At 37.7% G+C, this 110,000-nt stretch overlaps 2 protein-coding genes across 2 annotated transcripts; both read left to right on the forward strand.

The window, feature by feature from the left end:
• The first annotated feature begins 7,658 nt into the window (after positions 1-7,658).
• LOC140228833 (uncharacterized) lies at positions 7,659-47,162 on the forward strand. Its single transcript, XM_072309106.1, has 35 exons — positions 7,659-7,692; positions 7,767-7,973; positions 8,518-8,718; positions 9,694-9,894; positions 12,392-12,637; positions 13,646-13,795; positions 14,277-14,483; positions 15,145-15,336; positions 15,745-15,990; positions 16,537-16,749; positions 17,652-17,855; positions 21,341-21,544; positions 21,799-21,945; positions 23,269-23,511; positions 25,628-25,777; positions 26,934-27,089; positions 28,829-29,023; positions 30,063-30,203; positions 30,683-30,781; positions 31,587-31,694; positions 32,157-32,261; positions 33,479-33,586; positions 34,731-34,877; positions 35,263-35,472; positions 36,519-36,626; positions 37,395-37,517; positions 38,621-38,731; positions 39,630-39,731; positions 40,042-40,149; positions 41,144-41,284; positions 42,221-42,331; positions 42,960-43,055; positions 43,988-44,098; positions 44,587-44,778; positions 46,830-47,162. The coding sequence occupies exons 1-35, from the start codon at positions 7,659-7,661 to the stop codon at positions 46,952-46,954; spliced, it is 5,442 nt and encodes a 1,813-aa protein (XP_072165207.1). The 3' UTR covers positions 46,955-47,162.
• A 1,677-nt stretch (positions 47,163-48,839) lies between these two features.
• LOC140228834 (uncharacterized) lies at positions 48,840-71,137 on the forward strand. Its single transcript, XM_072309107.1, has 11 exons — positions 48,840-48,944; positions 50,831-51,010; positions 51,506-51,613; positions 52,463-52,573; positions 53,850-53,960; positions 54,455-54,667; positions 57,219-57,326; positions 64,826-64,930; positions 67,656-67,760; positions 70,169-70,308; positions 71,114-71,137. Exons 2-11 carry the CDS (start codon positions 50,842-50,844, stop codon positions 71,135-71,137), a joined length of 1,194 nt encoding a protein of 397 aa, XP_072165208.1. The 5' UTR covers positions 48,840-48,944; positions 50,831-50,841.
• The last annotated feature ends 38,863 nt before the right edge of the window (positions 71,138-110,000 follow it).

Genomic DNA, 110,000 nt, shown 5'->3' on the forward strand with positions numbered 1-110,000 from the left:
TGGTCGCAGTTACAAAGGCTCAAACTTTCGCTAACGAAACTTTGTTTCAGTAGCTAACGTGTTAGATATCTAACGTTAACTTTGTTAACCAGTTAAACGGTTAGGCCTAACAGTTAAAGTGGTTCTAGTTTAGTTCTAGAACTTGTCTAGTTTATAGTCTACTTGGTCTCTATATAGATAACCCGGGCCGAGTGCGAGGTCTACCGTCTAGATTGAAACTCGATTTTTTTTTAGGTGATCCGAGTATCCTCTCGGATCACCTTCTGTATCTCTACGGATTCTTTGTTGGTTCGTTCTTATTTCTGGACAAAAGTTGTGTATCTACTTACTCAAAAAGTTCTCAGAGTATCAATTTCAAACTCATACCATATATGTATCATGTCCCAAAGACGACAAATTTTATGTATCACTGTGATCAGTCGACCGTGACGTCACTATGACGTCATTATATGAAAACACATTTTCATTCATATCTCATTAATGGAATGGAATTTTTCAATGAAATTTACGTCACATACATTTCAAGTTATGCGCATTTTACTCATATTCTCAAAATTCATATTTTCTCTTCAAACGTGCGCGTACGCGCGCGTTGAAATATTTGTATGCTCAAATCGAGCTCAAATTTTTTTTGCACACGTTTCAGACCATTTGGAGCATTTTTTGAAAAATTGAAAAAATTGGACGGACGCGTACGCGCGCGCACATATACGCACGTACAGCTCATACGCAATAGAAATTCCCCGTTTTTTCACACTTATCGGATGCGTAAAATGTCAAGGAATATTTCTACCAAGTTTCAAGTCGATCCGACTCAATATGACGTCATACGGGCCCGTCAAAGTTGAAATGCCGCGCGCGCGTCAATGGCGATATACAGTGCAACAATGCAAAAAACCGCCAATTTTGAATCCGATTTTACTCGTCAGGATGGACGGTGACCCCCCATTTTCTTTACATATTCTGAAAGCTGATGAGTTGTACATGTCATTTCATGGGTTGGCGATGCTGAAAAAATGATTAAAAGATATCAAATTTCTAAATAAATTTTAAAAAGTAAATTTTCAAAATGACGTCATCAAATTCCAAGTTCACTCAAGCGTATCTCACTTATTCTTTTGTTGATTTTCGTCCAAATTTCAATATAATGTAGCTTATTTAATGGTCTTTCAGTCATATAATAACAACATTTTGATTGGATGACGGCATCACCTCGTAAAAAGGGATTAAAAGTAACATTGTCAAATTTGACCAGTTTACGTGTTATCTCTATGGGAGTGCAGTTTTTCTGGAAATGAAAACTGACATGACTATCTTTATCGAGCACTAGCTCACTTATGCTTCGGTGAATTTCTCCCATATTTTAGTATGTTGTACCTGAGACTTTGGGCTATCGTTAATGTACCCTTCATTTTTTCATACGTTGTCGGCATCACGTCCAAAAACTTGGTTGAAATTAAAGCTTATCTTCGATGTATTGAAATATTTCTTCCTTTCTGCAACTTTCTTTGCAATAACTCAAGAAAAACATACCCTATCACCACCATATTTTGCACATGTTTAGTTCATGTCACGTCCATTATTTCATAAAATAACAACTACTTGATCACACACCATCTTGGGTATGTAAATTAGGGTCAAAGGTCATAAATGTTTCATCCTGTATCTTGGTGAATACATGTCCTATCTCTCCCATATTTTGCACACGTAAAGACCATGTTACAAGGATCATTTCACAAAATAACCATTTTTGGCTCAGATGCCATCTTGTCTGTGCAAAGTGGGGTCAAAGGTCATATGTACTTCTTCCTGTATCTTCGTTATGACGTGTTATCTCTATGGCAGGGAATTTTTCTAGATGTGAAAATTGACATGATTGTCTTTATTGACGACTAGCTCACTTACCCTTCGGTGAATTTCTTCCAGATTTTAGTATGTTGTAGCCAATTTAATACTCTTTAAGTTTTGTTCAACCAAAGTTTTAATCGGATGATGTCTTCACCTCGTGAAAATGGATATAATGTAACCTTGTCAAATTTAACCAGTTTACGTGTTATATCTATGGGAGGGAATTTTTCTGGAAATGAAAATTGACATGACGATCTTTATCTAGCACTAGCTCACTTACTCTTCTGTGAATTTCTCCCAGATTTTAATATGTTGTAGCTGAGACTTTGGGCTATCGTCAAAAATTCTCCATTTTTTCATACGAAACCGAGATCACGTCAAAAAACTTGGTTGAAATCAAACTTATCTTCGATGCATTGAGATATTTCTTTCTCTCTGCAACTTTCTTTGCAATAACTCAAGAAAAACAGCCCCTATCATCCCCATATTTTGCACATGTTTAGTTCATGTCACGTCCATTATTTCATAAATTAACAACTACTTGATCACGTTAAAAAACTTGGCTGAAATTAAAGCTTATCTTCGATGTATTGAGATTTTCTTTCTTTCTGCAACTTTCTTTGCAATAACTCAAGAAAAACAGCCCCTATCACCCCCATATTTTGCACATGTTTAGTTCATGTCACGTACATTATTTCATAAAATAACAACTACTTGATCGGACACCGTCTTGGGTATGTAAATTAGGGTCAAAGGTCATAAATGTTTCATCCTGTATCTTGGTGAATACATGTCCCATCTTTCCCATATTTTGCACACGCAAAGACCATGTTACAAGGATCATTTCACAAAATAACCACTTTTTGCTCAGATACCATCTTGGCTGTGGAAAGTGGGGTCAAAGGTCAAATATACTTCATTCTGTATCTTCGTAAGTGTATACGGAATTCGGTACCAAAGATGGCAGGTCTGACTCTCTTTTCTAAATGAGAATCCAAACATCACACGGCAAATATCCCCTAAACGCAGATGAAACATTTATGGCCATGCCTATTGGGATCAGGATTTGAATCACTGATTTCCAAATAGATCGGATCACCTAATTTGTCAGTGTTGACAAATTCCAAGTCTAGTTTTTTTAATTCTCTATTTTCTAACCATAGTTACATCTGTGCAGAGGATGCCCAATAGTGCCAGTGGGCAATGCATGTGCACTGCCACTGATATAATATGTACAAAATAGGGAATAAACAAACAAAACAAAACAAAACCCAAAACAATTGATTTCACATTATTGCGACGTGTAGAAAAAATGCAGTAATACGTGCCAGTATTTGGTACCTTAGGGAACCAAATGAAAATTTGCCATTTTGTTGAATTATTATTATTATTATTATTTTTTTTTTTTTAGTGCTGTAAAAAAGTTAGACTGTGGGTCTACCCTTGGTTACCAAAAACTGTATAAAAGTTAAATGCACAAAAATGTTTTGTGTGTGTGTACGTGTGTGTGAATACATGTATGCAACATTAACAATTAACTGTTGTAGTGTTAGGGCCCTTTTAATGGTAACTAATGCATATATGCTATATGCAAGTAATACAAATTTGTATAACTTTTTTTTTCCTCACTGCTCTGTGTCCAATCTTCACTGTTTAATATGTAGAGGGGGTTCTAGAAAGTACTGTACTGATTTTATTATGTTGACTTTGAATAAGACTGGAAATAAACTTTGATTTATTATCCAAGACAGTGTCTGTTTCTTTCACAAATTAACATGGAAGGAAAATCAGCATTGCATTGGGATCATTATATTGCCACCCCGATTTATGCTGGCGCAGGTGATCAGGAGAAAATAGTCGCCATTACAACATTGCACAACTTTATGATAATGGACACGAGATGGAGCTACACAACGCCGCACCCAGGGGTACGATGGTATCCCAGGGTACAGTTTGTAGAATCATGTGTACACTTTTGTCAATTGCACTGTGGTAAATGTCACGTGCAAAAAGTAATCATGCAGTGCACTGTTTTTCGTGGTTTTCGATATTTCTACAACAGATGTGCTATCACAAGAACTGTCATCATACTGCTACCAGAACAGACTACGACATCGCCACGGTGACCGATGGTCGCCCGATCACTGCTCTGTGTGCAGGTGTTGGGCAGGTGTACTGAAGTGTCTGGCGGTCCGGTGCAAGCCCCCACCTTCTGGGTGTCGTACCGTACCCGTAGAAGGGCAGTGCTGTCCAGAAATACAGTGCCTTCCAGCAGGTAAGAGCTAGATAATAACATGATCATGAAGATGTATGTGGCTTATCCTACGTGTCATACAAGAAATTAAGGCGTCAAGTATTTACATTAACTGTTATTATCATGTAGACTACCACAACTAGTTTTCTGTGTCATATGTGACTGTGTATCACAAAACCAGCAAAAAGTCGCATGACATGTCCTGATTTTACGTCAGAACACAAAAAGGTGAAACGGGTCAATCTAGTCAGCGCTGGATTTTTTTCATGTTTTCTGACAAAGCAATTCTGCTAGGTTCTACATTATTCTAAAGTTTGGTATCAGAAAACCAAAGAGAAATTATATCTTTAACAGTTTTTCCAGAAGACTTTGTTTTTTCTTTTTCAGAATAATGAGCTTAGGTATGTCTAAGAGGCCCCTTTCATTTCTCAAAACCCTTAATACACTCTTCGTATTCAACTCTTAAAATCTTTTGAAAAGATATTGTTACAGTTTTGAAAGTTGCTGTTAGTCATGAATAGAATGTGTTGATAGAGCATGGTCAATTTCAGCTTAATCTGATAATCCCTTAATTGTTGTTGATAAAAAGTTTTCCATCCTTTTTTGTTGTCCCATTCACAACACAGGGCCTCACCGTGCAAGATTGAGCACTTGAATAGATCCTGTGCTTCAGAGACTCTTTGTCAGTACACACCTATTCAGAGTGTCTGCTATCTTTCTGTTATTTAGCTTATAGTTTGCTTTTTCAGAATCTGCTCGGTAAAAATCCATGTCTGATGACTTTTCGTTGGTTTTGTGATGCATGGTCACATATGTAGTGTCTAGATCTAACATTAATGAATGATAGAGCCATACCCCACTGCCAGGTTAGATTCCCCGAGTCGAACTGAGTAATGAATGTTGTGTGGATCATTCTGTCCCCTCTAGCGAGAGGTGAAATACTGCCCTTCAGATAGAACATTAAATGAAGGCTCTGTGTTTGAGTTATATATACAGTCACAAGTCACACACATTAGCATACAGATTTCACTTCATTTATCACAAAGAGCAGGGTGCTAACCCAGTGAAATGGTCCACTTACCTTCCCACACAACAAAAACAAGCTTCATATAAATGCTGACCATTTGTGGTTGAGTCAACAAACATATTGTAAGTTTGCAAAAATATTTAAGATTGAAGGAGGCAGAAAGAAGAAGAAGAAGAAGAAGAAGAAGGAGGAGGAGAAGGAGGAGGAGGAGGAGGAGGAGGATTCCAGTTGATTTTGTTTGATTATTGCAGTATGTCAAATGTTGCCTGAGACACTCAGTTCATACTTAATTTCCTTTTCTGTTTTTTTTTTTTGAACGGTAAAGATTAAAATGCCCTGGATGAGATATCTACTTGTTAAATGTTGGCAGTCTACTGTAAGAACCCTAGGAGAGCAACATAATAGCTAAGAAACTGGAAATTGTTTAATTAAGATGAAATATGTATCTAGAATATCTATGTAAAGCCCTAGACTTCCTAAAGTTAGTTAAAATGCTGAAATGTTGAAAGGGAAATTCCAAGGGGCTTGAATGTTTGTGGGGGTATAAATGCTCTATGTACTTGTGAGAACCCTAGTAAGTCTTGGTTAGTACTCAAGAAATTATGTCATTTAAATATCAGTTGCCTTTGGTGTCAGTAGTATGGTATTGACAGAATCTATTTACCAGTTTCTCATTAATATTTAATGTTGATTAGCTGAGAAGCAGGGATGCGTTTCAGACAGTGGTGTAAACCATTGCCACAATGATGTGTGGACCACTGGACCTTGCACGCAATGTACCTGCCAGGATGGGAATGAGATATGCACCAGTTTGGTCTGTGAGAGCGTTGTGACGACAAACACCAGCCGCTGCAAGTCACTGCCCCAGCCAGGGACATGCTGCCCTCGTGTGGTGTGCTCTGAGAGAAAGGATGCAACGGGTAAGATGCATAACATAAATGTCCCTCATCTTTCATCCTTGCTTATGTTTGTTTGTTTGTTTTTTACGCAAGCCATGATTGATGCATATGTTTGACAGCATGGGAAAGTAAGAAAGCATTCTCACTAAAGACAGTAATTTTTTTTTTAATAACTTGTAGACACATGAATGAAAATGATTCAAGTATAGTGTAAAAGTGGACATTTTCACAGTGTTGAAATTTTCACACATTTCGTGCAACCAGAAATCAGCCTGAAAATAAAAGCACACAAATATTTTTGCTTGCAATATGTTCCAGTAGTTCATGTCTTGATTCCATGGGAAACTTGTCTTGTAAACCCAGCCAAACATGAAAATTAATCTCAAAGCTCTCAGTAAACGTACAGTTAAAAGAGTACTTGGTACTTTTAGTTTGATATCTGCTTTTACAGTTAGTCTTCATGTAGACCATGATATTCAAAAAAGAGGTTTCATCATTGCTCCAAGCAGTAATCATAATGATTTTTTTTTTTCTTTTAAGCATTGATTAGAAAAGTTGATAATGTGTCAGAATGATTTTAGTAAATATCTGCACAGGAAGTGCTTGTCAAAAGGGACCAGCAAGAAACTTATCAGAATGTTTTTTTTTTTTTTTTTTCCTGTGAGAGTTTGTTCTAGCATGTCTAGCTATGTTTTAGTGCCACAGTAATGTGTTTGGGGTTATATGTTGATAGTTCTCTTGTCTGCTTGTAGTGTGCACTGACGACTCTGGGACTGTGCAGTTCAGTGGCAACAGGTGGCATGAAGATGCCTGCACAGTGTGCACCTGCGACAACGGCAGGGTCAAATGTCATGATCACAGTCACAGCTGCCCCACACTGCCTGACTCTTCATGTTACTTTGCTTTCATCGAAGGGCAGTGCTGCCCGGAAATCGTGTGCCCCAGGGTGGAAGGTTAGTGGAGATGCAAAATACATAGAACCACTTTCTTGTGGTCAGTTGTGCTCACATACATATTTTTCTCATTTTCCTGAGTCACTTGGTATGCCAACAGGGTATTCGATGTATGATACAGGATTATAAATGAAAAATGTTCACTCCATGATATCGTGACCAAAACTCTTCACTTTTCAAGAGTGCTTGGCTCCTAACTAAGCCATCAAATGACAATAGCAACTTTAGTACCAAACAAAAGCCATCATAGATAACTGGTGTTTATACATAATAGGAAGCAGCTCCTCTGATCCAACCTTGCCCAAGTTAAAACTAAGACACAAACATCCTCACATCATACCATTTTCCAACATAACTTTTTTTAATGAATTTACAAACACTGTGAAATTGGATTATTGATCCTGTATTGATTAGTACATATTCCAACACTTTGCTTTTGAACAAAGCTCACATATCATTATATAGACCTTCCAAATCAATGCAGTACCACTTGTAGTTGACTCAATAGTGTTTGATATAATCACACATTTTTCTCAGTAATCTTACTGTTGAATAATTGATATTTGCTTGTTGACTTTGTTGGGTTATTTTAGCAAGCAATAGAGGGTACATTGTCAACTTAAATCACTTGACATATTACACCCCTTCATTAGAATTTTGGCAAAAAAGGAATTTCTATGAGAAATACAAATCAAAACAACAAAGGCCATTGTGGGATTTGACTCTGAGTTGAAGAAAGATATTCTACATTAATGCAGTTTTTGCAATATGACCTTCTTTTTCAGCATTTGATCTTGGCTGTAACACCACGGATCCCTTCTGCCCATCGCAATGCGACAGTTGTACCTCTGGCACTAACAGAGCTCAGTGCCATCTTCCTATTGGAGATTGCTCCTTCAACCAGTCTCTGTGCTATGCTGTTAACCAGGATGATAGCGCTGTTAACCAGGATGATAGTGCTGGCAGATGCCCAGATGTAATCTGCAACAAAGGTGATTTTGTAGTTTGGTTTTTGAATACAGTGTATACCAAAAATATTTACCTCAATGCTCGTCCAGTTGTTAACCTTCTACAGTCTTCCCTTTCTCCTTTACCCCCAACTTATCAATAGCTCATCAGTCATTAAAATATCGGCATTGTAATGATACCAGATGTTAAAGGGCCTTTATTATTACTGTCTTGCAAGACAATAAAACAAGTGTTGTCTGTGTACTGACAATTTTTTGAATTTTCATTTTGTACTTGACATAACCTTTTTTGCAGTTAGAAACACTATTTTATGTTAATATTGTTCATAACAAACTGAAAACATCCAAAAAGTTTGTTCTGTTACTCCATAACAACAACAACAAAAATCCAGCTCAGTTGTATTTTGCATTAAGCTAAAATATGCAGCATAATTGCACTCAAAGCTTAACAACATAGCATGTTGAATACCCATTAACAAACACCTAGAGCAGTAAGGGGCATTACAAAGCTGTAGACTGTGGTACACGGATTTGTTACAAACTCTTTCATTCCTCATAATGGCTGCAGGAGAGGAGAACTTGTGTTACCATGGTGACGTGGTGCACTATTCAGGGGAGGCATGGTCAGAGGACAGCTGCACATCATGCCTCTGCGATGGAGGCATTGCCCTGTGCCGGGTGACAACATGTCCCCCGCTGCGGCCGGGATGTGAGGCAGTGTATGCAGAGGGAAAGTGCTGCCCCGATATCACCTGTGAGGATTCCTCCGGTAAGGAAAAGCAGCTAGCTTAATATGAAATTTGTACAATTTATGAAATATGTCCTCCCGCTAGTGTGCCTTCTCCATCAGTTTTTTTTTTTCTTCCAAATTTGTTTATCAAATCTTATTATGCATACCTAAGGAGAATATTAGTAATGCTTGAAATTTCTGACAAATAATTTTGTGGAAGATTTAAAAAAGTAAGTATTGCCATATCAGGCGACATGCAGAAGACAAAATGAAGTTCAAAGTTCTACCCATAATTGAGGTGTCCCAGAACGTCAACAGACTAGTGTATGTGGAGGAACTCACTATGTAATGTCTGTCCTTCTATTTTTGTTGGTTTTTGTTAGGTAACATGCATATGTATAGATGTTTGTGCATTGTTCATGTACAGGGCCCCATTTCATAAAAGTTGTTAGGATAGCAACTCTTGCTGGAATGGCAACTTTCAATAGTATTACAGCCAATCAGGAGCTGGATTCTTATCATTACCATGGCAATTGTCATTCCAGCAAAAGTTGCAATCGTATCAACTTTTTTTTTTTTTAATGAAATGAATCTGAGGTGAATTTCATTACAACAAAGTCCCTGTTTTTTCATTATGTAGAAATTTCATCATACACCTGATGGTGAGTGTACATCAAGATATTCAGATAAAAATTTTGGGACATGAATTTTACTTTGTTGTAGTGAAAATTTAGTCATAGCCATGTTTGTTATGACTGGAGTGCCATGTAAATATACATATACTGTATATTTTCCCTTTTTTTTTGGGGGGGGGGGGATTTTAATTGTACATTTGAAAATCTTGACATTATCTTTCACACTATGCTTAACAAAACAAGACAAAACTTTGGATAATATCTCAATGCTGTACATTGCCCAAAGCAAAAATCATGAAGAAAACGTGAAATAAATACCCTTCCTGTTGAGGGGCCATTACTGACATGGTGCTCAGGTGGATGTGTGTTATTCCCCCAGATGGCATATCCTGTTTGACTGGCGGAGAGGAGACGAGCGAGGGCAGCAGCTGGTACAGAGACCCGTGCACTCTGTGTGTGTGTCAGGAGGGAGTGGAGCACTGCTCCCAGATCCCCTGCCCCGACCTGCAGCCAACGGCTGGGTGCAAGCTGATGTCTATCCCCGGCCAGTGCTGCCCCATCAGAGCCTGCCGTGGGGATGGTAGGTTTACAGTGAAAGAGGCGAATAGTTGAATGTGTGCTCTTCTTTTTGATTGCCCCCCTCCACAATGTGTTGTAACCAGATGTATAAAGTGCAGATACAAATTTTATAACATTAATCTAATGGACTTTGTACTTTTTCATGTGCATCCATTCAATCTTTGTTGTGTATGATGTGCGCACATGCATACAATGTATGTGTAAGAGAGAGTGTTTGTTGTCTTTGTGGACCATCCACTAAGAACAATGAGTTTTGTTGTATTGCAGGAAAAAAAGAAAGATACAGATGAATCAAGTTTTTCTTACGTATTTTTACCTTCAATCCCACTATTCACATCATGTCTCTATTTTCTTCAGCTTCTTCAAGAATACTGACATTTTCTATCATTTTGAAAACAAAACAAAACTCTACCTGCTTTGGTCCAGTGTAATCTCAAAAGCTAGTATTGTAGGACAAGATGTATAATGCTCAGCTAGTGACTTTGTCCAATATGTGTATGGCAGTTTGAAACAAATATCAGATAAGAAATATGGAATGAACTTTGTCCATGAAAAGGATGCCTTTGCTGTCATGAGTAATTGTGTGTGGAAACAGTTTAATGCAACTTTTAGATACAGAAATCAAACACTATCAGTACAGATGCATGGAAAGTTCTTGCCGATGAATAGTCAGATTACCTCATCCCATAATCCTTATTTTGTTACCATGGTTTTCCTGTTAGGCTGAGACACATCTGGTGCACCTGAGTGGGCTTGCTAATCTAACACTAGGTCAAATTTGGACAAATTACTGTAAGCTGATGAAAAGCTTGACAAGTTACGCTGAGTGCCTTGGTAGGTAAATGGCAGGGTGCTACGTATTACTTGCCTGATTGCCCGGGGCAAGTGAAAAATCGCATTCGAGCAAGCGTTTTTAACAATGAGAACAAATGCTTGCCCGAATTGGGCGAGCAAAAAGTTTTGAAGCTTCCCTTTGTTCACGTATTCCCCCAACAAACCCACAAATTCAACCATACAATCCAGAAGCCCAAAGATAATGGCTGTTTAGTGATGCAACATATTTCATTTCAGCTACTTTCAAACACTCACATGAGGAAGCCTCAATGCAATGCAATGGCAACACTAAATATTTGATCGGACCAGGTTTATGTTGTGTTTAAACGTGCGACTCAAAGTCTGATGTTCGCTCAAATGACTGTGTTTCTTACACATGATTTTCTACATTATTTCCTTATATTTTGGACTTTCTTTTCGGACAAGTAAAATTTATACTCGGGCAAGTGTTTCGCAGCAAATTTGACAATCTGCTTGCTGACAGGGCAAGTGGTGAAATAAAGTTATTGTCTCCGCCGAACGAGTTCGAGCAGGGGACTATGAAACGGGCTCAGTACGTGTGTGTGTCCGTGTGTCCGTCCGTCTGTGCGTCCGTGTGTGATCAAAATGTTCAATTTGCTACTTCTCTGTCATTTATGAGCCAATTTTGATTCTGTTTGCTTTATATGATAGCACTACATGGGAGCTTTGAAACTTCTACACAGAATTTCAGTTGTGACCTTTGACCTTGACCTTTGACCTATATTGTACATTTTGCTTCAAAATGCTACTCCTTCGCCATTTCTAACCCGATTTCGATTCCGTTTGCTTTATGTAATGGCACTAGGTGAGGGCTTCAAAAATTCTACACAGAATTTTGACCTTTGACTTCTTTGACCTTTGACCTTGATTTTTGACCTATAATGTACATTGGCTACAAAATGCTACTCCTTCGCCATTTCTAACCCGATTTCGATTCCGTTTGTTTTATGTGATGGCACTAGGTGAGGGCTTCAAAACTTCTACACAGAATTTTGACCTTTGACTTCTTTGACCTTTGACCTTGATTTTTGACCTATATTGTACATTTTGCTACAAAATGCTACTCCTTCGCCATTTCTAACCCGATTTCGATTCCGTTTGCTTTATGTGATGGCACTAGGTGAGGGCTTCAAAACTTCTACACAGAATTTTGACCTTTGACTTCTTTGACCTTTGACCTTGATTTTTGACCTGCATTGTACATTTTGCTACAAAATGCTACTCCTTTGCCATTTCTAACCCAATTTCACTTCCGTTTGCTTTATGTGATGGCACTAGGTGAGGGCTTCAAAACTTCTACACAGAATTTTGACCCTTGACTTCTTTGACCTTTGACCTTGATTTTTGACCTATATTGTACATTGGCTACAAAATGCTACTCCTTCACCATTTCTAACCCGATTTTGATTCCGTTTGCTTTTTGTGATGCCACTAGGTGAGGGCTTCAAAACTTCTACACAGAATTTTGACCTTTGACCTTGATTTTTTTACCGATATTGTACATTTTGCTACTAAATGCTACTTCTGGCGGGGACATATTTTACGCACCGCATAATTTCTACTTTTCCTTGTATTGTATGTAGCACCCTGAATGGCTTAATTCAATGTCAGTGGTCTTTCAACTTCTCTCATTTGTAAAACAGATGAACTTTGCCTTCATGATGGTGTCACCATCCAGTCGGAAACAAGGCAGAATTTGCTGCTCCCAGCTCAGGCGCCACTCTCCCAGCTGAGCTACCGCCCGAAATATTGGTTGGAATCGGCCAGTTGCTCCTGTTTAAGCGGTGGTCTGTTCTGCACCAGACCTGCCTGCCCTGTGGTCAGGGAGAGATGTACTGAGGGAGGAAGAGAGTCCAGTCACACATGTCCAAGGGACTCCTGCCCAAGTGGTAATAGATTAATGCACTTTACCAGAGCAGAAATCCAAACTTCCTGTGTTTCAAAACTATTCAAAATGTTATTTGCTGTTCAATAAATCATTGTGAATTTGTGATGTGTTTGCCCCAAATTAAGCCGGTATATAAAAACAAGAGTAAGTACTAAAATGTGTACCACATACATTATTTTTACAAGTTACAGACAGAATCAGGTGTGAATTCCTGGAAGAGAATATTTACAATTAAGCAGATTGTAAAACTGAGCTCTTATTTCAGATTTTTATTTTTTTTTTGTTTTTTGTTTATTACCAAATCCCACCTCTCATATAATGAGTTCTTTGTACTTCAAAAGAAATGGGGAAAATTGGCTGAAGATTTCTTAATTTCTACTGCGACACATTTGATTCTATCACTCAAACCTCCATCAATGCAATACTCAGGCCTATGCTTTGTCTTCCATTAGGCACTATTGGTGATCAGCTACTTGTCAATATTTTTCAGTTGCCCTTGATACCACCTGCTAGCCTGTCTCATTACTTGCAGCCCTGAGAATCTGAAAAAAGGTATGCAAATAAACAGTCTAGGCTTTGTGCCCACAAAAACTGGCACCAACCTTCCTTAACTATTTTTGATATTGTTTTTTTTTTTTTTTTTTTTTTGGGGGGGGGGGGGGGAGGAGTGCCAACTGGAACAGAAAACCCCATGGCATTGTATACACTGTCCAAAGTCCCTGGCACAGGGATTAGAAAGGTGTCAATGTCCTGTATAGTCGTAAACATAGAAATTTGAAATACCTGGGGGGTATTTCATCAAGGGTTTTGTCAGATATTATTTCTTACAAACTGTTATGAGCTGCTGAAATCCTATATCTGATTTGCTAAGAGAGCAAATTTGTCTGGCAAATTCGTTGGACAAAATGCTTCATGAAATGCCCCCCTTAGTATGTATGCTATTTGATTTGACCATCACTCTCTGTCTGCTCTTTTCTTTGGTGCATTGTGTGGTGGATTTGTTTTGCAGAGAAGCCAGGAAGGTGTCCCAAAGTTCCACCAAAGGAGAGCGACCAGTGCACCAAGCACTGTGACCAGGATTCCGACTGCGAGGGCGCTCTGAAATGCTGCGGAGATGGCTGTACGATGAAATGTGCAGAGCCTGATCTATCCGGTGCAGGTAGGCCAGCCTGTGAGAGATAACCTCAAATGCTCCTGATGACCGTTTCTATCCCCTCCCTACCCCAACGCCCCCCCCCCCCCATCCCTGCAAAAAAAAAAAAAAAAGGACTGAAAAAGAAAACACACACAACACAAAACAAAAACCCAAGAAAGTTAGGGAAATTGAGAAGTGTGCATTTTTGGCTTAACCCCTTTTTTTTTAACCTGTTGAGGACAAGTCCCGAGTATACTCGGGCAAGTGTCTATAGGATGTAAAAATGTAGCACAATCAGTCCGTCCTCAACAGGTTAAGGGATTGTAATGGAATGTTCAAATAATTACATGTTACTCTACATTAATAGATTTAGATGTGTTTGAAAAAATCTCATCTACCTACTAGGCAAATGATCATGTTGAAAAAAAAAATCAATTTATCATGGACACTTCTAATGATTTCAATCTATTAAGTGGTCCTACTCTAGATACCGTTGCTGTTTCAGTGCCTTCAAGCTGCTGCGTTGACAACTATGGCTACCAGCGAGCCGAGGGTGATGTTTGGTATCACGACGTCTGCACCCAGTGCGCCTGTGTGGGTGCCCAGGTTGTGTGCAAGGAGCAAGAGTGCCCACGCCCACCACCCAACTGCCAACAGATGGAGCCCTATGATGACGAGTGCTGTGCGCCGATCGTCTGTCCCCAGACAACGGGTGAGTGAAGTAAGAGATCACGTTGTGGGTTCAGAATCAGGTAACTGGGTATAGACTCACGCATGATGAAGTGGCCAGTGTGTTCATATCTGTACCTGAAAGTAAAAGACTATTGTCAGATTTACCTTTATGAGGTACTCTTAAATGCAAAGAGTATACATTTGCAGAAAGCATACACATTCCTGGTAATGTAAGAGAGAAAAATATTGCTTTCATATTGATTAATCGTTGTACATGTACATTCGCATAATACATTTTTATAAAGCTATACATATACATGTACATAAATGGAGCCTTGTTATTTAACTCGGATATTTGTGAATACTGTTATATTAAATAATTACTGATAAATTTTCACACTTTTTGTACTATATAGGCATGTGTTTTACAATTTGCTTGGCAGTCTATGTATCTCTCTCTTTATATTCATATGTACTCACACACATTTAAACCAAGGACGCATACACACACACACACAAAAAAAAACAACAACGCATATATACATACATGTACATATCTCAAGCTTACATCAAGTCTTCTTCATTGTAGCATCCAATGGAACACCCAATGCTCCACTGTATGCATGTCATCTTCTTGGCTTTCTCTTTCTCCCTGTTTTTGTTTGGCCTCATCATGTTCTTTTTTTTTTTTTTTTTTGCAGAGCGCAGCTGCAACCAACAGACCTACTCCATTTCGTCGGGTTCCATCTGGTACCCGGACACATGTCAGACGTGCCAATGCGACAGCGGCCACGAGAACTGCACCTTTTACCAGTGTCTGACCACCCCACAGGAGGGATGCATCTATCGTCTGGTGCACAACAGGTGCTGTCCGGAGAAGCTCTGCGTACCTGGTAAGATGTGAGAGGGGCTATAGAGTTGAGCATTGACCTTTTTTGGCCAAAATCCCATGAATGTGCAGTCTTGGAAATAACCAGCAGCCAACGCATCAGGGCAAAATCTTAATTGATGATTCTGATAGCGCATTATGAAATATCAGTTGATCTCAACCACTTATCATTTATCTAGACAGAAATGTATCACGGTATGCTTTTTTTGTTGTTATGGTGCATCAAAAAACAAAACAAAACAACAACTGCATCACTAACATGTGGTGCTTGTTAGAACGTCAATAAATTTTTGATGGGAAAGAATTTTTAAATGGTTACTTGTACAACAGGCTAAAATGTTGATCCTTGGGCTTTGATTGAAGAAAAAGTTGTAGTGATGATATTGTAATGTATACCCTTGTCTCAAACCAGTGGACAGCTGTCGGCTCCAAGATGAAGTGCACCTGAACGGGGAGCAGTGGTACCAGTCTCCGTGTGAGGTGTGCGTCTGCCTGGAAGGCAGGGTGAGCTGCCGCACCCTGCACTGTCCCTCGGCGACTCACAACAGGACAGAGTGCTCCGAGTCTGGGCGGAGAGACGGCGGTGGTGGTGGTGGTGGGAGCAGCACCGATGGTGGACAGAGTGCCTGCTGTGCAGATCTGTCCTGCCAGAGAGATGGTAGCTGTCTTTTATTATGATTGATCTGATATCTATTGAATTTGAATTATGGATCATTCTCCTACCCCCTTCCCCTCCCCAGCATTTGTAGCACAGTATTAATGAGGGCAGATTGGATGATGCCTACGTGTGTGCAATGCAGAGTGAAGATGTTCCTGTTGTCATAGTAACAGTACTAGACTGTGAATGCAACCATACAGAGTTAAAGGACATTGGTATGTGTTTGACAAGCCTCTTTTTCTGAAATGAAAGTGTACTGTTCACATTTGTAACTCTTGTGTATTCTTTCAATCGTGGCTCTTTCCAAATGAAGCAACGTCAAAAGAGAGGTCTCAAGTTTGTACACCAGGAGTGCCACTGTGTAACAGACACAGCGCATTTGAAGGCTCCATCATCAACATTATTATTCGTAGAAGTGGATTGTCAATTTCAGATACTTCCCTTATGTGATGTATTAGCATCCTTGTTAGTGGAAATTGCAATTTGTGAGTTTGTTGAAAAAATAGATAACAAGATGCTGATGCTATCTTTTGTTTGACTCTACAGTGTCAGTGGACAGCGTGGGATTCTGCCTCCACGACAGCATAGAAAGAGTTGTGGGAGACATCTGGTTCACTGATCCATGCACCTCCTGCTCCTGCCTACCGTCTGGGGCTGTCACCTGCGTCACCATGTCATGCCCCCCTCTGGTGGTGGGGCAGGCGTGTCGCGCTGCCCCCGTCCAGGGCCAGTGCTGCCCCCAGGTTGTGTGCCACGGTGGTGAGTGGCCCACATAATGACTGTATTTCTCCATAGTGTGCTGTGCAATGTTTGACTTCAAACAGGAGTCAGGTAAAGCTTGACAAATCAAAATTTTTTATGTGACAAAAAGAATATCTCTGAGATGAGATTTGTACCACATAAAAGAGCCAGTGATAAGTTGTACAGTGCAATCCCGCCATAACAAACACAGTTATAATAAAATTCTCGCTACAAGAAGTAAAAAGTCAGGTCCCCAAATTATTATCTATATGTAATTATATACTTTGTTGTTCGGCTATGACAAAATTTCTATGATTTATAATAAAAGAAAACTGCCAGTCCTTGAGGACTTCGTCATAATAGGAGTCGCCTGTATTCCAATCTGTTTGGTCATGGCTCAGAATTTCAAACAGAATTAATTGTTGGAAAATGTTGCAACCACCTGTGTGCATTCGTTCCTTTGAGATAACATAGTTTTGGCAACAAACATATGTGCAATACCTTTGTGACAGAAAGATCTCTTCGCTGCATTATTCACTGAGCAACACATACACTGGTAGGCCTCCCTGCCAACTAGCACAGGTTTCCTAACAGTTGTCCATTTGTCACTTCAGTGGAAGTCTCATTTCTATTACTTTTCCTTAGGAGATGGCTGTGCCATAATTTCATATTGGTGTTTTGTTTTGTTTTTTCAAAAAAATCAGATTTACCAAGGTTTCCTTTTTTTTCTGTGTGTTTGTGCAGGGGGGGGGGGGGGAGGTGTAGAGGGTTTGATAATTATTCTAAAGCAAGTAAAACCAGTTTGGCAACTTATATACAATGGACAATGTGAATGTTCATGTTAGGGCTTGTAAAGATCATGCTCAATTTAGGCTGTTGAAGATCCTTGCGCCTAACACCGATCCCTCGTGTGCTCAAAGTCCACAGTTGCATGTCCAGTGGCATCGAGCACCTCAATGGTGAGGTGTGGCAGGAAGACAGCTGCACCACCTGTCTGTGTCACAACGCGCAGATCACCTGCACCCACCACGTCTGCCCCGTCCCCGAGCCCAACTGCCGCTACTCCAGCAAGCCTCCGCCCCTGGGACAGTGCTGTAGGGAAGTGGTGTGCATGCCAGTAGCAGGTAGGACCATATCCCATCTTCTGTACCAGAGGATTACCTCAAGGAGTCTGCGATAAAGATCAAGCAGCCATTGGATGTGGGGGGGGGGGGGGGCTCCTTGATTTGTTTCATAAAGAATTATTGCCTTTTTTGTCCTTAAAAAGATAATGACATAAATTGATCTTTGTGTTGAAAAAGTAAAGTGATTATGTACAGCTGTACTTACATGCAATCATTGGAAACTATAGTAGAAAAAGGTTCAGATTATGTGTCAAAACATTAATATTTCTATGATGTTGCAAGATACAGATATTAAACCAAATGAAATCAGGTAAATCGGATTAGATCAGATCATATCAGATCAGATCAAAGAGAGAGAGCTTACAGTAAGTCATCAGTAGCACACCTCTTCATACCACCTCATCACCACTTGACTTTGCAAAATAAACCACTGTGATCTCCTCACATTTCACCCATTATAAGAAGATGACTTTGGTATTGTTAGAAACACATTATCTTTACACCTACAGTACTGTACATACCTCATTCTTCGGTCCAAACCTCGAATCAAGGCTGTGGTTGTAGTTATTTGCATGATATAACTTTCCTGTCCATGTTGTTCTTGATGGCTCAAGTTGCCAGTAGTTGTCAGTAAAAACATTTACATGTAGGGGGAGTCTTAAGTGATCTTGTGCTGAAACTGGTAAAAGAAATTGTGTGTCTCACACATTTTCATTTCTGGCTCATTTGTCATATGGAAAAGTTGCAAGATCTATTTCAGATAGACTTTATAGTATTGAAAACCTTACAGGCAGTGCATATCTTCTACTGTATCTCATTAGATAGCAGATTCTTGAGATGAGATACGATAATATTGTGCCCCAATTGCTGGTGGCTGAAATGTCTTTTAACTTGTTTTATTTATTTATTTTTTTTTTCTTTATAGCTCAACTAAACCAAAGGCTCCAATAATTCATGTATAGATAAAGCTATTGCAATGTCCATCGGTAAAGTTTCCAACTTGTTTCATGCATAAACTTTTTACATTGATCTGAATTTGATCAAATGGCTCAAGGGGGCAAGGGACTACAAAGCCCCTATGAGAAAATCTTTAACTCTTAACGTGCCATGGTCGCCGATCGGCGACTAACAAGTGAGAAAAGCATTGATCATTTAAGTTCTTGTGGTACAGTAATGTGTTGCACAAAGAAACTGCCAATGATATGTAGTGGTAGCTGATTAGCATAGCCATCGTTTCCACTATAAATATGAGCATGCTTACATTGGAAAATTTTTAGTAAATACATGATTATTCAGCTAGATGTATTTTTTTCGCGTCGGGGAAAATTCCGCAGCGCACCCTCTGCGAGATGTGTATGATTCAAAAGTCTCATTGGTAAACCACATGTGTGTATGCTATAGAATCTGCGTGTATTGTCTATGCGATTCCAGTCGCATTGTTCCGCTTGGATGCTGTTCTGCGGGAAGCTGCTTTGATTTTGTCCCTCAAAGAGGGTCAGCTTTCCTTTGTCGGTCAAGTCTTTCATCCTTTTGTTTTGGTGAACGTCACTCATCGTCCCCATGCTAGCATAGGAATTGCGCGCAGACAAAGACCTGCCGATTTCAATAGTACCCCCACTCGCAGTCTGCTTAGACAAAAGTTGGATTAGTAGGCTCTTCCTACTCAAGTGGACAAAAGACACTCTTCCAGGGCCCGGGACAATTCTCCATATCGCATATAGCTATAAAAGAACCAACATTGGCGGCGCACTAATTTAATCGGCGTATTTTGGAGCGATTTGCAGTCAACCCCACCGCCGGTTGCAGCTATCGCTCCGCGCGCTATTATGCATGCATGCACGCTGCGTGCAGCGGCGTGGCTAGTGTCCCACACACTTATTCATCACTTTCGTTGCATTAACACATATGTATACTTACTCGTATTTCGTCTGACCCGATTGAGTCTTATTTCCCTGCAAATTCACCGAATTGGAGAATCAACAGTGAGAATTTTGTGTAGATATCACACTTACGCTTCTTGATTCTTTCATATGTCCAACCACAGTCAGTGAGTAGATATGCGTAAACATCACTAATACGAACGGGTGGTAACTGTTTCAAGTCCCTAGTCCATGTCACTGCTTTCCCGTTGAGGTCACGAACTGAGCCGTCCGCTGTAGTCACTCTGCGCCGCTTCCTCTCGGAGGCTGCGTGGTCGCACTCCTCCAAAACCGGATAAACTTTTGCGGCTTTTTTGGCGAGATTTTCTAACTCAAATTGTCATTTTCCAGTGCAAGGCACACCCCTTTCGACAAGATATTTCTTCAGTTGAGGAACTGTCATGTTGTTGAATCTTTCGCGATCATCCATGATTAATAGATTTTAGAAAGACACTCGCTGAAAAGGTAAAATTTGCGTGACCGATGTTGAGCAGATGCTACCGATGCAAGTGAAACTGTGCGTTGGCGTGCAGTGCATTGCGGTGCAGTGCATTGCGTACGTAACGCGTTGGCGATAACCGAAAGTTAAGCTGACTGCATAAAAGCCAGGATGTTGATTGCGCAATGCATTCTGGGACGATATTTTGCTATATGCGATATGAAGAATTACTTTAGTTTCAAATACAGGATCTGGGACTAAAGGACTCAGATTTGGGAATGAATTACTGAGGCAGAAAAAGAAATTGCTAGACAAAATATACTGCTAGTATCTTTGGAATCATACAATTCTAGAAGGCAATTTTGTTATCATTTGAAAGAGGAGATGTTGCTCTAAAACTTTCTCACAGAGTCAAGGGAGCGTTCTATTGAAGAAAAAACACGACTGACCTTTTTTTTTTTCCATACTACACAAAAGTTTTTGATGATTTTTTTGATGTATCAGTTATTTCTGCAATATTTCAGGTTCAGATAGATATTATGGCAAACTGACTACATGACATGAAAGAACAAACATTTCTTGATATATGTTGTGTAGAACTCAATTCAAAACAGTCGATAGTTTCAGAGATATGGCGGTTTTAAATTTCATTGTCAGTCCAGTTTCGAAACGTTCTGACATTAGGTAAAAACCTCTGGTACGTTAGGGGTTTTGGACCTGGCACATTAAGAGTTAAAGAAATCTTTTATTTGACAAGAAATGCTCTGAGCAAATACATTAGCGAGAATGCTTCCAAGTTCATTTCTAGCAAATCTAGCAGTTCCCTTTTGGGACCAGGACCAACTTGGAGGCCAGTTTTCACTTTGTGATCATATTTTAGAAAACACATGATCAAATTTAACACAACTTACAGGTATTATTGCCAGTGTGAAAGCATAAACAAATGGACACCATGCCCCCTGGAAGCCCCCCATAAATCCCCAAGTTTGCAATACTCAGACCTTCTTAGGTAAGAGTGCATAGATGTGTGGAAGGCAAACTTGCCATACTTGGGTGAATGCTCGACACGCTGGGTCTCCTGTTAACTGCTGACATCATACTCTCCCCTTGACGCCGAACTTCATCAGCGCCATCGTGCCGTGAGAGCCCCATTTCGGACAAGTTCTACCTCAGCGGTGAGGTGTGGATCCACGACGTCTGCACCATTGCCCAGTGCGATAACGGGGCCGTGATCACCAAGCGTGACCGGTGCCCTGATGTGAGCCCTTCTCACGGATGCTTCTTGGTCGCCGTCCAGGGGGAGTGCTGTCCCCATATTGACTGCAGCCGAGGTAAAGCACGCAACCTTTCCACCATAGCTTGCAAAGAAATGTTCATTAGTCACGTTCACTTTAAAATATAAGTTGATGATTTTTCAAAGTCATATGAAGGTGGAATAATTTTTTTTTTCTTTTTGTACAAAGACATAGCAATATACTGTAAAATCTGGATAGTGAAGGGTTGAGACATTTTAATGCACATCATCAATTACTTAACTGCCATGAGTTATATACTCATTTATGCATTTATTCATTCATTGATGCAGGCAAGCCAGGACAGTGCCCACTACAGAGCACACACCATGTCCAGTCCTCTGGCCTCGATACCTGCCTTCATGATGCCGACTGTCCGGGGAGCAAGAAGTGTTGCCACGATGGCACCAGTTTCTCCTGCTCCAACCCTCTGACCATTGGTAATGGCGATATTTTGACTTCCTCATTTACATCTTAAGAACACTTTGGAGAGAGATAATTTCTTACTCCTTAGGTGCATTCACATTGGGAGTTCCTTTCTACATCAAATTTTTGTTTATGTGCCCTTGTAGCACAAAATGGCAAAAATTGTTGAATCACAGTGTATGCTGGATTTTGAAAGAAGAGATTCTCAGCCGTACAATAGTGTACATCTCATGGATTTAAAGGACAAGTTCACCTTCAGTAACATAAGGATTGAGAGAATATAGCAATATTAGTAGAACACATCACTGAAAGTTTGAGGAAAATCGGACAATCCGTTCAAAAGTTATGAATTTTTGAAGTTTTTGTGCAGTCACCGCTGGATGGGGAGACTACTGCAGTGTATGATGTCACATGCGTATAACAATATAAGGAAAATATAAAGAGAATTTCACAAGATTTCATCTTTTGAAAAAAGTACACATTCCCTTGACTCGTTACTGACATACACGTGTATGTTATGGGTAATATTATTCCCATTGTCTTTAGAAAGAGGCAAGTCAAGTGCTCTTTTATTGTGCGAAAAAAGTGAAAATATGTTGAATTTTCTTTACATTTTCTTTATGCTGTTGTACTCATATGACATCACGAGCCTTAGTAGTCTCCTCATCCAGCGGTTCCAACGCAACAATTTTAAAAATTCTTAACTTTTGCATCGACTGTCCAATTTTCCTCAAACTTTCATTGATGTGTTCTACTAATATTGCTGCATTCTCTCAATCCTTATGTTTATGAAGGTGAACTTGTCCTTTAAGACTTTGTTGACTGACTAATGTTAAGTGATAGAAAATGTAATCTCTGGGAATGCTATGATTGAGTAAAATGGCTTCAAAGTACACAACTCACTCTAAATCCTTTGGGTGCTCTGAGTGCTGATTTGTGCAGACACCCAATAGCATTATGCACACTGTGCCAAGTCCCTGCCAACAGAAAGGGTTAATGTGTGCAGGGCAAAATCAAGGATTTAAAAATCTGCAGCAGCTGCTATGAAGGGAGTTGATCTTATCACCCTGAAACTCTGTATTCTTACAAAAACAAAACAAAAAAGAATCTGTTTGCAATTGCGTAGTATCGTTTACTCAACTTTAAAAAAAAAATGTATTTGTTGAGGTTTTGTGAACACTTTCATGTGCCCCGTGGGCAGAAAATGGAGAAAATCTACATCGTGTAAAAAAAAAGTGTAGATTCAACTGATCAGATGTCAAAATAAACAGAACTCTCACACTTGATAACATTCTAGGGAACTGTTTGCATATTGGCCTTCTGCTATCTCTCCGTAGATCACCAGGGCCAGTGTCCACCCATCCTTCTGAGCAAGCTACCGCTGGTCCAGGCTTGCACCATGAGCTGCTACTCGGACCAGGACTGCTCGCCCGTCGAGAAGTGCTGCATGTCCAAGGGCTGCGGCATGGCCTGCGTGCGGCCGATCATCCTCCACAACGCCCGCCCCGCCTCCAACTTCTCCAGCCAGATCGGTGCCCTCCTGCAGAACCTCGTGGGCAGTTACTCGACAGGCAAGTTCAGTAAGTGGTTTTGTGGGTGGGGGTGCGGAAGAGACGAGGCGAGTTCAGCATATATATATATATACCCAGGAACGGCCAACTCTCCCCCCTTGACGCACTTCAAATGTTTTCCTTCATCCATTCATTCACATCCATCATGTATTTGAAAAAAAGAAGAAGAAAACATACATTTACCATTCAGAGTGTCACTGTAGACAAGAATCACACATCTTAGTGTATAGATATCATGTTTGTACCTTCTGTATTTTATCACCGTTCATGTCAATCATATATTCATATTTTATGTGTATTAATGTTCTGTGTATTCTATGTATTTATGCACTCAGTGTGTACATGCATGTTCTGTACTTCAAATTATGTGACAATATATGTATTGTGTAGCATAGAGAAAATGTGCATTTAACAATAACTTCTAAGACAGTTAATGTGACACTTGTCATATTCGACTGGGATTTTTTACATCAAGAAGATATTGGTATAGTTCTACAAGAGAACCAGTTTGTAACCTTGCAGATGCAACCTCCAAAAGATTAGGGTAGTGCTGATCCACATACAAAGGGTAATAGAAGTTTCAATCAATTACTTTTTCTAACCTTTTCTTGTTTTATCATTTTATCCCGTCAATATATTCATGCCAAGATATGTATTCACATTATGAAATATAATACATATGTATAAATTATATATGATTCAGAATCATGTGTTCACCACACTTTATTTTTCAATTTCTTTTTCTAACCTTCTCTTGATTTATCATTTTATCCCGTCAATATATTCATGCCAAGATATGCATTCACATTATGAAATATAATACATATGTATAAATTATGTATGATTCAGAATCATGTGTTTACCACACTTTATTTTTCAATTCTGAAATGGTTACTCCAATCTAAGCTTCTTGAGTAGCTACACATTCTTGGAAAGTGTTTATAGAATCATATACTGGGTAGATATTGAACAATTATAAACATGGCAAATATGCAAAAACTTCTGTAATATGGATGCTGTTGCATGTCATGCAAAAGTTTGCCCAACAATAATGTATTTTTTAAAGGGTGTTTGTGATACATATTATTGTCAATGTCGTATTTGTCATACATTGTACCTCTATACTTGTGATGGATTCTATTTGTTGTTCCACACCAAAAGTTTTTCACATTTAAATGGAGAAAAGAGCCCTATGTACTTGAAAGTCAGTATCATGACTTGATTGCTATCTACCATCATCTCCCTTCTATTGCAGTTCACTCTTGTATTTTCTCCAGGGCAGGAAATGACAGTGCATATTCTCAGAAAGAAATGACCGTATGTTATGATTATGTTTGTGCATTTGTTGTTCCACATCATTGTCTTGTTGGTTCTTTTCTGGGCCAGGCTGGTTTTGGCAATTAGGCGACATCATAATTGTAAAATTTTTATGCCAGAGCACTTTCAAGGTACATTTAAGTTAGTGTGTAGATATGTCCAGGCTGTCTACATATGTCCAATAACCATAATCAATGAGGAAACATTTATATGTAACATCTGAAATGTGTGCCATGTTTGATGAGAGTGACAAGTTTATCACATTCAGTGCAATGATTATATGTGACCTGTCACTTAAAAGGTCTAATAAACTGAACAGGCAATAATTTTTGTTCTCAATTTTCCAGACTCTGAGCTTCAAACGTTACACATTTCCCCCTGTAGTTCCCAAATCCTGGCAAAAAGAAATAACTAAAGAAGTGCCCTAGGATGTGCCCCCAGGCTGACCATTGGGCAAGGCCCAGGTACTCAAAACTTGAGGGGGGGGGGGGGGTTGATGTCCAGGAGGCTTTCAGGAATCCCTGAATTTCAAGATTTTAAAGATAATTTGCCTCAGGTAGAATACCAAGGCTAAGGCTATGCTTAGTGCAACGCTCAGGTGAGTGCTAGACCTGCAGGTCTCGTGTTTAACAATGTTTGTTTACTTTTTTAGCCAAATCATCCTGTTCGCAGTTTTCTACACTGTTATGGCTGTAATTTTCAATAACAGGGTAACACAAGTGACACATTACTGATGCATACCATGATTTATGAATCATTATTCCATATTTTGATATCTCTTCCTCCCCCTGTCACTGTGGCGGAACAGAAAAGAGTGGGCAGTGCCCGACGTATGGCGAAAGTCAATATTCACAGCGCCCTCTGGTGGCCCAGTGCATATTTGATTACGACTGTCCAGGAAACGACAAGTGTTGCCCAGTGGCGGGTTTCAAGATGTGCTTATTGCCACACTTAGAAGGTACTACAGCGTTAACTTTGAAATGCTTTTCATGAAGTGTTTGACGGTAATCGTGCACAGAATTAGTTTATAACTTCACTGTTCTCTCACAGTAGTAGCGCCGGAATATTTTGATGTTCAAAGGAAGCATGTCAGATGTCAGTAAGATGTTTATTCTTTTGTAGCCAGTAATCAAGACTAGTTGTTTTTTTTTAATTTTTTTTATAGAGAGACTACTTCACTAGTGGTGCTCAATTCAGAATTTCTTCTCAGAGAATTACAATGACAATGCCTTAATTCACCACTAGACTTACTCAAAATTAGAAATTTCTGCTTTACAGCACACTCTGAATCATGTAATGTACAATTAAGGTGGTAATAGATAAAGATGAGAATGCATTTATAAGTATATTTTTAAGCTCTAGTTTGCAAGCACATACCTTTCTTTCAATCCTTTTAGACACTAAATACTGATGATATACACACTGTATATTCAAACATTGCTTCCTAGTAGATAATAATTGTGTCCTCTTTCAAGATATCCAAAGACGAAACCTTCCATATCAGGGCCACACTGAGGTGATTCCTTTGCCTTTAACTCTTTATGTGCCACATTCGCACGGCCGACTCGGTCGACAGCGTGCCAACTTAACATATTCTGCTCAAATGCACAAACCCGCCAAAACCGGTCGACAAATCGCCAAATGCCACAGAACAATGAAAGCGTTTCTCGTGATTCCTTTCCTCTCATATTTAGCTTGCATTTTATGTGGTAATTGGCTATTAATCGGTGTTCCCTGCTGGATATGCGTGTAAATTCTAAGTTTCTACCACTGTTTTGTGTGCAAAAGTCAGGCCTTTACTGTAATGTAGCTACTGGTCATTTGAAAGAAAATGAAAATCATAGATTTGACATGCAAATTACATCAAAGCAAAGCTTGGCATTTTCTGTACAACTCTGCGCACTACATGACCAGCTCAACATAAATTTTTCAAAGTTACATACATTTGAAAAGCAAAATGTTTTCTCAAAGTATGACTACCTAGGTGTCTCGGAATAATGTGGCACTCAGGGGGTTTCTAGCATGGCACATAAAGAGTTAAGAGAAGAGGAATTCTGAGCAAATCAAAACCACTCACCTGAAAGTTGGCTATCCTCCTCTCGCTCTCCATACAGAGAGAAGTGGCCACTGTCCCCTCATGCGGTTCACTGGCTTGGGATGCCCGGCCCGCCAGACGGAATGCCTCGTGGACCAAGACTGCCCCTTGGCCCGGAAGTGCTGCTTTGATGGCTGCTCCAACCAATGTCTGCCCATCGCCAGGGCCCATGAAGGTTAGATCGATAAGTGGTCCGACCTGGGGGGCATTTCATGAAGCATTTTGTTGACTAATTTGCTCTCAGCCAATCAGATGCATGGATTTCAATAGCTTATAACAGTTTGTCAGAAAAAAAAAATATCTGACAAAATGCATCATGAAATGCCCCCTGACCTCTGGCATCTGGAAAACTATAGATTGATTGAGAGTTAAACGGTGCAAGAGAGAATATGAAATGTATGTTGGACAGCTTTCCCCATTTTTATACAGACATACACTTGTGCATGTATGAAAGCTTCATTTGACACGGGGTTGGGATGTGCCAGGAAGATGAAAAAAAAGAAACCCTAAACAGTACAATGTGTGGTGTGTGTGAGTGTGTGTATTGTGAGATAAAGTTAGCAGCAGTAGGCTCAAAATCTTTTTGAGAAGAGCACATGTAGCTCACCATAAAAGAGCCAAAACCGTACAAAACTGGAGCATTTGTGTGTGTGTGTATGTGTGTGTGTGTGTGTGAAGAAAGAAACATTAAAGGACAATTTCTATACAGTTTATTGTAAACCATTTTCCAAATTGTTTTTTTTTTTATACATTAGATATCTTAGGAAGCAAGCTCCTCAAGAAAAAGGAAAATAATTACTTTATATGTGTCTTTTTTTTAAGAGTATTAGTATACGTGAGATTAATTTTTCATATACAATTGATACATCTTTACCTATGTAAGGAATCTTCAGTAAACTGTGATTTGTGTGATGTAATTATGTAGATGTACAAGTGTGTGCATTTGTAAGCTTTGACAATGATACATCTACCGATGCATTCTGGCAGCCATTATCAGTGCCAATCTGTATTTTCAAAGTATTTCTGAAAGAAGAAGAAGAAAAAACTTTTACAACTGCATGTACCTTTGCCATATTGACATACACCGTCAGAGGTAGATATGAACTTATTCATGGGCAGATACCCATGTAGAGTTGTGATTTCAACATCACATGTTCACCAATGTTCACATGAATATATCAGTGACTACTATTCAATCCAACTCTGTTTAAATCTAAATCAGGGTTTTATTCTCAAGTGCTTACCCATTAACCCTTTGTATACCATGTTCAAATGCCAAAACCTGTAGATGACGTGCTAAATTTGTATATTTGCATAAGGGCACAACCACACACAAGCCAGTCGATAAATTGCAATATGCCACAGTACATTAAAAGGGTCACGTGTAATTTAATCCCTCACATACAGTGTATATAGCTTGATGTGCGTAGTGACTGAATAGCGATGTTCTATAAAAAAATTTTCAAATAAATTCTGATTTCCTATCAAGATTGTGTCATCAACATGTCATGCTTCCCGGGCCTACAAAACACAGTGTATGTGTAATTATGACCAAGAATACAATTTTGCAGTCTGCTTTGGGATTATGTTTTGAATACTGGCATTTTGCAAGAAAAGTAGCCAGGGCTTTGTTGTAAAATATACACCACAGCAAAGCTTGCAGTTTTTCACTACAATTTTGCTGTACTGCATTTCTAGCATACACTCTTCCGTTGAAAGTTACAAGGCTTTGGAAAACAGGTGAATAGTTTCCCAAAAGTGCTCCTGTGTTGAGGGCTCAGAATGATGCAGCACACAGGCTTACACCGTGGCATACAAAGAATTAAGGAATAAACTCTGCCGAAGCACAAGATCCAAACAGAACTTGTGGAACTTCGTGAAAAGCGCCCTCTGGTCTTTTCATGTAACCTGTAGATGCGCCCTGCAGGGACATCTCAGAGACATGTGGTCGCACCTGCTCCCACGGCTACGCCACCAACACCCTGCAGTGTGAGATCTGCCGGTGCAGCAGGCGGTGCCACACCCAACTGAGCAAGTGCCCCCTCGACTGCCCCCATGGCTACGCCACGGACCGGGTGGGGTGCAAGATGTGCCATTGCAAACGAGCAGGTGAGGTGATCTATCGTAACTCTTCATGGCCGAAAGTAAAACTGTCATCTGAGATGGCTGCAGCGTTTCCAGTCAGTAATTCTGTGATAATGAAGGTATTTTAGTGTATTCAAGCATTTTTGTTATATTGGGGGGGGGGGGGGGGGGGGGGTCATGGAGTGATGTGAAAACTTGAACCCTGTTTGTTGCTTGCAGATAGAATAGCAGATGGACACGGAGTGAACATCTCAATATGAAATTCATGAATGCAATGTTTTCTTTACCTCAGTAAAGGCTTTAGTCCCAGAGAAGAAGAGCTATTTGTGTTTACATGAATGACATTGAAAACTTCTGAAAACTTTTTTTTTTTCTCGGACAAGTTTCTGTTACTCCCCATTTGACTTTTCCATTTCATGACTTAAAAACAAACCTCTCTTGTACCTCTATGGTACATGTATTTAGATTATGTGTGGTTTTCAAGAAAAAACCATGCCAGTTTTCAATGTAAAAAAAAGAGAGAAAAAACAAGAGAAGTGTATGCAAACAGTGCGGCATAGGGTTTAAGCTTTGTTGATACGTGGAGTGCTGTGACATTATATCTTAGTCTTATGGGGGGGGGGGGGGGAGGGGGAGGGTACCTTTTATATTAGTTTTGTTATATCCATCCACTGGTTCCAGGATATTAAAGCAACACACCAAATATTAAAGCAACACACCGAATATTAAAGAAACACACTCTGTGGCTCAATGCCACCAGAACTGTTGACCTCTAGGTCTGTTCCTGTGTGGATCACAATTACAGTTCTCTCTTGATAACTACTTAACAAGAATGTTATTTTCTTGAACTTCTATGAGTGGAGGCAATAATCTGTACTTTCTGCAATGCATGGGAGATTTTTGTTTTGTTTGTTCATTCTCTAGGTGGGGAGGAGGATTATTTCCTGGATAAAAATTGTCTTGGGATTGTAACCATGTAGAAGTCCTTGTCCGTTGGACTCTAAGATGGGATGCAGTGTGTTTTACTGCCATTTTATTGGTCACTGTCATTCATCGAAAACAGTCAAACCAACAAGAGGGATTAGGGAGTTCCTTAATCACCCCATCTGCCTCCCACTGGACCACAGCACATGTCTGCTCAACTGCAGCAGGGGCTTTGCCACAGACTCCCTAGGGTGTGTGGTGTGCAGGTGTAAACCTGAAGGTACTGTAAACTGTGATGTCCGTCACACGTTAACATAACTGACTGGAAATACTTGAGTAGTGGACTTTAATTTGCTGTATTTTCACTTTGATCTTGTTTAATGTTTAGATATTTGTCATTGTACTTTTATTGTTTTCTTTTGTACAATGTAACTTGAGTTATGTCATCTACCGGTAATCTATTATTGTACAATGTATTTAACAAATTTGCAGAAGAACAGCTTTGCGGAAGCAATTTGTCGTAATTATATAAATTAAATTGAAAAGTATAGAATGAATTGAAACGAAAGGTAAATTCTGCATTTCATGTACATTACATACATACATACAAACATGTATTTGACTTGCTTTCAGTATGTACATGGAGAGCATAAGATTTTGTTTTTCTTTTATGAAGCAAGACTTATTCCACCATCACTTGTGTTCTTGTACCTACAACATTTATGAATTGATGTGCTGTTTCACAATTTCGGTGGGCAGAACACGAGTGCACCCCACTTGAGACATGCGGCCTGTACTGTCCTCTGGGATATGCCACCAACCGCAAGGGTTGCGATGTTTGTAGGTGTCACCAGAGAGGTATGTGGCATTGTGGGTAACCTTTACTCTTTTTCTGCTATGTGTTAGAGTGTGGAACTCCAATATCCTGATTTTTTTGTGTTCAGACCTTGGATGAATTTTCGGGTATATGAGATTATGCAAGATGTTTCATGAGATGGATCACTGCAATTTTGTATGAATTTGGGAATCTTAAATCAAATCTATGTCTTTTAAGACCTTTTTGTGATTTGCTAAATGGTGGGTTGAATATATCCTGGGAGGTATGAATTGCTGCCTTTAAAAAAAAAAAGAGAAGCTTGGTTTAAATTCAAAGCCAGTGACTCTGTAATGATAATGATCTGATCAGATATCACCGAAATGCCCTCTCAAAAGGATTACTACTGTGCTGCAAATCTGTACAGAGCAGAGAATTTGATCGACATCCACATGTTTTATCATCATGTAATCTGCTGTGTGCCCATTTACTTTGCAGTCATTCATTAGCCTATTTAATGTACATATTACTAATTCCCATACAAATAAACAAACAACAATGCACTTGATTGTGAAAGGCAGTTGGACAAACCAAAGCAGGTGAAACATTGCCACAATCATTTTGTTGTGGACATGATATTGTAAAATTAATTAGTGAGACCAAGTGATCCCATTCATTTGGACAGATATTATCATGTATCTGGACAACTGTGCTAATCAGTGAAAGAAAAAGTATATCAATGGATATGCCGAACAGGGAACAATACACACTTGTAGCAACAATTAATGTGTTCTTGTCTCAAGGTCAGCAAGTCCAGTTTTTATTTGTTGCCATATATCTGGTATGCAGATGGAACAGAAGGGCTGCACTGTCCGGTCAGCCGTTGTCCAGATCACTGCTTGCAGGAATCTCTGGCTGACCATCAGGACTGCCCACCCTGTGCATGCCAGCCACAGAGTAAGACTATCAGGTCAATTCTTTCTTCTCCCTTTTTTTTGTGTTAAACATACTCTCGTAAACAAGGCATCTTAGACTTCAAATGTATCTCCAGTTCACGTTGAAGATGACATACAAAATATCTGACAGTGATGAGAAATTTATGGAGCTTTGTTAGGAATAATTATGAACACAATATCTAGACAAGAAGGTGATGTATAAACCGCTGAACAATCTTTGTGCGAATTTGAAGCAGCAACGTGTCAGAGTAGAAAAGTTTATATTCATCCATTTGTCATAATTATCTGTCTGCAAACTATGGCTGATCGCGCCATGGATACTTGGGGAATATGGATGTTGGCTCGCTACACACACGGTCAACTTGACAATGTGGAACCCTTGATACGATGGTTACATTGCCATTGTGCAGCTTGTGATCAGTTTGTATGGGTGGCATTCAAACATCTGTACACACTCCCCTAGGAAATGACTGCCCTGTGATGACGAGGGACACTTGCCAGCTGAGGTGCCAGAGGGGTTTTGCCACTGATGGGAATGGCTGTGAGATATGCAAATGCACAAAACCAGGTGTGTGCAAAATGTCACAATACATGAAGTTCTAATTGCTCTGTGATATGTGATTTGGCATGGTTAACAAGCAGTGAATGCATGCATGAATGATGCATACCATCAATGATATATTCAATCAATCAATCAATCAATCAATCAATCAATCAATCAGTCAGTCAGTCAGTCAGTCAGTCAGTCAGTCAGTCAGTCAGTCAGTCAGTCAGTCAGTCAGTTCGTCCGTCAGTCAGTCAGTCAGTTCGTCCGTCAGTCAGTCAGTCAGTTCGTCCGTCAGTCAGTCAGTCAGTTCGTCCATCAGTCAGTCAGTCAGTTCGTCCATCAGTCAGTCAGTCAGTTCGTCCATAGGGTCAGTCAGTCAGTTCGTCCATCAGTCAGTCAGTCAGTTCGTCCATCAGTCAGTCAGTCAGTTCGTCCATCAGTCAGTCAGTCAGTTCGTCCATCAGTCGAACAGTCCGTCCATCAATCTATCTGTCCGGCCTGTTATTATTATTATTTTTTTAAACAGATATTCAAGTAATCGATCTTTTGAATAGCAGATCAGTCAATCAGTCATGTCCCAACTTTGTTCAAATTCAAACCTTCATTGTGTATGAATATGATCAATCGTTGATTGCACTTCATAGCATTGGACAGATTCTGTAAGCATGATTATTTTCAAATCACAGGCCTTTGGTAATGAATTTTTTTTTCCCAGTTGAAAGAGATTGGAAATTGAGTCAGCTTCATAGGGTTTCACTTCATGTTGTTATTACTCCCATACATTTACAAAGCCCAAACAAGCTCAGACTATGTATATGTATGTGTACCTGTATGATAAAATTTTCCATTACTTGTGGAAGACAGTTTGTTTTGATAACAGCGACATTAAGAGGTACAAGTGTCAAAATCAGCATGTTTCACCTGTGTGAATTACTCTTGCATACACCTAGATTTCATTATTACTGCTAAGTGGTTATTCATTACTCATGGATGCATATTTGTTTTTAATCTACTGAATTTTCCTGCTCCAATGAGATAGATTTACAAAGGTATTATTTGTATTAATATCAGGTAAAATGTATGCTTTGTATAAGTGTTAAAAATATCATTCCTTGGAAATGTAACCTTGATATTGTCTTGTCAAAGCAATATTCGCATATACCCAAGTCCTGATTAAAGAATAGGAACAGTGTTTCATGTACAATGTGTAATACTATGTATCCACTTTGGATTTCTAGATGATGAGTGTAACACACTGGTGTCCAGTCATACTTGCCCCAAGATCTGTCTACATGGTCTGGCCACAGACTCCAATGGCTGTCGTATATGTGCCTGTAAAGTTCAAAGTGAGCAGATTTAGTGATTTTGTTTTGTTTTGTTTTGTTTTTGTTTTTGTTTAGTTTTTTTAACCAGACAATGTGAGTAAAGATAAATCTTAATTAGCTTGAAAAAATTGCAAATATAAAAAAGAAAGTACAATTGTATCACAGTCTGCTGTGTGGAATTTTTCATGAAACTGCTGTTGATTTACATACATGTATGTATGAGGTACAGTGTACAATGTACGTGTATGTTGACTCTGCTATTCACAGATCAGAGCGTGTAGAGTGCATTTTTGTCCCCGCCGAACGAGTTCGAGCAGGGGACTATGAAACGGGCTCCGTACGTGTGCGTGTCCGTCCGTGCGTCCGTGCGTCCGTCCGTGTGTCCGTCCGTGCGTCCGTGTGTGCGTCCGTGTGTGATCAAAATGTTCAATTTGCTACTTCTCTGTCATTTATGAGCCAATTTTGATTCTGTTTGCTTTATATGATAGCACTACATGGGAGCTTTAAAACTTCTACACAGAATTTCAGTTGTGACCTTTGACCTTGACCTTTGACCTATATTGTACATTTTGCTACAAAATGCTACTCCTTCGCCATTTCTAACCCGATTTTGATTCCGTTTGCTTTATGTGATGGCACTAGGTGAGGGCTTCAAAACTTCTACACAGAATTTTGACCTTTGACCTTTGACCTTGATTTTTGACCTATATTGTACATTTTGCTACAAAATGCTACTCCTTCGCCATTTCTAACCCGATTTCGATTCTGTTTGCTTTATATGATGGCACTAGTTGAGGGCTTCAAAACTTCTACACAGAATTTTGACCTTTGACTTCTTTGACCTTTGACCTTGATTTTTGACCTATATTGTGCATTTTGCTACAAAATGCTACTCCTTCGCCATTTCTAACCCAATTTCGATTCCATTTGCTTTATGTGATGGCACTAGGTGAGGGCTTCAAAACTTCTACACAGAATTTTGACCTTTGACTTCTTTGACCTTTGACCTTGATTTTTTACCTATATTGCACATTTTGTTACAAAATGCTACTTCCGGCGGGGACATATATTACGCACCACGTAATTTCTACTTTTCCTTGTTTATTGAAGGAGAAAATAATTAATTACTAATCTCCTTTTTGTGTGGCTTCATATTTCTTCGTAGCTGTAGAACCCCGAAAGGATTTCTTTCTCTTCCAATCCATGAGGGGGTCACCATGCCAACCCATCACATCTGAGAACTGCGCCCTCGTGTGTCCCGACGGCTACGCCACTGACCAGGGTTGTGAGATATGCGCTTGCCGTAAACTGGGTAAGTTTAATTGGTTGGTCTGAGGAATTAAATGTGCAATGTAAAAAAAAAATAAAAAAAGTAAATCGGTTGAAGGTTCCACAACATGAAGGCAACCAGACGGTGTGTAAATATGATTCTTATTTTGTAATATATGGTTTTTACTTCATATGACACATCAAAGGTTTGTGCAAGTCAGTTTTCGAAATTCATTATTCTGATATTATAGATTATCCTCATGTTGTGAGTATATGGAATCTAAGGACTTGGAAGAAAAGAATGCCATACCTGCATTTACAATGTGTGATAATCCTCTACAGCATGCAGAAAAATGTATGCAATTTAAATCATTGCATCATTTGTTGTGACCAGCCAACATCCAAATCAGCATTTTCCCTTTATCCAGAAGGCTGCCCAGCCATGACTGACCAGCAGTGTCCACTCATGGCCAGTTGCCCATACGGCCTGGCCACTGATCGCGGCGGCTGTGCAATGTGTGAGTGTCGCCAACCTATTGCTTGCATTCCTGCATCCCTACAAGGCTGCCATCAACACTGCCCTCATGGTCGAGCGACAGACAGTGACGGTTGTGAGATTTGTGCCTGCAAGAACATTAGTGAGTGCCATCGATTAATCATGAATTATCACTTTGCCCTGCCCAGAAAACATACCTAAACATTTTAAAACTCTGTATGCCGTACTGAGAATCTCCATAAAGTACAATTATTAACTCCTTGAGGATGAGTCCCGAGTATACTCGGGCAGGTGTCTATGGGAAAGCGTGTTGTAGCAAAATCAGTCCATCCTCAATGGGTTGACATAGCCCTCTTTGTTGAACATCAAGCAATTATGGGTAAAATATGATGTTACGTGCCTGCACAACAATGTGCTAAGGCATTCACTTATGTATGAATCATCTTTGCCCAACATTTGAGAGACTATTGAGTTCAAAATCTGTTGACCAAGATGAGCATCCCCTGCATGCTATATTTGTAATTGTGTTTTTAATACATAGGTGTAGACACATCACAAATTCTACAGATTAGACCAAGACAATAAAATAACATTTCCATCCTCTCTTGTTAGTCATTGCTAGATATGCAATTTCATTTTCCTGAAGAATACAAAGTTGACTCAAATGAGTATAGTGTGGAGACTTGGTAATTGTCAGCACACGGCTGTTTTCTTTTCCTTCATGATGTCTTGAGTAGAACTTGTAATTTACCGAGTGCACTTACATATGGGAATTGACATATTTTCATTTTTTAGCATAATGAAAAGGCACCTGACCTGATACCCTTTTCAGAAGGCCAAGGGAATGTTGTTAATCTCAACATATGTCAATACCAAGTTGAAGGTAGTTGTTAATTATGTGTACTTTTCATAAAGTATGAAATTTTTTGGATTTTAATTATTTTATCGTTGTCCATGTGTGACATCACAAATTGTTGTAATCTTCTTATCCAGCGTTCCAATTCCAAAAATTTAACAATTCATAACTTCTTCTTTTTTGAACAATAATAGGAATTTTTTTTTTTTTTTTTTTGTTAAACAGATTGTCTGATTTCCCTCATTCAAACAATCAACGTTCTTGTTTAGTTTTCATTTGTCCATTTAGATATTTGTTTTTCTTTGCCTTTCTGTCAATTCAACCTTTGTCAGGCTCCGTATGTGCAGTCATCACACCCACAAACTGCCCTAAACTCTGCACCTATGGGTACGCTACTGACCCCATCACTGATTGTGAAATCTGTCAATGCAAGCAACCGAGTAAGTTCAATCCATGGCAAAGCTGAATCCTGAATGTGCTTGGCCGGATGTCGAGTCAATTAGTTTGTTGCCTTGAAGCTAATGCTTGCAAATTTACAGTTGTATATAGGTGTAACACAGTTTCAAATTGTCAGTATGTACATGTTAAAACAGATCCAAAATTTATGCAAATTTTCTGTCCAGTTTTCAGAAAAAAAAAAGTTGACCTTTTTATCAACCTGGAAAGTTGTGGAAATTCAAATGATTTGGTAAATTATCAAATCCATGTATCTGTTTACCAATACGCCTACTTGTTTATTTGCTTACCTATCTCTATCATTTTGATGGTATACCAGTATGCATCCTGACTAACTTGTAAGAAATGCACATACTTGCCAACTAGTAAGATTTTATCAGATTCAGTAAGATTTTTTACGTTAAAAATAGCAAAATCAGATTTTCTGTCAGAGAAATCAGATTTTAAAAAAATATTTAGATATACCTTTCATGTGTATTTTCTGAAGATTTGACCGAAAGTAAGATTTTTAACTTCAGTTTGCATATGAAATAAGATTTTTGCAATCCACGAATAAGATATTTCATCTTGAAATGTTGGCAGGTATGAATGCAGTATGTCCAGTCATGTCAGTAAACTAATAATGCTTTACGTATTCAGTTTGATAAGGCATAACCAACCATATTTGATGGACTAAACTGTGACTTGGGCATATGCTGAAAGCAATCAGGAATTATTTCAGACTCATGTTTTTCTGTCATTACCTTTAACAGCTGACATACCCATTCCAGTGACATCCTTTCGCATATGTAGACCTGTACTGTGTGACAACAACTGCACCAGGGGCTACCTCTATGATGCTCAGGGGTGTCAGACTTGTACCTGCATACCAGGAGGTACTGAACAGTGGTTAAAGATTCTCCTTACTGTAGAAGCTGTTACTTTGTGTACAGGTCTTTTCATGAACGAGGAGGTGACAGACATTTTCACGAGTTGTTTTTAGTTTGTTTTTTTTTTGACACCGATTATATTAATCAGTTTGCCACCTTTCTGTACATGGTGATATTTTTTTTTTTGTGTGTGTGTTGTTAGATTTGTGGCCCATCAGTTATTTGTGAAATTTGTGAAAATTAAACATTTTTTACAGTAGCCCTTGACATACTTTGAGATGGGGGCGGGGGAGGGGTGGGGGTAATTGACATGATGCTGATCATCCGCCAGTTCCCTTTTTGTTGTGAAAAAAAACAAACCCCCCCCCCCCCAAAAAAAAAAAACAAAACAAAAAACAAAAAAAAAAAAAAACAAAAAAAAAAAAACCTGAGATATAACTGATTGATATATACAGCATGAATATTCCCTACTCCACTCGTTAATTACTAATTATTATCATAAGAGAGAGAGAGAACACATTCACAGTATTTAATCATGGTCATGTTTGTCCAGTGCAATCTTGACACGACAAAATTCATTGAAATGGTCGCGTGTTAATTAGAAGTGTCCATCTCATAGTATTAGCTCTGGAGTATGCAAGTGCATGGACCCTGCTCTCCACTGTGAATGAATAGAATAAATGTGGCTTTTTGCAGGGTAAAGTCTTTGCAAAGTTGCCCTCCTCTAAAAGCAACTCATTATCTAGGAAATACTTTCTTCAAATATTAATGTACCCTTTGGTGATCTGCTAATGTGGCATGATGAATTTCTCTTGAATATTAAGTAGTGACCGTATTTACTCTCCTACCCAATATTTTTTGTTCTTTTCATGGCTGTAAAATATTTGCATACATGTAACCAAACTTTGTTAGACCTCAGAGGTCAAACTTCTTTTCATCTTTGATCAATTATAGCAATATGTTGCATTTCTGTAGTGATTTATAGTATTGTAAAATCATATTGTGTGTTTATCTACTTTTCGGTGTATTTGGCCAGGCTAAAAGGCCTACACATATACTTACGATGATTAATATCATGCCCAACTACCTCATATTTCACATTCTTTCAGATATTGTGTGTCCAGAACTGACCATCCACACCTGTCCACAGATGCTCCTCTGCCCCTACGGCCTGTCCAAGGATACCCGGGGCTGCCCCATATGTTTCTGTCAGGTGGAATGTGAGTCTAGCTTGTTTCATCCCTGGATGTCTCCCTCTACCATTCCCAGTAATTGTCCCTGCCGAACGAGTTCGAGCAGGGGACTATGAAACGGGCTCCGTATGTGTGTGTGTCCGTCCGTGTGTCCGTCCGTCTGTCCGTGTGTGCGTCCGTGTGTGATCAAAATCTTCAATTTGCTACTTCTCTGTCATTTATGAGCCAATTTTGATTCTGTTTGCTTTATATGATAGCACTACATGGGAGCTTTGAAACTTCTACACAGAATTTCAGTCATGACCTTTGACCTTGATTTTTGACCTATATTGTACATTTTGCTACAAAATGCTACTTCCGGCAGGGACATATATTACGCACCGCGTAATTTCTACTTTTCCTTGTTTTATAATATACCAGTTGCCACATGACAGCATTCACAGCATCCATTATTATAGAAGCATGCAGTTTAAAGTGAGGAAAATGAATGAGACTGAGTGTCTTACACTTTATATCAAATGTCATATTATGGAATCTATTAATGATTTAATGAAATCTTGAAGGTCAACTTCATTGATGTGAATTGTACAGTTTTCACGAACAGACTTTCAATGTCTTTCTTGTGATGCAGTGCGTTTTGAGACTCTGTGTAAGGTTTGCCAGTCCATATACAGTACAGTGTATCAAAAGGAATGTATGGGAATAATCACATTAAACCATTTAAAACATATGATGTCAGCCACCTCCCAGAACAATGTCTGAAGTCTTAGTTCAGTACTGAAAACTTTCCTAGAACTTTTGCTCTAATTTGATAATCCGATTGACTTATCTTATCTGTTTTTAAAGTGGGCCTTGGTCAGTCATAAACCATTACAAGATATTTGGTTATATTTGACGTGATTGCCTGTGTTTCGTACCTTTATAGCTGGTTGCTACCACATCAGTCGGTTGACCTGTGACCTGCAATGTCTCTATGGTTACGCCACAGATGACAGAGGTTGTGATATCTGTGCATGCAGAATCTTTGGTGAGAATCAATTGGAGCACTGAATGAAGTGATTATCTTATCCTTTTTCCAGATCAGCAGAATGTATCCTTGTACCAAATGAGTGAGTGTAGTCTCGATAATAACGACAATGATGACAATGATGACTAGTTAGGAAAGAATCTATAGATTGACACTCAGTGAGATCGGTCTATAGTAACCTAATGTTGTATATGACTCTTGTTGACAAAAGTGTATGTTTTTGTATGGTCTATCTAGGCTGTGAACAGTGTAAAGGTCAGCATTTAATCACCTTAACCGATGAATGAATTCCTTCATATCTCAATTACAGATGACACCAAGTGTGATCCCACGGTGGCTCTCACTTGTCCCCACAAGTGTCCGTACGGCCTAGCCACCGACGAGCAAGGGTGCGAAATTTGTGTTTGCAAGAACCAAGGTGAGAATTGTGGCTTTGATACCATGAGAGAAAATGAAGGACATTACATTGTATCTTTACACTCTTTTATGGATTAGTCTTGACAGGGTTTAAGTGTCTGGTGTGAAGTTAGAGGGGAGAGGATGAATAACAAAGCATTACCAGACCATTTAGTCTGTTCTACACATAAGTATAAGTGGCATAACTCCATTTCATGCCAAAGTCGACATTAAAATTTTCAGATCAAGATATGGAAATCGTGTGTCAATTGGCCCCACAGAAGCCAAATATTGCCTGCCCCAGTCGCAGTGGATTTGACTATCCAAAAGCAGAATTGATTGTATATTGTCACTAGAAGGCATTAACTTTAACGTTTAGAATTGGATTGGGATGAATTACAGCGTTGTCAAAATGAAAGGTTCAGGGAGGAGCATGTATGAGATAACATTGGGTATAGACCAGTAAAGTGTGAGTCATAATCACTTCTGAGACACATGCAGTCTGGAGATGCATATTGTATTATCCCAAATAGCAGCTGAAATTGTCTGTCAATCAAGGAAAATGAACTGTTTTGTGACCTTCATAATGAGTACAACTACAAATGAGTTGGTCCACATTAATTGGGTCTAATAACAAATGATTCATTCAAATCCTGCCTATTTTTCTAAGCCCTTTGAAGATTAAAAGTGTGTTAGGAAGTTTAAAGTGTGTTATAGTGCACTGCAGTCAACACTTCTTCATCATAACAGGACCCTAAATTTCCTAGCCACAGTATGATGAAATAGTCTACATTAACTTATATCACTCTCGGCATCCCTGGCATTGAGTAAAGTGAACCATGTGAATTGTCTGATTTTCTTCGAAATGTGGTTTGTCTTTTGCAGAACTTGTATCATAAAATTATAGTGTATAAAGATAGAGCAATACATTGTTTGCCTGTTGTATGCACATAGAAATATATATGGTGTCCAAGTAGCCCAAAAGTGTACCTCACTGCTATATGATTTCTCCACAGCAAGGGAGCTCAGTATTCTCAACCTCAGGCCAGTGGTAGTGTGTCCACCTGTCTCCCAGCACTGCCAAATGGATTGTCAGCACGGATTGGCCACGGACGAGATGGGTTGCTCTGTGTGCCGATGCAAGCGACCAATCACAGGCAAGGAGATCCTGTCTTTAATTATCCCTATGCTTTCAGTCATTGGTCTGGGCATTTCTATGAAATCCGTTGCTAATGACAGTACCTCATTTGTGATGGGTTATGGCAATTTATACCCCCTTTATAGCTGATCTTGAGAGTGTGTGTGAAGATTTCATAACACACAAGTAAATATGCACATGATCATCTTTTGTGTACATGTTTCTGAGTTTATACACATGCATTCTCCATCTCTCTCTTTCTTAATGGTTGCAAGTTGTTGTCTGGAGATAAATATGTATATTTGTCCTCTATTTTTATTACAGATAGTGATAAAAAAAAGTAATTCATTCTTTTCTTCAGTTTACTTGGTATGACCTTTTTTTTTTCTTCATGAAAGCTGTACATTTGACTTAGAAATGATAAAATGTCAACTGCATACTGTCATAAGAAAGTTCCAGTCATGGGTCTAGGGCAATTACCCCCTGGGCAATTACCCCGCACCCTTCCCCTGGCCCTAATCCTAATCCTAATCCTGAACCTAACCCTAACCCTAACCCAAACTCCTAACCCTAAACCTAACCCTAACCCTAATCTTTACTCTTACCTTACCACTAACCAGTATTTGGCCGGGGGGTAATTGCCCTCCGGGGGTAATTGCCCGGATACGCCAGTCATTCTACAGGCGACAATTGCAATTTATTTTTTCCTGTAATTGATTGAAGTTACCTGAGCAAGGTCTGAATGCCATTGACTATTAAACTTCTAAATGTACTGGAGAGTAAATTTTGAATTCTGTAAACATTCCATGGAAAAAAATATTGCAGGTATTCTTTGACAAAAAACAAACAAACAAACAAACCAAATGCAAGTAGACTCCCTCTCCAAAAAAGAAAGAAAGAAAGAAAGAGATTTATATCTTTAGCTCAATCAAATCAAATTCATTTTCCTACACAGATGAAAATTGCACAGTGGTGTTGAGTTACGAATGCCCACTCGTCAACCAGTGTCCGCATGGTTTAGCCACCGATTCAAGAGGATGTGAAGTGTGCAGGTGCAAGCAGGGATGTGAGTCACAAGAATAGAAGAAGATGTCTGCTCTCTTTGTTGTATTTTAATTCTTATATATCAGTTGATTAATTATGGCCCATCACAATGCAAAAATGCAATTTTTTTTTATTTTTTTTTTCTCTAGATTGAGAAATGTTAACATTTATCAGAAGATCAGAATTTGATATCTTTACTAGTCCCTTTCAAATTCTAATGTGGTCTTGGATATGAGTCATGGATGTGTTGCTACAGGTCTGTATGATGCTTCAAATTCTAATACATGTTGTGATTTGATTATCTCCCATGCACTTGACCATTTCCAGAACTTCAAAGTGATATTTTAAAATGTGCATTTTTCTGTAGTTGCCAGCTTTTTAAGTTACAAGTGCCTAAGTGCTAGTATCAGTATTAATTTCAGTCTGATTATCAATATTCTCGAGCCGTTACCCTTGATTAAAACTGTACTTGTGTCCACATGATATGCCTTTTTGTGACATAGTTATATGATTTTTTTTTTTTTCTAGCCATTTGACAGAGTTTTACCAGTTGTTGATGATATGATTTATAATAACATGTGCTGTGTGCATCATTTCTTTTTTATGGTAAATCCCTAACTAAAGCATCACCACTGAATATCTCTTCACAGCCCCATGCCTCCCACTGCCCTCCTGTAGCCTGAACTGTCCCAAGGGAGTGGCTACTGATGCCCTTGGCTGCCAGGTCTGTGCATGCAAGAACACTTGTGAGTAGACATTGTCCCTCCCCTGAACAATTCTCTCTAGGTTAACCCACTGGCGATGGAGACCTGGTGTGTCACATACTTTCTAACCCTATCAAGAATAACATTATTTGAGAGGTACAGGGTTACAGTATACAAATACGGTGTAATGCATATTTCTTGGTCGGGTATTAGTAAGAATTATCCACCCAACGGTAACTTTGGGATCGACAGAAACGTACCTGCTCTTGTGTGTGGAGAATGTGCTGTGCTGTGTGGAGGGTGAAATGTGGTAGAGCAAGGCGTATTATCTAAGTGAATACTGAGTCGTCCAGATGTAATTTCCTGTGGTATTTTGATATGTGGTGACCCTGTATGATTGTAATATGAAGTGTGCAATGTATTCATCATTCCAGGCACTTACATGCAGAAAATACTAGAAAAGTGCAGACATTTTTGCTGTTAGCAAAAGTAGGGATTGATAAAAATATCCCCATATCTTGTTTGAAAAGATGATCAGAGGTTGGACATGTATGTTCCCAAAGAATGGGTGATAAATCATAGGACAAGTATGATGTACATAAAAGTGTTCTCCCTTGTTGGTAGGTCTCCTTAAGAGTTTTACCATCAACTTAAGTTTTCATTACAGATCTAATTGTACAGTTGAAACATTAATGATTTTAAGCAGCTAGTCATGTTTGATTGGGTTGATATTGTAAGATGCTAAAAATTGTATAGCATTATCAAGGTCACTGAAAGACAATAGTAATTTGCATTTTGATTATTTCAATCTACACATTTAACATTATTGAGGATACCAAAACAGGTTCTTGACATTGCATGCATTTCCTCTCTTTGTAATATGTACACAATGTTTGTGTGATTTGAAATCGTGATTTCCCTAAATATTTTTGTACTGAAATTTATGCCTATTTTTTTCATGCCTGTTCTCACAGCTTCACTGTGTCCTGAAGTAACCATTGAAGCCTGCCCTCTATCTGCGTTCTGCGAGCAAGGGCTTGCCACAGATGCCATGGGGTGTGAAATATGCAAATGCAGGGTCAGAGGTGAGATTGAAAGTGAAAATATGCAGGCTCAATGAGGCATGGCTCATTTTTTTGGCACAGGCAATATACAAGTACAAGCTTGTCACAATCTCATGCAGTGCACATAAGAAAGGTATTGTTTACCTTTGGAAGCAGTGATTTCAAAAGTGTTCTAGTTGTCATATTTGATGCATATGTTTAGGTCAGTTGTATCACAAAACATCCTACCATATAATAATTTTGCACTAAAGCCTAAAATAAAAGGAGAAACAGTATCACAATTTTTCTCAATAAACCGTGACTGTAGACGGTTTAGTCTGGAAACAATTTTATTATAACTATTGTTCACATTTAATATATTTAACAATACTTAACATTGATTATGCTGATCAGCATTTTTACATTGATTGCTTCTAGTTCCCTCTCTTTTTGATAACTTTGCCATATCTTGGGAATGATAATGATTCTCTTACCTCTCTTTTTTTTTTTCATCGTATTCCTGCATTTAGTTCTTCCATTTGTACCGCCGCAAGAGGACACATATGAATCAGCCTTACCCACATTCCAAGCTCCGTACCCATTTCTCCAGCCCTCCTTTGATGCCACGTACTGCCCCATCTTCCACTGCAATGTCCAGTGTCCAGATAATGACTTTGCCACAAATGCCATGGGATGTCCAGTTTGCAAGTGTGCTATGAAAGGTCAGTGACCACACAGGCTCTTTTTGTGTGCGTGTGTGCATGTGTGTGTGTTTTTTTTTTTTTAACTCATACCTTATGTGCTGAACGAATCCTCATGCATACTTATGGTTTTCATAATCCATTATCATTTTTACTCTGTATAGTGATAAAAATAAAAGTAATAATTGATCTCCTTTCTGATGTCATTCAAGTTCAGTTCCTTTAAATCAGGTGATCCTATGTGGAACCAAACATTGCACACACAAGGGGGCTAACTCTGACCTACAAATACACAAGAGTGAGAAAGGGAATATGCTATTTGGTATTACTGGTAATATTGTATTTAGTATGTTAAGAGAAGAAATTAGAAAAGTACAAAGGTGCTGAAATAATTGTGACTCACTGTCAAAATCTTTCATTCATTTGTACATCTTGTGAGCATTACAGTGAATGGACATGTATTAGGAAATGTACAGAAAAATAAGTAAACTTTGGTGGTTTGTTTGTCATTTTTTTATGCAGGGGAAAAAACCCAATAAAACCACAAGAAACAAAACAGAGACTCATATTGAAGTCTGGAAAAACAAGAATGCAGTGAGAGAGGGGGAGGGAGGAGAGAGGGGGAGAGGATAAAAATTAGCAGCTTTTATTTAACCCTATTCTAACTGGGGGGGGGGGGTCAAATTGACCCCCCCCCTCGACGTTTTGCGCCACGATTTCGCAACGCGCAAAGCTTTTTCACGACTTTTTTCATTGAAGTCTCCCGCATATTTTGAGACCAAATTTGCGACGTCCGGGTACACCGTTTTGAAGTTACGTAATGTTTTGCATATGCATGTCAACCAAAAAACAGCTCAAATTCATGATATCGTGTGCAAATCCAATGCAAATTGTGTTTTTTGGTTAAATTGATATAAATTAGATTATTTCAACTTTTAACCTTTGAAATTAATCAATTCTAGTGTAGATAAGCCTGAAAAAGTGCCTGCAATAAGTTTTGGCAAAAAAACAATGGAAAACAAAAGGTTGAAAAAACGATAAAATACATAAGAAATTAACAAAACAATAAAAAACAAAAGAAATTGATTTCAATTGAGCTCTTTTTTTACACAAAAATTGTTTGATGTGTCTTGAGGAATTCTGACACAAAAATTTAGCAATCCTCCAGTCTTTTTAATGGAGTTATAGGTGAAAATATGATTTCATGCACAAATTTGCATAATTAATGTATTAAAAATAGAAAGGCAATATTTTTCTATTGTATGACGATGTAATCTTGTAGTTGACATCCAGCTCTATCTTCAGGCAAAATTTCGTGGTGATCGCGTGATTGGCGACCGAGATCTGAAGGGGGGGGGGTCAAATTGACCCCCCCTCAGTAAAAACTTGGTCTCAAATAGCCCAGTTAGAATAGGGTTAAGGACTTAAATGCGTCTATTGTTACCAATAACAGAGTGGTAAGCTTGAGTACAGTATTTGTTTTGGTTTGATCTGTGTATGTGATAATGAGCTTATGGCTTATGTCATAACTTTACAATAAATGTGTTCAAATATTTTTGCCATGGTTGAGCCAATCACAAGTTGGCACTTAAATGGTAGTTGCACAGCATATTTCAATGAACACACAGGATGTTTTGCCACTGACTGTGCTTGCATTGCATATTTCCATATTCCAATATTGCCATATTGCTTGCTGTTAGGCCACACACATCTCGCATAGATTGAGGTTGCATATGGGGAGTTTTTTAAAGTGGATAACTTATGCAGAATAGAAGGGGATGTGCATATTCTTGCCTTATACTTATATATTCTTCATATTAGACATTCAGTTGTTATTTAGAACAGTTGGAGATGCATGTTCTCAATCAATATTGCTGCCATTAGGGCTCAATACCATAAGGTTGATGGCTGTGATAGATGCCACCTGCTACTGTCATCTGTGCATCAGTCAAAAAAAAAAAAAAAAAAAAAAAAAAAAAGTTCTCCCAGTGTTGTTCATGTGCTGTCTGTAGGTCTCTCTCACATACACATACACCTCTGATCTAACTCTCAACTCCAAACCTCTCTGACAGACACCGCCCTCTGCCCACCTCTGTCTCCATCGTGCAATCAACGCCACACTTGCCCGTATGGGCTGGCCACAAACGAAGACGACTGTCAGATTTGTGCTTGCAAGCATCCAGGTAATATGGTTTGAACCTTGCTCTGTGTGATCTGTAATCATGCCCATCTCATTTCTTGTTTGATGAGGTCATAAGGGTATGGTGAAGCAGCCATATCATCATCCTTGTCAGTGATTTGGTATAGATTTTGGAAACATTCTTTTCCCTCATCCCAATCGCTATAACTTCTGAAACTCCATACCCAGTATAGGTAATTTATAGTTGTTCAAATGTAAAAGTCCAAAAGTCATCTCAAAGGTCTCCTTTCCTTGCTAAACCTTTTTTTATAAGCATTTAGTGATTTTTCCAAATTTGACCTAGTGGTATTTGCATTGGTGTATTCAGTGTTCCTTAGCCCTACAGGAAGGCTGTGATGATCATGATGCAGCAGGGATTAAAGGTCCAGTTTACCTTTGGGAGCAGTGATTTTAAAAATGTTCAAGATATCACATTTGATGCATATGTGTAGGTCAGTTTTATCACAAAACGACCTACCATATAAAATTTTTGCAATAAAGCCTAAAATATATGGAGATATCAGTATTTTTCTCAATAAACCGTAACTGTAGACGGTTTAATCTGGAAGTATTCTTATTATAACTATTGTTCACATTTTGTGTATTTATAACATCGATTATACGGATTCAGTTTTTTACAGTGGTTGTTTCTATCCCTAACTCGCATTTTAGAACTAGTTTAAAGCACTAATGCTGGGTTTTTGTTTCATCTGCAAATGGTAAACTATGCCTTTAAGGATTAACCTGTTGAAGACGAGTCCCGAGAATACTTGGACAGGTGTCTATTGGAAATGCATGTTATTGCAAAATCTGTCTGCTATCAACTGGTTAAGGAGATTGGATAATCTCTACTTATTATTACAATTTGGAGTTTCCACAACCATGCCCGTTGGCAAAGAAAGCAGTCCATCGTACATGGCCATTGGCAAACAAAGTACAGTATAAAGGGTTTAAAGCCCCAGCAATTCAACTTTGATGACCCTGTTTTGAATGGTTGCTGATAACATGATGAAGTATTTCTGCCTCTGTTCCCAGTTTTTTGCCCTTCACTGGACGATAGTTGCTCTTTGGAATGTGAGGCGGGAAGGGCAACCGATCCCAATGGGTGTGAGATTTGCAGATGCAGGAATACCTGTAAGTATCTACAGTAGCTGATCAAAATGTTAGTTACCGTATATCTGAGTGCATTGATTTTATGATACCACCATATGATGATTTAGGCAGCAGTTAGTACTTGGAATGTGTTGGAAGAAGTAAACTTATAGAGATGTGCCATAAAATACCGTAAGTGACCAGCATGTGAAAAATGTCATTCAATGTCAGTGATTTTTGACTGTGTGCTAACCTGTAGTTTCCCCTTTCTTTTGTTTCACAAAACCACCTGCAAGTTGGATATGGACTTTCATACATTTTTTTTTTTTGGTGTGTGTGTATGTGCTGTATTAAAGTCACATGTTTAGATTGATAACACTAATCTTCACACTGTAAGTTATGTACATATGAGTCACTTTATTTCATTGTACAGTAAAGACATTGTTACATTTGTTTGTGTTCTTCATAGTTTGTGTTTTTCATAGTTTTGTAATCAACAGAATATTGAAAGAAAATACAGGGCTTGCTTTTTGCGATGACATAGTAATGCAATAAGTGCACACCAAAGTTCATTTCAAATCTTATTGTTGGTTAAATGAGATGTATTTCCATAAGGAATTGAGAGACTTGCTGGAAAAAAAAAATGCATGTAAAATGCTAGTCCTTTAGCAAACATCTGGCATTGCAAGGTTACATTCGGTGTGGTAAATTATCTCTTTTTCTTCGTCTTGAGGCAAGTGCAAAAAGTAGCTGGTATACGTACTAGGTGTATTAAAGTGATGCAAGTGTTGTGTGTTCATATCAGCACCGGATGAGTGCCCAGAGGAGCTTTCTGGAACCAACTGCCCGATCACCTGTCCATTTGGTCTGGCCACTGACTGGAACGGATGCCTGGTATGCCGGTGCAAAGTTCCAGGTTTGCCACACAAAATCACTGTCTTTTGCCCTCTTGACACATTCGTGACATAGTCTTGTTCTTGTCCTAATGTTTCAACTTCACCCCTCTTCCTCTTAATTTGAGTGTAATGGTTGTTGCCATCATTTCTAGGCGATTTGCAGCATATTCATTATCATCATCATTACTGCCTCCATTATCATCATCACCTTCACAATCATTCATATTACCACTGACTCAATTGTCGTCTGGTAACATTATTTATGCTGAGACAAAGACATCACACCACAATCAAATTTACTGTCTCCATCACCTCCATTATCATTATGTTCCATCATCAACATGGTTGAGTCAAGATTATCAACACCATCTGCCATACTGTTTGATTTTAATCATCAGCACGATGTTATCCCTTCTGCTGACATTTACTGTAAATTTATTACAGCAGTTCTTGGTGTGTAGAAATACAAATACCATTGTCAGTGTCTACGTTGTTATCATTGTCGCTTGTTATTGTCACGGTCATCATCATCACCGTTTTCACCATTATCACCATCAGTCATTTCCTTCTGGTGAATTTGTATGTGGGAGACTTGACTTTTTTATTTCCTTTTTTTTTTTCCTTTGTATCTGTTAAGAAGATTTCTTTAACCCTAAAAGGGCCGGGGGGGCGGAATCCGCCCCCCCTCGACGTTTCGCGCTATAATTCTGTTACGCGAGAAGGCCTCATCGCGAGGCTTCTTGACTTTGTTTGTTCAAGTCTCGCGCAACTTTTGAGACCAAATTTGCGACGTCCGCGCATACTTTTGCGAAGCCACGCCCATTTTTGTAACGGAATGTCGCCCCAAAACGGGCACAATTTTGTGATTTTGTGTACATTTCCTATGGAAAATAGTGCTCTGTCGTGAAAGTCATAAAAACCTGATTATTTTTACAATTAATCACTTTCATTGATTAGTTTTGTGCTAATTATGGTAGAAAAGTGGTCAGTGACAATTTCCAATGAAAAAACAAAGAAAAAACAAAAGTTGAAAAACAATGAAATACATAAGAAATTCTGAAAACAATAAAATACATAAGAATTGAAATGAATTTTGGAAGTTTTTGTGACGTACAATCGTTGAATATGCTGCAACAGATTTACAGACCAAAAATTAGACTCTCAATGCTTTTAATCAGGCTAAAATATGACCTTGAGCTTAATTTGCATAATTAATTAATTAAAATTAGAAATTGATTGTTTCAAAAAATCTTATGACACAATCTTGTAGATTATGATGCAGGTCTCACGCATGCAAAATTTCATCGCGATCGCGCCACTGATGGCCGAGATCTCAGGGGGGGGCGGAATCCATCCCCCCCCCGGCCTGAGCATAGCCAAAAAAGCCCGGCCCCTTTAGGGTTAAACACAAACAATGCCTGATTACATAATAGATATCCTCATCCGTAATTCTCACTGGTCTTCAATGATTCTCAAATAGTAATGGCCACCAGTAAGCTGCTGTAAGATATACATTGTAACTTTAAATCACCTGCATTCAATTTGCTCACTAAGAAAGCTAGAGCACTGATTTTGGCAATTTTCTCATCAATATCATTCAGTGGAATGTCATGGAATTTATGAAAGTAAATTTATGGAAGTAAATTCTTCACAGCATATTTACTCGTAGTCTACATGCCTGCAATTCTTTTGTATACTTTTTTTTTCCATTTTACCCATTCCATACGGGAACCTGGTGGTCTGTGTATTAACTCTATGGAGATTTCAGAATTCAGTATGGAACAAGTTAAGAGGTTGGAATGTTAGAGAATGATTCTTTTATAGTTTGTTTGATTCCTGGAACAAATACGTACTGGTCTTGAAACTACAACTAGGACCTTAATTTTCTGCATCTCCACTCATGCAGCCACCATCATCATGGTGGATCTGGCAAGATCCATGGGGATCGGTGAGGCTCCCAACCCGGTCCTACCCCAGTGGATCCCTGCAGTGATGTGCCCCGCTCTCGGCGCCTGCAACTTGTCGTGTGATGGGGGTTTTGCCACCGACGAGCAGGGATGCACAGTGTGCCGCTGCATTTCTGCAGGTACAGAGACATATCAAAGAGCGTTTGTCACCAGTGCACCATATGATATTATGTCAGATATTCCTTTGTGTCCTCTGTGCGACTCAAGGATCTTTGCTTAGATTGATGATTTTCATTTTCTTATTGAGAATGTTTTTCATGCAAGCTATTTCCAGTGACTGTGACTGATGCCACTTTGTGTTGATATATGTAGTGTGAGTAGTAATCTTTTGGTTCATATTTCCCCAAAACAAACAAAGAAACAAATTTGGTCAAAAATAAGCTTGACCATGACTCAGTTGAAACAGTGGATCATCCGTTTTGAAGTGCACTCTTGCTGTGGAGATTTTGTTATGCCATGGCGGTAGGACTGCAACATTTTACATTTCAGCAGGCCAGCATATAAAGGTACCTATTGTGTGTCATAACATGCAGGATAATTTCTTGATGTGTAGGGTGTTGTAATGAATTGAAAATGTGACAGTGGTGAATTTGTTTGGTTGTTTGTTTTCACAGCCTGTTCTGTTGAGATTGACTCTAACAGCTGTCCACTAGCCAACATTTGCCCATATGGTCTGGCATCAAACCAAGATGGCTGCCCCATCTGCAAATGTAGAAGTCCAAGTAAGTCTTACCAGAGGGGCAGTTCACAGAATATCCATTCTTAAAAAAATCACAGTGTTAAGGTCTAATGAGGTAAACCAAAGCGCTCAATTCTTCATTCTCAATTGAGAAAAATTTGATGATAACCAGGATTGTGTCTTGATGTCGCTGCTGTGCAACCTCACTAAAATTTTACTGGTGTCATACCTAGGATCTGTGAGGTCAGAGGTGCAACCACTATATCACACCAAAAATATCTGACTTTTTCATGAAGATGTCCCAATTTCCTTGTCCAAATACAACAGCTCTGTGGACTTTTAACATAGTTAATGTAAGCTATGGGCCACAGTGCATTTCAAATATTGTCAGTTACATGTACATCTATTATGTACCCTGGATGAAACTGACGTGGTTATGTGCTGTATGATGAGACCAAGGTGTACCATATGTGTATTCTAAATTCAACATTCCTTGCAGTAATCTTACATACATGCTCGAATGAGGTTGTTCAGGATATGAATGTACATCTTGTTAACATTCACACAAACACACGCACACTCACACACACACACACACTCCCCTCAAACAAAATCATAGCACTGAACTTGCTAGCCTTTTTTCTGTCTTATGTGATGATCTTCAGTAGATATTAAATTTCTGTTCCAAATAAATGACAGCTTTATAAAAATATTTAGTCAATTTTTTACTATCATTGGATGTGCGTGTGAAATTTTACATCATACAACCTACAAATGAATGTCAGCAAAAAGATGTTGAAAATTATTAAATTAATGAAAATTACTTAATTCTGTTATCATGACAACTGGTGCACTTTTTTTTTCCCCTCTCAAATTTCCACCTTCCCCCCAGCCCCTTGTCCAGCAGTCATTCCTATCAAGTGCAAGGACTCCTGTCCTCAAGGCTTTGCATCAGATGAATTTGGTTGTCCAGATATCAGTGCTTGTCGCTGCATACGCCGGGGTAAGTCAGGCAGTTGCATCTGATGATCACAGCGCAACAACACTCCAGCTCGCATTTGATTTTTTATACAATGTGCTCTCAAATTTTTCTACTAGAGAATATGTGACTCGCTACAACAAAATGATCCTAAAGTCGGGCGAGGTCGATTATTTGAAAATTGCATGATATAATCCCCTAATCTTTCTGCTTTAAATTGATATATAACACATTTTATAAAAACAATCGGCTGCGGAGATATTGATGTTTAAAAGAGAGCATGTCGAGATGTCTGGAAAATCACTGTTTCGAGAAAAGCGCCCTAAAAGTCTTCCTCTCGACGCAATCGCGATCAAGGGACACGCAAGTCAGTTTTCACCTCCGGACAATAGAAGGCAAGCCCTAGCAACCCCCGAAGAGTTCATTCAAGCACATCAGCGTCGGCGGTCTCCTCACCAACCAATCAGTGACCAGGATGCGAGAAGTGGCTGAGCATAGCGCACCCCGCCCGCACGCACCAGTCGACTGGGCAGTGTGCGAGCTTCACGCTTCGGTTAGCAGCAAGCAGCAAACTGACCAATGAGATCACTCTGGTCGTTGTTAGGGGCGGAACCTATCTGTGGCGCTCAATCCAAATTTTCGAACCAGTTTCTGCTTCGTTGAAACGCCAAAAAACATGGCTCAGAAAAATGCTATTTTTTGGTCTTTCCTTTGATCATTTTGCTTCAAAATTTCGACAGATGATAGAAGACATGTTAGACTCCAATAATATATCAAAATCAGGAAATCATAAGTTTTGACCAATTTTGATGCTCTGACTTCAAACACGATTTTCACGGCTTCGACCGTGCGCGACTTTAGGACCTTTTTGTTGTAGCAGGTCACATATAAAGAAATATTTGAGGAAACATTTCTTAAGAAGGCAAGAATTTCTTTGATTAGTATTATTTTTTTTTTTTTAACAAGGCTTCCATGGCAGATGGCCGGGCCACCATTTCAAAGTTGGCTTTAACAGATTTGAGCCAAGTTTGTCACTGTATAACTTGCCCATCATGCCAGTATTGTAATAAAGTTGATGGATAATCGTTAGCATTCACTGTGACACAATTCCCAATGAACCTGCAATGCTGTGAATGAGAATTATGACCAGAAAAGACATAGACAAATATTTAAAAGAACTCATATAGGAATGTTTTAAAACTTGATGATACACACTCACATCTGAATATATCCAACATTAGAGGGATATATGTATTTGATATATATTTCTTCTTTCTTTCTTTAATGGTTCGTCCTACAGCTGGGGATCCTCTGTGCAACCCTAGCGTTTTACAGAAGTGCAATCGCCTGTGTTCCCACGGTTATGCAACAGACTCCAGCGGCTGTGAGGTCTGTGCTTGCAGAATGCCATGTGAGTTGCCTTCCTTCTGCATGCTCTCCCCGCGATTGACCTGTTGAGGACGAGTCCCGAGTATACTCGGGCAAGTGTCTGTTGGAAATGCGTGTTGTAGCAAAATCAGCCCGTCCTCAACGGGTTAAATGTCTGGATCTGCTGTATCCCAGATATTCAGTGGGATGATTTTATGATTACATTTTTCCTGATTTTCAAATTCATAAGATTATGATATGCATTGGTCTGAGTGTTATGATCACAACCACTGCCCCCCCCCCCAAAAAAAAAATGAAAGTAAACAAGTGAAGGCTGTTTGTAGAAGTTGATATTTATTGAGAGACTTCTATAGTATATCAGAGACGTTGGTCATATTTTCATGTTTAATTTGACCTGCAAAATTGTCCACTAGCATTTGTCATAGAGAAATTCTAACTATGACCTCAGCAACTTTGGTCAAGGAAATAACATTGTGTTTCTTCATTCTTGCCCCTCTTTTATCCTTTTTTTCTCAGTCTCTATTGGTGCCTTCGTATCCATCAGCCACCCCGTTTACCAAGTCTACTGGCGGGAGATCGGCTTTCCTCACGGTCCCTACAGCGCGGCGGCTCTGGTCCCCACAAGTCTCTGTCCCCTAGTGGACAACCAGGTGTGTCAGCTGGTCTGTCCCAACGGTCTGGCCACAGACCTCACAGGGTGCCCCGTGTGCAGGTGCAAGACTCCACCAGGTGACACATCAAATTTCTTTCATCTGGTGCTTCTCCCTTCCTGAACAATAATCCATTTTCCCTCAATGAGGTTTCACTTGCACAGAGTTGCATATCCCTTCCCATTCTCTTTTTACACCGATTTATTTTCTTGTAGCAGGCACTTGAATATCTGTCCTTCTCTCTGGAAATACCAATTCACTCCCTTTTAGCATTCACTCAAATTTCCTCTCTTGCTCTTACTACTCTACATCAACACTGTTCCGTTACCTTATGGTTCTCGGCTGCATTTCCTTCCATTTTGTCTGTCAACACTGATGCATTTTTTGTCAGTTCTCACTTTTTATTTTCTTTCTTGCTGTATGTTAACTCTATGCCATTCCCATTTGTGTCTTGCTTGTATGCTGTTCATATCTTTTTCTGTGTTTACACTGATCAATTTCTCTTTTTGGTGCCGTTTGTATTTCCTTTCCTCCTCATTGTTTACACCAATCCATTCCCACTTTGAAATGGTGAAAGAATCAAACTTCTACTGAAATGTAACATCTTTGTGAAGAAGAAGTTTTTCTATTTTTTTTTTTTAATTTGAAGAATTGAATTGTCAAATTTTTTGGTTGATGTGTAAACTATGTTCACAGACTTAGGCAGCATTGATAGATCTGACAGTACCGACTTTTTGATCTTGATAGATAGCATTGATAGATCTGACAGTACTGACTTTTTGATCTTGATAGATAGCATTGATAGATCTGACAGTGCTGACATTTTGATCTTGATAGATAGCATTGATAGATCTGACAGTACTGACATTTTGATCTTGATAGATAGCATTGATAGATCTGACAGTACCGACTTTTTGATCCTGATAGATAGCATTGATAGATCTGACAGTACCGACTTTTTGATCCTGATAGATAGCATTGATAGATCTGATAGTACCGACTTTTTGATCCTGATAGATAGCATTGATAGATCTGACAGTACCGACTTTTTGATCCTGATAGATAGCCTTGATAGATCTGACAGTACCGACTTTTTGATCCTGATAGATAGCGTTGATAGATCTGACAGTACGGACTTTTTGATCTTGATAGATAGCGTTGATAGATCTGACAGTACCGACTTTTTGATCTTGATAGATAGCATTGATAGATCTGACAGTACCGACTTTTTGATCTTGATAGAAGCATTGATAGTACCGACTTTTTGATCTTGATAGACAGCATCGATAGATCTGACAGTACCGACTTTTTGATCCTGATAGATACCATTGATAGTTCTGACAGTACCGACTTTTTGATCCTGATAGATAGCATTGATAGATCTGACAGTACCGACTTTTTGATCCTGATAGATAGACTTGATAGATCTGACAGTACCGACTTTTTGATCTTGATAGATAGCATTGATAGATCTGACAGTACGGACTTTTTGATCTTGATAGATAGCGTTGATAGATCTGACAGTACCGACTTTTTGATCTTGATAGATAACATTGATAGATCTGACAGTACCGACTCTTTGATCTTGATAGAAGCATTGATAGTACCGACTTTTTGATCTTGATAGATAGCATTGATAGATCTGACAGTACCGACTTTTTGATCTTGATAGATAGCATTGATAGATTTGACAGTACCGACTTTTTGATCTTGATAGATAGCATTGATAGATCTGACAGTATCGACTTTTTGATCTTGATAGAAGCATTGATAGATCTGACGGTACCGACTTTTTGATCTTGATGAAGCAGAGCTGCCGATTAAGTCTCCTTTATTCTGCAGGAGACTCCCCGAATTAAACTTAAAATTTCTCTTCACATCCTAGCAATAGTATACAAATAATGAATGTTTATGAGTGCAATGGACAGAATATTTCATGTGGTGAAAGATGAAATGATCCATTCAACTCGGCTGCGCCTTGTTGAATGGATCAAACATTTCATCTTTCACCGAATGAAATAGTCTGTCCATTGTACAAATGAAAAGCATTTGTTATTTGTTTTATATAACGCCTAAAATAGATCCTTGCCATCTGATGTTTTATTAACTATTTTAGAAACGAGAGAATCTGAGATGGAGAGAGTGCTTACTGAGCGCTTTACGCTAAGGCGCTGTCCCATACACACACTGCAAATGCAAGCGTTTAACACGCGTATTGTGCCTGGCTCTCAGCAAGAGTGCAACGGACCAAATCGTATGGATCCATAATTGCACGGTAAATGGAGCCACAATTGCACGGATGATGACGTCATAGTGAAATGGGCCGAATGATCAATGTCAAGCAACCAATCACATGACAAGGATCTCTTCAGGCGTTATATGAAATATAATAACTCTCACAAAATAGGCACTTTTTTGTCTATCAATAAGCATATGATACAAAAAAATATTCCTTAGTTACTCTTATAAATCTGTTTTTTTCAGGTTTGAATTATGGTAGCCCTGTAAAGGAATATCATTTGTACTCCTTGATTTTAAACAGCTCTTGCAGCAGTGATATTCCTTAACTCCTATATGTCCTTTTACACTTGTGATCCTCAATATTTTGTTGACTTGATCCTTGCTTACAGAGAATTGTCCAACAATTGACCCGCTGCTGTGTCCCCTTGCCCACACGTGTCCTTTCGGGCTTGTCACCGGTCGGAACGGCTGCGAGATTTGCATCTGCAGACGAGAGAGTAAGATGCTCTGATTCCAATTACAGAGAAAAGCTTCCCTTAAGAAAGCATTTTTTTTTTCTGTGTAGAGCAACCAAATGAAAGCAGCTTAAGCAATGTAGGGCCATTACAAGTAATAACGTTTACCATTGTCAGTGAGTCATTCTTTTGGGGATTTATTAGGTAACTTGATCCTCTACATTCAATTAAGTTGATGAACAAATGCTAGTTTGCCATTTTTCGCCTTACATTCATGTACACACTTTAGTAATCTTCTTTGGTTTTTGTGAAACAAAACCTCAAACCAAGATGGGAAGTGGGAAAAAAAAATGTGTCAACGAGGTACATATTGTAAGCTATTTGTAAACATTTGTGATCATCAATGTTTATGTTTTTTTTTTTTTGACGCTTTTTATAGCCTTTATTCAGACAAATCAAATGAAATTGTTACATTGTAATGACACAAAATATAACTATAATACAATGTTTAACGGAAAACAAAAGGTTGTGTGCAAAGTAGTATAGATAAAACATACATATATTGTACACATTTGACATGATTTATGAATGTACAATATACACCTCATACAAAAATGGAATATACATAATTCTAAGACACTCAGCCTTCCTACTCGCGGAAAGGAGTCACCAGTCTGAATAAAGATTTTATCTAAAACAAATACAAAAAAAACGTGAGAGGTGATGGACTTTCAAAATCTTTAACCCTAATCAGGCTGGGGGGGGGGGGGCGGAATCTGCCCCCCCCTCGACGTTTTGCGCAATATCTTCGCAACGCGATAAGCTCCCGCCGCGATGTTTCATGACTTTTTTCTTTCAAGTATCGCGCAACTTTTGAGACCCAAATTGTTGCGCCCGCGCGTACCGTTTTGACGCAACGCCCGTTCGAAAAAAATTTGTCAACCCCAAAATTGCTCCAAAACGTGATTTTGTGTACAAATCCAATGCAAATTGTGTTTTTTCAATTAATTCACATAAAAATTCATATCTTCACTTAGAATGGCCGAAATTAATTTATTTTAGCATAGCAATGCTTCGAAAAATGTCTGTGACAAATTTTGGCCAAAAAACAAACAAAAATAAAAGGTCAAACAACAAAGAAATACATAAGAAATTAAAAAAACAATAAAATACATAAAAAATTAATTTCGATACAGATTTTTTTTTATCCTATGTCTCAGAAGAATGATACAAGAAACATTTTAAAAAAGAAATTAGCTTAATTGGAGCATTAATAAGTGATTTAGAGCCCAAAACTGATTTTATGCATAAATTACAATAATTAATTAATATAAAATATAAGAAAAATTTTTCGGAGAAAGCAACCATACATTTTGATAGAATACGTCGCGGGCGTCGCGTGTGCCGATTTTCGGCGCAATCGCGCGTTCCATAGGCGAGATCTGAAGGGGGGGGGGGGCGGAATCCCCCCCCCCCAGATATAGCATAGCCAAAAAAGCCCAGCCTGATTAGGGTTAAGATGTATCCTATTCACCAGTTATGAACATCATGACTAATATCTCGCAGGGTCTTATTCAAGTGGAGATTCATAACCAAATAATATTTGATTGAGTTTTAATGATATGAGGATCAGAGAAAATAAACAAGTGGAGCGGGCAAAGCTGAAAACACAGGAGATTCGAATCATTCTAGATAGATTCGCTGAGGTAAATACAAAAGATATATCTTAACAAGATGCAATAGTTAAACCCGGTATTTCATGAAGTATAGTTTTCCCATTTCGCGTAGTGTAATGTCAATTTATCCTTCAATGTTGCTTTTTCGTATTCAAACTGTTTTGAGGTGGCAATTGCCCTACATATTTCTTCACAGGTTGGAGCTCTTCCAATTTTACGATTAGTATAAATCATATGCTTAATCAAAATTAATACATGATTCAGCAAGGCATTAAGTTTGATATTTTCCCTGAATCCAAGTAAAACATCCAGCCAATTTATATTAATAAACTGAGGAAATTTTAGTTTATTTCCTACCTCGTTCCATATTCGATAAACTAGAGGACAGTCATAAAATATATGATAATATGTTTCGACTTCTTCCCTACAAAAGGAGCACAGATTTGAATGTATTATTCCAAACTGTTGAAGTTTATCATTACAAAAAATAACATTATGCAGAAGCTTATACTGGAATTCTGTCAGCTTCCAGTCTAATGTTGAAATTCTAGGAATAGAGAAACAAACTGCAGTTGCCGATCTATCCATGTTTAAAGCTAATACTTCTGGGTGTTTAGAAAGGAAAGAATCTTCAATTGTACCAATGAAAATATTGTAAATCATTTTTGAAGATACTGACACTAAGGGGTACACTTTTTTGTTAATATTAAGACTAATTTCAAAAACATCAACAGGGTTATCATTCAAAATATAATCCCTCACATTACCTAATCTCGCCACCTTCCACTCTGCTGGAAATTTATTGTACAATTCATAAAGAGAGATTAAATCGTCTACATTTAAACCCTTTCTTATAAAATGCACCCCTGATCTAATTTTTCCACCAGCATCAATAACATGTGTAACTGGAAAACATTAGCGTTAAATAATTTTTCGTTAAAAGAAAAATTCCTACCTGGAATAAAAATATTATTCAGAATTATTTGATTTTCATTGTGCGTTTCTTTAACAATAACATTCTTTCCTTTCAAATAATTCCAAATATCTAAATATTCTAAATAAAGGCATTTTATTTAATATCGAAATACATTCACCCATTGTAATTTCTCATCGCATGATTTTTTACTGGCTTCACCTATATTCAAATGGGGCATATTAGTAAAAAGATCCTCTTTATTGTCTATTATCTCACATGCTATGTTGCCCGTCAATTTCTCTGATTGTCGCCATCTGTTGGCAAATCTGGCCATGGTCGTATTTGAACTCTTTGTAAGAGATTTTACGATGTTCACTGAATTAGATATGATACAATGCGTATTCATCCATATGTGAGTTATCCTTTTTCCATTAGTGAGGCACCGTTGAGGGTGCTTTTATTATCCAGCTTTTTGTTCCCCCCCCCCCCCCCCATCATTCCATTCATATTTTATAGATAATGGCGTGACACACGCAATCTCTTAGCCATGTTGACAAAGGAAGGAATACATGTGTATGCATTTCATACAGCATATGTGACCGTGCACCTCAAAACGAACATAAAGTCGCACACACTGATTTTGCGTGAGGACTGAAAGTAAGTGAAATGGGTCAACCTAGCCGAACTTGACTTTTTCATATTTTCTGAAAGAGCGGGTCTTCTTTTACATTATGCTAAAACTTGGTATCATAAAACGGGCAGGAAAGTGTGTTTTTTAGCAGTTTATCTCGAACATTTTTGGTAGAATAGTGTGATTAGGTGTGTCTTTAGAATCCCTTTTTCATTTCTGAAAAACCTTGTCCACACTCTTCACTTTCAACTCTAATAACTTTTGAAAGGATAGTGCTACTGCTTTGAAAGTTGGCATCAATTATGGACAGAATGTGTTAATGATGCATGCTTAATTTCATTTTAATCTGATAATCCCTTCATTGTTGTTACTCTGGTGGTTTACTTCCTGTTTTTTTGTGCCATTCATCGCACAGCCAACACGGTTTGGTAAAGATTAGGCGCTTGAATAGACACTGTACTTCAGAGCCTCTTTTCTCAGTTCACACTTTTCCTGAGTTTGTGCTTTCTTTCAAATATTTAGATAGGTTAGGAGAGTCCATTTGATTTGAGTTATACATCATTTTAAAGCTTAAAGTCTGCTCTTTCAGAATATGGTCTTAAGTAAAAATTCATGTCTGGCGACTTTTTGTTTGTTTTGAGGTGCAGGGTCACATATGTAGCCCTGCACCACAAAACAAACATAAATGTCGCCAAACATGAATTTTTAGGTAAGGGCAGATTCTGAAAGAGCAGACTCTTAAGCTTTAAAATGATGTATAACAGACTCCTCTAACCTATCTAAATCTTGGAAAGAAAGCACATACTCTGTAAAAGTGTGTACTGAGAAATGAGGCTCGGAAGTACAGGGTTTATTCAAGCACGTAATATAAAATGGTTGTAGAAAAACTGTTGAAAACCCACTTTCTCATTCATTTTATGATCCCAAACTTGCAAATAATGTACAAAAAGAATAGCTCTTTGAGATAATACGGAAAATTCAAAATTGACTTGGTTGACCAATATCACTCTTTTTTGAGTCCTCACATAAAATCAAGTGGTGCGACTCTTTGTTAGTTTTGTGATGCACGGTCACTTATGGTCATATCAACTAAACAGCTAATCATATCGACTTAACAGCTAAACAAGCTTATTGTATCTTATTCTAAATTGTGATCTAGCAAGTCAAAACTTACGCCATCCATAGATAGTGTCGCTGCCATAAAGCCAACCTGACAGGCCCTGTCTATGTGTTGTGTTACCTGTGTTGGTGTGGTGTGCAATAGCTGATCTGACTTGACACCACGATTTGCCACTACTGCCATGTAGCATGTGTGTATTTGCATGGTGAATGCATGATACAATTGTACAGTATGTCCCCCAAAAAATTACAATCAGATTTTCGCATTGATAACACCCAATGTGATTAAACTGTCTAAATGCTACTTCAGAGTCTTAAAATATAACATCTTTGCTCTATTTTGCAGAAAACTCCATTCAGTTTGGTTAAGCGGTCATAGAGAAATGTGGATTGTTGTAAAGCATGTCATGAGTCTGATTCTTCCAAATGTGGCACCTCGATGCACTTGTGTGTGAATGCAATAGACAGAACTTGGAGGGAAGAGATTCCTGACATCCTCTACAAAACTCCTCATTTCTCTTTGACTACTGAAGCAAATCAAATGAGGTTTTCTGTAAGATGTGGGCAATGAGTTATCATTTCATACCCTGAATTTGTATTCAGATTGATTTACTAATCTTAAAGGTATCATTGTGGAGGGTCCCGTTGTAATTCTTTTTTTTTTTGACATACGGTAGATATTGTTTCTGGCTCATGGGACATGGGAGAAATGCCATACACAAAGCGATCCTCGTATCATCATGTTGCACATGCGTGATGCCCCACGAGGATCACAAAAGTTACAGATCAATGAAGTTCACAATTCACTTTGACAAATGAAGTCCATATTTTTCAATAGAGCTCTCTTTGAAAGCATTTTTTTAATGTGTGTGTGTGTGTGTGTGTGTGTGTGTGTGTGTGTGTGTGTGTATGTGTACAATGTATTTGTATGTTCAAAATGTGTGTAAGAGGATGAAGACTGAAGCTGTATAGTGGTGGTTGCATTCACTTTTGTAGTATTTTTTTTTTTCTCTCAGCTCCGCGGAATGGTTTTTGTGTCTGCATATGATTATAACTTCATTCAACCGTGCCGTTCATTCAGCTTCACAATGAGATAAAGGCATTAAGGTCTGAATACTTGATATCCTGTTCACCAGGCACCCCACTATTATAGAGCAGAGTGAAGAAGCGGGAAAATCACAAAGGAATACTTCTAACCCACAAAACCAATTGTAAGAAATACTGATGCCTGTATGGACTGTGCATTGCAGAGCCTACAAAAAAATCCCCCCTTGATTTTCCACTGGGCATTAGAGTATTTTTCATTCGAGATTTATCCAATTGCCGTCTAAAGTTAAAGGTTTGAAGGCATAGATGTAGAATTTATCCCGTTGAGTATGCGTCCCGAGTTTACTCGGGCAAGTATCTATGGGAAATACGTGTTGTAGCAAAATCAGTCCGTTCTCAACGGGTTAAGTATTAAAGTAGTGTTTTCAACAGTTTTGTAGACCCTTTTATATCTACCTTGACTCTTTAGTTTTCTCCCTCTCCCTTTCAGTTAAAGGACAAGTTCACCTTCATAAACATAAGGATTGAGAGAATGCAGCCTTTATTAGTAGAACAATTTAGTGAAAGTTTGAGGAAGATTGGACAATCGATGCAAAAGTTATGAATTTTTAAAATTTTTGTGTTGGAACCGCTGGATGAGGAGACTACTAAGGCTCGTGATGTCATGTGAGTACAACAGTATAAAGAAAATGTAAAGAAAATTCAACATATTTTCACTTTTTTTCGCATAGTAAAAGAGCACTTGACTTGCTTCTTTCTAAAGGGAATGGGAATAATATTACCCATAACATATGTCAGTAACGAGTCAAGGGAATGTGTACTTTTTTCAAAAGATGTAATTTTGTGAAATTCTCTTTATATTTTCCTTATATTGTTGTACGCATGTGACATCATACACTGCAGTAGTTTTCTCATCCAGCGGTGACTGCACAAAAACTTCAAAAATTCATAACTTTTAAACGGATTGTCTGATTTTCCTCAAACTTTCAATGATGTGTTCTACAAATATTGCCACATTCTCTCAATCCATATGTTAATGAAGGTGAACTTGTCCTTTAATAACAATGTGCAAGTGTGTTTGAAAACAGCAAAGAAATTTGAATAACAGTTGGCAATAACTTTAAAACTCTGGCATAATTAAGAAAAAATGTTCTAAATGAGCACATCAAACCTTCTGGTTTGAATTGATAATCCCTTCACAGTGGTGCTCTTAGAGATTTGATATAATTTACCTTTTCCTTTCACACTACAAATGATAACTCCATGCACTGGTGGGCACATGTAAACTCTCTCAAAAATAATATCACTGCACATTTATGTTCCATTATTTGTTGTTGTTGAAAGGTTAAAGGTCCAGTTTACCTTTGGGAGCAGTGATTTCAAAAATGTTCAAGATATCACATTTGAAGCATATGTGTAGATCTGTTGTATCATAAAACATCCTACCATATGAAATATTTGCAATAAAACCTAAAATATAAGGAGATATCAGGGTTTTTCTCAATAAACCGTAACTGTATACGGTTTAGCCTGGAAACATTTTTATTATAACTATTGTTCACATTTTGTGTATTTAACAACACTTAACATCGATTATACGGATTCAAATTTTAACAGTGGTTGTTTCTATCCCTAACTCACATTTTAGAACAATGTTAAAGCACTAATGCTGGGTTTTTGTTTCATCTGCAAATGGTAAATTATGCCTTTAAGATATCCAATCTCTATGAGTCACATATATATCTAAAATCAAGAATTTCCTCTCTGTATTAGACCTTGAAAATTCCTTGTATCAATCTGGCAACTCTATTCATTTTGTGATGCAGCATGACATATATAGATATTATCTTAATTACAGGGAGATATTTCTATTTTGTGTGTAGCACTAAAGGAGTATGCATAGTTTGAACACCTTGTTTGTGTGAGCATGCAAGAAATGTGTCAATTTTATTTTTCTCATCCCTTTTTCATGGGATGTAAATTGAATGAAATACATGCATGAATGCCATGTAGCAACTACAGTAGATGTCTTGCTAAATTGACAACAACCTAAATCTTAAAAGTACCTTCATTGACCTCCAAACTCTCCAAGTTGATAGATTAATCAGAACTGTAAGCTGACCTCCTGTATTCTTGCGATTGTCTCTAATAGTGAGGTGTGAGCCTGTGAGTGATCTTACCTGCTCAACAAGGTGTGTCCATGGCCACTCAACAGACTCGTATGGATGCCCAGTCTGCCAGAGCTGTGCTAGACATGGTGAGTGTGACTTTCATTTCGTCCATTTTTCTGTCTTATCTCCCCCCTTTTTGTTCTTTAACCAGGGATCCAAACTAACTTTTTTTGTGTGTTTCTTATTTTTTGTATGTGCCCATGTAATTGGGCAAGCAGATTTCTCTCTGTTCATATTTCACTTGCCCAGAACTGAATGTTGCTCTGGGCCATCAACAGCTAGGCCAGCACTGTCTCTGCTCCATACACAGTACTTGAAAAAATAGTCCTGCAATGTGTTTCTTGCCACCTGGACTTGTTAGCAGTCATGCAAATTTCTCCTTTTCAGATGATAATAAAATTGAAATTCAATTTATTTACTAATAAATGGCTCACTTTTGAAAATATTTTTTTTTCTTTTACTTTTTCTGCATGTTTCTGATCAAAATTTTGTTGGCCCTACTGACCTCATTAATTTTACCATCATCACATTTTTACTTGTCCCAGGAAGCATTGCTATGCAAAATTGTGGTCTTGGAATTTTATCTTAGATTTTATTCTACTTAATGTCTGATGTTGAAATGAAGCCATCACACACACCCTGTACATGTATGATTTAAAACTTGATGTACACGATGTATCTTATTCTCTAAAGTCCCTCACACTCCATGTGACTGTAGTGAAAATAAATTTTACGTGGACATGCTGTAAAGCATCGTTTATTTCTTTACTTTATAGAGGAGAGCCTAGCATGTAATAAATGGCAACTACCACTATATCTTCGATACCACACTATCATCAGTATGAATTAACCCTTACAGTTCCACCGACTGAAAATGCCATTAGCATAGTCTATCACAGACAGGGTTGAGTTAATCTTCTACCGAACATCCAAATGGTGTCTTTAAAACCCTAAATCAGCCTCATTGACCCAAAGTTAAGCGCAAATTTCCATGCCTTCTGTAAAATATCGACCCATTGGCAGGGCTCAACTTTAGCGTGACCCAAATGTGACCCGCGACAACGGTTTCAGGCAAAAGTCGCAAGAGCAAATTCCCTCCTAGGCGGGGTACAAAGATTTTGACCATTATTTTTGTCGATTTAGGTTTTTTGCAGAAATCGAATCTTTGATATGTTTTCTACATCTACACTAAATTTCATTGCATAAGACTAAGTTTTTCCTATCGAAAATGGAATTTTAAGCACCTTATGTTGGATCGCACTCGTCATTTTCGAGCCTCTTTCGAACGCCGCGCCAATATCCCCAGCGTTGCTACGGCGCAGGGTCTCGCACGCGATTGGCTGGTGCGTCGCACACATTTACATAATTCGGCTTTCGGAGACACCAGTTGCAGCGTTTGGGGAATGCTTTGTCCACGCGTGCACGATTACATGCTCCATTGTTCTTGGTATAGTGGTTTATATACGCTCGCTCTGTATAGTGCGTGCTCTTCGTTTGGCTTTCTATCCAAACTATTCTACCGCAATGTTCGACAACGGAAGTGAAACAAAAATCATGTAGCATAACATAATCGTGTGAAAAGAAAACTACAGTGTAAATATTCTCAAATTTGTGTACTTGTACATGTAGTATAAATTATGACAGCAGACTGACTCAATGGAAGGTAGATGAGAGGAAAGGAGCGGTCACATGTGACCAATTATATTCAAATACTACACGTCAAGTTCGCACCAAACTTACGAGTCGTGTTTGTTTGTTTATTTGTTTGTTTTAATTCAATTAGCACCACCGAGCAAAGCAACATTATTATATCGATGTCTTGTAAAAGCAAAACAAACAGGAAGCGTGACCCTTGTCAGCACCAGCAATTTTCTACCTTCAAAAGGGTCGCCAATGATAAAGACAAATCAACCACAATGAAAACGCGATTTACAAATGTGTGGATTCGCCACCGCTCCTGTTACATGCACACGGACATGGCGTGTGGATGCCATTGCGTAATGCGTGCACCATACACATGTACATGTGCACCATACGTGTAATTATCGTATTCGCCATCTTGAAAGACGTACTGGTAAACAAACCCGAGCAAAACGCATTTTTTTTCGGCTCCATACGCTGAGCTCCGAGGAAGGTGCCCGGGAAATTTGACTCTCTCAGTGAGCCAATCAGAACTCGATGTGGTTGCTAGAGGCGGAGCTTAACATCAATTGGCACCATCGTACAGATGGGTGATTCTCCCCTCGCATCGCCGCTCGGACATTGTCTTTGAGAAAGAAGTGAATCTTCAAAGCCTGTTTTCTCGCAATTTTGTCAGGCTAACAACTTAAAAAGTGTATTTTATTTCTCTTTCTATGCCCACTTATGGTGCCGAAGAATACAAGTGTTTTATATCAATGCAAAGCTTACGAAATGGGCAATGTGATTCAGTGAAAAAATGAATTTTCAAAATTCGCGACTTTTGCCTGAAACCGTTGTTGCCGGTCACAAATGGTCTGGGGCCAGTAAAGATTGATGCCGGGCCACCAAATTTTCAAATATCATATTTCTTGGTGGCCCAATCGGGCAACTAAGAATCAAAAGAGATTTCTGTGTTTCGTTGTACTCAGCATCACTACACTTCTTCGGGCCACCAACATTTCAAATGTGATGATTTTGGTGATTCATATGGTTCCTAAAGAGAAAATAGTTAATGTCGAGCCATGCCATAGGATTTTTTGTTGTTGTTCATGATCTGAGATATAGTCACATGTCTATTCATATCTATGCATTTTTTGTTGTTGGTGTTATTTTTTGGCGTGTGTGAAACAGTGGGAGAATGTCCTCCAGTCAATCCGTGGAACTGTATGAAGCAATGCACCTATGGATATGCCACTAACCAGGAAGGATGCCCAGTTTGCAAGTGCAAGCAGCCAGGTAAGCGAGATAAGCGCATGATCTGCTGTACAAGATAATTCAGATGACAACAGGGAAACTGCTGCAACAGTAGCTGAAGTGTAAATATCTTAATACCCACAATGCCTTGACTTTTAGCAGTAATAGTTATACAGATTCAAAGCACATCATTTTGGGTGTATTTTTCGACTCAATTCAATGTTACTTCCTGTGGGGTACTAATAATCTCTCCCAGGAACTAGCAGGGTAATTGATATTCATTAATCTTAATTTCTTGATTTTTGAATGCCTCTGCCATGAAGTGTTACAGGAATTGTTATGTGTTTGTCTTGTCCATCACCTTTCGTGTCCACATGCTCAAGGTTAAAGGTCAACAGTCAGTGTTAACTTTGAAAAATGTCACTATTTCCTCCGTTTCTATTCAATGCTTGTACACTACATACTTGCCAACTAGTAAGATTTTATCAGATTCAGTAAGATTTTTTACGTTAAAAATAGCAAAATCAGATTTTCTGTCAGAGAAGTCAGATTTTAAAAAAATATTTAGATATACCTTTCATGTGTATTTTCTGAAGATTTGACCGAAAGTAAGATTTTTAACTTCAGTTTGCATAGAAAATAAGATTTTTGCAATCCATGAGTAAGATCTTTCATCTTGAAATGTTGGCAGGTATGACACTACAAAGAAGGCATTTTCTTGAAACTCAGTGTACATATACATCACTGTATACTACAGCAGTACATGGACCACGGTATGTGATGTCAGGTCATCGTACTTAATGAAAAGAATACATTGTGAGAATTAAGTTGATGACAGAAGAACACACATTACCTTTCCTATTAGGTATCAAGGACAAAATGATACCAATTAGAGGTAATGACGATTCAATTTCGAAATCTCATTTATCTAATCATGCATAAAAGTCATGGTGGCAATATCATCTGATAGGGCACACTGATGCAGTGAACGTGACATGGCAATAACATTGTCAATTATGATGTTTTTATCAGCAGGCCTACCGTGTGCATTTCCATCTAGATCTGTTGATAATATACATCATGTGTACACATGTAGGTGTGGAAACATGTAGTTGGCCAAACCACCTTGTTCGATCTCACAATGTTAATTGCAGTTTTTGTTATATGCTTAATATGGCTCTTACAACAGACAGCTTTTCAGGCAATGTATGCAGTGAAGATCCTACATAGATTCTTGGTAGTGAATGGTCAGCAGAATAATGCAGAGCACATTTTGCAGCCAGGAATTCACATCAGTGTTTTGCCAGTTTTTAGCTCACTTAACCCAAAGCCTCATGTGAGCTATTCTGATTTCTCATTCAGCATCTGCGGACTGGCATCTTGCATCTTCAGGTGTGTATCCTGTGTAAATTTTATACATTTCAATGTCAAATAGAGATCTTCTTGAAAACCCCTTGATGGATTTTCACCAAATTCATTATTAGGGTGATAGATTCTCAGTTTTTTCAGATACACTGTATATAGACACAATGCCTAACCCCTGTTCTAAAGCCATAATATTACAGAATCTTTAAAATTTTACTCTCAAGAACGAGAAGTAATAAAGCTACGGTTGGTGCTCTGAGTAAGTGCAGTTTTCAATTTTTTTTCATACCAGATCCAGGGGTGAGCCATTTTTCACATTTTCGATCTCCTTTTTGAAAATGCATTGTCAAATATTCTACAAACATGGCAGCAAGATATTATTGTTCGTGTGAGAGAATATACAAATAGACACTATGCACCCCTAGAGACCCCCACCCCCTCCCCCCAAGTTTGCTATGTTTTTATCTTACAGCCTGTCCTGTAGGTATTAGTTGTCTGCAAAAATACATGGTCGATGAACTTGTGACACTTAAAGGGGCATTCCGGACGATTTTCATAATTTCACATCATGTAGTACATAAATCAACAGCTTCATGTATAGATTTGTAGAATTTATTGTGGTTCTTGAGCAGAGAAACAGTACTTTCAAAAACCTTAAACAACTTACACTGAACAAAGATGATGACATAGGAGCCTCACATATCTCAGAAATGTAGCAGTGTCATTCCATTACAATACCGCATGCTTGCAAGCTCACCTGTGTGTAATCTATGCATGCCTTCTTCTTTTGTGCTGCTTCCTTGAGCCACATCTCATGCATTCTTATGGTGAGGCTGCCATGTCATCATCCTTGTTCATTGCAATTTGTTATAAACTTCGAAAACATTCTTATTTTTCATCCCAATCATTATAAATCCTGAAACTCTGTACCCAGTATAACTAATTTATATATGTTCAAATGTAAAAATTTGAAAATCATCCGGAGGTCTCCTTTAATTAAGCACTAGATCCAGTGGGGGTCAGATCATATCCTTCTCCTTTCACTTTGATTAACTCAAGTGACTTTTGTTTCTTTTCTCAGCCAGGAATTTTCCTGTTGCACCTGCGATACGCTCCAGACTCTTCAACCAGACCAGACAATGTCCGGATGTGCCATGCAGTTTGCGATGTGCTCATGGGTATCGGACTGACGAAGGTGGATGTGGCATATGCCTGTGCCTTCAAGGTGAGATTTTCATTCACTAATTGGGTGTTCTTACTACTTAAACTGGTGTTTAACAAGGTCATATCAAATTATGAAATGTTTCCAGTCTTGATGTGGAACCTTAAGTTCTAGCTAAGCTTACATGGTCATAGCATGCATTCATAACATGTTTGGTTAGTTGTTTAAATATGCAAATTGTGTGTTTAAAAGGACTTGAATGCATACTTGCGACTGAATAAAGTGTGGGTACTCTGCACTTCTGTTGCTCAGTTATGTCTATTACTGCCCTCAACACTGAGATACATTTTGACACAAATACTTCTTTACAAATCATTGAATTTGTTTTAAAAAGAAGTTTTCAAAATAAAAGAACTATTAAACAGTAACAGAAGAACACTGATGATGCACAGCCAGAAATACATCTGGGTCCATTTTCCAAACAAGCTTGCAAGTGTTTCAGTTCCCGTGGTTACAGCCATGAGAGAACTATTCAAAGCTCTGCTTTCTTTCAATCTGGTGATTGATTAGAAGTCCCAGAAACAGATAATAAATAATATGATAACAAAAAATATATCTCTCAAATCAATTGTAAGTCCTTATTATCAAGAAACCCAAAATAAAAATCAGTCATAACTTCCTCCTGCATTAATGATAACTTTTCAAAATTAGTTATAACTCTGTAGTTCATTCAAGTCAACCATGAATAAATCTTTCTTGGTGGTGTGTAGATACTTTTCTAGGCTAGCTGAGGTTTTTTCACAAACATTCATCTACATGTACTTAACAGTAGATTTTCTCTAACATTATCTCCCTTCCTTCTCTCCAGTTTGGTCTGTTCCTGGTATCCTAGTGTCACGCTTACACAGACACAAAAACTGCATTCTATTTTGTTGTTGTTGTTGTTGTTGTTGCGGTGATTTGTCATAGCACAGCCAGCTTCCGTGAAAAGCAGACAGTCCTGATTTTGTTTGTTTTTGTTGTGTATTGTATTGTTTTTGTAAACAGTGCCCGAAACTAGGCTCGTCCAACAATTGTTACTTGATGAAATCATTTGAAAGTCACAGTGTTCAAATTCTAAGTTCAAATCAATTATAGATCTCTTCACAGATGGAGACTTTCAGTTGCTCAAAGTTATAATTGATTTTAAGTGGTTCATAGTTAAAATTTATTTCATGATCAGTGATAAGTATCGCTTAATAAAACATGGCCCAGCTGTGAGTATGTAAATTGTTGCTTAGGTAACAATACATACGGGTACTCCAACTTGAATAATTGCAAGCATGTTCATTAAAGAAGCATCTGGTTGGAAATATGCTTTGGAACTGTGCTGATAGAATCAGAAAAAAAAGTTACCATCTTTTATGAACAGTTGGCAAATTACATTTCAGATGCAGGAGTTAATATTTTTGCATGTTGCTGTTTCGTGAATATTATTTCGCATTTATTGCACAGACATTAGTGTTCAACAAAGTCGCGCACACACACACACAGTGCTGTGAAATAGCTGTGCAGATAGTATCAAGGATTGTGTCCTGATTGTAATGCTTGCTGATCTAGGACAAAATCTGATAACACAGACTGACTCTGGAAACAAAATACCATTTCATCAATCTCAGCATCGTAGTGGTAAATGAGATACAAATTGTATGAACAGATATCAGAGCGTGTCTTGTTTGGTATCTGTGAAAATTGACATTAGTTTCCCCCCCCCCCACACACACACTTGTATAAAAACTTATATTTGATTGGCGTACTAGACAAGAATTGCATTGTTTGTCCCGAACTATATTTTCCATTAGCAAGTCATATTAACTTCAGTTCTTTTCAGGGATGCCAGTTTTCAGGCAAAAGCCTGCAAATTTAGGCATTATAGTGTCAAAGTTCAGGCCCTTTCATTCATTCTAACTGGCATCCCTGTTCTTTTTGTTGAAGTCCACTTGCAGATGCTTTTACAAAATGAAGAGGAGCATCCCTTTACAAACTCTCTCTCTTTCTCATGTAGAGTTGTTGTTGTTTTTTTTTATTTTAGTGTTCTGTAAATGCCCCAAACTTTTTTTCTTTTGTGAGTGTATATATTTTCTAAAAGCTGTTTATTTTATTGAGGGGCTGCTGTTTTGATTTTTTATACATACATATATATATATATATATATATATATATATATATATATATGGTTTTGAGGTGAAAGTGTGTGTGATTTTTTTTCTTTACTATCATTTTCTATCTCTCCCGGACTAGATTGAATATTTTTTTTTTGTTTCATTGGCTTGTATACAACCCTTTCTCTCGTATATTCTACATGTATATGGACTTGTATAATCTTGTTTTTGTCTTCAAGGTGTGGTGGTAAAAGTGTGTGAGAGGTTTTTTCTTTGCTACTATTTTCTATCTCTTCCGGACTTGATTTTTTTTTTTGTTTCATTGGCTTGTGTACAACCCTTTCTCGTGTACGCTCTTTATGGACTTTTATAATCTTGTGTTTATAATATATAATCTTGTTTTTGTTTTTTATATACTGTATAAGCTGTTATTTTTGTGAGGGTTTAGAGGACAAGTTCACCATCATCAACATAAGGATTGAGAGAATGTAGCAATATTAGTAGAGCACATCATTGAAAGTTTGAGGAAAATCGGACAATCCATTCAAAAGTTATGAATTTTTGAATTTTTTGTGCAGTCACCGCTGGATGAGAAGACTACTGCAGTGTATGATGTCACATGCATACAGCAATATAAGGAAAATATAAAGGGAATTTCACAAAATTTCATCTTTTGAAAAAAGTACACATTCCCTTGACTTGTTACTGACATATGTTATGGGTAATATTATTCCCATTGCCTTTAGAGAGAGGCAAGTCAAGTGTGAGAGGTTTTTTCTTTGCTACTATTTTCTATCTCTTCCGGACTTGATTGTATTTTTTTGTTTCATTGGCTTGTGTACAACCCTTTCTCGTGTACGCTCTATATGGACTTATATAACCATATATGTTTCCTCTTTGTTACCATGTTTGTAAGTTTGTGTTTTTTACTCAAATTGTATTTTGTGTGTGATGCAGGGCCCCTTGGCAGAGCAGTTCCAAGTGAGTTGAAAGGGCTACCCTGCTAAAAGAAAACGGAATATATATATATATGTATATATATATATATATATATATATATATATATATATATATATACATATTTATTTGGTAGTTTTTGGTTAATGTCCCCCAAACCTCACACTGAAATGGAGTGATTGTCACTGAGATATAGAGTATTACCTGAATTAAAAGGAATGAAATATCAAGTATTGTCTCAATACATACAGAATAACCCAAAAGAAGACACAGTCAGTTCATAGAATGAATGCAGACTTTACATTCTTTATTTTTATGTAGCTGTTTAAATATCAAGACAAGGTGGTACAATTGTGCATCTGTTGATAAAAGTCAGAACAACTTTGACAACAATTAATGGATTACAAAATTTGAATGCTAGATGAGCAAATTTTTCACTGCACTTTACACTTTAAACATGAAATGAACAATTAATGGATTACAAAATTTGAATGCTAGATAGGCAAATTTTTGACTGCACTTTACACTTTAAACATGAAATGAAAATCTTCATAAGATTCTCCTGAGGACTGAGTTGAGCACACCAAAAGAAACTCAGATACTTTTTTGAGTTTTGCTTCTTCATATCAAAAGAATGTTGCTGTGTTGAAATATAAAAATCAAGGTGACTGATACCATCAGGAAGGAAAAAGACCTGACGTAATGAGATACTGTAAAACATGATATTTTCGCGGCATGGATTTTTCGCGAATTGGAGCCGACGGCCTTTTTTGCGGAATGAAATTTTCGCAAACTGCCCACTTGCATTCAGTGCACATAGTGTAGACAAGAACTTTTGCATGCATTTTAATTTTGCGAATCTTGGCACTCGCGAAATTCGCAAAATTAAAATGCACGCGAACATTCCTAGTTTTACAGTATTGACAAATATACGACCTTCTAGTTCCCGACAAAAGTAAATGACCAAATTTCAAATCTCACCACATCTGACAAAATTGATTGGTGATGACCATCCCTTCACACTGACAACAATTGTTATTTAGACATACATATGATATGTTTGTGGATGGAACAGAATGAAGTAGCACATCTCGAGCAAGGCATCAAGGACCAATCATAGAGCAGGAGGTAGAGTCTCACTGTGTACAGGCCTTTATGAAAAGAGGTATACTAATAAAGGAAAGAGGACCAGGAAATATGAAACTTTACAAAATATATGATTCAGTAAGCATTATTAAAATCAAAGACTGATGCTATTCAAACATACAGGTATATGGCAAGACAAACACAATGATGAGCAAAGATATTGTGCTGATATTGTGCTGCTATAATAAATTGACTGTTTACTTACAAATGATGAATATCATGTACAGTGTATGTGGAGATAAATTTGAACCTGGTATCTTTATCTAACATTAGCTAGTTTTGCTTTGTAAACAGCCTTAGTAGTCTTTATGTGTTTCATCCACCATATTACCTAGATATGCTGCACAATTTGTGGTAACTCATATAACATACATGTACATGTACATTGCTGCAAACATTATTTCAGCTACATTGTATGTACATAGAGATCCAGGGCTTGATCTACTTGCTTCTTACAACTGTACTACACATTATGTATCATCATGCACGAATCTATATATAATGAGGAACATTAATGTTCGATATGGGTGATGTATATTGTAGCAAGCATTGCCATCAAACTGGGATGACATCATATGTTCACAAACCAGAGGTTTTTTTTTTTTTTTTATGACAAAATTTTGAATTGGAATTGGAATAGGAATTGGAAAAAAATATCTGTGTGAAAAAACCTGTGATTGTGAACGACTTAATTGCAGCATTTTTTCGATCTACATCAATATAGTCAGCGTGGTTATTTCAGACAAAAAATACAATGTTCATCCCTAAAAAAGGAAATAATATGCACTGGACACAAACCTTATGAAAGCCAAATACATTACAAAATGAAACATGAAGTGATATTACATATTTTAGGACAGTAATCTTTTAGAGCTACTACATTATAATTTTTTTTTTTTTTTTTTTGGGGGGGGGGAGGGAGGCTGTGGTTGATTTGTGTGTGTGTGTGTGTGTGTGTGTGAATGCAATCAAAACTTCACACTGGAATGGGATGATTGTTGTTAAGATTTAGAGTAGTAAGTGAATTCAAAGGAATGACACATTCAAAAATAAAATTTAATCCTATAAAAATGAATACAGACCCAGCAGAAGACACTGTCAGCTCAAAATTGTATGATGACTCACATTATATCTTTCCAAATGGCTGTTAAAATGTTATAACAAAGCAATACAGGTATACATTTTTTTTTTTTTTTTGAAAAAGAAAAACAACTTTGAAAAACTTAATGGATTGCATAATTTAGGTAGCAAAAAGGCAAAATTTAGAGAGCTTTTTACATTTTAAACATGAAATGAAGAATTTTCATGACATTCTCCTATAGAATAAGTTGAGCACACAAAGAAAAAATCTGAAACTAGGTAAAGTTATGCTTTTATCAATAGAATGTTGCACCGTTGAAATACTGAGCAAGGCGAATAATACCCTCTGGAAGGATTTAAAGAAAAGTGACTTTCAAAATGAGAAATTCACATGCTGTAAGAATTTTTCCTAGTTCTCGGCAAAACTAAAATAAATGACCAAATTTCATCTTGCAAAAAGATATTATCTCATCTGACAAAATTAATTTGTGATGGCCATCCCATGACACTGACAATAATTATTTCCTCATACTTCTAAAATGTTTTTGAACAAAACAGGGTTGAAGTACCTCATGTCTTAAAGGTATCAATGACCAATCAGAGAGCAGGAGGTAAAGTCTCATTGTTACAATGTACAGACATTTATGAAAAGAGGTATGACCACAAAGGAAAGTAGAGAAGGAAATAGCATCAAGCTTTATGGAATATGTGTTTCCATATATGCATTATTAAAATGAAATACTGATGCTAAAAAAACGTACATGGCAAGATTCAATGAATGATGAGCAATACTTGTTGCGCTGGTGTAAACTGGATTTTTCATACATGTAAATCATGAATATCACACTTACGGGAATGTATTTCAACCTTCCTTTTTCTTAACATATCCAGCCACTTTTGTTTTATATCTATTTGCCTTAGCAGTTATTGCAGCATTTCTACAATCTACGTACTTCAAGATGCACAGCATGATTATTTAAGTAAAGATATAAACCTTACAGAAAATGACACAATATGCACACAAACCTGAACATCAAAAAATGAAACAATACATCTTTTACAAATAGATGATATTATAAAATAAGTATCAAATGTATGAATGTACTACTAACATTATTTTACCAAGATCAATCACAGCAAACACCTATGACATCTAAAATATAACATTACAATATTACCCCTAATGAATATATATACCAATTACTTACTCAATCTAAAAACTTAGCTATGTTCAGAATCTCTGAATATATATCTGTGTGTCTACTTACAAAATGATCATCAAGGTATATCAATATCACGCAATCTCAACTAGACACATATTCATATGTATGATGCATGATTGTATCCACTCACACAGACCCATGTTTACTCCACAGGATTTTGCAAGAAAGTGTGCATTGCTGAAAAAATTATAGCAACCGGATCCTACCCCTGTAAGCAAAAATATGTGTGAAAATGAATGCAGGGATACACTATGAAATATTGAGTAATTGTTATGAAGCATGATTGGGCAAGTCATGGAATGTCATAGAGGTAGGTGGTATTGATTAACCCTATTTTGACTGGGCTATTTCAGACCAAATTTTTTCATGGGGGGTTTACCCCGTAACATCTCGGAGGCCAATTGTCCGATTCACACAAAATTTTGCATGGAGGTACATTTAAGTATTAGCAACACATTACTGTTTTCATTTAAACGATTAAATTGTCATTCATAAAAAGGCTGTTATAAAAAGATGTACGGTCATAAAGGAAAAAGGAGAAGAAAGTATCATCATATTGTAGGAAATATGTGGTTCTATATTACATGTAAAGCATGACTTAAATGAAACACAGCTGCGATATTTAAAAGATATGGCAAGGCACACTTGATGATGAGCAAAGATATATTAGGCTGATAAAGTGCTGCTGTACACTATTTACATGCATAGCATAGATATCATACTTGTGGGGATATATATTTGAACCATTTTGTGTGTGTGTGTGTTTTTACTTTCAACATAGCCACCAAATTTTGCTTTATAAACTGCCTCAGCAATCATGATTTGATTCATCAATCATTTGCCATGAATAAGCTTCACACTTTGTGGTAACTCATCTCAGGTACATATCTGTAAACATTATTTTTGCTGCGAACATGGAGATGAAGGGATCCATTTACTTGTTATTTGCAATACCAATTTTGTTGCATGGATATAATGGTGGGAATCTTATATCACATATATTTCTCATTAATATAAAAAAGTGCTGCTCAAATTTGACAAATCAAGCAATGGCATCAAACTGAGACTACTTCATATGTTCATAAACCTGAATCCTGTATCAAAGACATAATTTTTTAATTTGAATTTGAAAAAAAAAAATTATTGAATACAAACCTACCCTGGCAAATAGCTGACTTGCAGCATTTTCACAATCTACTCAAACATACACAGCATGATTATTCCAAAAAAAAAAAAAAAAAAAAAAGGAAGAAGTAGAAACCTCACAGAAAACAACACAATATGCGCACAAACCTATCGGAAAGACAATTACATTATGGAATTAAACATGAAGTGATGTACATCTTTTACGAAAAGAGATAAAAAGTATTAATCCTTTGAATGAATAGCCAACATTATTTTACCAAGATCACAGCAAACACCAATAGCATCTTAAATATAGCATTACAATATTACTCACCAATGAATGTAATGAATATCCAATACCTAGGTGCCGTGCGCCGAGCAGCATTTTAGGTGCATTATGGGATAGCTCAGGAGACAAACTTGCCCCGGTATTGGCTGCATGTGCACTCAGGTCATGTTCTGTCTTTATCCAGGGATTTTTATTTTTTTTTTATAGATTGCTTCGCTTTCCATCATGTGACCAGCACATTAAAGCCTTGCAGTAGTGAACTGTTCGACCATGACCTAGTGACCCCAGATCAGTAAAATTTAGAAACTTTCAACTCTTTAAGCTGATCGAATTATAGCCAAGAAAAAAGGAGTAAAAACATAAAAACAGACAAATAACTCCATTGAATCGTATGAGAACTGCAACGTGCGCGAGACAACTGGAAGTGACAATGGCACCAAGGAATCCCACAGTGCATCTGTGACAGGGCGCAGAAGTTTTTTTTTTTTGCGCATTGGCGATATCGAGAATTTCTTATACAGTTTACAAACTCAGGTATTGAATCTCTGAATATATCTGTGTGTCTGCTGTTGTACTTCCAATGATCATCAAAGTACATCAATATCACACAATTTCAACCAAATACACATTGTTTCATATGTTTGTAACCATGCAAACAGATCCATTTATTATCCTCAGAAATTTTCAAGGTTATGCAAATGTAAATTACAGCTATCATAACAAAAGTTTGTTGTAAAAAGATTAATGTGTGATGCATTATACAGATATTGACTTATCAGAGGTGGAATATAACATTTGAGATCCTCGCGGGAAGTTATATTTTTGTCGAGGATTATTGTATTTTTCCAAAGCGCGTAGCGCTGAGGAAAAATATAGTATTTCGAGACAAAAATATGACTTCCCAAGGGAAATGAAATGTTATATTCCTACCGAAGGAAAAAAGTCAATATCTGTTATATTATATGACCTACAGTACAAGAAATAAACTGCTGTATAACTAAAGCAACACGACTTCTCCGTTTTCAAACCCACAGTCAAATTCATGAACGCGCGTTACAACGCTCGGCACTGTTAGTGGTATGCAATCGAGCCAAACCGAGCCATAACTATGATGGCTTTCGCGTAGGCCCTACTATCGGTAATTTGTTCTTCCGTGGCATATAGCCGTGCAGGAGCATTCCTAGAACAGTCGCTATTCAATCATACGTAGGCCTGTAGCGAGGGCCTATTTACGTAGCGGTAATGTGCTGATTTTGTAATGACAGTTGTAAAATTATTTTTAAAAAAATTGTAGAAGACTACCGTAACTGTTGGTCTAAAGGAAGCTTGTTGAGGTAAGTGTTTGTGGTGATGTATGAGAATGTGAACTTTCTAACAATGTAGTCTCGGGCCTAATCTCTTCTGTCTGCAGTCACTGGTACATGAACTGTAGACTACGGACCTGGCCCTGGTCCAGGTCCAGCGCTAGTAGCATAGAACTACCGGTGTCAAAGAAACTTACTCCGTTCAGGCGGTGGTAATACTATTTAAAATGGGAAATCCTTTGCCTTCTGGCCCTATCACGACTGTCTAATATTAACGGGAGTAGTAGGCTCTACCAGGTATAGCTTCCAACACATTCACCAGTTTGTTTCTCTCTCAAGCTGCCATACCAGTTACAGCACTGCTAACAGTTTGACAAAAACAAATCTGTTGCAATTTCGCAATTCTCGCTTCGTGTATGCTGTGCATGAAGTGTTGTCTACCGCTAACGCTTTACAGTAGTGTGCTGCTGTGTACTGTGGTCACGGCGATTGCATTCGTGTGTGTGCAAAGCGTCTCTGTGTATGTTGCGCGCATCTTAACAATTGGTTTTTGATGACGTCACCCCTCCTGATATAACGCATTTGTTTAACGTAGTCGCTGTTATATTCCATGTTTGTACGTAATTTACGTCATGTTATGAAAATATAACGCTTCTCATCCTTGTGACAATGGTCACGTGACTGCATTTTGACCAATCACACATTGATATCTATATAGGTCATATAATATAATGAAATATGGAGCAATTGATATGAAGCACAGGCTAAAGTCATTGAAATCTATGCTCCACAGAAATTTTCAAGAAAATGTGTACATTACTCATAAATTACAGCTATCATAACAAAAATTTGGTGTAAAAAGATGTATGATACATGTACATAGTGAAATATAGAGCAATTGATATGAAGCACAGACAAATCGTTAAAATGCCAATTCAACCAAATACATGTGATACATGTTTGTAACCATGTAAACAGACCCATTTATGCTCCACAGACATTTTTTTTTTAAAGAAAATGAACATTACTCATAAATTACAGCCATCATAACAAAAGTTTGGTGAGAAAGGATTAATGTATGATACAAAGTGAAACATGGAATAATTGATATGAAGCACAGACAAGTCATTAATGCTCAATGAAGCAGAATATCAGAAGCTTTCACTGCACAGAAAAATATAAGTACAAATTTTTACAAACTGATACTTTTGTTATCAATGAGAGTTGGTCATATTAATTGAAAATAGTGGCTAGCATGGTTTTACTATACGCTGGTTTAAAAAGAAAATGTGACAAATTTTGCATCAGTAGCCAATTGATCTTACCAGAATGTGGGCTACTTTATGTCATCAATGTGATTATCCTAGTGTTTGAATGAGGTGTGGGATAGCGTTGCTTCGCAAATTGGACTTCTTCCGTCAGGGTATCTTGTGAGATTCCTCATCTACTTCCATGAGGGCTCCCATGAGGACTCCCTTGAGGACTCCCGTGAGGACTCCCTTAAGGACCCCCTTGAGCACCCCCTTGAGCATCCCCTTGAGCACCCACTTGATCATTCCCTTGAAGATTCCTGCCAGGCATTTGTTGCAGTGGTATTGCGGCATTTCTTTGTGGCAAGTGGTATCCACTGTTCCATCTATCTCTTATAGTAGCAAAGAATTGACCAATTTTCCCTCTGAAGATGTAGATACTGGCAATGATCATAGACAGTAGGCCTATGCTGATGCAGCAAAGGCATCCAATTTTCCATCCATTTTGATGCGTGTTCTTGCAGTCTTGTGATTGCATTTCTGTTGTGGTTGATTTTGTAGGAACTGCAGTGGTTGATTTTGTAGGAACTGCAGTGGTGCAGGTTTTCACATGAACCAATTCTCCCAGTGGCGCCCTCACCAGTTCTGTTCCTCCTTCTGTCTCAATGACAATCTCAAGCCAAATTTGATCATCTAGTTTAACATTGGTTATGTCAACCTTGAGCAGTATTGCCATCTCTGGGAACGTGATATTTACTTCCCACCTCCCCTGGAAGTTTGCCGACTTTACCTCAGTTCCATCGGTTATTGTTACTCCAATGTTCTTTAGCGTGATTCCGTTTTGGGGAATGCTGCCTGGGCCTTCCTGGTCGTATTGTACATTTTTTACTGTAATTAGAAATGAGGTATTTTCAGCCTTACACACATTCTTCGGTGAACTGTACAGCACGCAGGTATTAACACACTCGAACAAGTCTGGTCTGTATTGTGGCAATGCTCCGACCAGACAGAAATATGGTGCCATCAAAGCACCACAAAGCACACCAGCAAACAAAATCTTCTTCAGTGCCATAACAAAAGCGATAGAGAATCCGCAAAGAGCAAAAATGTCACACAAATTCACTCACAAAATGCAGATTTGAATGGAGAGCTTTTGATGCAGTACTTGGCTCGGCAGATCTGCTTAGTGAATTGATATTGTAATGCGCTGGATGGGTTGATATGAAAGGTATCACAATATACCATTATACAATGTATATAATCTGTGTGCGCGCGACGTGTATGCGTTGTAATATGCTGGCTTAGTTGATATGAAAGAATATCATAATATGATATGTAATTGCTCTGAGCTCTCGGCGCACACGCGCGAGTTCCGAAGTCTGCCATTACTCATGAGAAAAAGAAAAACCCTAGCTGTATTTGGTTTTAATTTGCTGCCCTCTCGTATTGATTTTGTAACATGCACATGGTAGCTAATTTTCAGAGAATTTATTTACATAGTAATTATTTTTTTTTCTGTGTTTAGTTTAGCTTTCTTTCTTTCTTTTTTTTTTAAATCAAACTTTGCCTGTTTTGAAGCTGAAATTCATATATACACTATATTTTTTTTAAATAATGAAGTACTGTGTCTTATGCAGTGGTAAAAAGCCACAAAATTCATTGTGATAAACACTATGCAGTGATAAAGATGTAAACTAAAAAGACTGAGGGACTGATTGAGCCCCCTAACCCCCAACATTTTTCATGATAAATCCATAACGTAAAAATCTCAGGACATGAAGTTTCATAACTTTTTTCTTTTTAAGTCTTTCACAATTTCTGAGACCAAATTCGCAACGCCTGGGAACATGCTATAAACTTACGCAGTATTGTGTAAAGTGCATGTCGGACCCAAAATTGCTCCAAAATGTGATTTCATGCACAAATCCAGAGCAAATTTTGTTTCCAGCCATAATTCATTAATGTATCATTAATTTTACTTAAACTGATTAAAATCAATTAATTTATATGCTGTTACAATTGAATAGAGTCGCTGATGATTTCCATTGAAAAGAAGAATGAAAAAAAGTTGAAAACAATTAAATACATGGAAATTTTAAAGACAATAAAATGCATTAGAAAAAATGTTGATATTGCCATCTTTTTGATGTACATTCAATAAGAATCCCAAAAAGAGTACCTAGACCAAAAATTAGCAGTTTTGGACCTTTATTTACAGATTTTTCAGCCAATATTCTTAATTTCATGGATAAATTAGCATAATTCATATATCCAAAAATTGATTTGAATAATTGCAGAATAATTACCTATTACCTTGTGGTCATGCAGTCAACAGCAAAGACCTTGTAGGGTAGCTGAATGAGCCCCCCCCCCCTCTTGCTAGGCATCAAAATAGGCCAGTTTTAGGGTTAATGGACCCCAGAGCAAAATCAAATGTTAACTGTTCTTTGCAAATTTAATGATTCAAGGGCAACAAATGTGTGTTTGTTTGTTTGTTTGTTTGTTTGTTTTTTTGGGGGGAGTAATCCTTTTTTATACTGCAGTGTCTTTGTCATGCCTCTGCTGTGTATGTAAGTTCATTAGAGGTGTCTCATTTTTACCTTTTCTCAAGGTCAAATGTCACAGTGCTTTGGCTAAAATGCCATTTCTAAGCCATAACTTCAGGTGAGAAGGCCTATTGATAATGTTATGTGGTAAGAAGAGTCAAAGTAAATCAACTGAATGTTTGAACCCAGGCTAAAAGCTCATTGGTCACCAAAATGCTGCTAAGATATTATTTTTTTTTTTTGCCATTGCTTCTACTTTAATAGGATATTGTAAAGTTAAATATTGGTCTCATACAAATTTAATGAAATGAAAAATATATGCCTTGTGCAGAGGGTTCAAAATGTAAATCCTGTCTCGATGTTGAATGTAAACTTTATGAAAATAGAAATAAGTGTAACATTCTTGTGACAAACTAAAAGATAAGAAGTACATAAAGCATATCAATCTACTACATAACAGTCAAACTGAACACTCTACTTGAACAGAAACTGTATCTTTTTTTTCACATAGTTTATTATTTCAGTGTTTTTCTTGTTTGGTATTTTGAAAATTGAGGAAAAACAATATTGTTTTTCTTCCCTTTATATCATACTATATATGAATGACATACATGTACCACACACACACACACACCTACACACACAAACAAATAAGATATTCTCATCTATGTGAAGAATGCATCGTGTGTTTTAGGCGCTGTTGCATACACAGTGAATACACAATTCTAATTGGCTGATACAATGTATCTTACATACATTGTACATGTACATTTGATTTTCTGACTTTTGACTTCATTATCTTTTTATGCGACAGGGCCCTGGACAGTGTTTCCCATTAACACCTTATTCTCACTTCAATCCTTTTGTTGAGTCACATCTGTTCATGAGTCAACTTGCAGATGCCTGTGCATCAAATCAATGTTTTCTTATTATTGAAGAAGAGTTATCTCTCCTTCTCTCTCTCTCTCTCTCCAACACTCTCTCTCTCTCTCTCTTTGGTAGAACCATTTATGTTTTTTGTGGGGCTGTTGTTGAGCTATTTCTTTGGTAGTGTTAGGTGAATGCTCTTAAACTCTATTAATCAATTAGATTATTTATTTATTTATTTGTTAGTTTATTTTTTCATGTATGTTTGCATGTATTTATATATCTATTTATTCATTTGTTTATTTTTTTTCATGTATGTATGCATGTATTTATTTATTTATTTGTTTGGTTGTTCATTCATTCATTCATTCATTCATTCATTCATTCATTCATTTTTCTATTTTTAGAGCTATTTCTCTTTTGAGAATGTTGTTATTGAGTCATTTTCTTTGACAGTTTTGGGTGAATGTCCCCAAACTTTTTTTCAAGCCTTTTCTTTTTTTGGGAACTTTTGTTGAAATATTTCTTTGCTACTAGAATGGGATGATTGTCACTGAGATATAGAGTAACAAGGGAATTAAAAAGAATGTTGCAAATAATTGTCCCAATAGATTCAGAATAACCCCAACGAAGACACTGTCAGCTCATAGATTGAATGCAGACTTTACATTCTTTTTTTTTTAATATAGGGATAAAAAAGATATCAAGACAAAGCAGTACAGTTATGCATGTTTTTACAAGAGTGAAAACTAGTCACAAAAACTTAATGGACTGCATAGTTCATGTGGCAGAATGGCAAAATTCAAGTGCACTTTACATTTTGAATATGAAATGAAAAGTCTTCATGAAATTCTCCTACGGACTCAGTTGAGCACACCAGCAGAAACTATTAAATAGGTACCACGTTGAGTTCGGCTTGTATCACAAGAATATTGCAGCATTGAAATACTGATCAAGATGAAGAATATCCTTTGGAAGAAAGAAGAGTGACTTAAAGGGATGGTATAGTCTCGGTTGAGGTGAGAATTCAGCTTTTAATTTTTTCCAAAATATTTAAAAACTTCTTTATGAAATGGTAAGAAGCCTACAATTCTAAAAAGGAATTAAAAGTTTATTTGATGAAAATTGGTTATGAAATGGCTGAGATATCCAAAACAAAGTAAAACAAAGGGATCCTAATAAAGGGCTGGTCCCATCTTTTTTTTTATGATTGCTCTTTCATCAAATAAATGTTGAATCCCTCTTGGAATCACATGCTCTTTTATTTTAAATGAGAGTTTTCTCATCACCTCACACACACAAAAAAAAAAGAAAAAAAAAATGCTAGAAACCTGAAGTAAGGTCTCAACCAAAACTATGTGATCCCTCTTATTAGAAATTGACAAACATGTGACCTTCTCCTAGTTCTAAGCAAAAGTAAATGGCCAAATTTCCCATCTTGCAAAAAGATCTCATCACATCTGACAAAACTGATTTGTAATAGCCATCCCATGACACTGACAACAGTAATTGTTATTTACACATACTTCTGAAATGTTTTTGGATGAAACAGTGTTGAAGTAGCATATCTTGTGAAAGGCATGAAAGACCAGTGAGAGAGCAGGAGGTAGAGTCTCATTGTTGCAATATACAGACCTTTATGAAAAGAGGTATAACCATGAAGAAAAGAGGAGAAGGAGATATCAGACTGCATGGAATATTATGATTCCATAAGCATTATTACAGTGTAGTACTGATGCTAATATTCAAAATTTACAAGGCAAGACACACTGAATGATGAGCAGAGATATACATTGTAAAAGGTTGATGTTGCGCTGCTATACCGTATGTCCCCCCAAAAATCACAATGGGACCCTCCGCAATGATAACTTTAAAAAAGTAGTGAATCAATCAAAATACAATTTCAGGGTATGAAACTGTAGCTCATTGCCCACATCTTACAGAAAACCCCATTCGATTTTCTTCAAAGTTCAAAGAGAAATGAGGAATTTTGTAGAGCATGTCGGGAATCTCTTCCCTCCAAGTTGTGTCTATTGTGTTTACACATTAATGTGCAGTTCCAAGAGCATTCAAGTGCTAAACTTGGAAGAATAAGACTCATGACATGCTTTACAACAATCCACATTTCTCTGTGACTGCTCCAACAATGTGAATGGGTTTTTCTGCAAAATAGAGGTAAGATGTTATATTCTAAGACCCTGAAGTAGCATTTGGACAGTTTAATCATATTGGGTGTTATCAATGCGAATATCCAATTGTAATTTTTGGGGGACATACTGTACACTGGATATTTACAAGCAATTATCAAAAATATATGGGGGAATATATTTGGTCCTTATGTTTTTGTCCTTTTGTTTTTCAATATAGCTAGCTACTTTTGCTTCATAAACTGCCTCAGCACAGTGATCATCCATCATATTATTATAACTGGAGGAGCACTCTGAGAGCGCAGACCTCCGCCAAACAGCTAATTTCCACTAATGATCTTGTTCTTCCATAGAGATCAGCGATTTCCACAAATACGTGCATGCTGAAAATCACCTGAATTCTCAATATAGAAGCCTTTTGTTACGTCATCAACTCTCAGCTGCGTGGCGCACCTCACCCTAGCAGAAACTAGAGCATGCACTTTAGTGTGCGTAAGAAAACCTGAAAAATGTGCAGCTTGAACTCCCAAGTTCATTGACCTTACCTGCCAAAATATAAAAAATCTTTCATAGAATTCGTAAAAATATTCCTAATCACTACCAAAATTTAATCATCTGCTCCTTGTGTAATGCTTAAATTTTCCTGCAAATTTCAACCCAATCCCTTCACAATTTTTTGAGTTATTTTGCACACGGACAAACAAACAAACAAACAAACAAACAGTAGTGAAAACATATCCTCCTCCCTTTGCAGAGGTAATAAGTAAGCTGCACAATTTTTGGTAACTTATATCATATACAGTACATACTTGTTGCTGCAAATATTGTTTTGGCTGTGAACATTGAGATCTAGGGCTCAAATTACTTGCCGTTCACAATATCAATGCATTACAGGACTTTTAATGTAGTGAAGGGACACTTACGTTGCATATTCATGAGGGATATGACAAGCATTTGCATTAGACTGAGACTACATCATTGTGATCACAAACCAGCATATCCCATTCAAAAAAAAAAAAAATGAATTCAAATTAGACAAAAAAGTGGATTTGAAAAAACAAAACAAAAAACTACCACAGCAAAGAGCCAGATTGCAGCATTACGTACAATCCATTCCAGTATACACAACAGGAAAACTATAAACCTTCCAGAAACGCAAACCTATACAAGCCACAGATACATAACATATAACACAAATTGATGCACATCTTTTACAAATAGATATAAAAAAGTAGCAAACCCATGAAGATATTACTAACATTATTTTACCAATATAAATCACAACAAACTTCTTCGACATCTTGAATATAACATTACAATGTTACTCACCAAGCATATATAAACCAATTGCCTATACAGTTGACAAGCTCATGTGTCTAATCTCTGAATATTTTTGTTTGCTTACTTCCAGTGATCCTCAAAACATATCAATATCATGTAACTTCAAGCAAATATGAATTCAACTAATATCATACATGTTTGTATCCATTCACACAGAAGCATTTATACTCCACAATAATTATCCAGAAAATGTACATTACTCATGAATTACTGCAATCATAAAAGTTTGTTGTACATGATAAGTGCTCTGATACAGTGTTCAAATATCAAGTAGTTCATATGAAGCATGGGCAAGTACTAGTCGTGAATGCTCAGCTTAGGTGGATGATATTGATTGAACATAGAGTTGCGAACATGGTCATGATGATATTGGTGGTCCTCAAAAATTGTGCTAAATTTTCTATCAGTAGCCAGTTAATTTTACGGGGGTGTGGACTCATTTGTGTAATCAATTGTGACTATCACGAAGTGCTTGTCTGAAAAAAGATGGCCGGGATAGCATTACTTGGAAATAGGATGTTCTACATCTTTGTTCAGGATATGTTGTTAGATTCCTTATGGTGTTTATCTCATTTCTGTGTCGTCATTACTTGGCACACGCTGTCCCCTTCGGCATCTATCTCTTACAGTGTCATAGGACTGAAGAATTCTATCTCTGCAGATGAAAGCAATGATAGGCAGGATTATGAGAGCTATGATGCCACAGACAATGGCTCCAATTTGCAATCCGTTTAGACGTGGTTTACTGGTTACATCAGTGGTTCCAGGAATAGCTTGAGTGTTAGTATAGTCTTGCGATTGCATTTCTGATGTGGTTTGCTCTGTAGGAACTGCAGTAGTGCATTTGGTCACGTGAATCAATTCTCCAAATGGCGCCCTCACCAGTTCTGTTCCTCCTTTAGTCGTGATGACAATTTCAAGCTGAATCTGATCATCTTGGTTAACGTCGGTTATGTCAACTTCAAGCATTATTGCTGTCTCTATGAATGTGATATTTACCTTCCATCTCCCCTGGAAGTTTTGTGACAGTACCCCAGTTCCACTGGTTATTGGTACTCCAAGGTTCTCAAGTGCAATTCTGTCTTCGGGAATGCTGCCTGGGCCTTCCTGGTCGTATTGTACATTCTTTACTTTAATTAGAAATGAGGTATTCCCAGCCTCACACACATTCTTCGGTGGACTGTGCAGCAAGCAGGTAACATTACCATGCTCCAGCATGTCTGTTGTGCAGGCAGGCAATGCTCCGACCAGACAGAAATATGGTGCCATCAAAGCACCACAAAGCACACCAGCAAACAAAATCTCCTTTAGTGCCATAACAATAGCCATAGAGAATCCGCAAATAGCAAAAATGTCACAAAAATTTTACTCACAAAATGCAGATTTGAATGGAAAGCTTTTGATGCAGTGCTTGGCTCGGTCGAACTGCTTTATGAATTGATTATATTGTAATGCGCTGGATGGGCTGATATGAAAGATATCGCAATATGACGTGTATAATTGCTCTGAGCGCTTGGCGCACACGCGTGAGTACAGAAGTCTGCCATTAGTAGTGAGAATAAAAACATGCTAGCTTTATTTAATTTTGATTTGCTGCCATCTTGTGCTGATCATGCACATGATATCCAAGTTACACAGTATTTTGTAAGTGCATATCAGACCCGAAATTGCTCAAAAATGTGATTTCATATACAAATTGAATGCAAATTCTGTTTCTAGCCAAAATTCATAAATGTATCATTATTTTTACTTTTACTGATTGAAATCAATTAATTTCATGCTGTTTATGTTCAGAAAAGAGTCACCGATGATTTCCATTGGAAAAAAATACACTACAAAAAGTTGAAAACAACACATTAGAAATTCTAAGAACAATAAAATGCATAAGAAAAGATTTTGATATTGCAATTTTTTATGCATCTTCAATAAGAATCCTAAAAAGAGTACCTAGACCAAAAAGTAGCAGTTTTGTACCTTTATTTACAGATTTACAGCCAAAATTTTTAATTTTATGCATAAGTTAGCATAATCAATTTAGTAAAAATAAATTTGAATAATTGTGGAATAATCTCCTACTTTCAGTTTATTATTGTACATTACCTTGTGGTTGACGGGCTCGTCAATTTTCCTCTCGATCATGCAGTCAATGGCCAAGATATTATGGGGGGGGGGGCTGAATGAGCCCTCCAGTCTTGCTAGGCAAATTTAAAGGTCCAGTTTACCTTTGGGAGCAGTGATTCCAAAAATTTTCAAGATATCATATTTGATGCATATGTGTAGGTCTGTTGTATCATAAAACATCCTACCATATGAAATATTTGCAATAAAACCTAAAATATAAGGAGATATCAGGGATTTTCTCAATAAACCGTAACTGTATACGGTTTAGTCTGGAAAATTTTTTATTATAACTATTGTTCACATTTTGTGTATTTAACAACACTTAACATCGATTATACGGATTCAAATTTTGACAGTGGTTGTTTCTATCCCTAACTCACATTTTAGAACTATTTTATAGCACTAATGATTTCATCTGCAAATGGTGAATTATGCCTTTAATTCTAACTTTTCTCTGCAAATTCAATGATTCAAGGGCCAAGGGCAACAAGTGTGTGTTTGTTCTTCCTTTTTTTTCTTTTTTCTTTTTTTAGCAGTAATCCTTTAATACTACAGTGTCTTTGTCATTCCTCTGAAGGTCAAAGGTCATATTGCTTTTGTTAAAATATCATTTTAAGCCATAACTTCAGCTGAATGCCTGTTGATAATGTTATGTGGTAGTAAGGGTCAAAGTAAATCAACTGAATGTTTGAACTGACAGCCTAAAAGCACATTGGTCACCAGAGTATTGCTAAAATAGTGTATTTTTGCCATTGCGTCCACTTTAGTAGGGTATTGTAAAGTCAAGTAGTGGTCTCATAGAAATTAAATGAAAAATATATACCTTGTGCCAAGGGTTAGAAACATTGATCCTATCTCAGTGCTAAATGTTAACTTCATCAAAATAGAAATCAGTGCAATGTTTTTGTGACACACTAAAAGACATGAAGTACACATGTTTAGACATATCTATCTAAATAACAGTCAAACTGAACACTCTACTTGAACATAAAAAATTTTTCTCATATTTTAATCTTTTCAGTGTTTGTCTTGTTTAGTATTTTGCAAATTGAAGGAAAACAATATTTTTTCTCCCCTTCATATCATACTACCATTAATGATATACATGTACCACACTCACTCACACACTCACACACACACACACACACGCACACACACAAATAGATATTCTCATCTACATGTCAAGAACGCATTATTCGTCCTGGATGCTGTTGCATGAAAATGATATCGAACAAATTCAGGAAAAAAAAATCACTCAAAAGTCTGTGAATACACAATGCCGATTGGCTGATGCTGTACTTATAATGTACATGTTTGATTTTCTGATGTTTTTTTTTTTCAAGTTATGCAACAGGGCCTTGGACAGAAAAAGGGAAGTATAAACATGGTCTTAGTTGTCTGGCTTGGCAGTGATTGACAGGTGGTTTAATAAGGATGGTCACTGCCATTGTCCAGTATGAATAAAGCCAGGTTTCCCCTTTGAATAGAGGAGATCAAGCAAGACAGTTATGACGTTCAGAGAATAGATTCGCCTTTGTTAGGGAGTTGAACCACAGGATCGGCACTGGATGAACTTAAAATTATATAGTTAGAATGTCACTGCATGGAAGCTATACTGGATGTTTTTTTGTTTGTTTTTTTAACCAATGTCCGCACTGTCACATAAAGCCTTTGAACCATTGTGAACCGGAATGCTCCAAGTTTTTTTTTTTTTTTCTTTTGTGTTTCCACATCCTCTTACTATCTGTCCATGAGGCCCATTATACCAACAACAATTATCATTGAAATTTTGAAGGAACATGTCTATACTCACACTTCTCCATCCAAACACATCACATTCATGAGCTCCTAACAAATTACACCATGAAGACTATGTTCCAGAACAAGTTTCCATGACACCATGAAAAATAAAGGAGAATGAAATATAGTGTATCAGACTTTATGTAATATACGATTCCATGAGCATGATTAAAATGCAACACTAGTACTTTACTTTAAACATCCAACTGTCCATGGAAAGACCCGCTTAATGATGAACATGGGCAATGTTAACGTAATCTACACATTGTATAAACTACTGATATTGCACTGCTGTATGCTGACTATTTACATGCGAATCATAAATATCATACATGTGAGGATAAATTTGAGCCTTATTTGTTTACCCAACATAGGCTACAGCCTCAGTAGTCATAATGTTTTTTCAGCCATCATATCACATACAATTCAGATATGCTGCTCAATTTGTAGTATCAAATACATATTCTACAAAATTGTTTGAGCTGTGTGAACTTTAATGGTAAGAGCTCCATTTTGATACGTGCCATTCACAACACCAATGTGTTATAGTGTATGAATTATAATGATGGGACTCCTATTCCACATATGAGGGATGTAGCGAGCATGGACATCAAATTCAGACCATGTCCTTTTTAACAAACCTGAGTTCTATCAGAGACAGAATTTTGGATTGGATTGTGATTTTTTTAATTTATTAATTATTGTTATTTCATTTATTATTGTATTTATCAATTTATTTTTTATTAATCTATTTTTTTGTCCCCGCCGAACGAGTTCGAGCAGGGGACTATGAAACGGGCTCCATACGTGTGTGTGTCCGTGTGTCCGTCCGTCTGTGCATCCGTGTGTCCGTCTGTCTGTGCGTCCGTGTGTGATCAAAATGTTCAATTTGCTACTTCTCTGTCAAATATGAGCCAATTTTGATTCTGTTTGCTTTATACGATAGCACTACATGGGAGCTTTGAAACCTCTACGCAAAATTTCAGTTGTGACCTTTGACCTTGACCTTTGACCTATATATTGTACATTTTGCTTCAAAATGCTACTCCTTCGCCATTTCTAACCTGATTTCGATTCTGTTTGCTTTATGTGATGGCACTAGATGAGGGCTTCAAAACTTCTACACAGAATTTTGACCTTTGACTTCTTTGACCTTTGACCTTGATTTTTGACCTATATTGTACATTGGCTACAAAATGCTACTCCTTCGCCATTTCTAACCTGATTTTGATTCCGTTTGCTTTATGTGATGGCACTAGGTTAGGGCTTCAAAATTTCTACACAGAATTTTGACCTTTGACTTCTTTGACCTTTGACCTTGATTTTTGACCTGTATTGTACATTTTGCTACAAAATGCTACTCCTTCGCCATTTTTAACCTGATTTCGATTCCATTTGCTTTATGTGATGACACTAGGTGAGGGCTTCAAAACTTCTACACAGAATTTTGACCTCTGACTTCTTTGACCTTTGACCTTGATTTTTGACCTATATTGTACATTGGCTACAAAATGCTACTCCTTCGCCATTTCTAACCCGATTTCGATTCCGTTTGCTTTATGTGATGGCACTAGGTGAGGGGTTCAAAACTTCTACACAGAATTTTGACCTTTGACTTCTTGACCTTTGACCTTGATGTTTTTACCTATATTGCACATTTTGCTACTAAATGCTACTTCCGGCGGGGACATATATTACGCACCGCGTAATTTCTACTTTTCCTTGTTTGTTTTTTTTTGGGGGGGGGGGGGACCCAAACATTCAAATATAACTTATCATGGTAAACAATTGAATTGCAGCATTTTCTTTTTGTACTCAATATACAGAGCATTTAAAACCTCCAAGAATACATACAATATGCACACAGACCTTATAAAAGCAAAATATGTGACCCGAGGTCGATTATTTGAAAATTGCATGACACAATTTCCCAATCTTTCTGCTTTAAATTGATATATAACACATCTTATAAAAATAATCGGCTGCGGAGATATCGATGTTTAAAAGAGAGCATGTCGACGCGACTAGGGAATCACTGTTTTGAGAAAAGCGCCCTAAAAGTTCTCCTTGCGATGCAATCACGACCAAGGGACACGCAAGTCAGTATTCACCTCCGGACAATAGAAGGTAAGCCCTAGCAACCCCCGCAATGCTCATTCAAACACAGCGTCGGTGGTCTCCTCACCGACCAATCAGTGACCAGGATTCCAGGAGAAGCGGCTGGGCATAGCGCACCCCGCCACCACACACCAGTCGGCTGGGGAGTGTGCGAGCTTCACGCTTCGGTTAACGGCAAGCAGCAAACTGACCAATGAGATCACTCTGGTCATTGTTAGGGGCGGAGCCTATGTGTGGCGCTCAATCCAAATGTTCGAACCAGTTTCTGCTTCGTTGAAACGCCAAAAACATGGCCCAGAAAAATGCAATTTTTTGGTCTTTCCTTTCATCATTTTGCTTCAAAATTTCGACAGATGATAGAAGACATGTCAGACTCTATTGATATGTCAAATTCAGAAAATCGTAAGTTTTGACCAATTTTGATGCTCTGACTTCAAACTCGATTTTCACGTCTTTGACCGTGTGCGATTTTAGGACCATTTTGTTGTAGCGGGTCACATATGTACATTTCAAAATGAAACAAACTGAATAGATATACAAGTGTACATCATGTACAAAGAGATATAAAAAAAAAGCAAATATACAAACATTTTACTGATATTGTTCTACTACTGTACATTTTACCAAGATCATAATAAGTCACCTGTATTTGGCATCTGAACTATGATAATGTATGTTAAGTAGATTTCAGAATATCTCTTGGAGAATGGATAAAGTACTGTATAATGGCTTGAATGTAACATGCTCTTGATTTCTATTAACACAGGAAAGATTTATATTAGGCTAGTGACATGTGCTGCATTACTTACAGTATATGAATTGAGTTGGTAACACGAGTAACAGCTGAAAGACTACATTCCATGAGCATGGCAGATAGTGTATCTAATACACAATATAATGATGCATGGCGTAATAATTTGAATGAAAAAAAAAACTCCACAATTAACATGGTATGATGTACATGAATTAATCTACACTCATGTTTTACATGCCAGTCATAAACATTACCGAAGGGAATATGATTGAATATGATACGCTCTTATGTATAGGACACTCCTAATACTTCTTAGTCACTACCATAACTACTTGTGAATCACTGTCATATTCACGACCTTAAAAAGGTTAATTTCTCACACACACTCCTTTTCTGCTACAATTCAATCAACACCAATTTTCTACAGCACATGAATTTATCACATATCAAATACTGTAACACTAGTTTGCTACACTCTACACCAGTTTTTTTTTTAGCACATTAATTTATCTACATATACCCATTGAGTACTGTAACACTAGTTTGCTACTCTACACCAGTTTTCTTTAGCACATGAATTTATCTACATATTGAATTCTGTAACACTAGTTTGCTACACTCTACTCCAGTTTTCTTTAGCACATGAATTCATCTACATTTTGAATTCTGTAACGCTAGTTTGCTACACTCTACACCAATTTTCTATCGCTCATGACTTTATAATTGACTCCTGTAACACTAGTTTGCTACACTCTACACCAATTTTCTGTATAGCACATGAATTTAACTATATTGAATTCTGTAACACTAGTTTGCTACACTCTACACCAATTTTCTTTAGCACATGAATTTATCTACAATAATACACATGTATGGAGTACTGTAACACTAGTTTGCTATACTCTACACCAATTTTCTTTAGCACATTAATTTATCTACATATTGAATTCTGTAACACTAGTTTGCTACACTCTACACCAGTTTTCTTTAGCACATGAATTTACCTACATACTGTAACACTAATTTATGCAATATGAGGGACACAGAAAGCATTGATATCAAATTTAGCCTACCTCCTGTACATTGTATTATGCTACAAACTATGCCCTGATCAAGCCTTCAGCATTATGCACCTGTACAACTTTCAGTTTTTTTTTTTTCACTCACATATCAGCACTCGCTAAACATTCCCTCCGTGTTCTTTTGCCCAAAAAACCCAAACAAACGGTCAAACACACAAACAAAGAAACAAAGAAAAAACAGACAAACTGTTGGATCCTGTATGAGGTCTTTAGGATTTTAGACTGTCTGGGGATAAAGAACTGTACAATTGTATATATGGATTAGTAATATTATGAATTGTTAAGATTTTTTCTTTTCTGCATTTTTTTCTCTTACCGTACAGTACATCCAAGACGCGAAGTGGGATTAGCCCTGCTCATCGTTGCTCCCCTGCTATAGCATGGAACTACATTGTATAAGATGAAGTTTGTTAATGTTTGTTAAAGGGTGTGTACAGTTCTGGTCGAGGTGAAGATTTGGCTTTTAACGTTTTGCGAGATATTCAGAAACCATTCTATAAGATGTCAAAGAGCATGCAGTTCTAAGGGGTATCAAAAGTTTATTCGATGAAAATCGGTTTTGAAATGGCTGAGATATCCAAAGACAAGGTGAAACAAAGAGATCCTAATAAAGTTGTGGCATGTCGCCTTTTATTATTAGCACTTTTTTTTGGATATCTCAGCCATTTGAAAACCAATTTTCTTCAAATAAACGTTGAATCCTTCTTAAAATTACATGCTCTTTTGTATTTCATAAGAGGCTTTTCATTACCTCACTTAGGAATGTTCAAAACATGAATCCCTACCTCAACCAGTACTGTACAGTCCCTTTAACATTGAAGGATAAATCAGCTGATGAGGTGATTTCAAGGATTGATTATTGATAACACAAAGCTCTATTTCAGGCTTTGCTTTGCAGCTCATGCAGGATCACATTATCTACTGACATCAGCCATCATCTTGAAACACCGTGTATCTTGCTGTTGTATCACTGTGATGGCCAGTTATTTCATACAGATGTAAATGGGATTCTGTCTATATGGCTGTTGGCATACAATGTAGATTGATCTTGTGAGAGAGTATTAAGTAGAGAGGGATGGTTGAGGTTTGAATTTTCTTCAGTTTGCCTCCCTCTAACAAATGGAATATGTAAGATCGCAACTGCTGATTCTTAATTCTTCTGTGAGGTACTGGTAGAAGTTTTCTACATTTATTTACAACAGTCCAACCTCTCCTATCCAGACATGTCGGGACCAGCGTTCATCCTGATATAAAGGGATTTGACTGGATATGGGAGAATCATAATACACGCAGCTGCCTACCGAATGGTATAAATAGCTTTACACTTGTACACGTAGCCTATAGAAGGTAGAGTACACTGAAGCTCTTTTCTCGCAGCGCAAAATCATCAGCGTTTTTTTTTTAACCAAATGAAATGAATTTGTTGTCAAACTTACCTGCTTGAGGAATGTATCAATAACGTCTTAGAAAGAAAGAGAATGAGTTGACAAAACTACCAGTAAATTTCAAAATTCTTTCATCGTGGCTCGGCGAAGTTGACGCACTGACAAATTGCACAATATGGCAGACGACAGTCCACACAGCAACGCTAGCGCTGTCTATACATACCGGGCCCTGTGCTTAATTGGTGCATTGCGATTGGGTAAAACTTGTGTGTGAGTGTACGCAAGTGAGCGTACAAATTGTCGGTGTCAATGTCTTCCTTTGCCCCAACCAATGAACTTGAACCAATGTGATGATTATATATATCTAGCCGTATCGACGGCTATGCATGTGACCTTATACACGTACACACGGCAATGAGAATGTTAATGAGAGGAGCACATACACTGTACAGTGTATCAACTTTGCGTAAACATGCCACATCCGTGTCAGCTGGTCTACGTTCAGAATTCTCTATGCCCTGATTTGATAGAAAGTTTTCTGTCCGTGTTCTTACAGTAATTTAGAGGTTCATGTAGTGAATGTCTGAATGCATGTTATATAGGTGAAAATTAGGTGTGAATGTATGTTAAATATGTTGTGAATAGTGTGTAATTCATGTGAGTTTGTGGAAAGAATTTTGTAAGAATTTGATGAAATCCCCTTTTTGCCGTAATTATGAGACATAAAAACAAAACAAAAGCAAAACAAAGCCCAAGATTGCTTTTAGATAATAGAGAGATCTGGAAAAAGGGAGGACGGATAGGAGAGGTGGGACTGTAGTAGTAGGTTGCTGGACTACAGGTCTCTGACCCGTGTGATCTGCAGGTTTTTATTTTCCTCATGCACGCATGCTGATAGCCTTTTCCTTGGCAATTGTAATATGGTGTACACGTACTTTTATATACAAGATGATTGACATGGCAATAAAGCCGATAAATGCCAGTGAAAATAAAACTTTCCATAAAATACAGTCCTCTCCAGTTTGATGTTGGTCTGTATTGTTAAACTTTCCAGTACTTGAGTCATTGTTATTTGATAGAGTGGCATCTGTGGCTCCAGAGGTGGCTTGCATCTTACTCTCTTGTGATTGCATTTCTGTTGTGGTTGATGTCGTAGGAACTGCAGTGGTGCAGGTTTTCACGTGGACCAATTCTTCAAATGGCGCCCTCAGTTGTGTTCCTCCTTCTTTCGTAATGACAATCTCAAGCTGAATCTCATCGCCTTGATCAACGTTGGTTATGTCAACGTTGAGAAGTATCGCTGTCTCCTGGAACGTAATACTTACTTCCCACCTCCCCTGGAAGTTTTGGGACAGTACCTCCGTACCGCTGGTTACTGGCATTCCAATGTTCTCTAGTGCGATCCCATTTTGGCGAATGCTGCCTGGGCCTGCTTCCTGGTCGTATTGTAAATTTTTGATCTTGATTTGAAAAGAAGTATCCTCCCTTTCACAGACATGCTTCGGTGAACTGTGCGTTAGGCAGGTACTGGCATTCTCCAGCAAGTCTGTAGTGCATTGTGGTAAATATGTCGCATTGGACAGACAGAATGGTGCCACCAGACTACAGACAAACACTACAGCAGATGAAATCTCCTTTCGGGCCATCACAAAAGCGATGTATTGAAGTGCGCAAATAGAAAATATGTCCTGCAAACATGCAGACTAAATGCAAAGATTTTGTAGCTTTTTTGTGTTTTTGTTTAATGCCGTGCTTCAGCCGTTTTGCTTTAATGACAATGGAATATGCATCGGATGGGCTGAATCTAGTTTGCTGCCCTCTTGCGTTGAATGAGAAATATAGCCAATATGAGAGAATGATGTGTAATCGTGCCTGCGATATATTGGAATGGACTGTTCCAGGCCTGGCTATCACATTGCCATTTTGAAGATATATCAAACCAATCAGTAATTTAGATAAATTTCACAAAGCAAGGAATATCAGGTTGATAAGTAAAGAATACACTTCACTTTTTTTTTCATTTATCATATTTTTTTCCTTTCTTTTACAGATGCTGCTTACTTTAAACCTGTGTGATACTTTCATATACTGTAAAAGTGGATATTTTCGCGCGACTAATTTTTCGCGCTAGGCCGGGTCAGAAGAGTTTCGCGTGTTTTTAATTCCGCGGAATCAAGACATCATGCACAGGAACGTATGGCAAGCAAAAATATTCGCGTGTTTTTATTTTCGCGCTAGTTTCTGGTTGCGCGAAATGCGCGAAAATTTCAACACCGCGAAAATTTCCACTTTTACAGTAAATGAAGTATATGCTCTGAAGAATATACATGTACTGGAACCACAAAATACATGCAATATGCATGGAGTGGCAAGACTGCAATCTAACCTACCATGTCCGCAGTTACTAAACATACCTTCTTCCTCCAAAATTGAATGATTTATTTGAAACAACTGTATGTTTTTGTTTTTGATGTTGTTTTGTGTGATTTTTTGCTACATTTATTTTATTATGTCTCTGCTGTCAGAGATTCATCAAAGGCATCATATTTTCAAGTTGCCTGTCCAGTTGTCTACACATCGATCTTGCTATCGCGATTGCAATTGCAAGGGGAAAAAAAAAATTCATTGAATTTTCTTGATACCTGCTGTCAGGATGCTGCATGGGATGTTATGTGCCTGACTTGAGCAAAACTCCTCAAAGTCAAAGTCACTTTAACTTCAGCTAAAAATGGTATTTCAGCTGTTAAAGGGATTGCATAGTTTAGGTTGAGACCTAATTTCATTTTTTCTAACATTTTTTTTGTGAGATAATGAGAAACCTCTTATGAAATATGAAAGACCACATAATTCCATGAGGAATTCAACGTTTATTTGATGAAAATTGGTTTTGAAATGGCTGAGATATCCAAAACAGAGCGATTCTAATAAAGTGTGGGACCCACACTTTTTTAAGATCGCTTTGTTTTGCTTTGTGTTTGGATGTTTCAGTTATTCCAAACCTGATTTTCATCAAATAAACTTTGAATTCCTCTTTGAATGGTATGCTCTGTACTATTTCATAAGTGTTTGGATGTTTCAGTTATTCCAAACCTGATTTTCATCAAATAAACTTTGAATTCCTCTTTGAATGGTATGCTCTGTACTATTTCATAAGTGTTTTCTTGATATATCGCAAAAAGTTGAAAGCCCAATTCTCATCTCCACCAATACTGTACCATCCCTTTAACCTCATGTGTAGGATCGTCCAGTGATATTATAACTTGGTGAAAAAGAGTAGAAATGGTCATTTTCATGATATTTGAAAGGTCAAAGGTTAATGTCAAATGCCTCTGTCTGTTTGCATCCCCACCTCTTCCCCCCCCCAAAAAAAAGAAGAAAGTATGACACCTTCCTGATGCAACAGTTAAATTGAGCACTCTACTTGAACAAACAAAGGCATATCTTTTTATTGCACTGACACTGTACCTACAGCAATGAATTTAAAAAGTGTGCAGTGTCTGTTACTTATATATATATATATATATATATATGTGTATATATATATGTATATATATATATATATATATATATATATATATATATATATATATATATACATATATATATATATATATATATATATATATATATATATATAATATATTTGTGTGTGTGTGTGTGTGTCTGTGTTCTTTCTGTCTCTCTCTCACTCATCTCTCATCTATCATCTATTTTTGGTGGAGCTGAATACCCCCAAACATTTTTTTTTTCTTTTTATAGAGCTATTTCTGTTTTTGAGAAGGCTGTTGTTGAGTCATTTGTATAGAAATTTCGGTTGAATGTCCCCACGTTTTTGGGGGTTTTTTTATCATTATTATTGTCTTTGGAGCTTTTTCTCTTTCAGGAACTTTTGCTGAAATATTTCTTTGGTACTTTTGGGTGAATGCCTGGAAACTTCACACCAGAATGGGGATAATTGTCACTGAGTATCAAGTAAATTAAAATGAATGAGACAGAGGTCTAGGTTAATCTTAACCTGTTCCATACTGAATTCTTAAATCCCCATAGACTTAACACACAGGTAACCAGGTGCCTGTAGGGAACGGGTTAATACAGGATAACCTGGCTGGAAGAAGTCACTTTCAGCTCATAAATTAAATGCAGACTTACATTCTTTATTTTTTGATATATGGCTGTGTGCATTTCAAAACAAAGCATTACAATTATGCATGTTTTTGCAAAAGTGAAAACAACATAGGAAAACTGAATGAACTGCATAGATAGCAGAACAGCAGAATTCAAAGTGCACTTTACATTTTAAACATGAAAATAAAAATCTTCACAAACTTCTCCCGTGGACTGATTTGAGCACGCCAGAAGAAACTCAAGTTCTGCTTGTATCAAAAGAAAATCACTGCAATGAAATACTGAGCAAGATGAATAATACTCTCTGGAAGAAAGAAGAGTGACTTTAACCCACTGAGGACGAGTCCCGAGTACATTCGGTCAAGCGTGTATGGAAAATGCGTGTTATAGCAAAATCAAACCATCCATCCTCAACGGGTTGATAAGAAATTGACAAATATAAGACCTCCTAGTTCTCAGCAAAACTAAATGAGCACACTTCAAATTTCCCGTGTTGCAAAAAGATCTAATCACACCTGACAAAATTGATTTGTGATTGCCATCCTGTGACACTGAAAACAACTATTCACACAAATAATGTTTTAAGACAAAACAGTGTTGCAGCACCACATATACTAGACATAAGGTATCAACCAGAGAATAGGGCCTTTACCAAAAGTGCTAAATCGATTTTAAATCTCCTTAACACACAGGCTGCCATAGACTTATGATAGAAATCATCTTAATAATCAATTTTAACTCTTCATAAGACAGCGCCTAGGAATAGAGTCTCATTGTTACAGAGTACAAGTTTTTCATGAAAAGGGATATAATAACCATGGAGAAGAGAGGTAGTATACATGTAACTATTAAGGAAAAAGAGAAAGGAAATAGCAAACTTAATTTATGAAATACACAATTTCCTGAGCATGATTTAAATAAAAAAAAAAAAAAACAGCTGCTATATTCAAAACATGCATGGCAAGACACACTTTATAATGAACAAAGAATTTTATATAGATAAGGCGGATATTGTGCTGCTGCACAGTGACTACAATTTTGTACCTCCATGCAAATCATCAATATCATAAATGTGGAAATACATTTAGACCTTGTTTCTTTATTCACCATAGGCTAATTTACTTTGTAAATAGCCTCAGCAGTCGTAATGTGATGCATCCTTCATATCACATAAATAAGCTGCACAATTTGGGGAAAATCTAACTCATATCTCATACATACATGTAACTGCAAACATTATTTTGGCCGTGAACATAAAGATCTAGGGCTTTATCTACTTGCTATTTACAATCCCAATGTATTACAGTGCATGAGTAATAAATAATAATGGGACACTTATGTCACGTTTGAGTGATAAAGCAAACATGGACATCAAATGCAGTCTACATCTATGATCACATACTGGAGTTTTATCAGACACAGAATTTTGAATAGGAATGCAAATTTTGAAGAAAAAATATATTTGAATAAAACCTATCGTGGTGAACAACTGAAATGCAGCATTTTTGTTTTCTACTCCAGTATATACACAACATGATTAAAACCTCCTTGAAAGCACACATTATGCATAAAAACCTTATGAATGCAAAAGATATTTCAAAATGAAACAAAGGGGTATACATTTTGTACAAAGAGATATAAAAGAGAAGCAAATATACACACATTTTACTAATATCATTAATACCAAGATTACAATAAGACACTTGTATTCAACACCTGAAATATACAAGAATGTTAACTCGTTGAGGACAGACTGATCTTGCTACAACACCCATATCCCACAGACACCTGCCCGAGTATACTCGGCATTCGTCTTCAATGGGTTATATATAAAATGTCAGATTGTCATGGAGAATGGGTAAGGTATTGCACAATGGCTGGAGGTAGATTGCTCTTGATTTTCCTCAAGCTTCCACTGATGTATTCTACTAATATTGCTGCATTCTCTCAATCCATAGGTGTGTTGAGGTGAACTTTGTTCACATTTATAAATTCATTAAGTGCTAGGTGATTCCAAGGATCCGTCATTATAACAATGCAGAGCTATACTTCCTGCCATACTTTGCACAAAGCTCAGTATAGCAATAGTTACTGACATCTATTCAGCTGTCATCCTAACTCACCATTTGACTACCATGGTGTTGTGTGGCAGTGATCCATGACCAGTTATCTCAGAACCCTGTAGCCATACAGTTGTCCTCATTTAGATTTTGTAATTAATGAAAGACATTTTTACTTTTTGTTATAATTAATGGTGGAAGGTGTTCTGCAGCAGTGTCAAATTAAATGCGATTGCATGTATATTCATGTTGCTAGCAACCATGTTGAAATATCCTGTACACATTATGAAGTTCCTCAACTGCTTTGAAAGATTTGCTCTCTTCACACTATTCCTTTCTTTGTGATCATTAATGTCAATTAAGTCTTTGCTGCGTTTCAAAGGATGTCAGCTGTAGCAGTTGTAGTTCAGGGTGAGAATCCTGATCACTACATCATTTCATTTATCCAAAGCTTGATGTCCAGCCAGACTCAACAAAGGGGTTGATTCTTCTGTGTGATGGCTTTCAGTTTGCTTGTCTGTAAGTGGTGAGCCTGCAGGTGGTGAGCCTGCTGCAGATTGCTGGTCTTTAGATGGTGGGCCTGCGGATTGCGAGTCCATAGGTGGTGAGCCTGCAGATTGCGGGTCCGTAGGTGGTGAGCCTGCAGATTGAGGGTCCATAGGTGGTGAGCCTGCAGATTGAGGGGCCGTAGGTGGTGAGCCTGCAGATTGCGGGTCCGTAGGTGGTGAGCCTGCAGATTGAGGGTCCGTAGGTGGTGAGCCTGCAGATTGCGGGTCCGTAGGTGGTGAGCATGCAGATTGAGGGTCCGTAGGTAGTGAGCCTGCAGATTGCGGGTCCGTAGGTGGTGAGCCTGCAGATTGCGGGTCCGTAGGTGGTGAGCCTGCAGATTGAGGGTCCGTAGGTGGTGAGCCTGCAGATTGAGGGTCCGTAGGTGGTGAGCCTGCAGATGGCTTGTCTGTAGGTGATGGGCCTACAGTTTGCGAGTCTGTAGCTGATGAGCCTACAGGTTGTAGTTCTGCAGCTGATTGGTCTACAGGTTGCTGGACTGCAGATTGCAGACGAATTCCTTTGCAAAATCTAAGGTATACAAACTTGTATATGATGCATAACACTATAGAGAAGACAATTAATGTCAATGCAAAAAGTGAAAATGCAATGTTCCATCCAGTACTGTCATTTGGACCAGGTGGAAGCGGTTGTCTTGTATCATCAATCTCTGTAGTACTGGAAGTCTCCTCATTGTTTGGTTCAGAAGCATCAGTTGTACTCTCTTCTGATTGTACTTTGTCATCTGTTCCCTCAGTGGTTGGTTCTGATGAATCTCCAGCTGAGCAGTTGATTATGTGAAGTAATGGTATTAAAACTGCACGCATTTGTGCTTCTCTTGTGTTGATGTCGAATACAAAAGGAATTTTCAATGTGTTGGGTAATATCAAGCTTACATTCCATCTGTCCTTGAAGTCTGGTGATATTACCTTAGTTCCATTGAATATTGTAATACTAGTACCAAGGTTCTTAATTATTTTGATTTCAGTTTGGTGAATACTGCCTCCAGGACCCTGTAGATTGATTATCTCAATGTTGAATGAGCTGTTGGTACCCAGGCAGATATTCTGTGATAATGCGCGGTGGTAGACACTAGGCTCAGCATTGTCACACTCCGCCAAGTCGGTGCATTGTGACAATACAGTAGCAAAATATGGTGCTGTCAAATAAAGCAGTCCAAGCACAGCAGAACCTAAAATGTCCTTCAGGGCCATCATTTAAATCATGAAGCACCAAATAATAGTCCAAAAATAGCAGAATGTCATGCAATTCTACACGGCAAAGGCAAAGTTTTGAATTGAAAGCCTTTGACGTAGTGGCTCGATATTGAACTGCAGCGAATAGGTTGATTTCAAAGAGGTAATACAAAGGAATGCTTACTCGCAATAGGCCGATGATTGAGGCAGCCAACTGTTAAAGCTTGCGTGATGGACCCACTGATACAACGTACAGCGCTACCTGCTATCATACCGCTGCAAGCAGCAAGGGAGCAGCGAAATAGTGCATTCATGTACGACCTGTGCAATTGTTTAGTGCTTGCGCTTAACACACGCGTGGGGATTGAAATCCAGCAATAGTTGTGAAAATGAACCTCTTGTTGGTTTTAATATGCTGCCCTCTATGTTGAATGACAAATATGTGATAGCTGATGGCTCTGAGAGAATACACAGATGTAAATAATGACAATGTGTATATTCTATATACAGTGATATACATGTATATATATATGACCCTGCGTCACAAAACCAACAAAATGTCGCCAGATATGGATTTTTAGTTGAGAGCAGATTCTGAAAGAGCAGATTCCAAGCTTTAGATACTCTCCTAACCTCTCTAAACTTTGGAAAGAAAGCACACACTCAGGAAACGTATGAAGTGAGAAAAGAGGCTCTGAAGTACAGGGTCTATTAAGCACTTAATCCTAGCTGTGCGATGAATGGGTAAAAAAGCAGGATGTAAACCACAGGAGCAATACTGCCCTACTTTGGCAAAAGGAAGCAAGTGACAAAAGTGACATTTCTCGTAAAAGAGCAAAATGTGTCTGTCATTTACACTGACGTCAATGGACTATCATGATGTCTTATCTAACATATCTCTTAGTAGGATGAGTGTTTCTGCATAAAATTTGGCCTGGAAGAAGAGATCATTTATATGAATTATGAAAGCATCAATATCTCAAATTCGGATGGTATGTCACTTGCTTCCTTTTGCCAGAGTAGGGCAGAATAGCAATGAAGGGATTACCAAATTAAGCTGAAATTAAGCATGGTTTATTAACACATTCTGTCCATGATCTATGTCAACTTTCAAAGCAGTAGCATTATCCTTTCAAAAGTTATTAGAGTTGAAAGTGAAGAGTGTGCAAAGGATTTGCGGGAAATGAAAAGGAGCCTCTAGGACATGCGAGATCTTACCACTCTACAAAAAAAAAAAAAAAAAGGTTGTAGAAAAAGTGCTAAAAAAACACTTTCCCATTCATTTAATGATCCCAAACTTAGGAATAATGTAGGAGAAGAATAGCTCTTTTAGAAATTATGAAAAACCCAAGATTGACTTGGTTGACCCGTTTCACCTTATGAGTCCTTGCTTAAAATCAATGAGTGCAAATTATTGTTGTCCCCGCCGAACGAGTTCGAGCAGGGGACTATGAAACGGGCTCCGTACGTGTGTGTGTCCGTGTGTCCGTCTGTCTGTCTGTCTGTGTGATCAAAATCTTCAATTTGCTACGTCTCTGTCATTTATGAGCCAATTCTGATTCTGTTTGCATTATATGATAGCACTACATGGGAGCTTTGAAACTTCTACACAGAATTTCAGTTGTGACCTTTGACCTTGACCTTTGACCTATATTGTACATTTTGCTACAAAATGCTACTCCTTCGCCATTTCTAACCCGATTTCGATTCCGTTTGCTTTATGTGATGGCACTAGTTGAGGGCTTCAAAACCTCTTCACAGAATTTTGACCTTTGACTTCTTTAACCTTTGACCGTGATTTTTTTACCTACATGTATATTATACATTTTGCTACAAAATGCTACTCCTTCGCCATTTCTAACCCGATTTCGATTCCGTTTGCTTTATGTGATGGCACTAGGTGAGGGCTTCAAAACTTCTACACAGAATTTTGACCTTTGACTTCTTTGACCTTTAACCTTGATTTTTTACCTATATTGTACATTTTGCTACAAAATGCTACTCCTTCGCCATTTCTAACCCGATTTCGATTCTGTTTGCTTTATGTGATGGCACTAGGTGAGGGCTTCAAAACATCTACACAGAATTTTTGACCTTTGACTTCTTTGACCTTTGACCTTGATTTTTTACCTAAGTATATTGTACATTTTGCTACAAAATGCTACTCCGCCATTTCTAACCCGATTTCGATTCCGTTTGCTTTATGTGATGGCACTAGGTGAGGGCTTCAAAACTTCTACACAGAATTTTGACCTTTGACTTCTTTGACCTTTGACCTTGATTTTTTACCTGTATTGTACATTTTGCTACAAAATGCTACATGTACTTCCGGCGGGGACATATATTACGCACCGCGTAATTTCTACTTTTCCTTGTTGGTTTTGTGATGCACTGTCGTACCGGCATGTCGGTTTCCTGCCTGTATAGCTTCCCAGCGCCTCATTTCATTAAAAGTTGATATGATAGCAACTCTTGCCAGAATGGCAGTTGTCGTGGTAATGACAAGAATCCAGCTTCCTGATTGACTGTTGCTATGGGAATTTGCCATTCCAGCAAGAGTTGCTATCCTGACATCTTTTATGTAATGGAGCCCACATTGACATATTACTTGATTACTGAATTTTGAAATTTCATTCCTATGTATAATGAATTTAGCAGCTTTGAGCACAAGATGGCATATAAAAGGAATATGTGCCTGACCTGGCAGTGTTTATTGTGCTGGAAATGAAGAAAATGAAAATGATAATAATGATGATGCTATTGATGATAATGCTTTTAATGATGATGATTAATGACAATGATGATAATGATGCTGTTGATGATAATGATCGCTGGTACAAGTGCAGTCGATTCTGTCACAATCGTCTATTTACTGTAAAACCAGCAACACTCGCGGCATGAAACTTTCACAAATTTCCACTGGCATTCAATGCATTGTGTAGATGAATGTGACCTTTTGTGTGCACTTTAACTTCACAAATCTTGACTCCTAGCAAACTTTGCAAATGTTTTTGCACATTTTACAGTCTTCACCTACAGAATACAACTCTGTTTCTCTCTTTCAGTGACACACCAGTCGTGTTCGGAAGGATCAGAACTGCACTGTGACATGCAATGCCCCTATGGGTTCACTGTGGGCACGGATGGCTGTCGGCAGTGTCAATGTAAAACTGCAGGTCAGTTGTGTTTTATGCAAGATTTTCTTTCATCCACTGAGAGTGGTAAGGGGGGCTAACAACATTATATTACTGGAAAACATTTATTTTATTTAATACTACTACTGAGTGTAAAGTTAAAACCCTTGTCATATGTAATTATGACTATATCACATTGTCAAAGAAGCAGCCTGATAATGCAAATGCAACAATCTCTTTTGAAAAAGAATGCTCACTTTCTGGGGGCATTTCATTAAGCTTTTTGTCAGATATATATGTATATATATTTTTTTTCTAACAAATTTGCTCCCAGCCATTGAGATGCAGAATTTCTGTAGCTTATAACAATCTGTCAGAAAAAAAAAAAAATATCTGACAAAATGCTTGATGAAATGCCCCTAACTTAAGCTATCCATAACTCTGGTGAGATCAATTCAAGTAGAGGTAGAAAGGGACAATTTGCGCACACTCGTGTCAACATAATTCAATAGTAAGAATGAGAAATTTTTGCATGCATGGAACTTTTATGAATTTTACAAGGAGCCAAGATTTCCCAATTGAAAGTAAACTGCATTCAAAAGATTTTGTCCAGACAATGAGTTGAATACCAGTAATAGTGCATGAAAGTATCATGCTGCAGATGTTTCTGGTTTTATAGTAGATGGTCTTAGATTGGAGAAGGTTGCCTTCAATATTTAAAAAAAAAAAACCCAACAAGATTTGTTAACTACTATGTATCCCTAATCGTGATAAGGGAGAAATCTTATCAAATAGAAAGAGTAAATATCAAACAAGGAATCACTGTAGTTGATTACCAAATAAATAAGTATGGGGACAAACCATCCCCCGTTTCCATAATTGCAAAATGCAAAGACATGAATGATACAAGTGTATCTATAAGAAATTGCCATCCATTTGCTGTAGATAGTTCAACCAACATTGTTTTCCATCAAACTTGTACAGAACTATCTGTTTCCTGTAGGGCCATGTCACACGTGATTGTAAAGTAAACATTTAGAAGGCTCATGCTAGCTTTGTGTGTTGTGCACAAGTAGAGATCATGTTCAAGCATGTACACCTAACTTGGTAGATGATCGATATCTTTCACATTATTTTTCATCAGGTGATGCCAAACTAGTATCTGCTTTAAATATGCTACATACTTTTCTGACTCAAAATGAGAAGTGAACATTGACTTGTGTCATGTCATTTGCTCACTTAGACAAAAAGCACAAACAAACAAACAAACAGCAGCAACAACAAAACACACACACACACACACACACACGCACACACACACACACACACACACACACACACACACACACACACACTCAAAGAACTACAGATAGAAGAGTCAAGGTCCTGTCAATTGGGCTGTTCAATGACTTTTGGTTAGACCTTTTGCTGAAGTTTGCTTCCAGCCATAGGCTTCACATCAATAATGCTGTATCTGTGCTAAGCTGATAAGGTGATGATTCTGTGTGGTTCACCATTGTAATTTGACCATTTTTTGTATATTATTTTCATTAGTGCGCTGCAGAGATGTCACTCCTTTTAACTGTCATCTGACCTGTAACCATGGATACGGTACCGACATCCATGGATGTGAAACATGCATGTGCAAGAAGCCAAGTAAGAAAGTTGAAGATACATTGTATGCCATGAATTTTGCCTTAAATTCATAATCAATTACTATTTTCCTTCTTTTTTTCCCCTATTTATTGATTTTCCTTTATTCCTTAGTGATGTGTAAGTCACAGGCAAAACATGCAGGATTTGATCTGCAGTCATGTCAAATATACTGAAGCTATTTTTGTGTCGTAAAGTGAAGTTAACACATTGGCTCAAAAATATGGTAAATCAAGTTCCTCATACTTTTAATTCATAATGTACACAGTTCCTGATGGCTTTGTAATAAGTCCTTAGATAGTTTTTGCACTGTTGTTACTCTCATGGGAAAATCATTGAGTTGATCAGAATAAAAGTTAAGTTAA

Source organism: Diadema setosum, chromosome 5 (genome assembly GCF_964275005.1).
Source record: "Diadema setosum chromosome 5, eeDiaSeto1, whole genome shotgun sequence".
NCBI classification, from domain to species: Eukaryota; Metazoa; Echinodermata; class Echinoidea; order Diadematoida; family Diadematidae; genus Diadema; species Diadema setosum.

Excerpts from the sequence above, each read along its gene's own strand:
- LOC140228833 (XM_072309106.1), top strand. The coding sequence starts at position 7,659 with ATGAGAAATACAAATCAAAACAACAAAGGCCATT. Across the intron at positions 41,285-42,220 it reads ATGCAAGCGACCAATCACAG|ATGAAAATTGCACAGTGGTG; the intron begins GCAAGGAGATCC and ends TTTCCTACACAG. Across the intron at positions 44,099-44,586 it reads ATGCAAATGCAGGGTCAGAG|TTCTTCCATTTGTACCGCCG; the intron begins GTGAGATTGAAA and ends TCCTGCATTTAG.
- LOC140228834 (XM_072309107.1), top strand. The coding sequence starts at position 50,842 with ATGGTGGATCTGGCAAGATCCATGGGGATCGGTGAGGCTCCCAACCCG. Across the intron at positions 52,574-53,849 it reads TTGTCGCTGCATACGCCGGG|CTGGGGATCCTCTGTGCAAC; the intron begins GTAAGTCAGGCA and ends TTCGTCCTACAG. Across the intron at positions 57,327-64,825 it reads TTGCATCTGCAGACGAGAGA|TGAGGTGTGAGCCTGTGAGT; the intron begins GTAAGATGCTCT and ends TGTCTCTAATAG.